General features: G+C 46.5%; 2 protein-coding genes across 6 annotated transcripts in view; both read right to left on the bottom strand.

Moving 5' to 3' along the window:
- gtf2h5 (general transcription factor IIH, polypeptide 5) overlaps nucleotides 1-5,278 on the bottom strand; it is a 15,398-nt gene extending 10,120 nt beyond the window's left edge. Inside the window, exons 1-2 of one of the 3 annotated variants that reach the window (XM_070888837.1) lie at nucleotides 5,195-5,270; nucleotides 2,862-3,119 (exon numbers count right to left, since the gene is read on the bottom strand). In XM_070888837.1, coding sequence (XP_070744938.1) covers nucleotides 2,862-3,119; nucleotides 5,195-5,199 — 263 coding nt within the window. In that variant the 5' untranslated portion in view covers nucleotides 5,200-5,270. Of the gene's footprint in view, nucleotides 1-2,536; nucleotides 2,617-2,861; nucleotides 3,120-5,194 lie in introns of those variants that run through there. The other 2 variants (XM_070888838.1, XM_070888839.1) reach the window with 2 other exon arrangements.
- A 19,643-nt stretch (nucleotides 5,279-24,921) lies between these two features.
- Nucleotides 24,922-139,171, bottom strand: serac1 (serine active site containing 1). Of its 3 annotated transcripts, XM_070890011.1 has the most exons (16): nucleotides 139,060-139,171; nucleotides 136,637-136,673; nucleotides 133,502-133,638; nucleotides 131,531-131,620; nucleotides 128,056-128,187; nucleotides 122,172-122,290; nucleotides 115,708-115,836; nucleotides 111,375-111,488; nucleotides 86,073-86,235; nucleotides 85,654-85,804; nucleotides 69,952-70,078; nucleotides 58,953-59,053; nucleotides 44,081-44,178; nucleotides 29,900-30,082; nucleotides 28,414-28,557; nucleotides 24,922-25,804 (listed from the first exon to the last, which is right to left on the bottom strand). In XM_070890011.1, exons 1-16 carry the CDS (start codon nucleotides 139,145-139,147, stop codon nucleotides 25,668-25,670), a joined length of 1,950 nt encoding a protein of 649 aa, XP_070746112.1. In that variant the 5' UTR covers nucleotides 139,148-139,171; the 3' UTR covers nucleotides 24,922-25,667. The 3 variants fall into 3 exon arrangements, with proteins under 3 accessions (XP_070746112.1, XP_070746113.1, XP_070746114.1); XM_070890012.1 differs by lacking the exon at nucleotides 111,375-111,488; XM_070890013.1 differs by lacking the exons at nucleotides 58,953-59,053; nucleotides 69,952-70,078.
- Nucleotides 139,172-144,179: the final 5,008 nt, after the last annotated feature.

Genomic DNA, 144,179 nt, shown 5'->3' with positions numbered 1-144,179 from the left:
TTTCTTAATCATTTTTTTAGTTGTTCTTTGCTGGCTTTTAAAAGCTTTCCCAATCTTCTGTCCTCCCACTAGTTTTGGCCACTTTGTATGCCCTTGTTTTTAATTGGATTAGATAGCCACGGATGGCTATCTTTTCTCTTACACCCTTTCCTCCTCACTGGAGTATATTTTTCTTGAGAGTTGTGAAATATCTCCTTAAATGTACACCACTGTTCATCAACCATCCTACACTTTAATCTATTTTCCCAGTCCACTTTACCCAACTCTGCCTCATACCTTCATAGTCTCCTTTATTTAAGCTTAGTACGCTGGTTAGAGATCCAACTTTCTCACCCTCCATCTGAATTTGAAATTCAATCATACTATGATCACTCATTCTGAGGGGGATCCTTTACTAGGAGATTGTTTATTAATCCTGTCTCATTACACAGGACCAGATCTAAGATAGCCTGCCCCTGGTTGGTTCCGTTACATACTGCTCAAGGAACCCGTCCCTTACGCACTCTATGAACTCCTCCTCAAGGCTACCCTGACCAATTTGATTGGTCATCAATATGGAGGTTAAAACCACCCATGATTATTGCTGTTCCTTTTTTACAAGCCCCCACTATTTCCTGGTTTGTGCTCCAACCAACAGAGTTGCTACTGTTAGGGGGCCTATAGACTACCCCCACTAATGACTTTTTCCCTTTATTATTCCTTATCTCCACCCAAACTGTTTCAACATCCTGATCCTTTGAGCATATATCGTTTCTCACTATTGCAGCGATTCCATCCTTTATCAATAGTGCTACCCTACCTCCTTTTCCTTTCTGTCTGTCCTACCGGATTGTCCAGTACCGCTGAATATTTAATTCCCAGTCCTTGCAACCACGTCTCTGTAATGGCTATCAGATCATATCCATTTGTCTCAATTTGTGCCGTCAACTCATCTATTTTGTTATAAATGCTACTTGCATTTAGACAAAGTGCCTTTAAATTCGTTTTTTTGCCCTTTTTTCCTACTTGTTTCCTTTCTCCTTCAAACTCACTTCCTTTATTTTTGCTTTCTAATTCCAGCTTTACTCCCCTCCCTACTGAATCTATTTTCAAGTTCCCATCCCCCTGCCAAGCTAGTTTAAACCCTCCCCAACAGCACTCGCAACCCCCCCCCGCCCCCACGAGGATATTGGTCCCGGCTCTGTTGAGGTGCAACCTGTCCGGTTTGTACAGGTCCCACCTCCCCCAGAAGCGGTCCCAACGCCTCAGGAAACTAAAGCCCTCCCGCCTGCACCATCTCTCCAGCCACGTATTCATCTGTTCTATCCTCCTATTTCTGTACTCACTAGCTCGTGGCACTGGAATACAGACACAAATCGGAATGATTCTGGCTCCACTAAACACTAATATAGACGGCACAAAGGTCCCATAAAGATTTAGCATCAAACTCTGCAGCGGACACCATCTATAAAACAAACCTCGTATTTTCATAAAGGATATATAAATATAAGTTTACCTTCCTTTCCTGGTGAGCGGTATCAATTCAATTCTTCCCCTACTTCGGCACCCAAAACAAATACAGGTTGAACCTCCATTATCCGGAACCCTCAGGACCTGGCCTGTCCGGATAAGGGATTTTTTCGGACGAGGGGTGGTCACGTTAAATTGGATGGTACAGGTACTGAGCAAGGGGACATCGGGCCTGGCTGGCTGGCTTGGGGCTGGGAGTGCAGCAGAGAGATCATGGGGGCGGTGGATCGCAGGGTCAGGCCAGCGATTGCGGGAGTCGGCAGCGGGGAAGGTCTTCAATTTGTTCATGTCGGAGTTCTGCACATGTGCCACCCGGTGGCCGGGAATGGTTCCAGATATGGACTGGTTCCGGATAAGGGAGGTTCCAACCTGTATGGCCCAAAGGCTATTCTGATCCCAGCTCATTAAGAGCCCTTAATAAGCAGATTGAAGCAGTCAAGAGATTTCAGACTGCCACAACCCCTCCGCTATCCCTGTGTTATAACGTTGCTTGTCCAAGATCCAGTCCTGGACGAACAGAAACTTCCTCCAATTAAACATTGGGAAGTCTAAAGCCATTGTCTTCAGCCCCTGCCACAAACTCTGTTCTCAAGCCACTGATTCCATCCCCCATCCTGGCAACTGTCTCAGGCTGAACCAGGCTGTTTGCAACCTCGGGGTCATATTTAACCGAACTGAGCTTCCAACCACATATCCGCGCCATCACTAAAACCGCCTACTTCCACTTCTAATATCACCCATCTCTGCCACTACCTTAGCTGCTGCTGAAATCCCCAACCATGCTTACTTCCAGGCTCGACTAGTCCAATGCTCTCCTGGCCAGCAGCCTATAAACTTGAGCTCATCCAAATCTCTACTGCCCGTATCCCAACTCGCACCAAGTCCCATTCATCCATCACCCTTGTGCTCGTTGAACTACACTGGCTCCCAGTCCCCTAAAGCCTCGATTTTAAAATTCTCTTCCTAGTGTTGAAATCGTTTGATGGTCTCGCCCTTCCTATCACTGTACTTCCTCCAGCTCTACCACCTTGAGGACTCTGTGCTCCTCCAATTCTGGCCTCTTGTGCATTCCTGACTTCTTTCACCAGACCATTGGCGGCTGTGCCATCAGCTCTCTATAGAATCACAGAAACATAAAATGGTTACAGCACGGAAAAAGGCCATTCGGCCCGTGCCGACTCTCAGCTAGTCCCACTCCCCCGCCCCTTCCCGTAGCCCTGCAATTTTATTTTTCCTTCAGGTACTTATCCAACTCCCTTTTGAAAGATAAAATTGAGTCTGCCCCCACCACCCTTTCAGGCCATGCATTCCAGATCATAACCACTCGCTGTGTAAAAAAAGTTTTTTCTTACGTCATCTTTGGTTCTTTTATCAATCGCCTTAAATCTGTGTCCTCTGGTTCTCGACCCTTCTGCCAATGGGAACAGTTTCTCTCTCCTCTGTCCAGACCCCGCATGATTTTGAACACGATCAAATCTCCTCTCAATCTTCTCTGCCCCAAGGAGAACAAGCCCAGCTTCTCCAGTCTATCGACGTAACTGAAGTCCCTCATTCCTGGAATTATTCTCATAAATCTTTTCTGCACCTTCTCCAAGGCTTTCACATCCTTCCTAAAGTGTGGTTCCCAGAATTAGACACAATACTCCAGTTGGGGCCAAACCAGTGTTTTATACAGGTCCATCATCATTTCCATACTTGTTCTCGTAAGCCTTTTTAACTCCTTTCTCAACCTGCCCTGCCACCTTCAACGATTTATGCACACATACCCCCAGGTCTCTCTGTTCATACACACCCTTTTGGATTGTACCATTTAGTTTACATGTCCTCTCCTCATTTTTTCTACCAAATTGCATCACTTCACAATTTTATGCATTTAATTTCATCTGCCACATATCCGCCCATTTCACCAGCCTGTCTATGTCTTCCTGAAGTCTATCACTATCCTCCTCACTGTTCACGATACTTCCAAGTTTTGTGTCATCGCTAGGCCCCAAGCTCTGGAATTCCCTCCCTAAATCTCTCTACCGCTAATGCTTCTTAAAAGTCTAGCCCATTGTCTGATTGAACTCCTGTGAACCACCTTGGAACATTTTACAATGTATATGTCCTATATAAATGGAGGTTGCTGTAGTTCATTTTTGAATTCACCATTTTTTGTATCAGCACCTTTGCCAGTGGCCTGTTCTACAGGTTTAGCATCCTTTTACATAAAGGCTAAATTTATAATTGTCTTTAGTTAAATATGCCTGTATTTAGATTACTTATGTTTAAAAAATTCTTAGTACAGAGTTCATATGAACTAGTAATGTTCGGGATAGCATCAGCCAAGAGCCTTGCCTTCAGTCTGTCCACAGAATCAGACAACCAACGACAAAGTGGAATCTCAATTTAAACAATCTTGGCTGACAATCCAGTGCAGTACCAAAGGAGTGCTGCAATGCCAAAGGTGCCATCATTCAAACGAAACATTGAACTCTGTCTCCCTGTTCAAGTGGACATTTGCTGGATTTCCTCACCAACATTCCTCCCTCAACCAAGATCAGCAAAATAGGTTAACTGATCATTCATCCACCTGCTGTCTGTGGGAGCTTTCTGTGCACAAACTGGCTGCCACCTTTGCTCACAAAACAACAGTGACTGCACTTGAAAACAGGCATGTAGTGAAGCAGATCAGATTGCCCCAAGGATGAGAAGATGCTGCTCAGGCATCAGGTATATGGCAGGGGCTGCCCCACAGCGCCCCCGGGGTCAGACTGCACACAGCCCCCCCCCCCGGGGTCAGACTGTACACAGCTCCCTCCCCCCTCCCCTTCGTCAGACTGCACACAGCCCCCCCCCCCGGGGTCAGACTGCACACAGACCCCCTCCCCTCCCCTCCTCTCCGGGGTCAGACTGTACACAGCCTCCTCCCCCGACCCGGGGTCAGACTGTACACAGCCCCCTCCCTCCCCGGGGTCAGACTGTACACAGCCCCCGCCCCCTCCCCGGGGTCAGACTGTACACAGCCCCCGCCCCCTCCCCGGGGTCAGACTGTACACAGCCCCCGCCCACTCCCCGGGGTCAGACTGCACACAGCCCCCCCCCCCCGGGGTCAGACTGTACACAGCTCCCTCCCCCCTCCCCTTCGTCAGACTGCACACAGCCCCCCCCCGGGGTCAGACTGCACACAGACCCCCTCCTCTCCGGGGTCAGACTGTACATAGCCTCCTCCCCCGACCCGGGGTCAGACTGTACACAGCCCCCCCCCTCCCCGGGGTCAGACTGTACACAGCCCCCGCCCCCTCCCCGGGGTCAGACTGTACACAGCCCCCGCCCCCTCCCCGGGGTCAGACTGCACACAGCCCCCCCGGGGTCAGACTGTACACAGCTCCCTCCCCCCTCCCCTTCGTCAGACTGCACACAGCCCCCCCGGGGTCAGACTGCACACAGACCCCCTCCCCTCCTCTCCTCTCCTCTCCTCCCCGGGGTCAGACTGTACACAGCCCCCTCCCTCCCCGGGGTCAGACTGCACACAGCCCTCTCCTCTCCTCTCCTCTCCTCTCCTCTCTCCCCTCTCCCCTCTCCCCTCTCCCCGGGGTCAGACTGCCCACTGCCCACAGCCCTCTCCCCTCTCCCCTCTCCCCTCTCCCCTCTCCAGGCCGAGCCCCCCCACACACACACACACTCGGGGAGTTTCTGAACAAACCTCATCCAACGCAACCGCCATCACTCCATCCGGGCACTCGGCGGGACAACCAATCAGCATCAGCGACCGCCCAGTCCCATTGTTCGGCTGTCCCGAGCTCCCGGCACCAGCAGCCAATCAGCGTGAGGCGGGTTTCAGCGGGACACGCCCCCTGGTGTCCGGAACACGGACTGCAGCAAATCCGCCGTGTACCTCACTGGGTGTGTACACAAAATCCCCCCTCATTGCGTGTACGCAGAAAATCCCAACTCGCTGGGAGTGTACAGAAAATCCCCCTTCCCTGGCTGTGTACACAAAATCTCCCCTCACTGGGAGTGTACAGCAAATCCTTCCTCACTGGGAGTGTACACAAAATCCCCCCTCAATGGATGTGTACAGAAAATACCCTCTCACTGGGTGTACACAGTGTGTGAAATCCCCCCTCGCTGGGAATGTACAGAAAATCCACCCTCACTGGGTGTGTACAGAAAATCCCCCGCCCCCCCCACGGGATGTACACAGTGTGTGAAATCATAGAAACATAGAAAATAGGTGCAAGAGTAGGCCATTCAGCCCTTCTAGCCTGCACCGCCATTCAATGAGTTCGTGGCTGAACATGCAACTTCAGTACCCCCTTCCTGCTTTCTCGCCATACCCCTTGATCCCCCTAGTAGTAAGGACACCATCTAACTCCCTTTTGAATATATTTAGTGAATTGGCCTCAACTACCTTCTGTGGTGGAGAATTCCACAGGTTCACCACTCTCTGGGTGAAGAAGTTTCTCCTCATCTCGGTCCTAAATGGCTTACCCCTTATCCTTAGACTGTAACCCCTGGTTCTGGACTTCCCCAACATTGGGAACATTCTTCCTGCATCTAACCTGTCTAAACCCGTCAGAATTTTAAACGTTTCTATGAGGTCCCCTCTCATTCTTCTGAACTCCAGTGAATACAAGCCCAGCTGATCCAGCCTTTCTTGATAGGTCAATCCCACCATCCCGGGAATCAGTCTGGTGAATCTTCGCTGCACTCCCTCAATAGCAAGAATGCCCTTCCTCAAGTTAGGAGACCAAAACTGTACACAATACTCCAGGTGTGGCCTCACCAAGGCCCTGTACAACTATAGCAACACCTCCCTGCCCCTGTACTCAAATCCCCTCGCTATGAAGGCCAACATGCCATTTGCTTTCTTAACCGCCTGCTGTACCTGCATGCCAACCTTCAATGACTGATGTACCATGACACCCAGGTCTCGTTGCACCTCCCCTTTTCCTAATCTGTCACCATTCAGATAATAGTCTGTCTCTCTGTTTTTACCACCAAAGTGGATAACCTCACATTTATTCACATTATACTTCATCTACTATGCATTTGCCCACTCACCTAACCTATCCAAGTCACTCTGCAGCCTCATAGCATCCTCCTCGCAGCTCACGCTGCCACCCAACTTAGTGTCATCCGCAAATTTGGAGATACTATATTTAATCCCCTCGTCTAAATCATTAATGTACAATGTAAACAGCTGGGGCCCCAGCACAGAACCTTGCGGTACCCCACTAGTCACTGCCTGCCATTCTGAAAAGTACCCATTTACTCCTACTCTTTGCTTCCTGTCTGACAACCAGTTCTCAATCCACGTCAGCACACTACCCCCAATCCCATGTGCTTTAACTTTGCACATTAATCTCTTGTGTGGGACTTGTCGAAAGCCTTTTGAAAGTCCAAATATACCACATCAACTGGTTCTCCCTTGTCCACTTTACTGGAAACATCCTCAAAAAATTCCAGAAGATTTGTCAAGCATGATCTCCCTTTCACAAATCCATGCTAACTTGGACCTATCATGTCACCATTTTCCAAATGCACTGCTATGACATCCTTAATAATTGATTCCATCATTTTACCCACTACCGATGTCAGGCTGACCGGTCTATAATTCCCTGCTTTCTCTCTCCCTCCTTTTTTAAAAAGTGGGGTTACATTGGCTACCCTCCACTCGATAGGAACTGATCCAGAGTCAATGGAATGTTGGAAAATGACTGTCAATGCATCCGCTATTTCCAAGGCCACCTCCTTAAGTACTCTGGGATGCAGTCCATCGGGCCCTGGGGATTTATCGGCCTTCAATCCCATCAATTTCCCCAACACAATTTCCCGACTAATAAAGATTTCCCTCAGTTTCTCCTCCTTACTAGACCCTCTGACCCCTTTTATATCCGGAAGGTTGTTGGTGTCCTCCTTAGTGAATACCGAACCAAAGTACTTGTTCAATTGGTCTGCCATTTCTTTGTTCCCCGTTATGACTTCCCCTGATTCTGACTGCAGGGGACCTACATTTGTCTTTACTAACCTTTTTCTCTTTACATACCTATAGAAACTTTTGCAATCCGCCTTAATGTTCCCTGCAAGCTTCTTCTCGTACTCTATTTTCCCTGCCCTAATCAAACCTTTTGTCCTCCTCTGCTGAGTTCTAAATTTCTCCCAGTCCCCGGGTTCACTGCTATTTCTGGCCAATTTGTATGCCACTTCCTTGGCTTTAATACTATCCCTGATTTCCCTTGATAGCCACGGTTGAGCCCCCTTCTCTTTTTTATTTTTACGCCAGACAGGAATGTACAATTGTTGTAGTTCATCCATGCGGTCTCTAAATGTCTGCCATTGCCCATCCACAGTCAACCCCTTCAGTATCATTCGGCAATCTATCCTAGCCAATTCACGCCTCATACCTTCAAAGTTACCCTTCTTTAGGTTCTGGACCATGGTCTCTGAATTAACTGTTTCATTCTCCATCCTAATGCAGAATTCCACCATATTATGGTCACTCTTCCCCAAGGGGCCTCGCACAATGAGATTGCTAATTAATCCTCTCTCATTACACAACACCAAGTCTAAGATGGCCTCCCCTCTAGTTGGTTCCTCGACATATTGGTCTAGAAAACCATATCTTATGCACTCCAGGAAATCCTCCTCCACCATATTGCTTCCAGTTTGGCTCGCCCAATCTATGTGCATATTAAAGTCACCCATTATAACTGCTGCACCTTTATTGCATGCACCCCTAATTTCCTGTTTGATACCCTCCCCAACATCACTACTACTGTTTGGAGATCTGTACACAACTCCCACTAACGTTTTTTGCCCTTTGGTGTTCTGCAGCTCTACCCATATAGATTCCACATCATCCAAGCTAATGTCTTTCCTAACTATTGCATTAATCTCCTCTTTAACCAGCAATGCTACCCCACCTCCTTTTCCTTTTATTCTATCCTTCCTGAATGTTGAATACCCCTGGATGTTGAGTTCCCAGCCCTGATCATCCTGGAGCCACGTCTCCGTAATCCCAATCACATCATATTTGTTAACATCTATTTGCACCTCACTGGCCTCACTGGGAGTGTACAGAAAATCCCCCTCACTGTGAGTGTACAGAAAATCCCCTCTCACCGGGTGTACACAGAAAATCCCGCCTCACTGGGAGTGTACACAAAATCCCCCCTCACTGAGAGTGTACAGAAAATCCCCCGCTCACTGGGAGTGTACAGAAAATTGCCCCTCACTGGTAGTGTACAGAAAATCGCCCCTCACTGGGAGTGTACACAAAATCCCCCCTCACTGGGAGTGTACAGAAAATCGCCCCTCACTGGGAGTGTACACAAAATCCCCCCTCACTGGGAGTGTACACAAATCGCCCCTCACTGGGAGTGTACAGAAAATCGCCGCTCACTGGGAGTGTACAGAAAATCGCCCCTCACTGGGAGTGTACAGAAAATCGCCCCTCACTGGGTGTACACAGTGTGTGAAATCCCAGCCTCACTGGGTGTACACCGTGTGTGAAATCCCTGCCTCACTGGCTGTGTACAGAAAATCCCCCCTCACTGGGTGTACACACTGGGTGTACACAGTGTGTGAAATCCCCCCTTCACTGGGTGTACACAGTGTGTTAATTCCCCCCCTCACTGGGTGTACACAGTGTGTGAAATCCTCCCCTCACTGGGTGCACACAGTGTTGATGTCCCCCTCCTCACTGGGTGTACACAGTGTGTAAAATCCCCCCCTCACTGGGTGTGTACAGAGAATCACCCCTCACTGGGTGTACACAGTGTGTGAAATCCACCCTCACTGGGAGTGTACAGAAAATCACCCCTCATTGGGTGTACATCGTGTGTGAAATCCTGGCCTCACTGGGAGTGTACAGAAAATCCCACACTCACTGTGAGTGTACAAAAAAAATCACACCTCACTGGGAGTGTACAGAAAATTGCCCCTCACTGGGTGTACACAGAAAATCCCCCTCACTGGGAGTGTACAGAAAATCCCCCCTCACTGGGTGTGTACACAAAATCCCCCCTCACTGGGTGTGTACAGAAAATTCCCCCTCATTGGGAGTGTACAGAAAATACCCCCTGACTGGGTGTACACAGTGTGTAAAATCCCCCCCTCACTGGGTGTGTACAGAGAATCCCCCCTCACTGGGTGAGTACAGAGTGTCTGAAATCCCTGCCTCACTGGGTGTGTACACAGTGTGTGAAATCCTGGCCTCACTGGGTGTGTACAGTGTGTGAAATCCTGGCCTCACTGGGTGTGTACACAGTGTGTGAAATCCTGGCCTCACTGGGTGTGCATACAATGTGTGAAATCCAGGCCTCAGTGAACAACTGCAGGACAGATTGCTGGGCTGCTGCAACACCGTGGGATCTCCGGTCGACTGTGGTGGACGCAACGACGATGGCATCAGTCAGAGCTTGTGTGGCATGCAGCTAAGACTGCATGAGAGCAGTTTGAGCTTCAATGCGAGCAACCATTGACACTATTACAGCACTAAGGCATTGTTTCCGCCTGTGCTGCAATGGGAGCTGCCACATCACCCATGACATGCGTAATGAGGTCAGGATCCACACGGTCTCTCTGGGAGTCCACCACCCACTGCACACTGGCAATGATAGCCTCCATGGTGTGCGCAGAGCTGTGTACAATGTGGGAGGCGGACTCCCCCACGCTCCTTACCACTTCCGACAGACTCTCGGGCACACTTGGCATTCAACATATCATATCGGAGTGCATGGCCATCTCCCTTTGTGTAAACGCCTCCCCATCGAGGCCCTCGTCTGAGTCCTGTGCAGCAGAACTTGAGTGCAAACTCGCCTTCCGGGGAGCTGGCTCCCGAGGTTCACTTCCCCCTTGACCGTGCTGCAGCCCGCTAGGCCCCAGTGCATCACCCAGTGCAGACCCCTGTGCTAACCTAACCTCTAAGGACCGCGTAGTGCCGGTCTCTGAGCTGGTGCCTGCGGGTGAGAGAAGCAGTGACACAGTGATTGGCTCCTCCTCCTCATCCCCCTCTTCTCCCCCGTGTCCCGGGGGGGAGGGGGGAGGGGGCTCAGGCACAGGCTGCTCATCTGCTGCATGGTTATCTGAAAGCATAAATGGCACAAGAGTCGTGTTAAGGTGAGGGCAGAGGGGCAGGTATGGAGCAAGGAAGGCAGACAGTATAAGGAGCTGGAAAGTGCTAAGACCTTCTGGTTTAATGGGGAAATGGGATGAGAAGAGGGGATAAAGATATCATTGGTGCCCCCAGCGGTCTCGACATCTCCGATGACCATGAGCCGCAGCACTCGCTCCCCCAGGTCAGAAAGCTGGCACAGTACAGCTTCCCCCCCCCTCCAGTCCACTGCTGCAGCTCCATCCTGTTGTGTGCCATCTTGGCCTGCAAAAGAGAGGAACCTGTGTGAGTAAGAGTCCAGTTATGGAAGTGGAAGATATGCCTGCCGTGGTTAAATAGCTGTGAATGTAGGCAAGGTGTGAAATGAGAATGTGACTGTGAGTAGGTACAGATGGTTGGTGGTTGCCTGCTGGGTTAAGTGCTGGTTTTCAGAGTGTGCACAGACTCAGAGGCTGGTATGTAAGAGTTGTGCAAACATGAACTCACCTTGACCACCCGACTGAGGTCATTGAATTACTTCTGGCACTGTGCGGGGCTTCTGTCGACCACAGTGCTGGCCGACATCTCCATGGCCACCTCTGCCCACATGGTCCTAAAAACCTGTGGAGTTGACCTTCTCCCAGATCGAGGGATCAGTGCCTCCCTCCTTCTCTCCACTGCCCCCACCAATGTCTCCAATGCCAGGTCATTGAACCAAGTGGCCCTTCTATGATGTATTGGAGCAGCCATCTCAGACCTTCCTGCCAGCTCTCAGTGAAATCCAGCAATGATGAAAATGACCAGGGGCTGCCTGAAATATATCCCCTTTAAGAACTGGAATGAGCAGCAGGCTGATTATTGCTGAATGTGTTATGTCTGTAATGCACTTATGAATGACTCCACGAGGCAATGTACTCAAATTTGTCATGTATCCTACATGGTTACTGCTTGTACTATTACAAGGTGTGCCACCAGAGGGCACTGCAGTGGGAGACTTGTAGGTTACCTGTACAGGTGTGCCAGGCCTAGTATAAAAGCAGACCACCAGGTGTAATCCTCACTCTGGAGTTACAAATAAAGGACTAAGGTCACTACAGTTCAAGTACAACACATTGCCTCGTGGAGTCATTATCAGAGCATCCAAAGACATAACAATTGGCGACGAGATTACGGACTTTCACTCGAAAATGGCTAACTTTGGTACGTTGCAGCAGTTTGCCGATGGTGATGATTGGGACACCTTTGTGGAGCGGCTTGACCATTTCTTCACAGCAAACGACCTGGCAAGCGACAATTCGGCCACACTGGCTGATAAGCGCAAAGCTATTCTGCTAACCAGTTGTGGGCCCACCGTCTATGGCCTTGTCAGGGACTTGCTAGCACCAGCGAAGACAATGACCAAGACGTACGAGGAGCTCGTAACACTGATCCAAGAACAACTCAAGCCCAAAGAGAGCATCCTCACAGCCAGACACCGGTTTTACACCCACTGACGGCCCGAAGGCCATGAAATCGCGAAATATGCTGCAGACCTCAGGAGGCTGGTGGCACCGTGTGATTTCGGCGACCACCTCACCGAAGCGCTGCAGGATATCTTTGTCATCGGAATCGGCCACGAGGGCCTTCTTCATAAGCGACTATCTGCGGATACCTCGGTCACACTGCAGAAGGCCATCTCCGTGAGCCAGGCATTCATGACCTCAACCTGCGGCTCTAGGCGGATGACTCATCCTCAAGGCTCAAACCCAGCAAGTACTGCACTCAGAATGGTGCCTTTTAGAGGCAGGACTGTAGAACGTGAATCTTCTCAGGGAAGAGAGAACAGGCCCCTGAGTCCCTTAACTCAGAGTCTGCCGAGGGGGGCTAGTCGAGTAGCACCATGCTGGCGTTGCGGAGGGAATCACAGTGCTCACCAGTGCCGCTTTAAAGACTATATGTGTAAAGGCTGCAGCACAAAGGGCCACCTCCAGCAAATGTGTATAAAAAATATGACTCACTGTGTTGATGAAGAGTCTGCAGATGGCCATGAATCCAGCGTGGATTATGAAGCGATAGTCAGAGAGGCAGCTCAGCCCCACGATGAGCTATATAGCATGTTTACCTGCATCACAGAATGTTCCCCGTTGAGAATGGAAGTCGAAATAAACGGCGTTCCAGTCTTCATGGAAGTGGACATGGGGGTGAGCCAGTCAGTAATGAATCAAGAAGCCTTTGAGAGGCTATGGGACAATCAGGCTGAATGACCTAAGTTGGTCCCGGTGCAGGCAAAGCTGCTCACCTACACCGATGAACTTATCCCAGTCGTTGGTAATACGGATGAAAAGGTACTCCATGATGGTGTGGTGCACAGGTTACCCCTGTGGATTGTTGCAGGTGATGGACCAACGCTACTCGGAAGAAGGTGGATGGAGAAGATCCATTGGAGTTGGGAAGATTTCACCCCTCCAGCGAACGACGTCCCCCGCGCTCAGAGGCAAAGCAAGCCCCCACCTGAGGGTGGATCCGGCACCAGAGAGGCCAGTACAGCACCCGAGGCACAGACCACTCAGCACGACTGCGTGGAGATGATCCAGCCGAGATGACCCGAATGCACCTTCCAGGCTCCAGTGGCAGGACTCCGGAGGAAGAAAATCAGATTCAAAGGCCACTTCCCAACCTCGGTGGCAGAACCCGGGGAGAAGAGGATCACAGCAGTCGACATCGTGGATGAAAGAAAGATGGCGCCCAAACCACGAGGTGATGCGCTGAAGAAAAAGATGGCGGCGGCCAGACCACGAGGTTGGAGCAACATGGGGTACCAAACGAAGAAGAGGATTGGGGTAAAGATTGCAAGGCTCTCTTAAAGGAGGCCTTCAACCCACCACACTTAAAGGGACAGTTCCACACTCTCAATCAATGTAAGAGCAACTGTGAGTTAGATGTAAAATGTGTAATTGATGATCAGAGCTGTGTACATGTAATAATCAAAAAAGTCACACGATTGCGATTGGAGCTACAGGTTATTTACTATGAGTAATGAAACGTTGTGCGATGTAGGATTTCAACTGCATACACTCAATGCAGCGGGCAGACACCCATCGGGAGCACACAGGTCCAGCGAGCTACCCAATGCTGTAGCCTGCGTCCCTGGGACCAGAGTGATGCAACAAGCAACTAATATATACAAGCGATCTCAGGAGGGCAACGGCACCGGTATCGATACCCTGCCCCCGATCAGCTCTACCTCTCAGGCACCCGATGGTACCAACCACCACGAGCCTGAAAGAGCAAACTGCGCTAAGGCGCAGCCCCCAGACCCTATCGCCACCAAAGCCATACCGGGAACGAAGGGTCACCCGCAACGGTTCTCCCAAAGGGGACCGGGACCAGCCAGGATCCCAAATCAAATAATGCCCAGGCAAACGAGTCAGCAGTTCCCTGTGCACTGCCAGACAACTGCTCCTCATGGATCAGCAGTGACCCGGGGCACAAGGCAAGGAAAGGACAGGGAGGTCACAGGCATCTGTGAACCTGCCCGATGCTAGGAGCAATGGCAAAGGCTCCGAGAGCAGGCAACTTGAGCCAACCGGGTTCCCACTGCCAGCACTGGGCACCGCACTGCCACCAGACTACCTGGGCACCATCCAGCAGCTCTGGCACTAGTTTGTCCTCACACACTGGTGCTGACCCCAGCACTGACTCCAAGCATATTCCAAGTATGTACCTCACCATTCTAATATACGTGCCTCACAATGGTACCACGAATGTAATACTGTAAATGCAATTTTTTTTTGGACTTGAATGTATATGAATGTAATGAGCCACCGGAACAATCTGAATGTGGGGGGGGGGGGGGGTGCGGAGAGAATGGAGTGGTCATGGACGCACAAACAGAAACCACCAGCACCTCCACTGCCAACGAAACACCACCTACTCACCCAAGATGGAAACAACCCTCCAAGGGTCAACCAGATAGAGCTAAGCCCAGAGCACAGTCAATGCAAAGGCGATTTGCACTAAGAACTTGGGGGCGAGTGATGTCATATATCCTACATGGTCACTGCTTGTACTATTACAAGGTGTGCCACCAGAGGGCACTGCAGTTGGAGACTTGTAGGTTACCTGTACAGGTGTGTCAGGTCTAGTATAAAAGGCAGGCCAACATGTGTGATCCTCACTCTGGAGTTACAAATAAAGGACTAAGGTCACTACAATTCAAGTACAACACATTGCCTCGTGGAGTCATTATCAGAGCATCCAAAGACATAACAAAACTGTAGTGACCTTGATCCTTTATTCGTAACGCCAGAGTGAGGCACAAGCATGGTGAGCAGCCTTTTATACTGGGCCCTGTGCACCTATGCAGGTGACCCTCAGGTCTCCCACCGCAGTGCTCTCTGGTGGACAGCCTCTGCCACGGGGCAGGAAACCCCGGTCTCCACCAGTTGCACCCTCTAGTGGTGCCAGCATAGTATATACACAGTGTAAACCTTATTGATAGTACATCAGGTAACAAGTCTCCATCTTATGCAACTATACAGTGACTACACAGAGAGTAAGTATATCTATAGTCTGCATATATAACAGAATGAAAGTCACCTCAAATTGGGTGCAGCTCTTGTAATACAAGGCAAGGCAATACACATTAAATGGTACGACACTGAAAAGTATAGAGGAGCAAAGGGACCTTGGAGCAGGTCCACAGATCCTTGAAGGTAGCAGGCCAGGTAGACAAGGTGGTTAAGAAGGCATATGGAACACTTGCCTTTATTCGTCAAGGCATGAACTACAAGAGCAAGGAGGTTATGCTTGAACTGTATAAAACACAGGTTAGGCCATAGCTGGAGTACTGTGTACAGTTCTGGTCACCACATTACAGGAAAGATGTGATTGCACTGGAAAGGGTGCAGAGGAGATTTACAAGAATGTTGCCTGGACTGGAGAATTTTGGCTATGAGGAAAGATTGAAGATGCTGGGTCTGTTTTCTTTGGAACAGAGGAGGCTGAGGGGAGACATGATTGAGGTGTATAACATTATGAGGGGCCTGGATAGAGTGGATAGGAAGGACCAGTTTTTCTTGGCAGAGGGGGCATAGATTTAAAGTAATGGGGGGGGTGGTTTAGAGGGGATTTGAGTGGAAATGTCTTCACCCAGAGGGTGGTGGGGGTCTGGAACTCACTGCCTGAAAGGGTGTTTTTTTTTCAGCCCATAAAATTTATTGAATTATTACTCTCTGAAAGAGTTGAGTATCCGAAAGAGCTGAGTGAGTTAATCAGATTGCTGTGGAATAACAGTGCCCTTTTCACCACATAGATGCCATCCAGGAATTTACAAATATCCTTCTTCTTCACTGTTGTTGCTTGCTGAATGAGAGCAGTTCAATGTAATTTCCCTCAAGAACAAGCTCGTCCTTCTGGGCCTGGGAAACTATATATGAAACACCTGACTTCATATGGACTCTACGAATATACTTTTCTCCAAAGAAGTTACAGATTTCTACCAGAGATCCAGCCTCCTGAACAGCCACATTGATTGGGAAATGAACAGGCAAGACCCTGCACCAGATTGAAAAGATACCTGATGTGCACTTAAAGTGCTTTCCACCAGCCTCCCACTGGGGGAGCACTGGGACAGGCAAAGGCACACTAAGAGAATGCCACAAGTGATCTGTGTACATTGTATTACGTTATAAACTGGGTTTGGAATGTTTATTTTGTGTTGGCTTTTATTTTTGCATTGTGGCCAAGCAGACGCTGTGATGGTCAGTGAAAGAGGGAAGGTAAGGTGTGGGACAGTTGGTGAACGGGGAATTGGGATTGTGTTTACTGGTATCGCAGTTGGTTTGAGTTGTTCGTGCACAGACTGGCCAGAAAGGGGCTATTAGGTTGCCTTCTCCCTTCCTGCTCCTGAGCTGCTCGCCCTCTATCTGGTGGCAAGGGCTGGGCCCTCACAATGGCGAGGTTGTACAGCATACAGCAGTCCATGACGAATCTCCACACCCACTCTGGTGAGTACTGCAGGGCTCCTCCAGCGTGGCCCAGGCAGCAGAAGCGTTGTTTCAGTCCGCCAATGGTCGCCTCTTTCACATCTCATGTGGCAGCATGGCTTTGTGGGTTGTGCACCGGAGTCGTCAGCCACGTTGTCAGTGGACAGCCCTGGTGGCCCAGTGGCCACCCTTTGGCTTGCCGTGGTGGCCAATATGCTGCTGGCACAGCAGACGGCGAACGAAGGCATCGTGACTCTGCCAGGATTCCAGGCACCAAGCTGCATGATTCGCTGCCTGTGGTCACACAGCAGCCGGACGTTGAGGGAGCGGAATCCCTTTTGGTTCCGGTATAGGGAAGAGTTGACACGTGGCGCCCGCAAAGCGATGTGAGCAGTCAATGGCACCCTGCACCATGGGGAGTCCTGGGATCCCAGAAAATCTGCATGCTCACCCTGCCTGCCGGTTTCTGGAAAGAGAGAATGAAATGTAATAAGATCTCAGAATACAGAACCTCAGTGACCTCCCTTATGCAACAGTGGACGGCAAACTGGGAATATTACAAATATCTTCAGCCTGGAAGCAGCCCAACGCATAAAAGTTCATGACCACCATGACCTTCACAGCCACTGGCAATGCTGTGTTCACCATGGAAGATTGAGAAGAGGGTTGGGGCGATGACGCAGCCCTGTTTGATCCCGGTCCAGTCGTGGATTGGATCTGTGGTGGATCCATTGGTAAGGATCACGGCCTGCATGATGTCACGGAGCAGGTGGAGGATGGTGACAAACTTTTGGGAGCATCCGAAACGGAGGAGGACACTCCATAGACCCTCGCGGTTGACAGTGTCAAAGGCCTTTGTAAGGTCGAAGAAGGCCATGTGTAAGGGCTGGTGCTGTTCTCTGCATTTTTCCTGTACAGTAGACACCTCAAGTTGCTGGAAAAATACCACCAAATATGCCTCTGCAAGATCCCTCAAATCCCCTGGGAGGACAGACACACCAACATTAGCATCCTCAACCAGGCCAACATCCCCAGCATCGAAGCACTGACCACACTTGATCAGCTCCGCTGGGCGGGTGACATTGTTCGAATGCCAGACACGAGACTCCCAAAGCAAGCGCTCTACTCGGAACTCCTTCACGGCAAACGAGCCAACGGTGGGCAGCGGAAATGTTACAAGGATACCCTCAAAGCCTCCCTGATAAAGTGCAACATCCCCACCGACACCTGGGAGTCCCTGGTCAAAAACTGCCCTAAGTGGAGGAAGTGCATCTGGGAGGGTGCTGAGCACCTCGAGTCTCATCACCGAGAGCATGCAGAAATCAAGCGCAGGCAGCGGAAGGAACCAGTCCCACCTACCCTTTCCCGCAACGACTGTCTGTCCCAACTGTGACAGAGACTGTAATTTCCATATTGGACTGTACAGCTACCTAAGGACTCATTTTAAGAGTGGAAGCAAGTCTTCCTCGATTCCGAGGGACTGCCTATGATGATGATGATGCCTCACCATGCTCCAAGGTTGCAGTTGTGGCTGCAGCAGGTGGTGGATTTCAGTGAGGCTGTCCTTGGCGAAGTGCAGATATTTCACACATTGTTGCTCGCTGAGGTTCAGGTAGGAGTATTGCTCCCTGAGCACCATGGATGGATATGGATGTGTTATGCTCCTCCTGTAATATGTGGGAAGTCAGGGATGCTGCCAGTGTCCCTGATGACTACATGTGCGGGAAGTGCAATCGCCTGCAACACCTGACAGACCGCATTGCAGCACTAAGCTGCGGGTGGATTCACTCTGGAGCATGTGCGATGCTGAGAATGACGTGAATAGCACATTTAGTTGGTCTTACCGCAGGTAAAGGGTACACAGCCAGATAGGGAATGGGTGACCAACAGGAAGAGCAGTGCAAGGAAGGTAGTGCAGGGATCCCTTGTGGTCCGCCCCCTGCAAAACAGATACACCACTTTGGGTACTGTTGAGGGGGATGACTCATCAGGGGAGAGCATCAGCAGCCAAGTTCAAGGCACAGTGGGTGGCTCTGCTGTACAGGAGGGCAGGAAAAAGAGTGGGAGAGCTATAATGATAGGGGATTCGATTGTAAGGGGAATAGATAGGCGTTTCTGTGGCCGCAACTGAGACTCCAGGATGGTATGTTGCCTCCCTGGTGCAAGGGTCAAGGATGTCTCGGAGCGGGTGCAGGACATTCTGAAAAGGGAGGGTGAACAGCCAGTTGTCGTGGTGCATATAGATACCAACGATATAGATAAAAAACGGGATGAGGTCCTACAAGACGAATTTAAGGAGCTAGGAGCTAAATTAAAAAGTAGGTCCTCAAAAGTAGTAATCGCAGGATTGCTACCAATGCCACGTGCTAGTCAGAGTAGGAATCGCAGGATAGCTCAGATGAATACGTGGCTTGAGGAGTGGTGCAGAAGGGAGGGATTCAAATTCCTGGGGCATTGGAACCGGTTCAGGGGGAGGTGGGACCAGTACAAACTGGACGGTCTGCACCTGGGCAGGACTGGAACCAATGTCCTAGGGGGAGTGTTTGCTAGTGCTGTTGGGGAGGAGTTAAACTAATATGGCAGGGGGATGGGAATCTTTGCAGGGAGACAGAGGGAAATAAAATGGAGGCAGAAGCAAAAGATAGAAAGGAGATGAGGAAAAGTGGAGGGCAGAAAAACCCAAGACAAAAAATAAAAAAGGCCACATTACAGCAAAATTCTAAAGGGGGAAAGTGTGTTAAAAAGCCTGAAGGCTCTGTGCCTCAATGCGAGGAGTAGTCGCAATAAGGTGGACGAATTAACTGCGCAGATAGCAGTTAACGGATATGATGTAATTGGCATCACGGAGACATGGCTCCAGGGTGACCAAGGCTGGGAACTCAACATCCAGGGGTATTCAACATTTAGGAAGGATAGACAGAAAGGAAAAGGAGGCGGGGTGGTGTTGCTGGTTAAAGAGGAAATTAATGCAATAGTAAGGAAGGACATTGGCTTGGATGATGTGGAATCGGTATGGGTGGAGCTGCAGAATATCAAAGGGCAGAAAACGTTAGTGGGAGTTGTGTACAGACCACCAAACAGTAGCAGTGAGGTTGGGGACAGCATCAAACAAGAAATTAGGGATGCATGCAATAAAGGTACAGCAGTTATCATGGGCGACTTTAATCCACATATTGATTGGGCTAACCAAACTGGTAGCAATGCGGTGGAGGAGGATTTCCTGGAGTGTATTAGTGATGGTTTTCTAGACCAATATGTCGAGGAACCAACGAGAGAGTGAGCCATCCTAGACTGGGTGATGTGTAATGAGAAGGGGCTAATTAGCAATCTTGTTTTGCGAGGCCCCTTGGGGAAGAGTGACCATAATATGGTAGAATTCTTTATTAAGATGGAGAGTGACACAATTCAGAAACTAGGGTCCTGAACTTAAGGAAAGGTAACTTCGACGGTATGAGGCGTGAATTGGCTAGAAGACTGGCAAATGACACTTAAAGGGTTGACGGTGGATAGGCAATGGCAAACATTGGATGAACTTCAATAATTATACATCCCTGTCTGGAGTAAAAGTAAAACGGGGAAGGTGGCTCAACCGTGGCTAACAAGGTAAATTAAGGATAGTGTTAAATCCAAGGAAGAGGCATATAAATTGGCCAGAAAAAGCAACAAACCTGAGCACTGGGAGAAATTTAGAATTCAGCAGAGGAGGACTAAGGGTTTAATTAAGAGGGGGAAAATAGAGTACGAGAGGAAGCTTGCCGGAAACATAAAAACTGATTACAAAAGCTTCTGAAGAGAAAAAGATTAGTAAAGACAAACGTAGGTCCCTTACAGTCGGATTCAGGTGAATTTATTACGGGGAACAAAGAAATGGCAGAGCAATTGAATAAATACTTTGGTTCTGTCTTCACGAAGGAAGACACAAACAACCTTCCGGACATACTTGGGGACTGAGGGTCTAGTGACAAGGAGGAACTGAAGGATATCCTTATTAGGCGGGAAATTGTGTTAGGGAAATTGATGGGATTGATTGCCGATAAATCCCCGGGGCCTGATAGTCTGCATCCCAGAGTACTTAGGGAAGTGGCCCTAGAAATAGTGGATGCATTGGTGATCATTTTCCAACAGTCTATCGACTCTGGATCGATTCCTATGGACTGGAGGGTAGCTAATGTAACACCACTTTTTAAAAAAGGAGGGAGAGAGAAAATGGGTAATTATAGATCGGTTAGCCTGACATCAGTAGTGGGGAAAATGTTGGAATCAATCATGAAGGATGAAATAGCAGCACATTTGGAAAGCAGTCACAGGATCGGTCCACGTCAGCATGGATTTATGAAAGGGAAATCATGCTTGACAAATCTTCTGGAATTTTTTGAGGATGTAACGAGCAGAGTGGACAAGGGAGAACCAGTGGATGTGGTGTATTTGGACTTTCAAAAGGCTTTTGACAAGGTTCCACACAAGAGATTGGTGTGCAAAATCAAAGCACATAATATTGGGGGTAATGTACTGACGTGGATAGAGAACTGGTTGGCAGACAGGAAGCAGAGAGTCGGGATAAACGGGTCCTTTTCAGAATGGCAGGCAGTGACTAGTGGGGTGCTGCAGGGCTCAGTGCTGGGACCCCAGCTCTTTACAATATACATTAATGATTTAGATGAAGAAATTGAGTGTAATATCTCCAAGTTTGCAGATGACACTAAACTGGGTGGGGATGTGAGCTGTGAGGAGGACGTTAAGAGGCTGCAGGGTGATTTGGACAGGTTAGGTGAATGGGCAAATGCATGGCAGATGCAGTAAAATGTGGATAAATGTGAGGTTATCCACTTTGGTGGCAAATACATGAAGGCAGAATATTATCTGAATGGCGGCAGATTAGGAAAAGGGGAGGTGCAACGAGTCCTGGGTGTCATGGTTCATCAGTCATTGAAAGTTGGCATGCAGGTACAGCAGGCGGTGAAGAAGGCAAATGGTATGTTGGCCTTCATAGCTAGGGGATTTGAGTATAGGAGCAGGGAGGTCTTATTGCAGTTGTACAGGGCCTTGGTGAGACCTCACCTGGAATATTGTGTTCAGTTTTGGTCTCCTAATCTGAGGAAGGGCGTACTTGCTATTGAGGGAGTGCAGCGAAGGTTCACCAGACTGATTTCCGGGATGGCTGGACTAACATATAAGGAGAGACTGGATCAACTGGGCCTTTATACACTGGAGTTTAGAAGGATGAGAGGGGATCTCATAGAAATGTATAAGATTCTGACGGGACTGGACAGGTTAGATGCAGGAAGAATGTTCCCGATGTTGGGGAAGTCCAGAACCAGGGGACACAGTCTTAGGATAAGGGGCAGGCCATTTAGGACTGAGATGAGGAGAAACTTCTTCACTCAGAGAGTTGTTAACCTGTGGAATTCCCTGCCGCAGAGAGTTGTTGATGCCAGTTCATTGGATATATTCAAAAGGGAGTTAGGTATGGCCCTTATGGCTAAAGGGATCAAGGAGTATGGAGAGAAAGCAGGAAAGGGGTACTGAGGTGAATGATCAGCCATGATCATATTGAATGGTGGTGCAGGCTCGAAGGGCCGAATGGCCTACTCCTGCACCAATTTTCTATGTTTCTATGTCCTCCTGCTGAGAGCACCCCCTTCCCCTCTTCCAGCAACCTGTCCTGCTCTGCATCGCCTCTGTTCATTCTCCCAGTATTGCTCTATTCTAAGCGGAATGCCTACTACTGAACCCACATCTGGGAGCAAGTGATCTGTGCAGAATCCTTGAAGTCAGGACAAAGTCCGTCAGCACCTGAAACACCACTCCCTGTAGACTTTAGCAACTTGAAACAACTATAGAAAGCATCAAACGATTGTACAATCAAAGCAACAGCCAGTAGAAATAAATCAGCAACTAACCTGAAAGTAGTTGATGATCCCATTAAATATCGCTGGTGGGAGCTCCTTCCTGCTGCTGGGCATGTGCTCAATGGTGCGACGTTAAGAGTGGGCAGTAGCTGGCACGTTGAGTTCCAAAATGGCAGGGCTGGCACCAACCTGGACGTCATGATGGGCCTACTCTGAGGACGCTCTCGCCAACGTCCTTGACAATATGGTGTCCGGCGTGACCTGCACTAGAAGTGCACGTGCAGGCCACACGCACCACGTTGGAGCTCTCACGGTACTGTCACATCCACAGAACAGATCCTACGGTTTTGGACGCTGCAGATGTGAATCTTGCACCCACTATCTGTACTATTTACACACTCACCAAACTTCCATTGCCTGTCCGTTTACAACCTACTGTTCAGCAGATACGATGTCTGGTGATAGAGGTGATAGGGAGCAGCGTGCGGCAGCGTTACGGGGAGCGGGCGGGTAAGTGGAGCTGAGTCCACGGCCAGATCAGCCGTGATCTTGTTGAATGGCGGGGCAGGCTCGAGACGCTAGATGGCCTACTCCTGTTCCTAATTCTTATGTTATGTTCTTAGCCCAGTCTGGAAATTGGTGCGGTCCCGGCCTGAAAGACCATCAGCAGGCCGGGGCCATTAGAGGGAGCAGCGTACTGCGGTATACCACTGTAGGGAGAAGCACGTGCTGCTGCAGGAGGGTGATGGCTGATTAGTGTGGGCAGGTACAGCAGGAGCGGCGAGAGAATGTAGAGGGATATGATCGGGGCCCAGGAGTGGCGAGATTTCAGGGCCCAGAAGAGATGAGGGCCCAGGGGCAGCATGGGCCAGCCCACACTGCGATGTGCGCGCGCACTTGGTCCGTGTAGTAGAGCTGGTCTTCAGTCGTCTTGGTAAACCCTTGCTACTGGACCAAGGCCTAGCTCGGTCAAGCCCGTGTGGTGGCTGGTGTGCAACGGTCACCATACGTTAAAAAAATCCACCCACAGGCATCTTCCACCCTTCAGGATGTAGTTTGGGACATGGAATATCAGGTCCTTCATTGAAACACCTGTGAACTCATCCCTTTTCGTAGTGGAAGCAAGTTGTCCTCGCTTCGAGGGACTGCCTATGTTGCTGATGATAAAGGTTAAGATAGCTTTTAAGTCATAATCTTAAAGCCTCTAATTTCTTTGAGGTTACTTCTTGACAGAGTGAAAGCCAAGCAAATATGTCACACTATTCAATTTGCTAACTCCCATTTAGTAATGGGCACCTGGAGTCTTGGTTCCAAATATGATTCAGAGCAGAATTGTCTAAATCCAGACCTGGAGTTTTACTCTCCTCATTACCAATTCAGGACCCTAATGCCTTTGCTGCCTCCCTAACCCTGCTGATGTAATTTTTATATTATTTTTCATTAGCTACAGAGATCCGTCTTTCTGAAACATGCCTACCTCCTAGTTGCATCTCCTCCCTGTCTTCCACTCAGCAATGATTGTGATACCACTGTCAATATTTTCAAAGGTTGTATCTACTTCTTTTCCAAAAGCTTCTCTTGAATGCTACTTACATTAGTATAAACCATTGTGTTTCATCTTTCAGCACCTTTCATCCCATATTTTAATTTCCCTTTAGACCTTGAATCACACATGTTCTACCTCCTGATGACCTCATGCCCTCTGCTCTTTATATTCATCACAGCAGTAGTATCTCCCCAAAATCTAGGCTAAATGAATCCGTTAGTTTTAGTTTTTGCTTTTTCACCAACTAAACTCCCCAATTGATTATGTGCAGATTATCCTTCCTGTAGAAGTTCCCTGTCCCTCAATTGTTTTCCATTATCTACTAATTCCGTTTCCTTTGGCATGCACCACTTAACTCATTGAATCCAATTATTTGGTTTGTTCTTTCTTTGCCCCAGATAGCACTGCACGCAACCCAACTCCTTCTACCTTGCCCGTAAACTTGCCTACCATAATTCTCTCCATGATGTGATCTGTAGTTGTAGTTCCATAATTCAACTCCCTCATGTCACCTGTGGCTCAGTTGGTAGCACTCTTGCCTCCGAGTCAGAAGGTTGTGGGTTCAAGTCCCACTCCAAAGACTTGAGCACAAAATCCAGGCTGACACTCCAGTGCAGTGCTGAGGGAGCACTGCCATATTTATTCCTCAACCAACATCATTAAAATAGATTATCTAGTCATTGCTGTTTGTGGGACCTTGCTGTGTGCAACTTGGCTGCACAGTTTTGTACATTCCAACAGCGATTACACTTCAAAATTACTAATTGGTTGTAAAGCACTTTGGGCCACCCTGAGGTTGTGAAAGCTGTAAATTTGTTCACCTCATGAAGAGCCCACATAAATTACATTTTGTCCATTTCATCTCATTTTGTAGTTCAATTAAGAATTAGGAACAGGAGTAGGCCATCTAGCCCCTCGAGCCTGCTTAAAAAGGCACACTTTTAAAAGATCAGAAGCTTCAGAAACATGTCCGAGTTTTCAAATATCTTTAATATTTGTTTGAAGGTAAATGTTGTCAAGGCAGCATTCAGAGAACAAAAACATTTGCATCGCTTCTTGTGCTCAGAATGTTTGCTCAAGACAATCACAAAGTAGATCTTCTTTGTCTTTACTATTACTAAGCAGAGCAAAGGCATTCCAAACACAGGAAGATTGGTTTTACAACCCAATATACACACCCAGCAAAATATTTCCATAAAGTTCTTGGCATCTTCCACATTGTACCATGAGTCGAGTAATTGTGATTTACGTGGGCTGCAGTATGAGACACAAAGAGCATTAACAGTGGAAGTTATTGTGTACATTTGGCGAATGCACGTTTGACATGACTGAAAGACAGGAATTTTGCCTTTCTTGTAAAGTCAAAGGACAACGTTAAATGAATTGAAAGATTGCACATTGCGAGTAATAAATAATCAGTTTTGTTAAACATGTGGATTTTTAAATATTGTTTTTTGCAGTTATCTATCATTTCAAAAAAACTATTTTTGTAACAAAATAGATATGAGCACAAGCAGATTGTCTTTAGTGGAGCCACAGTAAGAATATTTTATAGACATTGTCTCATTTACTATATACAATTATTATTATTTGAAAATGTGTTGATCCATGGCATTTGCACAAGTTTGTGTACACGAGGAAAGCGTTGCGAGAGAGCGCTTACTAAAGTCTAAACTATGGCATCTGAAAGAGCACAGGCCAATTGGCGAGGCTGCGAATCATCTTTTGCATTCTTGTGCCAGAGCATCTTTGATAAATTTCAGACTCTGCTGGTAAAGGAAGGAGTCTCTGCTCTTCGGTTTACAAATGTTTAGATGATTGACGTCCAAGGGAATAAAATCTCCAATCCCCAAGTCTGAAAATAATTCAAAACAGAATGAATAGTGTGCAACACAAAGTTAAATCAACAGAGCTGTTGCAGGCGAGTCTGGTGACAAATAAATATGTTCAAAAAACACCTCATCAATGGCTTCAGTAGTTAAGTAAGCCACATACTGTGAGCCCGAGTCAATCAGACCACAAAGCTGCAAAGGTGATCTCCCTATGCTAACTTCAGGCTGGGTTATCGGAGATGATAGGATGGGGAAAGGAACATTCGAAATTATGAAAAAGCACTTCGGGTCAGTTTGACAGCTTCTCACAATGCCACAGCTCACGCTGAGAACCAAACTCACACCACAGCATTCTGCTGTTCCTACACACCAAGTTCTGACGTACAATCTAACTGAAAGTGGCTGAAAATAAAGCTTATAGTACAGGAACAGATGTTCCTTAATTTTCTCATTTGTACAATTTGTATTCCTTAGCGCACAATGAATGAAACTAATGAACAAAAACACCTTTCATAAATTATCCTTTGTGAAGAGTATCTACTTAACTTAGATTTATTGTACTTGATTTCAGTCACCACATTCTATTAATTGAGTTCCATCATTGATTTGAGGACATGACATGCCCAGGATTTTCCCTTACATTTAAACATCAGTCATTGTATTGTGCTTGGAGGAAAATAAATATTTAAAACGCAGACAGGCTTTAACAGATTTTATACCAATCATGTTTGAAGTGGAAGGGAATGGTTGTGTGGGAGGGGACGGTTTGAGTTTATATACATTTCCTACATTACATCACTGATGACACTTCGAAAGTATTTAGAAAGAAAGACTTGCATTTATATAGCGCCTTTCACAACCACCAGATGTCCCAAAGCGCTTTACAGCCAATGAAGTACCTTTGGAGTATAGTCACTGTTGTAATGTGGGAAATGCAGCAGCCAAACTGCGCACAGCAAGCTCCCACAAACAGCGATGTGATAATCTGTTTTAATGATGTTGATTGAGGGATAAATATTGGCTAGGATACCGGGGTGAACTCCCCTGCTCTTCTTCGAAATAGTGCCACGGGATCTTTTACTTCACCTGAGAGTGCAGACGGGGCCTCGGTTTAACGTCTCATCCGAAAGATAGTGCGACAGTCCCTCAGTTCTGGATTGGAGTGTCAGCCTAGATTTTTGTGCTTAAGTCTCTGATTGGCTATAAAATGATTTGGGACATCCTGAGATCATGAATGGCGTGATATAAATCCAAGTTTTTCTTTGATGTGATATACTGGCTGCTACCTCTCTGTGGATTGGTGATCCTCTGTTGCAGATTGAATTTTTCCACTAACTGACGACCATAAATTAGCAATTTTTTCTGTGATTTACCATCATTTCAATGTATAAATATTTCAGTTACTTCTTGTGTGTTACCCACTACCACCAGATTGATCATCCCCAAAAATGTTGAACTGCTCAGACTCCAGTTTTATATGTGAGGCTAGGACAAAATGACCAACATTTAACACTGACAAGGTCAGCTAATGTGAGAAATGTCAAAGTTGGTGTTAAGAAGCATTGTTAGGGCGGAGTAGAGCGCACCGTAATGCTCAAGGTTCATCACCTTGCTGGAAGAACAAAGTAGAACAGTAAAAACTGTTTGCTAAACCTATATAAAGCACTGGTTCGACCCCAGCTGGTGTCGTGTGTCCAATTCTGGGCACCGCACTGTAGGAAGGGCATGAAGGCTTTGGAGAGGGTACAGGAGAAATTTACTATAATGGTTCCAGGGATGAGGGCCTTCAGTTACGTGGATAGACTGGAGAAGCTGGACTTGTTCTCTTTGGAGTAGAGAAGGTTAAGGGGAGCTTTAATAGAGGTTCTCAAAATCATGAACGGTTTCGAAAATCATGAACGATTTAAATAGAGTAAATAACGAGAAACGGTTTCCAATGGCTGAAGAGTCGATAACGAGAGAGCACAGATTTAAGGTAATTGGTAAAAGAACTAGAGGCGACATGAAGGGAAAAAAATTTACGCCACAAGTGGTTAGGATTTGGGAGAAACACAGACACACCGACCGGGAGGGAGGGGGGGAAGAGAGAAGAGGGACACGGGGATGGGAAAAGTGACACTGGGGGAAGGGGAGAGACACACATGGCGGGGGGGGGGGGGGGGGTAGAGGGAGAGCGAGAGACACGGGGGGGGGAAGGGGGAGCGAGAGACACGGGGGGGGGGGGGGAAGAGAGAGCGAGAGACACGAGGGGAGGAGAGGGGAGAGCGAGAGACATGGGGGGAGGGGAGGGGAGAACGAGAGACACGGGGGGAGGGGGGAGCAAGAGACACGGGGGAGGGGGGGAGAAGAGAGAAAGATGGGCACTGATTTGGGAGATGTCAGCACGTTTAAGGACGTTGGAGAGGAGAGGGGGGTTGGAGATGGGGCGGTAGCTTGCCAGCACAGTGGGGCCAAGGGTTGTTTTTTTGAGGAGAGGGGTGATAACGGCAGATTTGAAGGAGAGGGGAACAGGACCTGAGGAGAAAGAACCGTCGGCTAACATTGCAGCCAAGAAAGAAAGTTGGGTGGACAGCAGTTTGGTGGGAATAAGGAGCAGTAGGTGGGTCTCATGCAGTGTCTCTCTCTACTACACCTGCTGAATTTGGAGGTACCACGTGCAGCTTGATCATACTGCCAATGTTTGTTGGTAACATTTCCCCAAAGCTCAGTATGTTGACTTCTTGCTCCCGGACCAGCTCGGTGAAATCATTGTTCAGTTCTCTCAAAGCAGGTGAATCTACAAGAGAATATTAATGAACAAAGGTAAATAAAAAGTTGATAATGAATCCTTCTGAAGACCTGGTGTCAAGGGACACGTCGAATTGGCTTGTTACCGTTCATCATCTGTGACAAAAGCAACATCTGGGCAGTGGGATTCCTGCCCATTGGGCACATCCGCTTTTGATTTTTTAGCTTATTCAAAATAAGTGACGATAAATAATCACTTAGGATTCCAGTAATAATGCAGGAAGGGTAGCTCTATTACTGTAATTGGAAGGGCAGCTCTATTACTGTAATATTCTACCAGTCATTAAATGTATCCATGTCTCTCAGTGCCTGTTTAATTTGTTTCCACTTTCCCTGCAAAGGTAGCAGAATTTCTCTCTTGTGTGTTCCTCATATTTCATCTGACAAGTTCCCTCAGGCCGCTGAATCCACACCTGCCTTTTTCCTTGTTAACAGCCTGCGTCTGTTACAGCTCATCGCAATTCGTTGTTACTGCCTTTTACAATATTCTGGCTAACAGTCTGTGTACATGAATTCTGAAAACTTACAAAGTAAGCACTAAACCTCTTCCCCGGGTCACTAATTTATCTAGCGGGAGTCAGAGTTGGATGTGGTTCCTCGAACTGAAGGATGGAGAGAGAGAACATTGCTCCATCTTGGAATTATTTCAGGGGGAGTATTTTCAAAGCAAAGTATGCCCCATATTGTATTTTCTTAGGTGTAGGGACAGAACACAAACATCAAATACTAGTTTCTGCTTCCTGCACCAGAGGTGATCCAAATGCGGTTGAGCATGTAACAGAGATAAGCTGCAGGCCCATCAGTCAATTCACAATCTATCCTAGTCCGGGATACTGATCCCAAAACAGTCAGTAACACAGAATTCAGTGCTCAGTCTGTGCTCTCACTCATCACCAATTGTATTCTGCTGGGGTTTATTCTTGTCTCATTTTCAATAAGTGCATTTGCTGTTGCTCTATTTATGGTAACTAAATATTATCTCCATTTCCCATTTGTGAATTCTAAAAGTTCTTCGACTCTCAACCCAGATATTTTAGAATGTGGAAGCAACTAATTGAGAATTTGTGACCCGAGATTAAGGAGGAAAACAAATAGCAACGTTCGAAAAAATGGGAGGGAGTTATCACAGATTCTGGATCTTCACTGAAAGTATTTTGGACACAGAACTAGGTGTGTCTTGACTGGCATTTTGTTGAAAGTATGTAGAGTTAAAGATAAGCAGTAATGTTGCATTTGCTATTAATCGGTTATGAAGTTCCATACAAAATTCAAATGTCAATGAATAAGAGAAACAATCAGAAGATTGAGTTGACCAGATAAGCCAATCTTACCTTTACTAAGCTCCTTGACTTCAACGGAAGGAAAGAGCAAGAAGCGGGCACTGATTGAGTACTCTGCTAAGCGAGATCCGTAATGAGGTACACTGTAAAATACAATCCCTTGGGTATTCTGAACCACCGACCTCATTTCAGGATCCTCGGAAGCATCTAAAAGCATCTTTTTGACTAACAAGCCTGTAATGGAAAGATCATACTAGTTAAACGCAGGGCCATCAGACTTCAGAGAGAGATTACTATCACAGCAATCGTAGTTAAACTCAAATGTACCCAGCCCAGACCACTGATACAAGCAAGTCCATCAGCTACACTAGTAAATGCACCAGCTATGCATCATTATGTAGCTGGGATTTAGCAATCACAAAGCCATTCAGCAAGGACCCAGTGTTTAAAAAGCAGATATAGATGGGTAAATTAGCAGAGACTTTATATGTAGTGTTACTCCGAGCAAACGAGACATCACGCCGGGTTTGGAGCCTCCAATTATTTATCCTGCTTGAGCAACAACTCAAAAGACGTTGTATTTTGGTCTGATTTTGGCATGCAAAATGTCAGCATTGGTTTAGTTTCTGTGCGAGTAAATCACCACTTGCTCAAAGGGCAGCAGGAACCACAGACTGGCGTGCGATGAGAATGGTACAAATGGGTGTTTGGGACAGGTGACTAGAGCAGATGTGGGGTCTGATAGTGACAGGTTGCAAGGTGAGACTAAGATGAGCGAGCAGACCACCAGTGGTGTATGGCCATTGATTCTTAACCTGGTTCTGCCCGATCTCAGAACCTAGTGCTGTCAGATCCCACCTCACAGTACGATCAAATCTTCAGCCACTCCTTCCTGGTTAATTCAGGCAGACCACCGGATCCTCCTCAGTGCTATCGCACTCGGGGGCATGTGGGAGTATTCCCAATTTCCAGGAATCCCCTCCCCAGTGCTTCCAGACTCCAGGGCCATAGCTTTGCTGCTGAAACCTAGTACCCTCAACAGTGCTCCAAACCCCAGGGACCCTAAAAAATTGCTACCAAACGTCCAGAGTTGCCCAACTCCAACGATGCATCTTATCGATTACGTTCCTGTACATTGTGTGCTTTGAGTAAGAAATAAAATTAAGTACATAGATAAAGGAACACAATGGATCCCCCAAAGCACCAAAAAGGAAAATAACTTTATTTGTCTTTTTCAGTCACCCTAAGTCAGTGGGCCTGATAATATTGTTGGTAACATCTTATTGTTGTAAACAATATTGCATCGTTCAGCTCAGCTTGAGCAACACCACAGGAGGTCCGTGGACATGTATTTAAAATGGTCCATAAGGATACCAACAACTTGTATTTAACATAGTAAACGTCCAAAGGTGCTTCACAAGACACATCAGATAAAATTTGACACCGAGCTAAAGAAGATGACATTAGCGTAGGTGACCAAGTGCTTGGTCAAAGAGGTATGTTTTAAGCAGTGTCTTAAAAGGAGAAGAGTGAGATAGAGAGACAGAGAGGTTTAGGGCAGGAGTTCCAGAGCTTAAGGTCTAGATGGCTAAAGGCAGGGCTGCCAATGGTGGGGTGAGGGAAGTGGGAATGCACAAGAGGCCAGAGTTAGAGCAGCAGAGAGATCTCAGAGCATTGTCGGGCAAGAGGAGGTTACTGAGATAAGGATGGAGAGATTTAAAAACCAGGATGAGAATTTTAAGATGGAAGCGTTGCCGGACCGGGAGACATGTAGGTCAGTGAGCACATGGGGGTTTGCTGCTGTGATTGGCGGGGGGACAATAGGTCAGTATATGAGGAATATGAGGTGCGACGAATGTTTGTGGCGGAGGGGCAGCAAGAGATCGTGGAGGAGGTGCGGCAAATGAGGCTATGGGGCCCAAAAGAGTCAAGGGCAGCACAGGCCAGCCCACACTGCAATATGTGTGCGCACTAGGTCCGTGCAGCAGAGCAGGTCTCCAGTCGTCCTGGTTAACCCTTGCTACTGGATAAAGACCTAGCTCTGTCAAGCCCGTGTGGTGGCTGGTGTGCAACGGTCACCACATGTTAAAAAATCCACGCACAGGCATCTTCCACCCTTTCAACTGGAGTTCAGGATTAGAATATCGGGTACGACATTGAAACACCTGTGAACCCATGTGCAATCAAGTCATCCTCGTTCGAGGGACCGCCTATGATGGGGTGATGGGTAAACGGGATGGTGCAAGTTAGGCCACTGGCAGCAGAGCTTTGGAGGGTGGGCGAGGGAACACGAGGCAGGAGAGTGTGGATATCACAGAAGCAGCAGAAAGACTGAGGCATGGCTGGAAGCGGAAATAGGTGGTCTTTGTGAGGGAGTGGATATGGGGGTAGACGTTCAGCTTCTGGACAAACTAGGTCTGTATTCACAAGAGGTCTGGCTCCGGCTGAGAGATTGGCCAAGGGGGCTCGAGAATTGATTGTGTGCCAAGGGTTGAAGACGATAGCTTCAGTCTTTCTGATATTTAATTGGAGAAAACTTCAGCTCACCCAAGACTGAACGTCGGACAAGCAATCTGACAACATAAGAGACAGTGAAGGGTGGTGATGAGGAAGAGCTGGGTATCATCAGCGTACATGTGGGGTGCCACAGGGATCATTGCTGGGGCCTCAACTATTTACAATTTATATTAATGACTTCGATGAAGGGACCGAGTAAAACGAGGCCAAATTTGCTGACGATACAAAGATAGGTGCGAAAGCAAGTTGTGAGGAGGACGCAAAGAATCTACAAAAGAATATAGATAGGCTCAGTAAGTGGGCAAAAATTTGGCAGATGGATAATAATATGGGAAAATGTGAGGTTATCCAGTACAGAGAGATCTGGGGGTTCTTGTACATGAAACACAAAAGGTTAGTATGCAGGTACAGCAAGTAATCAGGAAGGCCAATAGAATGCTGGCCTTTATTGCAAGGGGGATAGAGTATAAAAGTAGGGAAGTCCTGCTACAACTGTACAGGGCGTTGGTAAAACCACACCTGGAATACTGTGTACAGTTTTGGTCTCCTTGTTTAAGGAAGGATATACTTGCATTGGAGGCTGTTCAGAGAAGGTTCACGAGGTTGATGCCCGAGATGAAACATAGAAACATAGAAAACAGGAGCAGTAGTAGGTCATTCGGCCCTTCGAGTCTACACTGTCATTCAATATGATCATGGCTGATCCTCTATCTCAACACCATATTCCTGCTTTTTCCCCATACCCCTTGATGCTTTTTGTTTCTCGAAATCTATCTATCTCCCTCTTAAATATATTCAGTGACTTTGCCTCCACAGCCTTCTGTGGTAGAGAATTCCACAGGTTCACCACCCTCTGAGTGAAAACATTTCTCCTCATCTCGGTCCTAAATTTCCTACCCCGTATTGAGACTGTGACCCCTTATTCTAGACTTCCCAGCCAGGGGAAACATCCTACCCGCATCCAGTCTGTCCAACCCCGTCAGAATTTTATACATTTCAATGAGATCCCCTCTCATTCTTCTAAACTCTTGTGAATACAGACCTAGTCGATCCAATCTCTCCTCATACGACAGTCCTGCCATCCCAGGAATCAGTCTGGTGAACCTTCGCTGCACTCCCTCTATGGCAAGTATATCCTTTCTTAGGTAAGGAGACCAAAACTGCACACAATACTCCAGATGCGGTCTCACCAAGGACATCCTTGCTCCTGTACTCAAATCCTCTTGCAACATACCATGTGCCTTCCTAACTGCTTGCTGCACCTGCATGTTTGCTTTCAATGACTGGTGTACAAGGACACCCAGGTCCCTCTGTACATCGACACTTCCCAAGCCATCACCATTTAAATAATACTTTGTCCTTATGTTTTTCCTACCAAAGTGGATAACTTCACATGTATCCACATTATACTGCATCTGCCAGGTGTTTGCCCACTCACTCAACCTATCTAAATCGCCTTGCAGCATCTTTGCATCCTCCTCACAACCCCACCTAGTTTTGTGTCATCAGCAAACTTGAAAATATTACATTTGGTTCCCTCATCCAAATCATTTATATATATATTGTGACTAGCTGGGGCCCAAGCACTGATCTCTGTGGTACCCCACTAGTCACTGCCCGCCACCCTGAAAAAGACCCGTTTATTCCTACTGTTTCTTGTCAGTTAACCAATTTTCAATCCATGCCAATACATTACCCCCAATCCCATGTGCTTTAATTTTGCATACTAACCTTTTATGTGGGACTTTAACAAAGGCCTTCTGAAAATCCAAATACACTACATCCACTGGTTCTCCCTTATCTATTCTATCAGTTACATCCACAAAAAACTTCAGTAGTTTTCCTTTCATAAATCCATGTTGACTTGTTTAATCCCGCTGATATTATCCAAGTGTGCCGTTATCACATCCTTTATAATAGACTCCAACATTTTCCCTACTACTGTCAGGCTAACCGGTCTGTAGCTCTCCGTTTTCTCTCTCCCTCCTTTTTTAAATAGTGGAGTTGTCATATGAAGAAAAGTTCAGCCTATAATCATAGGAGTTTAGGAGGTGAACTTATTGAAATGTATAAGATTCTGAGGGTGCTTGACAGGGTAGATGCAGAGAGGATGTTTCCCCTCGTGGGGGAATCTAGAACTAGAAGGCATAGTTTCAGAATAAGGGGTTGCCCATTTAAAACAGAAATGAGGAGGAATTTCTTCTCTCAGAGGATCGTGAATCTTCGAAATTCTCTGCCCCTGGGAGCTGTGGAGGCTGGGTCTTTGAATATATTTAAGGTGGCGATAAGACAGATTTTTGAATGATAAGGGAGTCAAAGATTAGGGGGAATGGGCGTGGATGTTGTGTTAAGACCAGGATCAGATCAGCCATGATCTTATTGAATGGCAGAGCAGGCTCGAGGGGGCAAATGGCCGACTCCTGCTCCTATTTCTTGTGTTCTTATGTTAGTACTGTGTAGTTTTGGTCTCCTTATTTAAGGAAGAATATACTTGCATTGGAGGTAGTTCAGAGAAGGTTCACGAGGTTGATTCCGGAGATGAAGGGATTGTCTTATGAAGGAATGTTGAGCAGATTGGGCCTACACTCATTGGACTTTAGAAGAATGAGAGGTGATCTTATTGAAATGTTTAAGATTCTGAGGGTGCTTGAGAGTAGATGTAAAGAGGATATTTCCCCTTATGAGGGGATCTAGAACTAGAGGACATAGTTTCAGAATATGGGGTCACCCATTTAAAACGGAGACGTGGAAGAATTTCTTCTCTGAGGGTCATGAATCTTTGGAATTCTCTACTCCAGAGAGCTGTGGAGGCTGGGTCATTAAATATATTTCAGGTGGAGAGAGACAGATTTTTGAATGATAAGGGAATTAAGGGTTATGGGGAGCGGGCAGGGAAGTGGAGTTGAAGCCAAGGTCAGATCAGCCATGATCTTATTGAATAGCGGAACAGGCTCGAGGGGCCAAATGGCCTACTCCTGTTCTTATTTCTTATGATTTTGTTTATTATGTATTCCCTTTCCTTGTTAGCCCTCTCCAAATGAATTCTCTCACACTCCTCCGGATTGAATTCCATTTGACACTGTTCTGCCCACCTGACCAGTCCATTGATATCTTCCTGCAGTCTACAGCTTTCATCTTCATTATCAACCACACGGCCAACTTTTGTATCATCTGCAAACTTCTTAATCATGCCCCCTACATTCAAGTCTAAATCACTGATACATACCACAAAAAGCATAGGACCGAGTACTGAACCCTGTGGAACCCCACTGTCAACAGCCTTCCAGTCACAAAAACACCCATCAACCATTACCCTTTGCGTCCTGCATCAGCCAATTTTGGATCCAACTTGCCACTTTTCCCTGGATCCCATGGGCTTTTACTTTCGTGACCAGTCTGCCATGTGGGACCTTATCAAAAGCCTTGCTAAAATCCATATACACTACATCATACGCACTACCCTCATCGACCCTCCTGGTTACCTCCTCAAAAAATTCAATCAAGTTAGACACGACTTTCTCTTAATACATCCATGCTACTATCCTTGATTAATCAGTTTCTTTCTAAATGAGGATTTATCCTGTCCATCAGAATTTTTTCCAATAATTTTCCCACCACCTGCTAACTGGCCTGTAATTACTTGGTCGATCCCTTTCTCCTTTTTTAAACAAAGGTACAACATTAGCAGTCCTCCTACACCACACCTGTAGCCAGAGAGGACTGGAAAATGATGGTCAGAGCCTCTGCTATTTTCTCTTTTGCTTCTCTTAACAGCCTGGGATACATTTCATTCGGGCCTGGGGATTTATCCACTTTCAAAGCTGCTCCGCCCCTTAATACTTCCTCTCTCCCCATGTTTATTTCAGTGAATATTTCACACTCCTCCTCCCTGATTGCAATGTCTGCATCGCTCCTCTCTTTTGTGAAAGCAGACACAAAGTATTTATTAAGAACCATATCCATGTCTTCTGCTTCCACACACAGATTACCCTCATGGTCTCTAATAGGCCTTGCTCTTAGAAACATAGAAAATAGGTGCAAGAGTCGGCCATTCGGCCCTTCGAGCCTGCACCACCATTCAATAAGATCATGACTGATCATTCCTTCAGTACCCCTTTCCTGCTTTCTCTCCATACCCCTTGATCCCCTTAACCGTAAGGGCCATATCTAACTCCTTCTTGAATATATCCAATGAACTGGCATCAACAACTCTCTGCGGCAGGGAATTCCACAGGTCAACAACTCTGAGTGAAGAAGTTTCTCCTCATCTCAGTCCTAAATGGCCTACCCCTTATCCTAAGACTATGTCCCCTAGTTCTGGACTTCCCCAAAATCGAGAACATTCTTCCCGCATCTAACCTGTCCAGTCTCGTCAGAATCTTATATGTTTCCATGAGATCCCCTCTCATCCTTCTAAACGCCAGTGAATAAAGGCCCAGTTGATCCAGTCTCTCCTCATATGACAGCCCAGCCATCCCTGGAATCAGTCTGGTGAACCTTCGCTGCATTCCCTCAATAGCAAGAACGTCCTACCTCAGACTAGGAGACCAAAACTGAACACAATATTCCAGGTAAGGCCTCACTAAGGCCCTGTACAACTGCAGTAAGACCTCCCTGCTGCTATATTCAAATCCCCTAGATATGAAGGCCAACATACCATTTGCCTTCATTACCGCCTGCTGTACCTACATGCCCACTTTCAGTGACTGATGAACCATGACACCCAGGTCTCGTTGCACCTCCCCTTTTTCTAGTCTGCCGCCATTCAGATAATATTCTGCCTTCGTGTTTTTGCCCCCAAAATGGATAACCTCACATTTATCTACATTTGATTCTTACTCTTGATTTATCTTGATTTTGATTCATACTCTTGCTCATAATGTATTTATAAAACATATTTGGGTTTTCCCTGATTTTTTTCCCTCCTCTTTGCTTTCCTAATTTCCTTTTTAATTGCACTCCTGCATTTTCTATACTCCTCTAGGATTTCTGCAGCATTGAGCCCTCGGTATCTGGCATAAGCCTCCCCTTTTTTCCTTAATCCTACCCTGTATGCCCCTTAACATCCAGGGGGCTCTAGATTTGTTCGTCCCACCCTTTTTCTGTAAGGGAACATACTTGCTCTGAACCCTCACGATCTCCTCCTTGAATGCCTCCCACTGCTCTGACACTGATTTACCTTCAAGTAGCTGTTTCCAATCCACTGGCTAAATCTCATCTCAGCTCAGTAAAATTAGCTTTTCCCCAATTGAGAACTTTTACTCCTAGTGTATCCCTGTCAGCAGATCTGAAGAGAGGGAACCATTAACTTCCGTACCACCAGTGTTAGGCTGACTGGCCTGTAGTTACCTGGTTTATCCCTCTTCCCATGAATAGTGGTGTAACATTAACAACTCTCCAGTCCTCCCGGCACTATTCCTGTACCCAGTGAGGATTGAAAGATTGTGACCAATACCTCTGCTATTTCTACTTTTGCTACTTTCAGCAACCTAGGATATATTCCATCTGGACCAGGTGACTTACCAACTTTCAGTAATGCTAATCTTTTTAGTACATCTTCCCTATCTATTACTATTTTGTCCATAGCTTTCCTCTCCTCTTTCAGTGCAACCTTCACATCATCCGCTTCTTTGTGAAGACTGATGGAAAGTGCTCATTTAATACTTTAGTCCTCTGCGGCTACATGACATTTTCCCTTTCAGTCCTGAATAGGAAAAAGTTGGACCATATAACCTCATACTTCATGGGGGCTAAAGTGCCTCCGGGGAGCACTAACGGGGCACAATGGCATTTTTGCCTGGGGGAGGGGGGGGCGCTACCGCCACCCGGGAAATTGCCCCGGAGATTTGGGGGGCATTGGCCCGACAGTGCCCCATCCTGCGATTACTGCCCCGGGCTGGCACGCAACCAGCGATGAGGTCATTGCCGAGTGCGCAGACCCCTTACCGCGCCGTGGGGAAATTGACCCGTGAGCTGCGACGCCGACACACGCGGATGTCAATGCCAGCTTCATGACTGGCAGACATCCGTCGCCGGATAGGGGGAAGAAAGCTGTAAATAGCGGAAATTAATAAACCGGAAGTTGCTGGTACTACATGCAGGGCGGCTGTTATTTAGAATGAAACAAGATTGTCTAAAGTTTGGACTTGGATTTACGTATCGGGAATGTCCATTGTGGCTTGTGTGTTGCTTTCTTGCTGGCTCCCGACGTATAGTTCTCCTGCAGCTGGTTATCAGGTAGCCCCAAGCCCGGTTGCCGGGACCCCCGAGGCCAGCAACTGGGGAGAACCATTTTAATTTTTTTATATATATAAACGGTATCCCAGCTCCTGGCTGTGGCAGACCCAGTGGGTAAACCTTGCTGTTGCTACCAGCAGCTACTGAATTGGCAAGAAGCCAATAGAAAAGCAGCTTCTTGGGCTGAACCAAGAGCAGAGGAGAGGGGGAGTTCAACAGGTAAGAGCAAAAGAAATACACACAGATGGCGCGCGATATACACCGATCTCTCGTGAAAATAAAAAATCAGGTTATTGCCTCATTGTTGAAGCTTCATCTGAACTCAACGACGGACGGACCAGGTCATCGGACGAAAGACAAGCAAGTGGCAGGGAAGGCCCAGCAGGGCGGAGACAATCAGCCGGTCACAGAGGTCACCCACTGACCACAAAACCCTGGTTTGTTTGAATGAGGCAATAAAAAGGCAAAAGAACAGTAAGTTGTGAAAATGATACACACAAAATGGAGGTGAAGCCAACAGACTAGAAAATAGAGGCCATGGCCTCAGCTGGAAGCTTTATATTCGTGGCCAGGCGCTCTCTGACAGACAGATAGGCCGAGTCTGGGCGCTCGTGTCCTTTGAGATACCGCTGGCTACTTGTGAAAGAGTCGGGGAGGAGGAAAGGGTGGGCTGCCTTTCTCACTAAAGGATTTATGGCGATGAGGTCAGGTGGGTAAAGTCGCTCAGGGCCCTGCTTATTTCTCCATTTCTCTCATGTGTCATCCGCTGTTAATTCAAGTCACTGGCTTTCATCGCCCTGTTGGGGTTTTGTATCCAAATAATAGGGAAGTTCTGTTTGGGAAATGGAGGACATGACCTGGAAATTTAGTCCAGTCCGACCCGGTGGGCGCAGAACGAGGCTATCGTGAGCACAGGGCTTGTGGTTCCTGCTTTATCTCCTGTTCAGCAAAAAGTTGATCTTGGGCAGCACATGGGCATATCGTAAATTCAGGATAAAAACAAAATGTTGGAAATACTCAGCAGGTCAGGTAGCATCTACGGAGAGAGAAACAGTTAACGTTTCAGGTCAGTGACCCTTCATCAGACCTGAAACATTAATTCTGTTTCTCTCTCCACCAATGTTGCCTGACCTGCTGAGTATTTCCAGCATTTTCTGTTCTTATTTCCAATTCACAGCATCTGCACTATTTTTCTTGTATAAATTTAGGGCTCAATACATTCTTCTTTGTGCAAAGTATAACAGAGCTTTTCCTCCATTAAAGGCACTATATAAATACAAGTTGTTATTAATAACTCATTTTTATACAGAAAAAATACTTGTGTTGTGTTACAAGGGGCAGTGGAATTGTTAGAACATGGGAGGGTTGCCTTGGAGGTAAGTGTTGAGAATGCCTAAAGATAGATAATCTCCTACTGTAACACAGTCCACTTGGCCTACTTAATTTCCCACTGCTGGACCACAAAGCATATTCGGGTCCTGATCTCGTCTGCCAAAATTGTTCACTTTCTATTCTCCACTGCTAGCCGCCTTTTTAAACCCCTGTCCCCAGTCTCCATCCTCACCTCCGACAATAAGTGTGAGGAACTCATGGACTTCTTTGTCCCTAAGATTGAGACCGTCCGTTCGGCCATCTCTGCCCTCTTCCCTTCCTTCCTCGAGCCCACTGGGCCAAACTTCCTCTAAGGATCCCCCCTGCCCTAGCCCTGACCTCACATCTTTCTCCAGCTTCTCTCCGATCTCCCCTCATGACCTTTCCGAGCTCATCTTGTCCACGAAACCCACTTCCTGCTGTTGACCACCCAATTTCCATTTCGGGCTCCCATGTTCTTCTTAGGCAGTCCCTTGTATCGAGGATGACTTGCACACTTAAAGGGTTGACGGTGGATAGGCAATGGCAGACATTTGAAGATCACATGGATGAACTTCAATTGTACATCCCTGTCTGGAGTAAAAATAAAACGGAGAAGGTAGCTCAACCGTGGCTAACAAGGGAAATTAAGGATAGTGTTAAATCCAAGGAAGAGGCATATAAATTGGCCAGAAAAAGCAGCAAACCTGAGGACTGGGAGAAATTTAGAATTCAGCAGAGGAGGACAAAGGGTCTAATTAGGAGGGGGAAAATAGAGTATGAGAGGAAGCTTGCAGGGAACATAAAAACAGACTGCAAAAGCTTCTATAGATATGTGAAGAGAAAAAGATTAATGAAGACCAGCCTAGGTCCTTTGCAGTCAGAATCAAGTGAATTTATAATGGGGAACAAAGAAATGGCAGACCAATTGAACAAATACTTTGGTTCTGTCTTTACGAAGGAAGACCCAAATAACCTTCCGGAAATACTAGGGGTTCGAGGGTCTAGCGAAAAGGAGGAACTGAAGGAAATCCTTTTTAGTCAGGAAATTGTGTTAGGGAAATTGATGGGATTGAAGGCCGATAAATCCCCAGGGCCTGATAGGCTTCATCCCAGAGTACCTAAGGAAGTATAGCCCGAGAAATAGTGGATTGGTCATCATTTTCCAACATTCTATTGACTCTGGATCAGTTCCTATGGATTGGAGGGCAGCTAATGTAACACCACTTTTTAAAAAAGGAGGAAGAGAGAAAACAGGGAATTATAGACCGGTTAGCCTGACATCGGTGGTGGGGAAAATGTTGTAATCAATTATTAAAGATGAAATAGCAGCACATTTGGAAAGCAGTGACAGGATCGGTCCAAGTCAGCATGGATTTATGAAAGGGAAATCATGCTTGACAAATCTTCTAGAATTTTTTGAGGATGTAACTAGTAGAGTGGACAAGGGAGAACCAGTGGATGTGGTGTATTTGGACTTTCAAAAGGTTTTTGACAAGGTCCCACACAAGAGATTAGTGTGCAAAATTAAAGCACATGGTATTGGGGGTAATGTATTGACGTGGATAGAAAACTGTTGGCAGACAGGAAGAAGAGAGTCGGAATAAATGGGTCCTTTTCAGAATGGCCGGCAGTGACCAGTGGGGTGCTGCAGGGTTCAGTGCTGGGACCCCAGCTATTTACCAAATACATCAATGATTTAGATGAAGGAATTGAATGTAATATCTCCAAGTTTGCAGATGACACTAAGCTGGGTGGCGGTGTGAGCTGTGAGGAGGATGCTAAGAGGCTGCAGGGTGACTTGGACAGATTAGGTGAGTGGGCAAATGCATGATGATGTGATAAATGTGAGATTATCCACTTTGGTGGCAAAAACAGGAAGACAGATTATTATCTGAATGGTGACAGATTAGGAAAAGGGGAGGTGCAACGAGACCTGGGTGTCATGGTACATCAGTCATTGAAGGTTGACATGCAGGTACAGCAGGCGGTGAAGAAGGCAAATGGCTTGTTGGCCTTCATAGCTAGAGGATTTGAGTATAAGAGCAAGGAGGTCTTACTGCAGTTGTACAGGGCCTTGGTGAGGCCGTACCTAGAATATTGTGTTCAGTTTTGGTCTCCTAATCTGAGGAAGGACTTTCTTGCTATTGAGGGAGTACAGCGAAGGTTTACCAGACTGATTCCCGGGATGGCAGGACTGACATATGAGAAGAGACTGGATCAACTGGGCTTGTATCCACTGGAGTTTAGAAGAATGAGAGGGGATCTCATAGAAAGTATAAAATTCTGATGGGATTGGACAGTTTAGAGGCAGGAAGAATGTTCCCGTTGCTGGGGAGTTAAAGAACCAGGGGTCACAGTCTAAGAATAAAGGGTAAGCCATTTCGGATCGAGATGAGGAGAAACTTCTTCACTCAGAGAGTGGTTAACCTGTGGAATTCTCTACCGCAGAAAGTTGTTGAGGCCAGTTTGTTAAGATATGGTCCTTATGGCCAAAAGGATCAAGGGGTATGGAGAGAAAGCAGGAAAGGGGTGCTGAGGTTGAATGATCAGCCATGATCTTATTGAATGGCGGTGCAGGCTCGAAGGGCCGAATGGCCTGCTCCTGCACCTAATTTCTATGTTCTATGTTTCTCTGCTTCCACGCCAAAAAGGGATGAGTTCACAGGTGTTGACGTTATTTACGGTTCTCTCGCCTCAGGTACTGTCCCCCACTCCTTCAAATCTGCCTTCATAAGCCTCGATCCCTCCGTCCTTGCAAATTATCGTCCCATCTCCAACTTCCCTTCCCACGCCTTAGTCCTTGAACGTGTTGTCGCCTCCGAAATCCATGGCCACCTTTCCCACAACTCCATGTTTGAATCTCTCCAAATCCAGTTTCCAACCCTGCCACAGTACCGAAACAGCTCATCAAAGTCACAAATGACATCCTTTGTGACTGTGACAAAGGCAAATTATCCCTCCTCGTCCTTCTTGACCAGTCTACAGCCTTTGACACAGTTGACCACTCCATCCTTCTCCAATGCCTCTCCACTGTTGTCCAGCTGGGTGGAACTGCACCGCCTGGTTCCATTCTGATCTATCTAATCGTAGCCAGAGAATCACCTGCAACGGTTTCTCTTCCCACCCCCGCATCGTTACCTCTGGTGTCTCCCAAGGATCTGTCCTTGGCCTCCTCCTATTTCTCATCTACATGTTGCCCCTTAACGACATCATTCGGAAACACAGCCTCAGTTTCCACATGTACGCTGATGACACCCAGCTCTACCTCACTACAACTTCTCTCGACCCCTCCACGGTCTCTAAATTGTCAGACTGCTTGTCCGACCTCCGGTTCTGGATGAGCAGAAATTTTTTCCAATTAAATATTGGGAAGGCTGAAACCATTGTTTTCGGTCCCTGCCACAAACTCCATTCCCTAGCTACTGTTATTATTTATTTATTATTTAAATGGAGAAAAATTGCAAAGTGCTGCAGTACAGCGGGACTTGGTGCATGAAACACAAAAGGTTAGTATGCAGGTACAGCAAGTGATCAGGAAGGCCAATGGAATCTTGGCCTTTATTGCAAAGGGGAAGGAGTATAAAAGCAGGGAAATCTTGCTTCAATTGTACAGGGTATTGGTGAAGCCACACCCAGAATACTGCTAAATTTAAGACAGAGATAAGGGATTAAGGGGTTATGGGGAGTGGACAGGGAAGTGGAGCCGAGTCCATGATCGGATCAGCCATGATCTTATTGAATGGCGAAGCAGGCTCGAGGGGCCATATGGCCTACTCCTGTTCCTATTTCTCATGTTCTTATGTTTACGGAGCGAGCTGCTGTGATCTGGAATGCACTGCCTGTAAGGCTGGTGGAAGCAGATTCAATAGTAACTTTCAAAATGAAATTGGAGAAATACTTGGGATAGGAAAAAAAATTACAAGACTATGGGAAAAGAGGAATGGGATTAATTGGATAGCTCTACCAGGCATGATGGGCCGAATGGCCTCCTTCCGTGCTAAATCATTCTACGATTCTAGGATTAAAAGGGGTCTGATACAAGTCTGATACTGGAATATTTTTCATAAAGTGGCAAATGTAAAACAGCGACAGGAGGAAATCCGTTTGCTTTTGTAAAGTTCTTACCACCCATACTGTGTGCTACCCACACCACAGGCCTGTCTCCAACACCTGCAGCTTTCAGTTTGATCAGCAGCTCCCGACCCCGATAAGCCAAGGATTTCCTGGGTCAAAACAAAAAGTGACAAGTCCACTTTCATTACATGCTGGCTTCAAACTTGAGTGGCTTCTAAATTTAAAAAAAAAAGCACTACAATCTATGAAAATAAATAGTGCAAAAACGTCCACAGATCAACACACAAGTTTAAAACTTACTTTTGTTAACTTAAGTTACTATTCAAGCGGCAATTGGTTTGCAGCCTCTGTGCTGCCTGCTGATGAACACGATTGTGGCATTCAGCCCAGTGTTGAATGCGCCGCTGAGTGGCTGAACTCTCAGCAGGAGGCCCCAAGTTCGTGCCCGGCAAGCACCAATTAAAGCTGGCCTGCACCTCTTAAAGGGGAGGTGCATTCTGCCTGCAGCAGGTGTTTGAACTGGGTAAAGGAGAGTCAGAGCAGGTAAAAAGGACTACTGATGTCACAATAGGGGAGCGAGCGTGCTCCAAGGTTCTCCGATGCAGCACTGGTGGCCTTGTTGCAGGAAGTGAACATGCCCTCCAGGCAAATGCAGCAAAGGCATCAGGTGCCAATAGCCACTATGGTAAATGCCAGCAGTGTTATCCCGAGAACCTGGACTCAGTGCAGGAAGAAGTTTAATGACCTCACACGAATGGTCAAGGTCAGTGAATTCACTTTTAAATGCCGTATCACACCGCCTGCACCACTAGCCTGACACACAACTCAATTCCCCACACCCCCATCACTCACCTATCAATAATCTCTACCAACCTCACCCTCACACACTTGGCACCGCTGTAAGTCTCACACCCACATCTCACAGCTTGGACACTGTCAGCTCATCAACCATGACAGGCACATCACCCAAACACATTACACCACACTCACTGACTCACTTCCCTCTCTCTTGCAGGACAAGGTGGCTGACAACTGGAGACAGCAGGCGTAGGGACAGGTGTGCCTGCATAATCTGACACCAATGGAGAAGACAGTGCTGGCCATTATTGGGAGGGGCACTGCAGAGTCCGTGGCCAGCGGCAGGCCTGAAACAACACACGATGTCGGTATCCTCCTTCTCACATCCCACTTCTCCCCCTCATCCCACAACCGCTTCTGATTTACAAGCTGCACATGGTGTAAGCATGCTCCTCTTGCTTTCCTTCCCTCCCCTCCCCACAGCCCCACCCTTGAGCCTTTCTCCTTTCAGATAGCCAAGAAGTGCCACCTGGCCAAGCAGTGGTGGGGGGTGGAGCACGAAACAGCATCTATGATCAATACACAGCCCGGTCACTCGATCTGACACTCGCTGCCACCAGCTCAGATACCGACACTCCGCGCCCTGTAGAGGAAAGGTTGGACACGGGTTCTACACGTGGCGAGACACCGGGCACGAGTGGCCTGCAGCCACGGCGAGGGGGGGGGGAAAAAGAGTGTAGTGAAGGCGGCAGCTCCCCAGAGGGTGAGGTCGTACACGAGTTCTGCTCTGGGAGTACTGCAGGGCTCCTTCAGAGTGGTCCAGGCAACGGAAGCGTTGTTTAAGGATGGCAATGGTCTGCACTATCAGATTCCTTGTGGCAGCACGCCGTTCGCTACACACATGTTGCCCACGTGAGTGTGCGTTGTGAAGCGGAGCCATGAGCCAGGTGGTCAGCGGATAGTCCTTACTGCTCAGTAACCACTCTCTGGTTTGTCGTAGTGGCTCAAAGACAGAGAAGAGCAGACTGGAGCAGAATAAAAGCATCAGGCCTGCTGCCAGGATACTGGGCATTAACCGCCATGATGTGCTGAACATGGTTGCACACTAACGGCACATTCAGCCAGCGGTAACCTTTGCGGTTTTGGTAGATCTCAGCATTTAGAGGCGGCGCCCGCAAAGCCACAGCATCTAGTCGCTGGCGCCCTGCACCATGGGGAAGGTCGCTATCTTGGCAAAGCCACATGCACGATCTCTGGTCAGAGAGAAGACAATGAAGTCCCCTCTCCTGTCACCTCCCTTACCCAGCAGTGGACGGTAAACTGGGAGATGTTACAGATGTAGCCTGCTCCAGCCGGGAAAGATCCCGACGCTAGGAAATTCAGGACCGTCACGGTCAACAGTCACAGGCAGCGGTGTCCTTGCCCCGGAGTGAGGCTGCAGGTCTGGGTGCAAGAGGTGGCAGAGTTCTGTGAGCACCTCCTTCATAAAGCGCAGACACCTCACACTCTGCTCCTGGCTCAGGCTGAGGGAAGGGAAGTGCTCTCGGAAGACCCTGGGTGGGTAAGGCCTCCTGCTGAGAGCCTTCCTCCTCCTGCCTCTGTTCCATCTCCCTGTCATGCTGCAGGCCAAGGGAGATGATAACTAGAGCCCCCATGACTGGGAGCAAGTGGCCTGACCAGAAGTCAGAATGAAGGCCTTCTCAACTTGCAGCACCACTCCCAGTCACCTCACCAACTTTACACAACTCGAGAAATAAGATCTGAAGACATCTCCTGATATTCGAGGAGACGTGAATTCAGGCATACAAGAGCCACTAGGATTCTGCATGACCAATAGGCACGATGATCCTACTGTCGAGGTTGATTTTCCTAGAGCCCGGGTGTCTCCAGCACTTGCGGAGGGCTTCCCAAATAAAATTCGTGATGCATCACCAAGATGTCGGAGAGGGAATGCTGGAAGGTTGGTGGATTCAGAGTGTGACTGTAGACGGCATATTGAGCCAGACCTCACGATAGGGATCAATCCATAGACACACCTGAAATGGATCCTACCCGAGTCCTGAACACAGCAAAATCAAAAGGAAAATGCTGCGGTTGCTGGAATCCGAAATAAAAACAGAAAATGCTGAAATTACTCAGCAGGTCAGGCAGCATCTGTGGAGAGAGAAACAGAGCTAATGTAAGAGGTCGATGACCCTTCGCCAGAACTGGGTTATAGAAGTGCCGAGTGGATGATCCATATCAGCCTCCACCTGAGGTCCCAACCATCACAGAAGCCAGTCTTCAGCCAATTCGATTCACCCCACGTGATATCAAGAAACGGCTGAGCGCACTGGATACAGGAAAGCTATAGGCCCTGACAACATCCCGGCTGTCGTGCTGAAGACTTGTGCTCCAGAACTAGCCGCGCCTCTTGAGCACAAGGGGAGGTGCAATGAGACCTGGGTGTCATGGTACATCAGTCATTGAAAGTAGGCAAGCAGATACAGCAGGCAGTAAAGAAAGCAAATGGCATGTTGGCCTTCACAGTGGGAGCATTTGAGTATAGGAGCAGGGAGGTCTTGCTGCAGTTGTACAGGGCCTTGGTGAGACCACACCTCGAGTATAGTGTGCAGTTTTGCTCTCCTAATCTGAGGAAGGACGTTCTTGCTTTTGAGGGAGTGTATCAAAGGTTCACCAGACTGATTCCCGGGATGGCAGGACTGACATATGAGGAGAGACTAGATCGACTGGGCCTGTATTCACTGGAGTTTAGAAAAATGAGAGGGGATCTCATAGAAACATATAAAATTCTGATGGGATTGTACAGGTTAGATGCAGGAAGAATGTTCCCGATGTTGGGGAAGTCCAGAACCAGGGAACACAGTCTAAGGATAAGGGGGTAAGCCAGAGAACCGAGATGAGGAGAAACTTTTTCACCCAGAGAATTGTGAACCTGTGGAATTCTCTACCACAGAAAGTTGTTGAGTCCAGTTCGTTGGATATATTGAAGAAGGAGTTAGATGTGGCCCTTACAGCTAAAGGGATCAGGGGATATGGAGAGAAAGCAGGAAAGCAGGAAACGGAAGAGAGTGACTAAAGTAAATGTTGGTCCCTTCGAAGATGAGAAGGGGGATTTAATAATGGGAAATGTGGAAATGGCTGAGACCTTAAACAATTATTTTGCTTCGGTCTTCACAGTGGAAGACACAAAAACCATGCCAAAAATTGCTGGTCACGGGAATGTGGGAAGGGAGGACCTTGAGACAATCACTATCACTCGGGAGGTAGTGCTGGACAGGCTAATGGGACTCAAGGTAGACAAGTCCCCTGATCCTGATGAAATGCATCCCAGGGTATTAAAAGAGATGGCGGAAGTTATAGCAGATGCATTCGTTATAATCTACCAAAATTCTCTGAACTCTGGGGAGGTACCATCGGAATGGAAAGCAGCTAATGTAACGCCTCTGTTTAAAAAAGGGGGCAGACAAAAGGCAGGTAACTATAGGCCGGTTAGTTTAACATCTGTAGTGGGGAAAATGCTTGAAGCTATCATTAAGGAAGAAATAGCAGGACATCTAGATAGGAATAGTGCAATCAAGCAGACGCAACATGGATTCATGAAGGGGAAATCATGTTTAACTAATTTACTGAAATTCTTTGAGGATATAACGAGCATGGTGGATAGAGGTGTACCGATGGTTGTGGTATATTTAGATTTCCAAAAGGCATTCGATAAGGTGCCACACAAAAGGTTACTGCAGAAGATAAAGGTACGCGGAGTCAGAGGAAATGTATTAGCATGGATAGAGAATTGGCTGGTTAACAGAAAGCAGAGAGTCGGGATAAATGGGTCCTTTTTGGGTTGGAAATCGGTGGTTAGTGGTGTGCCACAGGGATTGGTGCTGGGACCACAACCGTTTACAATATACATAGATGACCTGGAAGAGGGGACAGAGTGTAGTGTAACAAAATTTGCAGATGACACAAAGATTAGTGGAAAAGCGGGTTGTGTAGAGGACACAGAGAGGCTGCAAAGAGATTTAGATAGGTTAAGCGAATGGGCTAAGGTTTGGCAGATGGAATACAATGTCGGAAAATGTGAGGTCATCCACCTTGGAAAAAAAAACAGTAAAAGGGAATATTATTTGAATGGGGAGAAATTACAACATGCTGCGGTGCAGAGGGACCTGGGGGTCCTTGTGCATGAATCCCAAAAAGTTAGTTTGCAGGTGCAGCAGGTAATCAGGAAGGCGAATGGAATGTTGGCCTTCATTGCGAGAGGGATGGAGTACAAAAGCAGGGAGGTCCTGCTGCAACTGTACAGGGTATTGGTGAGGCCGCACCTGGAGTACTGCGTGCAATTTTGGTCACCTTACTTAAGGAAGGATATAGTAGCTTTGGAGGGGGTAGAGAGACAATTCACTCGGCTGATTCCGGAGATGAGGGGGTTACCTTATGATGATAGATTGAGTAAACTGGGTCTTTACTCGTTGGAGTTCAGAAGGATGAGGGGTGATCTTATAGAAACATTTAAAATAATGAAAGGGATAGACAAGATAGAGGCAGAGAGGTTGTTCCCACTGGTCTTGGAGACTCGAACTAGGGGGCTCAGCCTCAAAATACGGGGGAGCCAATTTAAAACCGAGTTGAGAAGGAATTTCTTCTCCCAGAGGGTTGTGAATCTGTGGAATTCACTGCCCAAGGAAGCAGTTGAGGCTAGCTCATTGAATGTATTCAAATCACAGATAGATAGATTTTTAACCAATAAGGGAATTAAGGGTTTTGGGGAGCGGGCGGGTAAGTGGAGCTGAGTCCACGGCCAGATCAGCCATGATCTTTTTGAATGGCGGAGCAGGCTCGAGGGGCTAGATGGCCTACTCCTGTTCCTAATTCTTATGTTCTTATGTTCTATGAGGTGAATGATCAGCCATGATCTTATTGAATGGTGGTGCAGGCTCGAGGGGCCGAATGGCCTACTCCTGCACCTATTTTCTATGTTTCTATGTAGCCAAGCTGTTCCAGTACAGCTACAACACTGGCATCTACCCAACAATGTGGAAAACTGCCCAGGTATGTCCTGTCCACAAAAAACAGGACAAATCCAATCCGGCCAATTACCGCCCCATCAGTCAACTCTCAATCATCAGCAGAGTGATGGAAGGTGTCGTCGACAGTGCTAGCAATCGCCACTTACTCACAATAACCTGCTCATCGATGCTCAGTTTGGGTTCCGCCAGGACCACTCGGCTCCAGATCTCATTACAGCCTTGGTCCAAACATGGACAAAAGAGCTTAATTCCACAGGTGAGGTGAGAGTGACTGCCCTTGACATCAAGGCAGCATTTGACCGAGTGTGGCCATAACAACATAAGAATTAGGAGCAGTAGTCGTCCCATTTGGCCCTTCAAGCCTGCTCCGCCGTTCAACAAGATCATGGCTGATCTTCTATCTCAACTCTACTTTCCTGCACTATCCCCATATCCCTTGATTCCCTTAATATCCAAAAATCTAGCGATGTGTCTTGAATATACTCAATGACTGAGCTTCCACAGCCCTCTGGGTTAGAGAATTCCAAAGATTTACCACCCTCTCAGTGGAGAAATTGATCATCTCAGTCCTAAATGTCCGACCCCTTATTCTGAGACTGTGACCCCTGGTTCTAGACTCCCCAGCCAGAGGAACACCCCCCTGCATCTATCCTGTCAAGCAACATAAGAATTTTGTATGTTTCAATGAGATCACCTTACATTCTTCTAAACTCTAGAGAATATAGGCCTAGTCTACTCAATCTCTCCTCATAGGACAATTCCCCCCCCACCCCAGGAATCAGTCTGGTGAACCTTCGTTGCACTTCCTCTATGGCAAGTATATCCTTCCTTAGGTAAGACAACCAAAACTGTACACAATACTCCAGGTGTGGTCTCACCAGGGCCCTATATAATTGCAGTAAGATGTATTTATTCTTATACACTAATTCTCTTGTCGTAAAGGCCAACATACCATTTGCTTTCTTAATTGCTTGCTGTACCTGCACGATAACTTTCAGTGACTCGCGTATAAGGACATCCAGGTCCCTCTGAACACCAATATCTCCAAATCTTTCACCGTTTAAAAAATACTCTGCTTTTCTATTTTTCCTACCAAACTTCACATTATATTCCATTTGCCATGTTCTTGCCCACTCACTTTAGCCTGTCTATATTTCCTTGACGTCTCTTTGCATCCTCCTCACAACTTACATTCCCACCTAGCTTTGGATCATCAGCGAACTTGGAGATATTACATTGGTGCCCTCATCCAAATCATTGATTATAGATTGTGAATAGCTGAGGCCATGCACAGATCCTTGCGATACCCCACTAGTTACAGTCTGCCAACCCAAAAATGACCTGTTTATTCCTACTCACTATTTTCTGTCCGTTAACCAATCCTCAATCCATGCTAGTATATTACCCACAATCCAATGAGCCCCAATTTTGTGTAATAACCTCGCGTGGCACATTATCGCCTTCTGAAAATTAAAACACACCACATCCACTGGTTCCCCCTTATCTATTCTGCTAGTTACAACCTCAAAAAACTCAGATTTGTCAAACATAATTTCCCTTTCATAAATCCATGTTGACTCTGCCCAATCCTGTTATTATTTTCTAAGTGCCCTGCTACATGCCCTTAATAATAGATTCTAGCATTTTCCCTACTACTGATGTCAGGCTAACTGGTCTGTAGTTCCCCATTTTCTCGCTCTCTCTCCCCTTCCTTTCTTCAATAGCAAGGTTACTTTGCTACCTTCCAATCTGCAGGAACCTTTCGAGAATCTATGGAATTTTGGAAGATAACAACCAATGCATCCACTATCTCTATAGCCACCTCTTTCAAAACCCGACAATATAGGCAATCAGGTCCAAAGAATTTATTGGCTTCCAGTCCCATTAATTCCTCCAGTAATATTATTTTACTAATACTAATTTCTTTCATTTCCTCATTCCCTTGGTTCTCTACTATTTCCGGGAGGTCTTTTGCATCTTCTTCACATGAAGACAGACACAAAATATTTGTTTCATTTCTCTGCCATTTCTTTATTCCCCATTAAAATGTCTCTGGTCTCAGCCTGTAAGGGACCGTTTACCATCGGTTTTGTGTCTCTCGCTAGTTTGCTCTCATATTCTATTTTCCCTTTCTTTATCAATTTCTTGGTCCTCATTTGCTGAATTCTAAAATCCTTCCAATCCTCAGGCTCTTTTTGGCAACATTATAAGCCTCTTCCTTTGATCTAATCTCATCTTTAACTTCTCTTGTTGGCCACAGTTGGACCACTTTTCCTGTGGCGTTTTTGTGCCGTAAAAGGAATGTAGGTTTGTTGTAAATTATGTGTTAATTGTTTGAATGCTAGCCATTGCTCGTCTACTATCATACCTTTTACATAGAAACATAGAAAATAGGTGCAGGAATTGGCCATTCGGCCCTTCGAGCCTGCACCACCATTCAATATGATCATGGCTGATCATGCAACTTCAGTACCCCACTCTTGCCTTTTCTCCATACCCCCTGATCCCTTTAGCCATAAGGGCCACATCTAACTCCCTTTTGAATATATCCAAACAACTGGACTCAACTACTTTCTGTGGTAGAGAATTCCACAGGTTCACAATTCTCTGGGTGAAGAAGTTTCTCCTCATCTCGGTCCTATATGGATTACCCCTTATCCTTAGACTGTGATCCCTGGTTCTGGACTTCTCCAACATCGGGAACATTCTTCCTGCATCTAACCTGTCCGATCCCGTCAGAATTTTATATGCTTCTTTGAGATCCCCTTTCATTCTTCTAAATTCCAGTGAATATAAGCCTAGTTGATCCAGTCTTTATGTCCCTGCCATCCCGGGAATCAGTCTGGTGAACCTTCACTGCACTCCCTCAATAGCAAGAATGTCCTTCCTCAGATTAGGAGACCAAAACTGTACACAATACTCAAGGTGTGGTCTCATCAAGGCCCTGTACAACTGCAGCAAGACTTCCCTGCTCCTATACTCAAATCCTCTCTCTATGAAAGCGAACATGCCATTTGCTTTCTTTACTGCCTGCTGTACCTGCATGCCTACTTTCAATGACTGATGTACCATGACTCCCAGGTCTCGTTGCACCTCTCCTTTTACTAATCTGTCACCATTCAGATAATAATCTGCCTTCCTGTTTTTGCCACCAAAGTGGATAACTTCACATTTATCCACATTATACTGCATCTGCCATGCATTTGCCTACTCGCCTAACCTGTCCAAGTCACCCTGCAACCTCCTAGCATCCTCCTCACAGCTCACACTGCTACCCAGCTTAGTGTCATCTGGAAACTCGGGAGATATTACATTCAATTCCTTCGTCTAAATCATTAATATATATTGTAAATAGCTGGGGTCCCAGTACTGAACCTTGGCGGTACCCCACTAGTCAGTGCCTGCCATTCTGAAAAGGACACGTTTATTCCCACTCTTTGCTTCCTGTCTGCCAACCAGTTCTCTATCCACGTCAATACATTACCCCCAAGACCATATGCCTTAATTTTGCACACTAATCTCTTGTGTGGGACCTTATCAAAAAGCCTTTTGAAAGTCCAAATACACCACATCTACTGGTTCTCCCTTATCCACTCTACTAGTTACATCCTCAAAACATTCTCGAAGATTTGTCGAGCATGATTTCTCTTTCATAAATCCATGCTGATTTGGACTGATCCTGTCACTGCTTTCCAAATGCGCTGTTATTACATCTTTAATAATTGATTCCAGCATTTTCCCCACTACCGATGTCAGGCTAACCAGTCTCTAGTTCCATTTTCTCTCTCCCTCCTTTTTTAAAAAGTGGGGTTATATTAGCTACCCTCCAATCCATAGGAACTGATCCAGAGTCCATGGAATGTTGGAAAATGACCACCAATGCATCTATTATTTCTAGGGCCACTTCCTTAAGTAATCTGGGATGCAGACTATCAGGCCCTGGGGATTTATCGGCCTTCAATCCCATCAATTTCCCCAACACAATTTCCTGACCAATAAGGATTTCCCTCAGTTCCTTCTCCTCGCTAGACCCTCGGTCTCCTAGTATTTAAGAGGTTATTCGTGGCTTCCTTAGTGAAGATACAACCAAAGTATTTGTTCAATTGGTCTGCCATTTCCTTGTTCCCCATTATGAATTCACCTGATTTTGACTGCAAGGGACCTACATTAGTTTTCACTAATCTTTTTCTCTTCACATATCTATAGAAGCTTTTGCAGTCAGTTTTTATGTTCCCTGCAAGCTTCCTCTCATACTCTATTTTCCCCCTCCTAATTAAACCCTTAGTCCTCCTCTGCTGAATTCTAAATTTCTCCCAGTCCTCAGGTTTGCTGCTTTTTCTGACCAATTTATATACCTCTTCCTTGGATTTAACACCATCCCTAATTTCCCTTGTTAGCCACGGTTGAGCCACCTTCCCCATTTTATTTTTAATGTAATTTCCCAATTTACCTTAGCCAACTCGCCTTTCATACCTACATAGTTTGCTTTGTTTAGATTTAAGACCCTAGTTTCTGATTTAACTGAATCACTTTCAAACTTAATATACAATTCTATTATATTATGGTCACTCTTCCCTAAGGGCCACTTTACTACAAGGTTATTAATTAACCCTTTCTTATTGCACAATACTAGATCTAAAATAGCCTGCTCCCGAGTTGGTTCTTCAACATACTGATCCAGAAAACTATCTTGTATACATTCCCTGAATTTGTCCTCCACATTATTATTGCAAATTTGGTTTGCCCAGTCCATATGTAGATTAAAGTCCCCCATGATTACCGTATCACCCTTGTTCTTGCATCTTCATCCGTGAAGACAGACACAAACTATGTGTTTAATTTCTCTGTTTGGGGGTCTATAAACAAATCCCACCAATGTTTTCTGCCCCTTGCAATTTCTTAGCTCCACCCAAACAGATTCTACTACTTGATTTTCGGAGGTAAGATCCTTTCTCTCTACTGTCTTTATCCCATCCTTTATTATTAGGGCTACCCCTCTTCCTTTTCCAGTTTGTCTATCTTTTCTAAAAGTTAAGTATCCTGGAATATTTAGTTCCCAACCTTGGTCACTTTGAAACCACGTCTCCGTAATCATAGAATCATAGAAATTTACAGCACATAAGGAGACCATTTCGGCCCATTGTGTCCGCGCCAGCCGACAAAGAGCTACCCAGCCTAATCCCACTTTCCAGCTCTTGGTCCGTAGCTTTGTAGGTTACGGCACTTCAAGTGCCCATCCAAGTACTTTTTAAATGTGGTGAGGGTTTCTGCCTCTACCACCCTTTCAGGCAGTGAGTTCCAGACCCCCACCACCCTCTGGGTGAAGAAATTTCCCTCAAATCCCCTCTCAGCCGTCTACCAATTACTTTAAATCTATGCCCCCTGGTTATTGACCCCTCTGCTAAGGGAAATAGGTCCGTCCTATCCACTCTATCCGGGCCCCTCATCATTTTATACACCTCAATAAGGTCTCCCCTCATTCGCCTCTGTTCCAATGAAAACAAACCCAGCCTATCCAATCTTTCCTCATAGCCAAAATTCTCCAGTCCAGGCAACATCCTCGTAAATCTCCTCTGTACCCTCTCTAGTGCAATCACATCTTTCCTGTAATATGGTGACCAGAACTGCACACAATACTCCAGCTGTGACTTAACTAGTGTTTTGTACAGTTCAAGCTGGCTGTTAGATCAAACCTATTAATTTTTATCCGCGCTATTAATTCACCTATTTTGTTGCAAATGCTTCGTGCATTCAGATATAGTGCCTTTGGCGTTGACTTTTTATTTTTCCCTGATGTCAGCTTAGTCACTGATGCCCTGTTACCTTTGTTACTCTCTGTCCCTTCCTGATCCCCTGTTTATTTTTACCCAAAACTCTGCTTTGCGCTAGAGTCTTGACATTTCTCTTGCTGCTTTCAGATTTACTCTTTCCTGAATCCTCCCACCCCCCCATCATTAGCTTATAGTCCTGTCTACTGCCCTAGTTATTTGATTTGCCAGGACACTGGTTCAAGCACGGTTCAACGGAACAGCTCCCAGTTTCCCCAGTACTGGTGCCAGTCCCCCATGAAGCAAAGTCCCCGCCACCCACACCACTCTTTGAGCCATGCATTAACCTTCTAATCTGCTTATCCCCATGCCATTTGGCGCGAGGCTCAGGTAACAATCCAGAGATTATTACCTCTGAGGTTCTGCTTTTTAATTTTTATTTGGACCCCAACTCCTCAAACTCTTTATCAGAACCTCATACTTAGTTCTACCAATGTCGTTGGTTCCTACGTAGACCACGACAGCGGGATCCTCCCCCTCCCACTCCAGGTTCTTCTCCAGCCGTGAGGAGATATCTTTAACCCTGGCACCGGGCAGGCAACACAACCTTCGGATCTCCCGGTCACAGCTGCAAAGAATAGTATCTATCCCTCTGACTATACTGTCCCTACCACAACTACATTCCCTTTCACTCTCCCCACTTGAATGGCCTCCTACACTATGGTGAGAGGAGGAGGTGGTGAGAGAGTGGAGAACACCAGTTCCAACTGTCACAGGACAGAGAGTGGAGAGCACCACTCAGGCACTAGGTATTCTGTGGCGAGTGTCTCACCTCCTGACTCCCCAAAGCCTTTCCACCATCTACAACGCACAAGTCAGGAGTGCGATGGAATACTCTCCACTTGCCTGGATGAGAGCAGCTCCAACAACACTCAAAAAGCTCGACACTTTCTAGGACAAAGCAGTCTTCTTGATCGGTACCCCACTCACTACCTTAAACATACACTCCCTCCACCACCGGCGCACCGTGGCTGCAGTGTGTACCATCTATAAGATGCACTGCAGCAACTCGCCCCGGCTTCTTTGGCAGCACTTCCCAAACCCGCGATCTCTACCACCTAGAAGGATAAGGGCAGCAGGCGCATGGGACACCATCACCTGCAAGTTCCCCTCCAAGTCACACACCATCCTGACGTGGAAATATATTGCCGTTCCTTCATCGTCGCTGGGTCAAAATCCTGGAACTCCCTCCCTAACAGCACTGTGGGAGCACCTTCACCACACGGACTGCAGCGGTTCAAGAAGGTGGCTCACCACCACCTTCTCAAGGGACGATTAGGGATGGGCAATAAATGCTGGCCTTGCCAGCGACGCCCACATCCCGTGAACGAATTAAAAATGGAGCCTCAGTGACCTCCTTTACGCAACAGTGGGCGGCAAACTGTGACATTTTGCGAATATCTCCAGCTCCAGACTGGAAGGAGCCAGTCGCATAGATGTTCATCACCATAGTCACCTTCACAGCCATTGGTGATATGCTCCTTGCCCTTCTCTGAGGTTGGAGCAAGTCGCAGGATGTCCTTACTGAAGCGTGGCTATTTTACACAGTGTTTCTCACTGATTTCAAGGTAGGAGGATTGCTCCCTGAACATTACGGGCTCCCATGTTTGGCAGCAAGTGGTCTGTGCAGAATTCTTGAAGTCAGGACAAAGTCCTTGAGCACCTGCCACACCATTCCCTGCAGACTTTACCAACTTTAAATAACTCTAGACAGCACCAAACACTTGCAGAATCGTAGCAACGGCCAGAATAAATCAATCAGCAACTTACCTGTAAGTAGTTGATGATCCCTTTAAATAGTGCAGCTGAGGGGTCCTTCCTGCGGTGCGAGATTAAGGGCTCAATTTTCCCCAAAGCTTTTTTTTTGACGCCTGATTTTTTGGGGCCCAAGAACACCAAAAAAAAACATTCTAAGTTTCCCGTTGGATTTCTTCATTTTGGTGCAGCCTAACCTGTCCTTTAGTTTTGGGGGTGGAGCCTTGATCAGCGCTAAAAAGATCGGGCTGCCATGGTAACCAGGGTCACAATGCGAACCGAGGCTGCAAAGTGAAGCATACAACCAGCTCCCAACACATTAAAAGAATTTGAAAAACACATAACAGCTCGCTTGCTCTCTGTGTGAACCGGGGACCTAGAATGGGACCGGACCGGGAGAATGGGGACCTATAATGGGACCGGACAGCCTTTGGGCAGGGTTGGAGATAAGTTGCTGCTATGTGTTTTTCAATTCTTTTAGTGTGTGTCCGGGCACCTGCTGCGCCGATTTCCTTATTTGCGCCAATTCATTTAACTCTCCACAAGGGTTTTCTGGAGAGGCCACATACACTGGCCTAAGCAGAACTGGAGTAACTCTCAGCTGGACAAACTTCCATGAATGACCAGAATTGGCGCGGGTGACTGGTTATGCCCCCTTTGGCTGAAAAAAAACCGAACCTAAAAAAATCGTGACTAACTGAGTTACGCTGGTGATTGGGGAAACTCTGGTTTTTCAACTTTGGCCAAAAAGAGCAGCCTGCTCCAAAAAAACAGTGCAAATCACTGGGGAAAATTGAGCCCTAAGAAAGAACTTTAGCTGGAGTGTTGAGCCCCAAATAGGCACTGCTAGTATGTCAGCATTGCATGCTGATTGACATCACGATCTGCCTGCTCTGCATACTTGTGGTTGATAGCACGCGTGCAGTGAACAACACCCTCACCAATGTGGCATCTGGTGCCATTCGCCCCGCACACTATTTTGGAGCTCTTTGGGCATTTTTAGCGCCAAAAAATCTGCCACTTATGTTCCCAATTTTGTACCCTACAAATTTGGAGGCACCAACTTGGCTCAGTTGGTAGCACTGTCGCCTCGAGGTCTGAAGGTTGTGGACTTGAGCACGCAATCTAGCTAACACTTTAGTGCAGTACTAAAGGCCTGCTGCACTGTCAGAGCTTGTCTTTTCGATTAAACGCTAAACCAAAGCCATATACCCGTTCAGGTAAATGATCCTATGGCACTATGCAAAGAAGAGCAGAGAGCTCTCCTGGTTTCCTTCCTGAACCAATACCACCAAAAACAGATTATTCATTCAGCTGCTATTTGTGGGATATTAGGATGTGCAAAGTGACTGCCACAGTTAGCTTCACGGTAACCACTGATGTAAAGTGCTTGGAGCTGTCCTCAGAACATGATATGGCTCTATATAAATGCCAATTCTTATTGTAGAATTCTTGTTTATACTGTAGGTAAATATAATAAAAGATGTACTTGGACAAGGGCCAAGTGTGTACCTCTCATTCTCCACAGGGCACTTGGATCTCCAGTCGCTGAGGTGAGTGTCATACTCCACTGATAAAATCCTGAGACTGGGACAATCTGCAGCCAACCATGTCTGAATGCAAATCAACAAAACATTCAATTATCGAGTAAAACCACAACACCCACCAAGAATAAACTTACAATTTTGCCTTCGGTTACAGTCGTGTAAGACATACATTATATTTTCCTATTCTATAAAAGAGAACTTTGGTTACGCTGAAAAAAACAAAAGAATTGATTTGCTTTAAGCTAGCTAAACGACCTCTATTCTACTGTGGAAACCGATCAGGCAGTGTAGCTGGGATCAGGGAAATGCTCATTTGTGCCAATGTACACACTGTCAGTGCAAGTGGGGGACTACATTGGGATGCAGCTATGGTGCTGGGTTTATTCATCTTTAAGCCAACAATGCAAAGTAATAAACATTCCACAATGAAAGGACTCCTAATTTTAAAGAATAAGCATTGTCCAGAGGCCCCTCTGGGAAGCCCAGCAGGTCTGCTCTGCTAGTATCCGCTACCAGAATTCATTACGGGGCACGAGTCAGCTAAACAACCAGGGTTGCATTTTGCAGAGTGACCAAAGGCCACTTTATGCTGAAAATTGGCGGGAGGGGGAACATTGGCAAACTCAGCAGGGTCTTCTTCAGAAAGAAAAAGGACTGTAAGCAGGCAGACTACAAGGCACCTAGGAGGCACACTCTGCCTCAATCACCCTATTGAACAACCGCTAACCACATGCACCTCAGTCAACTCTTACCAACAAGTCTCTCAAATAACAATTGAAGAAGTCAAGAGTTTGTTCAAAGCACAGTGAGCAAGTACATTATGTGGCTCTGTACCCCCTACAGTAACATTCCTCTTTAAGAACAGTTTGTCTAAATTGCTGTGCAAAATGTTAAGTCTGAGCACAGATTTTGCAAGTGCGCTCAGCAGAGTTATTGCAAAAATGATACGTTGAAATCAGTGGCCTTGACAGCTTTGTACATCATTATTGTCGTGGAGCGAGGGCCCAGAGGCAACCCACACTGCGATATGTGTGCGCACTAGGTCCGTGCAGCAGAGCTGGTCTCCAGTAGTCTTGGTTAACCCTTGCCACTGGACCGAGGCCTAGCTCTGACAAGCCCGTGTGGTGGCTGATGTGCAACGGCCACCACATGTTAAAAAAATCCACGCACAGGCATCTTCCACCCTTCAGGATGTAGTTCAGGACCTGAAATATTAGGTCCTTCATTGAAATACCTGTGAACTCACCCCTTTTTGCCGTGGAAGCAAGTCATCCTCGATACGAGGGACTGCCGATGATGATGATGAATCAGACCCATACACAGCACACTGTTGATAACAGAGTTGTACTGAGTTACGCAGTCAGCAGTGCCCATTGGTTATCAATAGCCATTATTGAGAGCTCTTGAATCTAGAGCAGTGCTGCACTGAGCCTTCAGGGTTTGTACAACAACAATACATTAGCGACCAAACAAGACACCACTGGAAATTGTTTCCAGCCCTACCACTGTATCTGGCATCAGTGGGCTCAATTTTCCCCAAAGCTTTATTTTGGCGTACTTGGAAGAGTTACGCCCGATTTTTTGGGGCCCCAAGAACACCAAAAAAAAAAATGTTCTAAGTTTCCCCGTTGGATTTCTTCATTTTGGCGCAGCCTAACCTTTCCTTTAGTATTGGGGGTGGAGCCTTGATCTGCGTCAAAAAGATCAGGCTGCCATGGTAACCAGCATCACAATGCGAACCGAGTCTCTCTCTCTCGCTCTTCTTGAGCCAATTTATTTAACTAGCTGCAAGATTTTTCAGAAGAGGCCACATACGCTGGCCTAAGCAGAACTGGAGTAACACTCAGCTGGCCAAACTTCCCTAAATGACCAGAATTGGCATGGGTGGCTGGTTACGCCCCCTTTGGCTGATAAAAAAAAACTGACCTAAAAAAATCGTAACTGAGGCACACTGGTGCAAATTGACTGGGGAAACTCTGGTTTAAACTTAGGCCAAAAAAAAGCAGCCTGCTCCAAAAAACGGTGCAAATTACTGGGAAAACTGAGCCCAGTGAGGTTATAGTAATTCTGATAAATGAATGTATTTGGTAAGAAATGTTACGCTCAACAGTGATCATCAACTGTGGATACATTTTGGCAGATTCAATGCACTGCTTTTATCTCACCCCCGCGAGTGACTTCAGCAAGCGTATAGCCCTCACATGCAATTCATTAAGAAACCCTTACAGCCAGTGCTGCAGCTAAATTTAAAAGAATTTATATAAAAATCTAAATATTTAGGATTGTTACTCAAAAACTATGGAAAAACAATGGAAATTACGAGCAGATTCAGGGGCTGATTAGGGGGAGTATAGCAAACTGGATTAAAACCTGGTTCCAAGGGAGAAAACAAAGTGAGATTAAGGGCAGTTTTCCCAGGGTGGTTGGAAGTTGGAAGTGGTGGGTCTGAGGGGGGTGAGTTCTGGGGCCACTGCTGTTCACTGTGTACATCAATGGTTTGGATATAGAGGGAGAGCACTGAGCACCTCGAGTCTCATCGCCGAGAGCATGCAGAAATCAAATGCAGGCAGCAGAAGGAGCGTGCGGCAAACCAGTCTCACCCTCCCTTATCCTCAACGACTGTCTCTGTCCCACCTGTGGCAGGGACTGTGGCTCTCATATTGGACCTAAGGACTCATTTTAAAAATGGAAGCAAGTCTTCCTCGATTCTGAGGGACTGCCTATGATGGATATAGAGGGAGTGGTGCTGACATGTTCCGATGTTACAATAGCAGGTGTACAGTTAATTCTTTAGAATACCAAAAGACACTGCAAAGGGACATTGACAAATTGGCGGAATGGGCTATAGAGTGGCAGATGGAACTCAATGTCCGCAAGTGTGAGGTGAAGTATTGCGGTAAAATAAATAACAGCAGTAATTATACTCTGAAACGCAATAGGTTCGGTGCTGGGGAGGAACAGAGCGACTTGAAGGCACAGGTTCAGAGAATATTAAAGGCAGCACCTCAGGTTGAAAAGGTATGAGAAAAGTTAATAGAATTCTAGGTTTTATGTCAAGAGCTATAGAATATAAAAGATTATAAAAGTCAAGAGCGATTACATAGAATTGACAGCACAGAAACAAGCCAGTCACCTCAACTGGTGTTTCTCTCCCTACGAGCTTCCTCTCACCCTGCTCCATCTAACTCCATCAACATATCCTTCGATTCTTTTCTCCCTCGTGTTTATCTAGCTTGCCTTTAAATGCAGCTATGCTCATCATACCAACTACTCCCTGTGGTAGCAAGTTCCACATTCTCACCACTCTCTGGGTAAAGAAGGTTCTCCTGAATTTCCTACTGGATTTATTAGTGACTTTTAGTATTTATGGCCCCTAGCTTTGGACCCCGCACAAGTTGAACCACCCTCTCTACTTCTTTCCAATCAAACCTCTACATAATTTTACTCGATTAGGTTAACCCTCAGCCTTCCCTTTTCTAGAGGAAAGAGCACCAGCCTGTTCAATCTTGCCTGATAGTTAGAACCCCTCAGTTCTGGTATCATCCATTTAAATCTTTTTTGCACTCTCTCTCAAGCCTCTATTATTTTTATAATATGGAGACCAGAACTGTTCACAGTACGCCAAGTGTGGTCTGACCAAGGTTAGATGGAAGTTGAACATAACTTCTCTGCTTTTCAATTCTATTCTTTTAGAAATGAACCTCTATTTTATTTGCAGTTTTTATGGCCTTCTTAGCCACAAGATCCTGCAAATCCCCTGGGAGGAGAGACGCACCAACATTAGCGTCCTCGACCAGGCCAACATCCCCAGCATCGAAGCACTGACCACACTCGACCAGCTCTGCTAGGCGGGCCACATTATTCGCATGCCTGACACGAGACTCCCAAAGCAAGCGCTCTACTCGGAACTCCTACACGGCAAGCGAGCCCAAGGTGGGCAGAGGAAACGTTTCAAGGACACCCTCAAAACCTCCTTGATAAAATGCAACATCCCCACCGACACCTGGGAGTCCCTGGCCAAAGACCGCCCTAAGTGGAGGAAGAGCATCTGGGAGGGCGCTGAGCACCTCGCGTCTCATTGTCGAGGGCATGCAGAAATCAAGCGCAGGCAGCGGAAGGAGCATGCGGCATACCTGTCCCACCCACCCTTTCCTTCAACCACTATCTCTCCCACCTGTGACAGAGACTGTGATTCTCGTATTCAGCCACCTAAGAACTCAGTTTTAGAATGGAAGCAAGTCTTCCTCGATTTCGAGGGACTGCCTATGATGATGATAGACTATAAAAGCCAAGGGGTAATGATCAGCCTATAAAAAAATCTTACTAAGATATCAGGTAAGAGTACTGTCTGCAGTATTGGGCTCCACACTATAGGAAAGATATTCAGGCTTTAGCAAGGTTACGACATAGATTCATTGGGATGCTGCCTGGTATGATGAATTATCAATTCGATGACTTGAAAAATTATGGCTTTTTCATATAGAATAGAAGTGTTTAAAATGATGAAAGGATGGGGCAGGATAGATAGAAGCAGATTGTTTCCAGAGTTCAGGGGTCAAGGCAAGGGGCCATAGATACAAGATTAATTGTCAGAGATTTAAAACAGAGAGCAGGAGAAACCTCTTCAGAGAGTGGTGAGGCGCTTGATCCACTTCCAGGATTGGTGCTTGAGGCAGAAATGATGTCAACATTCAAGATCAGACTGGTTGGTGGATGAAGGAAGAGAGGTTGAAGGGATACGGGAACAGGGTGGGTAAATGTGATTAGAACCATTGGTGGAGGGCAAATGCTGACAGACTGAGTGGGCCAAAGACCTGTTTACACGTTGTAACTTCTATGTATTTCTCTGAATATTTAAAAGCTCTCAGAAGCAACTGCACAGGGTGAATTTGGGAAGCAGCAATGCCCATTACGGCAGCTAACTGAAAATTTCACACAACTAAACTCCCCTGTTGTCGCCACTGACATGACATGCAACACTCTACCATACTCCAAGTGAATAGCCAATTTTGCAGAATTTCCCATATCCAAGGTATGCACTGAAAGGAAGCATATTTGATGTTGTAGAAAAATGTGTTTTCTACATTAACTCTAGAACAGTTTGGACAGCAAAATCAGTTCAGACATTTATGCTGGACAGTCACAGAATAAAAGAAGTGGCTGCAGAGATAGTGGATGCATTGGTTGTAATCTACCCAAATTCCCTGGATTCTGGGGCGGTCCCAGCGGATTGGAAAACCACAAATGTAATGCCCCTATTTAAAAAAGGAGACAGACAGAAAGCAGGAAACTATAGACCAGTTAGCCTAACATTGGCCGTTGGGAAAATGCTGGAGTCCATTATTAAGGAAGCAGTAGCAGGACATTTGGAAAAGCATGATTCAATCAAGCAGAGTCAGCATGGTTTTATGAAAGGGAAATCATGTTTGACAAATGTGCTGGAGTTGTTCGAGGATGTAACGAGCAGGGTGGATAAGGGGGAACCAGTGGATGGGGGTATTTGGATTTCCATTAGGCATTCGATAAGGTGCCACATAAGATAACTGCACAAGATAAAAGCTCACGGGGTTGGGAGTAATATATCAGCATGGATAGAGGATTGGTTAACGAACAGAAAACAGAGAGTCGGGATAAATGGGTCATTTTCCGGTTGGCAAACAGTGACTAGTGGGGTGCTGAAGGGATTGGTGCTGGGTCCTCAACTATTTACAATATATATTAATGACTTGAATGAAGGGACCGCGGGTAATGTTGCCAAGTTTGCTGATGATACAAAGATGGGTGGGAAAGCAAATTGTGAGGAGGACACAAATAATCTGCAAAGGGATATAGACAGGCTGAGTGAGTGGGCAAAAATGTGGCAGATGGCGTATAATGTGAAAAATGTGAGGTTATCCACTTTGGCAGAAATAAAAAAGCAAATTATAATTTAAATGGAAAAAATTGCAAAGTGCTGTAGTACAGAGGGACCTGGGGGTACTTGTGCATGAAACACAAAACGTTAGTATGCAGGTACAGCAAGTAATCAGGAAGGCAAATGGAATATTGGCCTTTATTGCAAGGGGGATAGAGTATAAAAGCAGAGAAGTCTTGCTACAACTGTACAGGGTATTGGTAAGGCCACACCTGGAGTACTGCGTATAGTTTTGGTCTTCGTATTTAAAGAAGGATATACTTGCATTGGAGGCTATTCAGAGAAGGTTCACTTGCTTGATTCCAGAGATGAGGGGTTGACTTATGAAGATAGGTTGAATAGGTTGAGCCTATACACATTGGAGTTCAGAAGAATGAGAGGTGATCTTATTGAAATATAAAAGATAATGAGGGGGCTCATTATCAGAGAGGATATTTCCACTCATAGGGGAATCTAAAACTAAGGGAGATAGTCTCAGAATAAGGGGCTGCCCATTTAAAACTGTGATGAGGAGAAATTTCTTCTCTCGGGGTTGTAAATCTATGGAATTCTCTGTCCCAGCGAGCTGTGGAGGCTGGGACATTGAATATATTCAAAGGCGGAGATAGACAGATTTTTGAACGATAAGGGAGTAAAGGGTTATGGGGAGCGGGCAGGGAAGTGGAGCTGAGTCCATGATCAGGTCAGCCATGATCTTATTAAATGGCAGAGCAGGCTCAAGGGATCAAATGGCCTACTCCTGCTCCTATTTCTTATGTTCTTAATAATGAGGTGTTATTATTGACCTATTTCAGATCTATAACGTGGTCTGATATAATCTGCTGCCAATTGTTTAGCAGTGTTTCTTGCTCCGTTTTGGAGTAATTTCTGCTTACACTGGTAATTTTGTACCAGAACTTTGTGCTCAAAGTCATAAATTACAACAGTCGCCTCACAGGACAGCAAAATTTGACACCGAGCCATATATAGAGATATTATGACAGATGCTCCAAAGCTTGGTCAAAGAGGTAGGTTTTAAGGAGAGTCTTAAAGAAGGAGAGAGGTACAAGATGGAGAGGTTTAGGGAGGGAATTCCAGAGCTTTAAGGCCTAGGTAGCTGAAGGCACAGTCGCCAATAGTAGAACAAAGAAAATCAGGGAGGTGAAAGAGGCCAGAATTGGGCCAGTGCAGAGATCTCAGTGGATCGTGGGGCTGGAGGAGATTACAGTGATATGGAGGGGCGAGGCCATGGAGGGATTTGAAAACAAGGATGACAATTTTAAAATCGAGGAATTGCCAGACCAGGAGCCAGTGTAGGTCACCGAGCACAGTGGTGATGCGTCAACTGGACTTGGTGTGAGTTAGGACATGAGCAACAGAGTTTTGAGCTGAAGTTTGTGGAGGGTGGAAGGTGGGACTAGCCAGGAGTGTGTTGGAATAGTCAAACTGAGGTGTAACAAAGGCATGGATGAGGGGTTCAGCAAAAAATAATCTGAGGCAGGGGTGCAGAGGGGCGATATTATGGAGGTGGAAGTAGGTCGTCTTCATGATAAAGCCGATATGGAGTCGGAAACTCAGCTCATAGGATTACACAGGATAAACGGCACAGAAACATTCGGCCTAACCAGTCCTGGTTCGCATTTATGCTGGTGTTTATGCTCCACTGCGCCTCCTCCAATCTTTCCTCATCTAATTATTAGCAAAATCCTCTATTCCCTTTTCCCTCATATGTTTATTGAGCTCCCCGTTAAACGAAACTATACTCGAGGCCAAGATTGCAAGGAATAGAGTCAGTGACTAGTTAACAGAGTTTGCGGTGGGGATCGAAGACAATGGCTTCAGTCTTCCTAACAATGAGTAGGGCGATAGTTCTGCTCATCCAACACTGGATAAGCACTGTGACAAATCAGAGGCAGTGGAGGGGTCAAGAGAGGTGGTGCTGAGGTAGAGCTCACTCAGTACACAAGAAGTCCAACAAGGGAGGACTCATTTCTAAATCTAGTAATGGGAAATAAACCCAGAGCAAAGAAGAGAAGTGTTGGGGAACATCTAGGCAATAGCAATCATAACATAATAAGGTTTAAAATAATGATTGAGAAAGACATGAGTAAGACAAAGACCAAAATAATAGACTGGAAAAATGTTAATTTTGAGAGGATAAGAATGGAACTAGGAAACATAAACTGGAAAAAAAATTAACAGATCGCACAGCAGTAGGAAGTATTTAAAATAGTGATCAAGAGAGTTCAGGAGAAATACATTCCTCCAAAAAAAACAAGAACAAACTAGCCAACAATGAACACCATGGATGAATAAAGAGATAAGGGTAAAATTAAAACGGAAGAAATAGGCATACAATGAGTGCATAGACTCAGTACGACCTGCGGAGCTGTTCTCTCGCAGGTCGGGGAGTCAAGATGTTCCAGGCCCGTCGCTCCAGCTCTTTTATAGCCCGACCTGCGGAGCTGTTCTCTCGAATAGGGAAGAGAACAAATAGCGAGAACACAAAGAGAGATGTATTCTGTGACTCATTGCCATAAATCCAAAGTAAAGCTATTTTCACCCAGATAATAGTACAGTTTGGTTTGTATAAGAGAAACATAGACATTTACAGCGCAGGAGGCCGCCATTTCGGCCCATTGTGTCCACGCCGGCCGACACAGAGCCGCACAGCCCTTGGTCAGCAGCCCTGAAGGTTACATATAAACCTATGAACAATGACGGAAAGGCAAAGAGCACCTAGCCCAACCAGTCCGCCTCACACAACTGCGACATCCCTTGCACCGAAACATTCTACATTCCACCCCAACCGGAGCCAGGTGAGAGGCAAAAACGCAGGCCAATTTTGGGAGAAAAAATCTGGAAAAATTCCTCTCCAACCCATCCAGGTGATCAAAACTACTCCAGGAGATCGCCCTGGCCGTATTCTATTCCCTGCAGTACTTACCATTATATCTGCTCCGTCCAACAAAAGGTCATCCAGTCTAATCCCAATTACAAGCTCCAGGTCCGTAACCCTGCAGGTTGCTGCACTTTAAGTGCCCATCCAACCATCTCTTAAAAATGGTGAGGGTTTCTGCAACCACCACTCTTCCAGGCAGCGAGTTCCAGATCCCCACAACCCTCTGCATAAGGAAAACCCCCTCAAATCCTTCCACCAACCACCTTAAAACTATGCCCCCTCGTAATAGATCCTTCAACCAATGGAAATACGCCCTTACTATCCACTATGTCCAGGCCCCTCAATATTTTGTACACCTCAATGAGGTCTCCTCTCAACCTCCTCTGTTCCAATGAGAACAAACCCAGCCTATCCAATCTGTCCTATTAACTAAGATTCTCTATTCCAGGCAGCATCCTAGTAAATCTCCTCTGCACCCTCTCTAGTGCAATCACATCCTTCCTATAATACGGCGACCAGAACTGCACGCAGTACTCCAGCTGTGGCCTAACCAAAATATTATACAATTTAAGCATAACCTCCTTGCTCTTATATTCTATGCCTCCGCCAGGGGTCACAGTCTAAGGATAAGGGGTAAGCCATTTAGGACCGAGATGAGGAGAAACTTCTTCATTCAGAGAATTGTGAACATGTGGAATTCTCTGCCACAGAAAGTTATTGAGGCCAGTTCGTTAGATATAGTCAAAAGAGAGTTAGATGTGGCCCTTACAGCTAAAAGGGAGTTAGATATGGCCCTTACAGCTAAAGGGATCAAGGGGTAGGGAGAGAAAGCAGGAATGGGGTACTAAAGTTGCATGATCAGCCATGATCATATTGAATGGTGGTGCAGGCTCGAAAGGCCGAATGGCCTACTCCTGCACCTATTTTCTATGTTTCTATAAAGGCAAGCATTCCGTATGCCTTCTTAACCACCTTATCCACCTGACCTGCTACTTTCAGGGATCTGTGGACAAGCACTCCAAGGTCCCTTTGTTCATCTACACTATTAAGTGGCCTACTGCTTAATGTGTATACCCTTTCCTTATTTAGCCCTCCCAAAGTGCAACACCTCACACTTCTCTGAATTAAATTCCATTTGCCACTGCTCTGCCCACCTGACCAGTAGATTGATATTCTCCTGCAGCTGATCACTTTCTTCTTCATTATCAACCACACAGCCAATTTTAGTGTCATCTGCAAACTTCTTAATCATACTCCCTATATTCAAATCTAAATCATTGATATATATCACAAAAAGCAAGGAACCCAGTACTGAGCACTGCAGAACCCCACTGTAAACATCCTTTATGTCACAAAAACATCCATCAACCATTACCCTTTGCTTCCTACCTCCAAGCCAATTTTGGATCTAACTTGCCACTTTGCCCTGTATCCCATGGGCTTTAACCTTCATGACCACTCTACCATGTGAGACCTTATCAAAAGCCTTGTTAAAGTCCATTTATATTACATTGTATGCAACTACCCTCATCGATCCTCTTGGTTACCTCTTCAAAAAATTCAATCAGGTTAGTCAAACACGACCTTCCCTTAACAAATCTGTGCTGACTGTCCCTAATTAATCGTGAATAAAATGAATATAAGGCTGCCGAACACTGTTCTTTCTATGAGTGAACGAATTATATTTCGGCAGTGAAATAAATGCTTTCAACAACCTTTATGTTTGCTTGAGTTGCTCTTACAAAAGGAACTTTTCACTTGTTTTTATTCTACGTCTGTGGGGGGTGCCATGGTTTTGCTGTGGGTCAGCTGCACAGTGCCAGCTCCTTCTGGTACTGTTAGGCCCCAGAATGCTCAGTGGTTAATCAATAATAAATAAATAGTAATGATATTGAACTACCTGAAAGCTTGGTGGAAGCAGATTCAATGGTAACTTTCAAAGGGAACTGAATAAATCACTGAAGGGGATGCAGGATGATGAGGAAAGAGCGGGGGAGTGGGACTAATTGGATCGCTAATTCAAAGAGCTGACACAGGCATGATGGGTCGAATGGCTTCCTTCTGTGCTGTCTGACTATGATACTACACTTACAGCTGGGTTGCGTACAGAATGAAACAGATCGCAAACAAATAGGCATCCCAAAGAGTTGAGAGATATTTTACTGATACCTTTGGCCAACATTCTGTGTAATTGGCATCCTTCTCTTCCACATCATTGCGGTCCTTCTGCCGCCATGTTTTAAAAGCTGCTCCCAGCAGGCCATGCACAAAAAGAACATCCGCTTTGATTGGCTGACTGAAGGCAAAAGAGATCAGTGTCTGTACTGCTCAGTAATGTGCAGAAAAGCTGCAGAACATTTGGCGGTTCAACAGTTACTGGAGTCTGAGACTGACTGAAGGAAATACTCCCAAATACTTACTGTGAGGCTCTTTGATTATTTAACTAAAAACATTGTATTCATCAGCATTAGACGAGCTATTAGAAACCATTCAACACAGCAGATGCTGCCTGGCCACTCCATACATCTGGAGCTCGGGGACAGAAGTGAGTTGGGGAGGAATCACATCAAAATTTGAAGCAGAGAAATAGAGCGAAATCAAATTTTTATTGTATATACATTTCAAGATGCAGCTACAAAAGCAGGTTTTATAGAATGTCTTCAAAAAAAAAGAAAGCCTTGGATTTATGTAGCGCCTTTCACGCCAGCCCAACGTCCCAGTGCTGCTCGCTGGTCAGGGTCTTAGGAAATTTTGCAAGCTCCAATGCCAAGCCAACCTACAGGTAGATTGACGGAGGGGGGGAAGCAATGGGAGGGGGTGTGGGGGCGAGCCCAGGTCTGCAGCAGCTAACAGTATTTTTCATAGAATCACAGAATCAGAAAAATTTACAGCACGGAAGGAGGCCATTTGGGTCCATTGTCGGCCGGCACGGAAACAGAGCTATCTACCCTAATCCCACTTTCCAGCTCTTGGTCCGTAGCCCTGTGGGTTATGGCACATCCAGCACACATCCAAGTACTTTTTAAATGTGGTGAGGGTTTCTACCTCTACCACCCTTTCAGGCAGTGAGTTCCAGACCCCCACCACCCTCTGGGTGAAGAAATTTCCCTCAAATCCCCTCGACATCTACCAATTACTTTAAATCTATGCCCCCTGATTGTTGACCCCTCTGCTAAGGGAAATAGGTCTTTCCTATCTACTCTATCTGGGCCCCGCGTAATTGTATACACCTCAATCAGGTCTCCCCTCAGCCTCCTCTGTTCCAAAGAAAACAAACCCAGCTTATCCAATCTTTCCTCATAGCTAAAATTCTCCAGTCCAGGCAACATCCTCGTAAATCTCCTCTGCACCCTCTCCAGTGCAATCACATCTTTCCTGTAATGTGGTGACTAGAACTGCACGCAGTACTCTAGCTGTGGCCCAACTAGTGTTTTATACAGTTCAGGCATAACCTCCCTGCTCTTGTATTCTATGCCTCAGCTAATAAAGGCTAATAAAGAAAGTTGTTGGGGCCAGTTCTATAGATATATTCGAAAGGGAGTTAGATGTGACCCTCACGGCTAAAGGGATCAAGGAGTACGGAGAGAAAGCAGGAATGGGGTACCGAAATGCATGATCAGCCATGATCATATTGAATGGTGGTGCAGGCTCGAAGGGCCAAATGGCCTACTCCTGCACCTATTTTCTATGTTTCTATGTAATTATTCTGTAACCCTTCTTAACCACCTCATCTGCCTGGCCTGCTACCTTCAGGGATCTGTGGACCTGCACTCCAAGGCCCCTTTGTTCCTCTACATTTCTCAGTGTCCTACCATTTAATGTGTATTCTCTTGCCTTGTTAGCCCTCCCCAAGTGCATTACCTCACACTTCTCTGGATTGAATTCCATTTGCCACTGTTCTGCCCACATGACCAGTTCATTGATATCTTCCTGCAGTCCACAGCTTTCTTCTTCATAATCTTCTTAATCATACCCCCTGCATTCAAGTCTAAATCATTGATATATGCCACAAAAAGCAAGGGATCTCGTACTGAGCCCTGGCCTTCCCTTAACAAATCCATGCTGACCGTCCTTGATTAATCAGTGTCTTTCTTAATGAAGATTTATCCTATCCATCAGAATTTTTTCCAATAATTTTCCCACCACCGAGGTTAGGCTGACTGACTTGTAATTACCCGGTCTATCCCTTTCTCCCTTTTTAAACAAAGGTACATCATTAGCAGTCCTCGAGTCCTCTGGCACCACACCTGTAGCCATAGAGGATTGCAAAATGATGGTCAGAGCCTCTGCTATTTCCTCTTTTGCTTCTCTTAACAGCCTGAGATACATTTCATCCAGATCTGGGGATTAATCCACTTTCAAAGCTGCTAAACTCATTAATACTTCCTCCCTCACTATGTTTATTTCATCTAGTATTTCACATTCCTCCTCCCTGATTGCAATGTTTGCATCGCCCCCTCGCTTTTGTGAAAACAGATTCTTGTGGAACCAGACGGAGCATTCCTGCTGCTCCTGCTTTCAGAGAAATGAAACTTTGAAAATGTTACGGATCTTTTTATCAGTCGCCTCCAGTGGTCCCTTTCAGGCCAGTGAAGATCCAGTTGCTGCAGTGATTCTGCTCTGGGTGCTAAACCCCGTTGCCCGTTTCAGGTGGGTGCCCTCGACACTTGGCAGTAACCTACTTAAGAACATAAGAAATAGGAGCAGGAGTAGGCCATATGGCCCCTCGAGCCTGCTCCGCCATTTAATATGATCATGGCTGATCTGATCATGGACTCAGCTCCACTTCCCTGCCTGCTCCCCGTAACCCCTTATCCGTTAAGAAACTGTTTATCTCTGTCTTAAATTTATTCAATGTCCCAGCTTCCACAGCTCTCTGAGGCAGCGAATTCCACAGATTTACAACCCTCTGAGAAGATATTCCTCCTCATCTCAGTTTTAAATAGACGGCCCCTTATTCTAAGATTATGCCCTCCGGTTCTCGTCTCCCCTATCAGTGGAAACATCCTCTCTACATCCACCTTGTCAAGCCCCCTCATAATCTTATCTGTTTCGATAAGATCACCTCTCAATCTTCTGAATTCCAATGAGTAGAAGCCCAACCTACTCAACCTTTCCTCATAAGTCAACCCTCTCATCTCCAGAATCAACCCAGTGAACCTTCTCTGAACTGCCTCCAAAGCAAGAATATCCTTTTGTAAATATGGAAACCAAAACTGTACGCAGTATTCCAGGTGTGGCCTCACCAATATCCTGTATAACTGTAGCAAGACTGCCCTGCTTTTATACTCCATCCCCTTTGCAATAAAGGCCAAGATTCTATTGGCCTTCCTGATCACTTGCTGTACCTGTCTCATGCACAAGTACCTCCAGGTCCCGCTATACTGCAGCACTTTGCAATCTTTCTCCATTTAAATAATAACTTGCTCTTTGATTTTTTCTGCCAAAGTGCATCACCTCACATTTTCCAACATTATACTCCATCTGCCAAATTTTTGCCCAATCACTTAGCCTGTCTCGGTCCTTTTGCGAAACCTGCTTCCAATTTGGCAGCTGGTGCATTTCGGGTGAGACTGGGTCCAAGAGATCGCAACCTGAAATTCGTCTCTACCCACCACCGCCCCAATGCTCATTTTTCACCCAAAATTGGGCAGGGCAAGGTCCTATTCCTGTCCCAGTGTGTCTCACGGCTTCAGACTAAGCAAAGCCACATTCAAACTACCACATGATGTGATATACCTCTGCTTATTTCTAGTCCTGGCGCCAGAAATTTGCATTTAGAAAGTATCTTTAACATAAAAATGTGGCAAAGACACATCACAAATAGAGAAACAAAACATGCTAAGCCAGGAAGGGAAAGATAAGGAGGGGTGGCTGAAATCTTCATCAAAAGATGGTTTTGAGAAGATGTTTTAAAAGGAGAGAGAAATGGAGAAGTCAGGGAGAGAGTTCGAGAGAGCTGAAGACTGCCATTTATCTGGGCTAAGGCCAGAGTCAGTGGAACAGAGTATTTTGTGGGTTGGGAGCATTATAGACCTGGAGCAGGCTAAAGAGATGGGGACCAGGGAAGGAGCTTAAGATGAGGTGACAAATAGAGATGTGAGAACACGGGTGGTGTTTGAACAGGTCGTAGTGCGGGAGACAACACGTGCGGGACAGGTGAAGGAAAGGACACTGGCAAGGAAAATATTGGAGTATTCTAGCCTGGAAGTGATTACGGCATGTTACGAGGATTTCGCCTTCAAAGGGCTGAGATGGGGCAGAGGTGGAATAAAGCAGCCTTTGTGATGGAATGGATATGAAATTCAACACTGGGTCAAATGGGACCCAATGATGTCAATGGTCAGATTTAGCATGAGACAGTGGCTTTGGAGGGGAACGGAATCAATCGCAAGGGAGCAGAGTTTATCATGGGAGCTAAAGATGATGGCTTCAGTCTTCCCAATGTTAAGTAGGAGGAAGTTCTGACATATCCAAGACCAAATGTTGGACAGCACAAAGGCAGTCGGTGAGTTAAGACAGTAGAGGGGTAGACTGGGAGCTGACTCCCTGCCTGTGGACATCACCACCCAGGGACAACATATAAATAAGGAAAGGGAGAGGGCCAAGGATAGATCTTTTGGGGACAGCATAAGAAATATAAGGAATAGGAGCAGGAGTAGGCCATTTGGACCCACGAGCCTGCTCCACTATTCAATAAGATCATGGCTGATCTGATCTTGGCCTCATTTCCACTTCCCGGCTCTCTCCCCATAACCTTTTACTCCTTTATCGTTCAAAAATCTGTCTATCTCCGCCTCAAATATATTCAATGACCCAGCCTCCTGGGGTAGAGAATTCCAAGAATTCACGACCCTCAGAGAAGAAATTCTTCCACATCTCCGTTTTAAATGGGTGACCCTTATTCTGAAACTATGCCCCCGAGTTCTACATTCCCCCACGAGAGGAAACATCCTCTCTGCATCTACCCTATCAAGCCCCCTCAGAACCTTACACATTTCAATGAGATCAGTAAGATCTTCTAAACTCCAATGTGTATAGGCCCAACCTTTCTTCATATGACAATCCCGTCATCTCAGGAATCAACTTTGTGAACCTTCTCTGAACTGCATCCAATGCAAGTATATCCCTCCTTAAATAAGGAGATCAATACTTTACGCAGTACTCCAGGTGTGAAACATAGAAAATAGGTGCAGGAGTAGGCCATTTGGCACTCGAAGCCTGCACCACCATTCAATATGATCATGGCTGATCATGCAACTTCAGTACCCCATTCCTGCTTTCTCTCCATACCCCTTGATCCCTTTAGCCGTAAGAGCCATATCTAACTCCCTTTTGAATATATCTAACGAACTGGCCTCAACAACTTTCTGTGGTAGAGAATTCCACAGGTTCACAATTCTCTGAATGAAGAAGTTTCTCCTCATCTCGGTCCTAAATGGCTTACCCCTTATCCTTAGACTGTGGCCCCTGGTTCTGGCCTTCCCCAACATCTGGAACATTCTTCCTGCATCTAACCTGCCCAATCAGGTCAGAATTTTATATGCTTCTACGAGATCCCCTCTCATTCTTCTAAATTCCAGTGAATATAAGCGTATTTGATGCGGTCTTTCTTCATATGTCAGTCTTGCCATCCCGGGAATCAGTCTGGTGAACCTTCCCTGCACTCCCTCAATAGCAAGAATGTCCTTCCTTAAATTAGGAGACCAAAACTGTACACAATATTCAAGGTGTGGCCTCACCAAGGCCCTGTACAACTGTAGTAAGATCTCCCTGCTCCTATACTCAATTCCTCTTGCTATGAAGGCCAACATGCCATTTGCCTTCTTCACCGCCTGCTGTACCTGCATGCCAACTTTCAATGACTGATATACCATGACACCCAGGTCTCAATGCACCTCCCCTTTTCCTAATCTGTCACCATTCAGATAATATTCTGCCTTCCAGTTTTTGCCACCAAAGTGGATAACCTCACATTTATCTACATTATACTGCATCTGCTATGCATTTGCCCACTCACCTAACCTGTCCAAGTCACCCTATAGCCTCTTAGCATCCTCCTCACTGCTCACACTGCCACCCAGCATGGTGTCAGCTGCAAACCTGGAGATATTAAATTCAATTCCTTCGTCTAAATCATTAATGTATATTGTAAATAGCTGGGGCCCCAGCACTGAACCTTGCGGTACCCCACTAGTCACTGCCTGCCATTCTGAAAAGGACCTGTTTATTCCTACTCCAGTTCTCTATCCACGTCAATACATTACCCCCAATACCATGTGCTTTAATTCTGCATACTAATCTCTTGTGTGGGACCTTGTCAAAAGCCTTCGGAAAGTCCAAATACACCACATCCACTGGTTCTCCCTTGTCCACTCTACTAGTTACATCCTCAAAAAATTCTAGAAGATCTGTCAAGCATGATTTCCCTTTCATAAATCCATGCTGACTTGGACCGATCCTGTCACTACTTTTCAAATGCGCTGCTATTTCATCTTTAATAATTGATTCCAACATTTTCCCCATTACCGATGTCAGGCTAACCGGTCTATAATTCCGTGTTTTCGCTCTCCCTCCTTTTTTAAAAAATGGGGTTACATTAGCTATCCTCCAATCCATAGGAACTGATCCAGAGTCCATAGAATGTTGAAAAATTACCACCAATGCATCCACTATTTCCAGGGCCACTTCCTTAAGTACTCTGGAATGCAGACCGTCGGGCCCTGGGGATTTATCAGCCTTCAATCCCATCAATTTCCCTAACACAATTTCCTGACTAATAAGGTTTTCCTTCAGTTCCTCCTCGCTAAACCTTTGGTCCCCTAGTATTTCCGGAAGGTTATTTGTGTCTTCCTTCGTGAAGACAGAACCAAAGTATTTGTTCAATTGGTCTGCAATTTCTTTGTTCCCCATTATAAATTCACCTGATTCTGACTGCAAGGGACCTACATTTGTCTTCACTAATCGTTTTCTCTTCACATATCTATAGAAGCTTTTGCAGTCAGTTTTTATGTTCCCCGCAAGCTTACTCTCATACTCTATTTTCCCCTCCTAATTAAACCCTTTGTCCTCCTGCTGAATTCTAAATTTCTCCCAGTCCTCCGGTTTGCTGCTTTTTCTGGCCAATTTATATGCCTCTTCCTTGGATTTAACACAATTCCTAATTTCCCTTGTTAGCCATGGTTGAGCCACCTTCCCCGTTTTATTTTTACGCCAAACAGGGATGTACAATTGTTGAAGTTCATCCATGTGATCGTAAAATGTTTGTCATTGCCTATCCACCGTCAACCCTTTAAGTATCATTCGCCAGTCTATCCTAGCCAATTCACATCTCATACCATCAAAGTTACCTTTCTTTAAGTTCAGGACCCTAGTCTTTGACTTAACTGTGTCACTCTCCATCTTAATAAAGAATTCTACCATATTATGGTCACTTTCCCCCAAGGGGCCTCGCACAACAAGATTGCTAATTAATCCTCTCTCATTACACAACACCCAGTCTAGGATGGCCAGCTGTCCAGTTGGTTCCTCGACATATTGGTCTAGAAAACCATCCCTTATACACTCCAGGAAATCCTCCTCCACCGTATTGCTACCAGTTTGGTTAGCCCAATCTATATGTAGATTAAAGTCACCCATGATAACTGCTGTACCTTTATTGCACGCATCCCTAATTTCCTGTTTGATGTCATCACCAACCTCACTACTACGGTTTGGTGGTCTGTACACAACTCCCACTTGCATTGTCTACCCTTTGGTGTTCCGCAGCTCTACCCATACAGATTCCACATTATCCAAGCTAATGTCCTTCTTTACTATTGCGTTAATCTCCTCTTTAACCAGCAACGCTACCTCACCTCCTTTTCCTTTCTGTCTATCCTTCCTGAATATTGAATATCCCTGGATGTTGCGTTCCCAGCCTTGGTCACCCTGGAGCCATGTCTCCATGATGCCAATTACATCATACCCGTTCACTGCTATCTGCGCAGTTAATTCAAAGGGCAGCAGGATACTGTGCACTTGCTCAAAGGGCAGCAGGAACCACAGACTGGCGTGCGATGAGAATGGTACAAATGGGTGTTTGGGACAGGAGACCACAGCAGATGTGGGGTCTGACAGTGACAGGTTGCAAGGTGAGACTAAGGTGAGCGAGCAGACCACCAGTGGTGTGTGGCCATCGATTCTTAACCTGGTTCAGCCCAATCTCAGAACCGAGTGCTGTCAGATCCCACCTCACAGTACGATCAAATCTTTAGCCGCTCCTTCCTGGTTAATTCAGATAGACCACCGGATCCTCTTCAGTGCTATCGCACTCGGGGGCATGTGGGAGTATTCCCAATTTCCAGGACCCCCTCCCCAGTGCTTCCAGACTCCAGGGCCATAGCCTTGCTGCTGAAACCCAGTACCCCTCCACAGTGCTCCAAACCCCAGGGACCCTAACAAATTGCTGCCAAATGTCAGGGCCACTCATCTCCAAGATTATTCCCAGCTATCTGCAGTGTTAATTCATCCACCTTATTCCAAATGCTCCTCGTATTGAGACACAAGCCTTCAGGCTTGTTTTTTTAACACTCTTTGTCCTTTTAGAATTATGTTTTCATGTGGACCTTTTTGACTTTTGCCTTTGATTTCTCTGCCCTCCACTTTTCCTTATCTCCTTTCTACCTTTTGCTTCTACCCCCATTTTACTTCCCTCTGTCTCTCTGCATAGATTCCCATCCCCCTGCCACATTAGTTTAAACCCTCCCCAACAGCACTAGTAAACACTCCCCCTAGGACATTAGTTCCAGTCCTGCCCAGGTGCAGACCGTCCGGTTTGTACTGGTCCCATCTCCCCCAGAACCGGTTCCAATGTCCCAGGAATTTGAATCCCTCCCTCTTGCACCATTCCTCAAGCCACGTATTCATCTCAACTATCCTGCTATTTCTACTCTGACTAGCACGTGGCACTGGTAGCATCCTGAGATTACTACCTTTGAGATGTTACTTTTTAATTTAACTCCTAGCTCCCTAAATTCAGCCTGTAGGACCTCATCCCATTTTTTTTAACTGTATCGTTGGTACCTATGTGCACCACCAATGCCCTGTATAGTTGTAGCAGGACTTCCTTACATTTATACTCCATCCCCCTTGCAATAAAGACACTAAAATAGGCTGTGCGGTTGATAATGCAGAAGAAAGCTGCGGACTGCAGGAAGATATCAATGTACTGGTTAGGTGGGCAGAACAGTGGCAAATGGAATTCAATCCGGAGAAGTGTGAGGTAATGCATTTCGGGAGGTCTAACAAGGCAAAGGAATACACATCAAATGGTAGGACACCGAGAAGTGTAGAGGAACAAAGGGACCTTGGAGTGCAGGTCCACAGATCACTGAAGGTAGCAGGGGCCAGGTAGATAAGAAGGCATATGTCATAATTGCCTTTATTAGCTGAGGTATGGAATACAAGAGCAAAGACGTCATGCTTGAACTGCATGAAACACTGGTTGGGTCACAGCTGGAGTACTGTGTGCAGTTCTGGTCACCACATTACAGGAAAGATGTGATTGCACTGGAAAGGGTGCAGAGTTTACAAGAATGTTGCCTGGACTGGAGAATTTTGGCTGTGAGGAAAGATTGGAGATGCTGGGTCTGTTTTCTTTGGAACAGAGGAGGCTGAGGGGAGACCTGATTGAGGTGTATAAAATTATGAGGGGCCTGGAAAGAGTGTATAGGAAGGATCTATTTCTCTTGGCAGAGGGGTCAACAACCAGGGGGCATAGCTTTAAAGTAATTGGGGGTGGAAATATAGAGGAGATATGAGGGGGAATTTCTTTACCCAGTGGGTAGTGGGGGTCTGGAACTCACTGAAAGGGTGGTAGAGGCAGAAACCCTCACCACATTTAAAAAATACTTCGATGTGAACCTGAAGTGCCGTAACCTACAGGGCTACGGACTAAGAGCTGGAAAGTGGGATTAGGCTGGATAGTTCTCATCGGCTGGCGCGGGCACGATAGGCCGAAATTGCCTCCTTCCGCGCTGCAAATTTCTATGATTCGATCAGCAAATTTGGCTACATTACACTCGGTCCCGTCATTCAAGTCATTAATATAGATTGTAAATAGTTGAGGCCCCACCACTGATCCCTGTGGCATGCCACAAGTTACAGTTTGCCAAACTGAGAATGCCCCATTCATCCCGACTCTCTGTTTTCTGTTAGTTAGCCAATCCTCTATCCATGCTAATATATTACCCCCAACCCTGTGAACTTTTATCTTGTGCAGCAGCCTTTTATGTGGAACTTTATCAAATGCCTTCTGGAAATCCAAAAAGGCTCCCCCTTATCCACCCCGCTCGTTACATACTCAAAGAGCTCTAGCAAATTTGTCAAACATGATTTCCCCTTCATAAATTCATGCTGACTCTGCTTGACTGCATTATGATTTTCTAAATGTCCTGCTACTATTTCCTTAATGATGGACTCCAGCATTTTCCCAATGATAGATGTTAGGCTAACTGGTCTATAGGTGACAGTGCAGGGGAAGGGGCCGAAAACCATTGCTGACTACACTGGCTATGTTCAGATAGGCAAGAGTGGAATCAAGCAAGGGCAGTCTCACGGAATGGAGGAGTGATGTTGGAGAGGATGGTGTGGCCATCCCTGTTGAATGCTGCAGAGAGGTCACAATCACAAAGGATACCATTTGATAACCTTGGATTAGATAAACCTCTTCCCTTTCTACCTACCATAATACACACATTCAGCACTCCAGTATTAAAAGAACTTGACAAGATTATCCAAAACAAAAATACCCAGGATGACAAAAATTGCACAAGGAAAGAATAAAACCACATCATATATCACGGCTGACAGAGATCTCAAACATATACACTCCTGGCCCTTGGAACCATGCCAACATTCATTTAGCTACTACTATTATTCTTCAGCTTGACATTATGAGCTTCGCCACCTAATTTACACCAGGAGAACATGAACTGGATATATTTCCCACTTCAGATGCACAGCCTCGCCGTTCCATTTGACCCCGAGCTGAAATTACAATCCTTTATCCACTTAATCACCAAGACCGTTTACTTCCACCTCTGTGAAATCGCGCGCCTCTGCCCATCTGCTGCTGACACCTTCATCCATGCCTTTGTTACCTCTAGACTTGACTGTTCCAACACACTCCTGACCAGCCTCCCATCTTCCAGCCTCCATAAACTTCAGCTCCTCCAAAACTCTGCTGCCCCCATCCCAACTCACATCGAGTTCCGTTCACCCATCACCTTTCATGGTCGCTGATTGACTTGGCTCCCGGTCCAGCAATGCCTCGAATTTAAAATTGAGTGTTCAAATCCCTCTATTGCCTTGCCCCTCCCTATCTCTGTAACCTCCTATAACCCTCCAGGATCTCTGCGTTCCTCCAATTCTGGCCTTTTATGCATCTCCAATTTTCATCAACCCCTCAACTGGCGGCTATACCTTGAGCTGCCTAGGCCCCAAGCTCTGGAACTCCCTCCCTAAACCTCTTTCACCTCTCTACTTCTCTCTCTACCTTTAAGGCGCTCCTGCGACAGTTGGAGCTGGTGCTCTCCACTCTCCCGCCCTGCGACAGTTGGAGCTGGTGCTCTCCACTCTCCCGTCCTGCGACAGTTGGAGCTGGTGCTCTCCACTCTCCCGACCTGCGACAGTTGGAGCTGGTGCTCTCCACTCTCCCGCCCTGCGACAGTTGGAGCTGGTGCTCTCCACTCTCCCGCCCTGCGACAGTTGGAGCTGGTGCTCTCCACTCTCCCGTCCTGCGACAGTTGGAGCTGGTGCTCTCCACTCTCCCGCCCTGCGACAGTTGGAGCTGGTGCTCTCCACTCTCCCGACCTGTGACAGTTGGAGCTGGTGCTCTCCACTCTCCCGTCCTGCGACAGTTGGAGCTGGTGCTCTCCACTCTCCCGCCCTGCGACAGTTGGAGCTGGTGCTCTCCACTCTCTCATTGGTGTAGGAGGGAGGGCTTTAGTTTCCTGAACAATTGGGACCGCTTCTGGGGTAAGTGGGACCTGTACAAGTCGGACAGGTTACACCTCAACAGAGACGGGACCAATTTTCTCGTGGGTGGTTTTGATAGTGAGGTTGGGAGGGCTTTAAACTAGCTTGGCAGGGGGATGGGAACCCAGGAGAGGGCTCTGAGCTAGTTAGAGTGGGTGAGAGCTCAGATGAACAGAACCTCAAGAAAGAATGCAAAAGGCAGGAGGCAACAGAGCAGAGTAGCACTGGGGTAAGTGTAAACCACAAGGTGATAGGAAGGGACAATATGTATGAATATAAAGGGGCTGCAGGAGGGGTCAAAACTAAAAATCGTTTAAAAACTAGTATTAAAACACTCTACCTAAACGCACGCAGCATTCGAAATAAAGTAAATGAGTTGACGGCACAAATCATTACAAATGGGTATGATTTGGTGGCCATTACAGAAACATGGTTGCAGTGTGGCCAAGACTGGGAATTAAACATACAGGGGTATCTGACAATTCGGAAAGATAGACAAGAAGGGAAAGGAGGTGGGGTAGCTCTGTTAATAAAGGATGATATCAGGGCAGTTGTGAGACACGATATTGGCTCTAATGAACAAAATGTTGAATCATTGTTGATGGAGATTAGAGATAGTAAGGGGAAAAAAGTCACTAGTGGGCGTAGTTTATAGGCCCTCAAATAATAACTTCACGGTGGGGCGGACAATAATCAAGGGAATAATGGAGGCATGTGAAAAAGGAACGGCAATAATCATGGGGGATTTTAACCTACATATCGATTGGTCAAATCAAATCGCACTGGGTAGCCTTGAGGAGAAATTCATAGAATGCATACGGGATTGTTTCTTAGAACAGTATGTCACAGAACCTACAAGGGAGCAAGCTATCTTAGATCTGGTCCTGTGTAATGAGACAGGAATAATAAACGATCTCCTCGTAAAAGATCCTCTCGGAATGAGTGATCACAGTATGGTTGAATTTGTAATACAGATTGAGGGTGAGGAAGTAGTGTCTCAAACGAGCGTACTGTGCTTAAACAAAGGGGACTACAGTGGGATGAGGGCAAAGTTAGCTAAAGTAGACTGGGAACACAGACTAAACGGTGGCACAATTGAGGAACAGTGGAGGACTTTTAAGGAGCTCTTTCATGGTGCTCAACAAAAATATATTCCAGTGAAAAAGAAGGGCGGTAAGAGAAGGGATAACCAGCTGTGGATAACCAAGGAAATAAAAGAGAGTACCAAATTAAAAAACAATGCGTATAAGGTGGCCAAGGTTAGTGGGAAACTAGAAGATTGGGAAAATTTTAAACGACAGCAAAGATTGACTAAGAAAGCAATAAAGAAGGGGAAGATAGATTACGAATGTAAACTTGCGCAAAACATAAAAGCAGATAGTAAAAGCTTTTACCGATATATAAAACGGAAAAGAGTGACTAAAGTAAATGTTGGTCCCTTAGAAGATGAGAAAGGGGATTTAATAATGGGAAACGTGGAAATGGCCGAGACCGTAAACAATTATTTTGCTTCGGTCTTCACAGTGGAAGACACAAAAAACCATGCCAAAAATTGCTGGTCACGGGAATGTGGGAAGGGAGGACCTTGAGACAATCACTATCACTAGGGGGGTAGTGCTGGACAGGCTAATGGGACTCAAGGTAGACAAGTCCCCTAGTCCTGATGAAATGCATCCCAGGGTATTAAAAGAGATGGCGGAAGTTATAGCAGATGCATTCGTTATAATCTACCAAAATTCTCTGGACTCTGGGGAGGTGCCATTGGATTGGAAAGCAGCTAATGTAACGCCTCTGTTTAAAAAAGGGGGCAGACAAAAGGCAAGTAACTATAGGCCGGTTAGTTTAACATCTGTAGTGGGGAAAATGCTTGAAGCTATCATTAAGGAAGAAATAGAGAGACATCTAGATAGGAATAGTGCAATCAAGCAGACGCAACATGGATTCATGAAGGGGAAATCATGTGTATTAATTTTCTGGAATTCTTTGAGGATATAACGAGCATGGTGGATAGAGGTGTACCGATGGATGTGGCGTATTTAGATTTCCAAAAGGCATTCGATAAGGTGCCACACAAAAGGTTACTGCAGAAGATAAAGATACGCAGAGTCAGAGGAAATGTATTAGCATGGATCGAGAATTGGCTGGCTAACAGAAAGCAGAGAGTCGGGATAAATGGGTCCTTTTCGGGTTGGAAATCGGTGATTAGTGGTGTGCCACAGGGATCGGTGCTGGGACCACAACTGTTTGCAATATACAGAGATGACCTGGAAGAGAGGACAGAGTGTAGTGTAACAAAATTTGCAGATGACACAAAGATTAGTGGAAAAGCAGGTTGTGTAGAGGACACAGAGAGGCTGCAAAGAGATTTAGATAGGTTAGGCGAATGGGCTAAGGTTTGGCAGATGGAATACAATGTCGGAAAATGTGAGGTCATCCACCTTGAGAAAAAACACAGTAAAAGGGAATATTATTTGAATGGGGAGAAATTACAATATGCTGCAGTGCAGAGGGACCTGGGGGTCCTTGTGCACGAATCCCAAAAAGTTAGTTTGCAGGTAATCAGGAAGGCAAATGGAATGTTGGCCTTCATTGCGAGAGGGATGGAGTACAAAAGCAGGGAGGTCCTGCTGCAACTGTACAGATTTTGGTGAGGCCACACCTGGAGTACTGCGTGCAGTTTTGGTCACCTTACTTAAGGAAGGATATACTAGCTTTGGAAGGGGTACAGGGACGATTCACTGGGCTGATTCCGGAGATGAGGGGGTTACCTTATGATGATAGATTGAGTAGACTGGGTCTTTACTCAATGGAGTTCAGAAGGATGAGGGGTGATCTTATAGAAACATTTAAAATAATGAAGGGGATAGACAGGATAGAGGCAGAGAGGTTGTTTCCACTGGTCGGAGAGAGAACTAGGGGGCACAGCCTCAAAATACGGGGGAGCCAATTTAAAACCGAGATGAGAAGGAATTTCTTCACCCAGAGGGTTGTGAATCTGTGTAATTCTCTGCCCAAGGAAGCAGTTGAGGCTATCTCATTGAATATATTCAAATCACAGATAGATAGATTTTTAACCAATAAGGCAATTAAGGGTTATGGGGAGCGGGCAGGTAAGTGGAGCTGAGTCCACGGCCAGATCAGCCACAGTCTTGTTGGGTGGTGGAGCAGGCTCGAGGGGCTAGATGTCCTACTCCTGTTCCTAATTCTTATGTTCTTATGAATGTGTGGGAAGTCCAGAACCAGGGGTCACAGTCTAAGGATAAGGGGTAAGCCATTTAGGACCGAGATGAGGAGAAACTTCTTCACCCAGAGAGTGATGAACCTGTGGAATTCTTTACCACAGAAAGTTGTTGAGGCCAATTCACTAAATATATTCAAAAAGGAGTTAGATGTAGTTCTTACTACTAGGGGGATCAAGGGGTATGGCGAGAAAGCAGGAATGGGGTACTGAAGTTGCATGTTCAGCCATGAGCTCATTGAATGGTGGTGCAGGCTCGAAGGGCCGAATGGCCTACTCCTTCCTGCACCTAGTTTTTATGTTTAAAACCTACCTCTTGGACCAAGCTTTTTGTCACCTGCCCTAATATTTCCATGTAGCTCATGTCACATTTTGTCTGTTAATGCTCCAGTGAAGCACCTTGGGACATTTTACTACCTTAAAGGCACTATATCAAGTTGTTGCTGCGCTTGCCTTATTATAATACAAAAAAGATAAGACTAATTCACTGCTCCTTTACACAGAGGTGGGCTGCACTCAGAGTGTGGGTCAGAGAACTGGAGTAAATGGTTTAAATTACAAAGCAATGAGCACGCTAAAGGTTAATTATTTACAAAGAACAAAGAGCATCTTACCTGGTTCTATACTGAGGATGAAGAATATATACTCCGTCCTCGTACTTCTGTTCCACGGTGTCCCTGTCGAGATTAGCCAAGGCTCTTGCTGCATGTGACGCCTGAATTACATGTGGTGATTTCATCGCTTCAGCTAGGAGACCAATCCATCCTAGAATTCAAAACTCCTGCACATTACATTACAGATTCCACAGCTAGTCATGTCTTCAGTAAGAAAAATATACTCAATAAGGATGCTTCACAATATTTTGAAGTCAATGGATGAAAAAAATAAAGGTAGAGAAAATTGAATAAAATCAGCTGCATCAAAAGAACGGATTCACCTTTCGCAGGAGTACATTAACTATAGTAAGTGTTACATTAATCTTCATTCCTTTCAGAATAACCAGGAGATCTGGCACATAATGATATCAGCGCACCTGACTGTGCTATGGCGGAGTGGAGACATTCATTTAAAGCCAAATTCCCAATTGTTCGAATGATATTTCTCTGAATTTTCTGAGAATCTTGCCGCAGCTGGTATATTTTCTGAAGCAACTGCAGGCCTCCATTCGTTACAATCTTGTCACAGTGGCTGGAAACCTGGTATCAGTACAAGTTACACAAAAGAGACAGTCATTTCAGCTTAAAGAAACTAGCATAAATACAGTATATCCCCTGGGAGAACAGACGCACCAACATTAGCGTCCTCGACCAGGTCAACATCCCCAGCATTGAAGCACTGACCACACTTGATCAGCTCCGCTGGGCAGGCCATATCGTCCGCATGCCAGACATGAGACTCCCAAAGCAAGCGCTCCTAAATGCCAAGCGAGCCAAAGGTGGGCAGAGGAAACGTTACAAGGGCACCCTGAAAGCCTCCCTGATAAAGTGCAACATCCCCACCGACACCTGGGAGTCCCTGGCCAAAGACCACCCTAAGTGGAGGAAGTGTATCCGGGAAGGCGCTGAGCACCTCGAGTCTCGTCGCCGAGAGCATGCAGAAATCAAGCGCAGCCAGCGGAAAGAGCGTGTGGCAAACCGGTCCCACCCTTCCTTACCCTCAACGACTATCTGTCCCACCTATGGCAGGGACTGTGGCTCTTGTATTGGACTCATTCTAAGAGTGGAAGCAAGTCTTCCTCGATTCCGAGGGACTGCCTATGATGATGATGAAATACAGTAGAGACAACATCACACAACAAAATGAAAACACCTTAGAGAAAAGGTCTCCCTTTTTGAAAATAACCTACTCATTACACTTGCATTTAAGAGTAAAAATATTAAAAAGAGTAAAAACCAGCAAAGGATGACTAAAAAAATAAGAGGGAAGATGGATTATGAAAGTAAATTAGCAAAAATATAAAAACAGATAGTAAGAGCTTCTACATATATATAAAAAGGAAGAGAGTAGCTAAAGTAAATGTTGGTCCCTTAGGGGATGAGACTGGGGAATTAATAATGGGGAACAGGAAAATGGCAGACTTTGAACAAATATTTTGCATCAGTCTTCAAGGTAGAATACATTAAAAACATCCCAATAATAGATAATCAAGGGGCTATGGGGAGGGGCGAACTTAAAACAATCACTATCACTAAAGAAAAAGTGCTCGGTAAAATAATGGGACTAAACGTGGACAAGTCCCCTGGACCCAATGGCCTGCATACTAGGGTCTGAAAAGAAGTGATTTCAGGAGGTGGTCGATACAAGGGGGATAGAGTATAAAAGCAGAGAAGTCCTGCTACAACTGTACAGGGTATTGGTGAGGCCACACCTGGAGTACAGCGTACAGTTTTGGTCTCCGTATTTAAGGAACGATATACTTGCATTGGAGGCTGTTCAGAGAAGGTTCACGAGGTTGATTCCTGAGATGAAGGGGTTGACTTATGAAGAAAGGTTCAGCATGTTGGGCCTATACTCACTGGAGTTTAGAAGAATGAGAGGTGATCTTATTGAAACATATATGATACTGAGGGGGCTTGACAAGGTGGATGCAGAGATGGTGTTTCCACTCGTGGGGGAATCTAGAAACCAGGGGCATAGTTTAAGAATAAGGGATCGCACATTTAGAACTGAGATGAGGAGAAATTTATTCTCTTAGAGGGTCGTAAATCTGTGGAATTCTCTGCCCCAGGGAGCTGTGCAGGCTGGGTCATTGACTATATTTAAGGCGGAGATAGACAGATTTTTGAATGATAAGGGAGTGAAGGGTTATGGGGAGCGGGCGGGGAAGTGGAGCGGAGTCCATGATCAGATCAGCCATGAACTTAGTGAATGGCGGAGCAGGCTCGAGGGGCCAAATGACCTAATTCTGCTTCTATTTCTTATATTATGTTCTTATGTATCTCCCCGTTTGGTGATGGAAATAATGGGGGTGGGGGGGGGGGGGGGGGGAGAAGGGATCCAACTACATTAGTGTCATATCTTGCCTCATGTTTCCCTCTTAGTGGAACAATTTTTCAAAAGAGAACAGACCCAGCAACAGCAGCTCATTGCCATCACCCGTTCGGATCCGCTCCTCCAGCACTGCAACATTGAAAATGGCAACAGCCCCTCAGGAAAACTGCCGATTTAAAATTGGTAACAGCCCACTAGCATAGGTATAGGCATGTATAGGAAGGTATAGTAAATAGAAACATAGAAAATAGGTGCAGGAGTAGGCCATTCGGCCCTTCGAGCCTGCACTGTATAGACAGGTACGGGAAGGTATATGTAGGTATGGGAAGGTTTAGGCAGGGGTAGGCTGGTGTGGGCAGGTACAGGAAGTTATAGGCAGGTACAGGAAGAGGTGATTTTAAAGCAGCAGCCAGACGGCAGAGATACCATTTAAATATCAGAGAGCTGGAGGAGTAGAGCAATGGCACTTGCTGTGCTGGTGAAATGAGAGAGAGCAGAGAGAAGATGATTTTGTGGACAGCTCTTAACAAAGGGCTGAACTTCAACGTTTTTGGGGGTGGAACTTTGGGGGCGCATTGTCTTCACCAAGGGTCACCTGATACTAGAGTATATAAAAGGTGATGTTTGATGGAGGGAAGCTTATGAAGTTGGGCTAAAAGCTGTTCAATCGATAAGATATTGAGATGACAAGAATGTCTATTCATAAAAAGACAGAATCGCACTCCCTGGGTTGAAATGAGCAGGCAAGCCAAGGAAAGAATGGAAAGATATGAATGTGAGCACACCAAAGTAAAAGTGATTTTTGATTCAAGGTTCTATTCTCACATTTACAACCTACTCCTTTAAACAGCCCACCTGTGACAGAGTGAATTGTTTTCATCCTTGACCGAAATGGTTAAAATTACATCAGCTGGGTTGTTGATTTAATTAGCAAATGGTCCCTTTCAGCAGCTGGCCGACAGCCATGATGTGCGAGGATTCTTCGCTGCAGTCAAGACCATCCACCGGCCAAACACCCAAGGCCCCACCCCACTGCTGGCCAAGAACGGAGAGGCACTCATTAAGGACACCGAGGCAGTCAGGGCCCGCTGGAAGGAGCACTTCGAAGATCTCCTTAACCGAGACTCTGCCTTCAATACAATTGCCCTCGACTCCATCCTGCAGCATGCTGCCCGCCCCCATCTCAGCAAAACCCCAGCCCTGCACGAGGTAGAAAAGGCCATCAATCAGCTCAAGAACAAGGCGGCTTCAGGAGGAGATGGAATCCTCGCCGAGGCACTTAAGTATGGCGGAGCAGCACTATTGGTACGAATGCATGACCTCATCTCTCTTATCTGGAAGAAGGAGAGCATGCCAGGAGATCTCAGAGATGCCGTAATCATGACCACCTTCAAAAATGGGGACAAGTCCGACTGCGGCAACTAGAGGAATTTCCCAGCACTGGGAAAGTCATTACAAGAATCCTCCTCAACTGTCTTCTCCCTGTGGCTGAAGAGCTCCTCCCAGAGTCACAATGTGGATTCCATTCACTAAGGTGTACAACGGACATGATCTTCACCGCGCAACAAGAAAAATGCAGGGAACACCACCAAACCTTGTACATGGCCTTCTTTGACCTCACAAAGGCCTTTGACACTGTCAACCGTGAAGGACTATGTAGCATGCTCCTCCATTTCGGCTGCCCCCAAAAGTTTGTCACCATCCTCCGCGTGCTCCACAACGACATGCAAGCTGTGATTCTGACCAACAGATTCACCACAGACCCAATCCACATCCGGACCGGGGTCAAGCAGGGCTGTGGAATCGCACCAATGCTCTTCCTCACTGCAATGCTTCATCTCACCCTCAGCAAGCTCCCCAGTGGAACTAAAGTACAGAACCAATGGGAACCTGGTCAACCTTCGCCGCCTCCAGGCTAGATCCAAGGTCGTCCCATCCTCTATCATCGAACTACAATACGCGGACAACGCTTGCATCTGCGCATATTCAGAGGCCGAACTCCAAGCCATCATCAACACCTTCACCGAGGTGTACGAAAGCATGGGCCTTACACTAAACATCCGTAAGACAAAGGTCCTCCACCAACCTGACCCCCCTACACAGCACTGCCCTCCGATCATCAAAATCCACGGCATGGCCTTGGACAACGTGGACCATTTTCCATACCTCAGGAGCCTACTATCAGCAAGGGCAGACATCGATGACGAGGTCCACACCGCCTCCAGTGTGCCAGAGCAGCCTTCTGTTGCCTGAGGAACAGAGTGTTTGAAGACCAGGACCTCAAATCTGGCACCAAGCTTATGGTCTACAGGGCAGCAGTGATATCCGCCCTCCTATATGCCTCAGAGACGTGGTCTATATACAGCAGATACCTCAAAGCGCTGGAGAAGTACCACCAGTGCTGTCTCCGCAAGATCCTGCAAATCCACTGGGAGGATAGACGCATCAACGTCAGTAATATCGTTCAGGCCAACATCCCCAGCATCGAAGCACTGACCACACTCGACCAATTCCGTTGGGTAGGACACATCATCCACATACATGACACGAGACTCCCTAAGCAAGCGCTCTACTCGGAATTCCTACACGGCAAGCGAGCCCCAGGTGGGCAGAGGAAATGTTTCAAGGACACCCTCAAAGCCTCCTTGATAAATTGCAACATCCCCACTGGTATCAGGGAATCCCTGGCCCAAGACTGCCCAAAGTGGAGGAAGAGCATCCGGGAGGGTGCTGAGCACCTTGAGTCTCGTCGCCCAGAGCATGCATAAAATAAGCGCAGACAGCGAAAGGAGCATGCGGCAAACCAGGCTCCCCACCCACCCTTTCATTCAACCACTGTCTGTCCCACCTGTGACAGAGACTGTAATTCCCGTTTTGGGCTGTTCAGTCACCTTAGAACTCACTTTTAGGGCCCAAGTTTCAAGTGGAGTTGCTCCCATTTTTTTGGAGCAACTAGTTTAGTTTGGAGTATCTTAGAAATCGCAATTCTCAGCATTTAGTTTGCTCCAGTTCTAGTGAGTTAGTTTAGTTTCGTTTTAGTTCAGTTTTTTTTTTCCCCAAAAGGGGGCGTTACCAGCCACTTACGCCTGGTTTGCAAGTTTAGGCACCGAAAAGTTACTCCAAATTAACTTAGAACGGAGACAGTGTCGACTTTTGTACGCGCAGACAAACCTTGCGTACACTTTAGAATTAGGCGCAGGTAGCCAGAGATTGGGCGGGGGTGGAAGTTAGGGGATTTTCCAAAGCATTAAACACTTCACTTTTAAAAATAAAGAACCATCATCAATAATAAATGATAAAATAAATCAATAAAAAAATGTAAAAAATAAAATAAATCATTCAATAAATCAAATAAAAAATAAAAAGTTCCTACCTCACCGACCCGTTTGGGAGCACTGACCAGGACTAGAGGCTGCGTGCTGCAGGCTGGAAATCGGCACTCTGCCTGCTCCAGGAGCCCATTCGGCCAGGGCTAGGGGCTGCGTGCTTCGGGCCCTCCCAGCAGCACACGCACACAGAATCTGGGGGCCAGGAGGTACTGCGCACGCGCGCAGCTGTCGGCACTCTTTTTTGCCCAGGGCTGTAGCTCCGCTGCTCCCCCCCACCCGTGCTGCGTCGTGCTGACTGCTGAACAGGCCCCCCACCGTGCTGCGTCGCGCTGACTGCTGAACAGGCCTGCTGCACTCGGATAATCGCGAGGTAAGTTTTTGCCGCGTTTTTCATTCCACAAAATAAGCGGGCCTCTCGGAGGTTCGCCGTTCTAGCTGATATCGGAAAATTGGGCCCTTAGAGTGGAAGCAAGGCTTCCTCGATTCCGAGGGACTGCCTATGATGATGATGGTTTCTTTATCAAAATAAATTGGTTTGTTCCATTATGACGACAAGTAGATTGCAGTGTTCATGGGGCCCCAAGTTTCCCCTCCGAGCTGGGCGCCCGTTTTTCGCGCCTAAAACGGCGCCTAAAAAAAAAATGCGCTATTCTCGAGCGCCTTGCAGCTCCATGTCTGCCTGGCGCGGCGTGCAGGGGGCGGAGCCTACCACTCGCACCGATTTTGTAAGTGGGAGGGGGCGGGTACCATTTAAATTCGTTTTTTTCCTGCCGGCAACCCTGCGCATGCGCGTTGGAGCGTTCGCGCACGCGCAGTGTGAAGGAAACATTGGCACTCGGCCATTTTTGTAGTTCTTTGTAGCTGTTTAATTTTTGAACATTTTTTAATAAAAGCACATTGCCATCGGCACATCAGCACAGAGGCTTCTTGCAGCAGTGAGAAGGCTGCAGGAAGCCTCAGAAGTTGAGGCAGCCGTTTCCCAACGGCCCCATGCCGTCTGGAACGGCTTCCTCCCCCCGCTGCGGTCGGTCAATCGGGCCCGCACTCCCCTCCCCCCCTGCCGTCGGGAACGAACAAACAAACTTGTGAGGCTGGCTGAAGCACTTTCACACAAGTAGGAAGATGGTTTATTTAATCTTTTCTTTGCTTATAAATGTTTATTCAGGTTGGATTTATTTGTATAATATTTGTAGAAGTATAAATAAGGATTTATTGTAGAATTTAATGAGTTCCCCTCCCCCCCCCTCCCCCCCCACCTCGTTCTGGACGCCTAATTTGTAACCTGCGCCTGATTTTTTAATGTGTAGAACAGGTTTTTTCAGTTCTACAAAAATCTTCACTTGCTCCATTCTAAGTTAGTTTGGAGTACGTTTTCACTGTGGAAACTTTGAAATCAGGCGTCAGTGGCCGGACACGCCCCCTTTTGAAGAAAAAAATTCTGTTCCAAAGTGGAACTGTTCTACCTGACTAGAACTGCAGAAAAAAAAAATGTGGAGAATTGCGATTTCTAAGATAGTCCGTTCTCCACCAGTTGCTCCTAAAAATCAGGCACAAATCATGTGGAAACTTGGGCCCCATATCTCTCAGCTGCTGTCCTATAAATTAGGTCATGTATTTTCTGAAGGTTCCACTGTACTTTTAATTGGACTCATGCATTTACTATGGTTTCATTCATTTAACATCGGTAGTGTTGTTTATTATACTTAAGAGGTTAAAATGCAGATGCTTTATGACAGCAAGGGGAACCTGTTAAATGCTGCTGATGGGGATAGAATCATGGAATGATTCAGCCATTCGGCCCATTGTGCCTTTGCCAGTTCTATGAGAGCTACCCCATTAGTCCCACCCCCCACTCTGTCCCCGTGGCCCTGTAAACGTATCCCCTTCAAGTAGTTGTCCAACTTGTCCCTTTTGAAAGTGACTATTGAATCTGCTTCCACCATTTGGCCAGGGAATGCTAGCGCAGTCGTAATGTTACTGGACTAGTAATCCTGAGGGCTGGACTGATAATCCAGAGACATAAGTTCAAACACCCCACAGCAGCTGGGGAATTTCAATTCTTTGAATTAAATTAATCCGGAATACAAAGCTGGGATCGGCAACGGTGAAGGAAATTTGCCATCTTTACCTGGTTTGGCCGATATGTGACTCCAGACTGTGGTTGACTTTTAACGGCCCTCTGAAATGGTCGAGCAGGTCACTCAGTTATACCAAACCTACAAAGTACAGCGGTTCAAGGCGGCGGCTCACCATCACCTTCTTGGGGGGCAATTAGGGATGGGCAATAAATGCTGGCCTTGGCAGCGACGCCCATATTCCAGGAACTAATACATTTTTTAAAAAGTCCTTTCAGGCAGTGCATTCCAGATCAACTCAGCGTAAAAAAAAAAGTTTCCTCAGATCATCTCTCAATAATCACCTTAAATCTGTATCCTCTGATCGCCAACCCTTCTACCACTGGAAACACTTTCTCCTTATTTACTCCATGAAAACCATTCATGATTTTGAACACCTCTTTCAAATTTCTTCTTAACCTTTTCTTCTCTAAAGAGAGAACACCCCCAGCTTCTCCAGTCTCACTCAGTAACCGGAGTCCTTCATCCCTGGTACCATTCTAGTAAATCCTTCCTAAAGTGTGGTGCCCAGAATTGGACACAGTACTCCAGCTGATGCCTAACCAGTGTTTTATAAAGGTTTAACATAACCTCCCTACTTTTGCACTCTTATGTCTCTACCGCTTTCAATACTTGTCCTTCTACCTTCAAAGATTTGTGTAAATACAGTACCCCCTTGAAAATTGTACCATTTAATTGATATTGCCTCTCCTCATTCTTCTATCAAACTGAATCACCTTGCACTTCTCTGTATTAAATTTAATCTGCCCTGTCTGCCGATTCCACCAGTTAGCTGATATCCTGAAGTCTGTTACTATCCTCATCACTGTTTACTACATTTCTGAGTTTTGTGTCATCTGCAAACTTTGAAATGATGCCCTATATACCAAAATCTAGGTCATTAATATATATTTATCAGTAGTGGGGAAGCTTTTAGAAATGCTAATCTTGGACAAAATTAACATTTACTTGGACAAGTGTGGAGCAATTAAGAAAAGCCAGCATGGATTCGTTAAAGGCAAATAGCGTTTAACTAACTTGATTGAGCGTTTTGATGAGGTAACAGAGAGGGTTGATGAGGGCAATGCGGTACATGGATTTCTAAAAGGCCTTTGATAAAGTGCCACACAATAGACTTGCCAGCAAAGTTGAAGCCCATGGAATAAAAGGGACAGTTGCAGCATGGATACAAAATGGGCTCAGTGAGAGGAAACAGAGAGTAGTGGTGAACGGTTGTTTTTCGGACTGGAGGAAGGTATACAGTGGTGTTCCCCAGTGGTCGGTACAAGGACCATTGCTTTTCTTGATAAATAATAATGACTTGTGCTTGGGTGTACAGGGCACAATTTCAAAATTTGCAGATCACACAAAACTTGGAAGTACAGTGAACAGTGAGGAGGAGAGTGATAGAAGTTAAGAGGACATAGACAGGCTGGTGGAATAGGTGGGCACGTGACAGATGAAATTTCAACACAGAAAAGTGTGGAGTGAAATATACATTTTGGTAAGAAGAATGAGGACAGGCAATATAAACGAAAGGGTATAATTCTAAAGGGGGTGCATGAACAGAGAGACCTGGGGCTATATGTGCACAAATCGTTGAAGGTGGCAGGGCATGTTGAGAAAGCAGTTAAAAAGAAGCATATGGGATCCTGGACTTTATAAATAGAGGCAGAGTCCAAAAGCAACAAAGTTATGATGAACCTGTATAAACCACTGATTCGGCCTCAACTGGAGTAAGTATTGCATATAATTCTGGGCACCACACTTTAGGAAGGATGCGAAGCCTTAGAGAGGATGCAGAAAAGATTTACAAGAATGGTTCCAGGGATGAGGGACTTCAGTTACGTGGATAGACTGGAGAAGCTGGGGTTGTTCTCCTTGGAGCAGAGAAGCGGGAGAGGAGATTTGATAGAGGTGTTCAAAATCAGGAGGGGTCTGGACAGAATAGGTAGAGAGAAACTGTTCCCATTGGCAGAAGGGGCGAGAACCAGAGGGCACAGATTTAAGGCGATTGACAGAAGAACCAAAGGCGACACAGTGAGTTATGATCTGCAACGCACTGCCTGATTCAATCGTGGCTTTCAAAAGGGAATTGGATAAGTAGCTGAAGCAAAAAGATTTGCAGGGCTGCGGAGAAAGGGCGGGGGAGTGGGACTATCTGAGGTGCTCCGGCAGAGGGCCAGCACGGGCTCAATGGGCCGAAAGGCCTCCTTCTGTGCTGTAACCATTCTATGATTCTATGAAAAAGAGCTGTGGTCCTAATATCTACCCCTGGGGAACACTTCTGTATACTTCCCTCCAGTTCAAAAAACTGTTCACCACTACTCTCTGCTTTCTGTCCCTCAGCCAATATTGTATCCATGCTATCACTGTCCCTTTAATCCCACAGGCTTTAATTTTGCTAACAAATCCATTATGCGGCATAAAAATAGAAAGTGCTGGAAATACTCAGCGGGTCTGGCAGCAATTGCCTGACCCGCTCAGTACTTCCAGCATTTTTTCTCTATTTGTTTTCCAGCATCGCAGTATTTTGTTTTTCTATTACGTGTTACTTGTCAAGCGTCTTTAGAAAGTCCATATACAGATGATCAATCGCACTACTGTCATCAACCCTCTCCGTTACTCCATCAAAGAACTCGATCCAGTTAGTCAAACACGATTTGTCTTTATCAAATCTGTGCTGACTTTCATTAATTAGCTGATACTTTTCCAAGAGCCAATTAATTTTGTCCCAGATTATTGTCTCTAAAACTTTCCCCACCACTGACGTTAAGCTGACTGGCCTGTAGTTGTCAGGTTTATCCCTCTCCACTTTTTTTAAACAGGGGTGTAACATTGTCAAACCTCCAGTCCTCTGACACCATCCCCATATCCAAGGAGGATTGGAAGATTGTGGCCAGAGCCTTGGCAATTCTATCCTTACTTCTCTCAGTAACCGAGGATGCCTCCCATCCGGACCGGGTGACTTTTCTACTTTGAGGACTCCCAACCTTTTAAGTACCTCCTCTTTATCTATTTTTATCCTATCCAATATCGCTACTGCCTCCTCGTCTACTGCTATATTGGCAGCATCCTCATCGCTAGTGAAGACAGATGCAAAGTACTCATTTAGTACCTCAGCCATGCCCTCTGCCTCCACAAGATCATCTTTTAAAATGTATTCATTCATGGGATGTGGGTGTCGTTGGCAAGGCAAACATTTATTGCCCATCCCTAACTGCCCTTAAGAAGGTGGTGGTGAGCCGCCTTCTTGAACTGCTGCAGTCCGTGTGGTGACGGTGCTCCCACAGTGTTGTTAGGGAGAGAGTTCCAGGATTTTGATCCAGCGACGATGAAGGAACAGCGATATATTTCCAAGTCAGGATGGTGTGTGACTTGGAGCGGAACGTGGAGGTGGTGGTGTTCCCATGCGCCTGCTGCCCTTGTCCTTCTAGGTGGTAGAGGTCACGGGTTTGGGAGGTGCTGTCAAAGAAGCCTTGCGAGTTGCTGCAGTGCATCTTGTAGATGGTACACACTGCAGCCACGGTGCATCAGTGATTGAGGGAGTGAATGTTTAAGGTGGTGGAATGGGGTGCCAATCAAGCGGGCTGCTTTGTCATGGATGGTATTGAGCTTCTCGAATCTTGTTGGAGCTGCTCTCATCCAGGCAAGTCTCCGTCACACTCCTGACTTGTGCCTTGTAGATGGTGGAAAGGCTTTGGGGAGTCAGGAGGTGAGACACTCACCACCTCTGACCTGCTTTTATAGCCGCAGTATTGAAGTGGCTGGTCCAATTAAGATTTTGGTCAATGATGACCCCCCAGGATGTTGATGGTGGGTGAATTCGGTGATGGTAAAGCCAGGATGTTCCAGCAACTCCTACCCCACCATCCCCACCCCAGGGGTCACCACCCGTCCCAGGGACATGGCTTTCCCAACCCCCTCTGCACCCCAATTCAGTCACCACCCATCTCAGGATCATCCCCACACCCCCGCAACCCACCACTGCACCCACAACCCACCTAATCAAGGCTCAGAGTTTGATTGAAATCACTTTTGAAATAAATGCGTGACGGTGGTTCAGTTGTGCGCAGTGTGGCTGCAGTTCCTTGGATCCCAGATCAGTGATCTTGCTGTTGTGATACTGCAGACTTGATTTACGGATAAAGTTTCAAGCTTAAAACAATAGTAGAGAACAGGTATCAGCACGGCACGGGCTGCCTGCTCAGAAATATGGCGCCGCGGCCTCTTAAATGTTTGAAATGATCATCAAATCGGAATGGTCGAGTCGGGTGCCGGGATTGTTCGATATTTCCATAATCCCCATATAAACCCAGCTGGCTGACGAATGCTCTTTAGGGAAGGAATTCTGCCATCCTCATCCGGTATGGCCTGTGTGTGACTGCAGGCCCACATCAGTGTGGCCAAACAAGTTACAGAGTTAAGGGTCACAAGAGATGGGCAATAAATCCTGGCCTCGACACTGAGGCCCACATCCCAAGAATGAATATATCTTTTTAAAAATCCTCTTTCCCCACATCCCACTGCTCATGAGTTAACTCAGGAACATAGAAACATAAAAACATAGAAAAAAGGTGCAGGAGCAGGCCATTCGGCCCTTCGAGCCTGCACCACCATTCAATATGATCATGGCTGATCATGCAACTTCAGTACCCCACTCCTGCCTTCTCTCTCCATATCCCCTGATCCCTTTAGCCGAAAGGGCCACATCTAACTCCCTTTTGAAAATATCCAACGAACTGGATTCAACAACTTTCTGTGGTAGAGAATTCCACAGGTTCACAATTCTCTGGGTGAAAATGTTTCTCCTCATCGCGGTCCTATATGGCTTACCCCTTATCCTTATATTGTGACTCCTGGTTCTGGACTTCCCCAACATCAGGAACATTCTTCCTGCATCTAACCTGTCCAGTCCTGTCAGAATTTGATATGCTTCTATGAGATTCCCTCTCATTCTTCTAAATTCCAGTGAATATAAGCCTAGTTGATCCAGTCTATCTTCATATGTCAGTTCTGCCATCCCGGGAATCAGTCTGGTGAACCTTTGCTGCACTCCCTCAATAACAAGAATGTCCTTCCTCAGATTAGGAGACCAAAACTGCACACAATACTCAAGGTGTGGTCTCACCAAGGCCCTATACAACTGCAGCAAGACCTCCCTGCTCCTATACTCAAATCCTCTCGCTATGAAGGCCAACGTACCATTTGCCTTATTCATCGCCTGCTGTACCTGCATGCCTACTTTCAATGACTGATGTACCATGACACCCAGGTCTCGTTGCACCTCCCCTTTTACTATTCTGTCACCATTCAGATAATAATCTGCCTTCCTGGTTTTTGCCACCAAAGTGGTTAACCTCACATTTATCCACATTATACTGCATCTGCCATGCATTTGCCCACTCACCTAACCTGTCCAAGTCACCCTGCAGCTTCATAGCATCCTCCTCACAGCTCACACTGCCATTCAGCTTAGTGTCATCTGCAAACTTGGGAGGTATTACATTCAATTTCTTTGTCTAAATCATTAATAATATATTGTAAGTAACTGGGGTCCCAGCACTGAACCTTGCAGTACCCCACTAGTCACTGCCTGCCATTCTGAAAAGGACCCGTTTATTCCCACTCTTTGCTTCCTGTCTGCCAACCAGTTCTCTATCCACGTCAATACATTACCCCCAATGCCATTTGACTTAACTTTGCACACCAATCTCTTGTGGGACCTTGTCAAAAGTCTTTTGAAAGTCCAAATACACCACATTTACTGGTTCTCCCTTATCCACTCTACTAGTTACATCCTCAAAAGATTCTAGAAGATTTGTCAAGCATGATTTCCCCTTCATAAATCCATGCTGGCTTGGACTGATCCTGTCACTGCTTTCCAAATGCGCTGCTATTACATCTTTAATAATTGATTCCAGCATTTTCCCCACTACCAATGTCAGGCTAACCGGTCTATAATTCCCTGTTTTCTCTCTCCCTCCTTTTTTTTTTAAAAAAGAGGGTTTATATTAGCTACCCTACAATCCATAGGAACTGATCCAGAGTCCACTGAATGTTGGAAAATGATCACCAATGCATCCACTATTTCTAGGGCCACTTCCTTAAGTACTCTGGGATGCAGACTATCAGGCCCTGGGGATTTATTGGCCTTCAATCCCATCAATTTCCCGAACACCATTTCCTGACTAATAAGGATTTCCCTCAGTTCCCCCTCCTCGCTAGACCCTCGGTCCCCTAGAACCTCTCCCCTTCCCCCAATCGACAGCTAGTCAGGTACAGCATCCCACAAATAAAAACCATATCTGAATGGACATGCCTAGCCCGAGCTTCAGATACATGATACAGGTGCAGCGCCTAAAATCTGGAACCCTCAGGACCAAGGCCGTTCCGGGTTTTTCCAGATTTTCGATTTGTTTTCTGACATCACAAATCTGAAACACCCGAGCCCAGGTTCGGGTATTTCTGGATTTCGGAACGTCAGAAAGCGCACAGGGGGATTCCCGCCGAAGAGCTGCTCGGACCATCCGGCCCCACCAAGGTGGTGTTCGGGCAGGGCCCCGCCGAGGAGATGTTTGCGCGGGCCGGCGAGGAGACCCCGAGGTAAGGGCGGCGAGGCCCAAGGTCGGGCAGCGGCGAGGCCCAAGGTCGGGCAGCGGCGAGGCCCCGAGGTCGGCAGGGTCGCCCGGTCCGGATTCCGGAACATTCCAGAACTCTTGATTTTGGACGCTGCACCTGTACATTCGCATTGGCCAATTCCATAACAGTTTATTTGAAAAGGACTAATGTGGTAATTGCACACGCACCACGGGACAGGAAGGACCACGGAGCAGGGAACAGCGGCACAACAATTGGATCAGATCTGTAGATCGGAACTGCTAACCTGAGCACACAATACTGCAGGTTCAATGTCAATGAATTCCTTGTTGATACTCAGTATGCTTGAACAAATGGGTGTGGCAAACAGACTTGGAAATTATTGATCCCCCCCACCAAGACCTACTCTAACAAGTATTAGAGGCAGCAGAGTTAATTTGTGTAAATGTAATGGAGTGCAATAGTTAGTGCAATATTTCTGTACTCTTCCAAACTTTGTACTCTTAAGCTAGACCCGAGAAAGTTTCACGCTACCTGGTCAAAGGTTTTTGCTGCATCCAAAGAAAACATCACAGATACAGCATTCTGAACATGATCTTTGTGAAAATTTAAGAAGCAACGGATGTTACGAAGAGGGCAAACCACAGATAAAACCCAATGGGATCTATTAAATTCAGTGGCGCTTATTCAACTTTAAGGCCACTATAAATCTTGGTCATAATTTAAAAGGAAGATTGCTCTGGACAAGAAATGGTTGGTTAGATATTCTTAGGACCAGAGGTTTACAGCACAGAGAGAGGCTCTTTGTTTGAGCAATCCAAACTAACCTCCCCATAGCCTTGTATCTTCCTCTGCTACAAATATTTATCCAATTTTCCCTTAAAAGATGCAATGATCTCTGCCTCAATCACTCCCTGTAGCAAATTATTCTCTATTCCAGCATCCATAAGAACATAAGAAAAGTAGGCCATATGACCCATCGAGACTGCTCGGCCATTCAATAAGATCAAGGCCCCACTTTCCATCCCTTGGATTCCCTTAATGCCCAAAAATCCACTGATTTTAGTCTTGAATATACTCATCGACTGAGCATCACAGCCCTCTGGGGCAGAGAATTCCAAAGATTCACCACTGAGTGAAGAAGTTTCTCCTCATCTCAGTCCTAAATGGCCGACCCCTTATCCTGAGACTATGATCCCTGGTTCTAGACTCCCCAACCAGGGGGAAACAGCCTCTCAGCCCTCCAAGAATCTTATATGTTTCAATGAATTCACCTCTCATTCTTCCAAAGTTCAGAGAATATAGGTCCCATTCTACTCAATCTTTCCTCAAGGACAGCCCTCTCATTCCAGGAATCAATCTAGTGAACCTTCATTGCACCGCCTCGAAGGCAAGTATATCCTTTCTTAGGTAAGACGACCAAAACTGTGCACAGTACTCCAGGTGTGGTCTCACCAGAGCCCGATATAATTGCAGCAAGACTTCTTTGCTCTGATACTCTAACTCTCTAGCAATAAAGGCCAACATACCATTTGCTTTCATAATTGGTATGGTAGAATTCTTTATTCAACATGGTAGAATTCTTTATTAAGATGGAGAGTGACACAGTTAATTCAGAAACTAGGGTCCTGAACTTAAGGAAAGGTAACGTCGATGGTTTGAGGCGCGAGTTGGCTAGAATAGACTGGTAAATGATACTTAAAGGGTTGACGGTGGATAGGCAATGGCAAACATTTAAAGATCACATGGATGAACTTCAACAATTATACATCCCTGTCTGGAGTAAAAATAAAAAGGGGAAGGTAGCTCAACCGTGGCTAACAAGAGAAATTAAGGATAGTGTTAAATCCAAGGACGAGGCTTATAAATTGGCCAGAAAAAGCAGCAAACCTGAGGACTGGGAGAAATTTAGAATTCAGCAGAGGAGGACAAAGGGTTTAATGAAGAGGGGGAAAATAGAGTACGAGAAGAAGCTTGCTGGGAACATAAAAATTGACTGCAAAAGCTTCTATAGATATGTGAAGAGAAAAAGATTAGTGAAGACAAACGTAGGTCCCTTGCAGTCAGATTCAGGTGAATTTATAATGGGGAACAAAGAAATGGCAGACCAATTGAACAAATACTTTGGTTCTGTCTTCACGAAAGAAGACACAAATAACCTTCCGGAAGTACTAGGGGACCAAGAATCTAGTGAGAAGGATGAACTGAAGGATATCCTTATTAGGCGGGAAATTGTGTTAGAGAAATTGATGGGATTGAAGGCCGATAAATCCCCAGGGCCTGGTAGTCTGCATCCCAGAGTACTTAAGGAAGTGGCCCTAGAAATAGTGGATGTATTGGTGATCATTTTCCAACAGTCTATCGACTCTGGATCAGTTCACATGGACTGGAGGGTAGCTAATGTAACACCACTTTTTAAAAAAGGGAGGGAGAGAGAAAGTGGGTAATTATAGACCAGTTAGCCTGACATCAGTAGTGGGGAAAATGTTGGAATCAATTATTAAGGATGAAACAGCAGCACATTTGGAAAGCAGTGACTGGATCGGTCCAAGTCAGCATGGATTTATGAAGAGCAAATTATGCTTGACAAATCTTTTGGAATTTTTTGAGGATGTAACTAGTAGACAAGGGAGAACCAGTGGATGTGGTGTGTTTGGATTTTCAAAAGGCTTTTGACAAGGTCCCACACAAGAGATTGGTGTGCAAAATTAAAGCACATGGTATTGGGGGTAATATACTGACGTGGATAGAGAACTGGTTGGCAGACAGGAAGCAGAGAGTCGGGATAAACAGGTCCTTTTCAGAATGGCAGGCAGTGACTAGTGGAGTGCCGCAGGGCTCAGTGCTGGGATCCCAGCTCTTCACAATATACATCAATGATTTGGATGAAGGAATTGAGTGTAATATCTCCAAGTTTGCAGATGACACTAAACTGGGTGGCGGTGAGAGCTGTGAGGGGGACGCTAGGAGGCTGCAGGGTGACTTGGACAGGTTAGGTGAGTGGGCAAATTCATGGCAGATGCAGCATAATGTGGATAAATGTGAGGGCAAAAACGCGAAGACAGAATATCTGAATGGCGGCAGATTAGGAAAAGAGGGGGTGCAATGAGACCTGGGTGTCATGGTACATCAGTCATTGAAAGTGGGCATGCAGGTACAGCAGGCGGTGAAAAAGGCAAATGGCATGTTGGCCTTCATAGCGAGGGGATTTGAGTATAGAAGCAGGGTGGTCTTACTGCACTTGTACAGGGCCTTGGTGAGGCCTCACCTGGAATATTGTGTTCAGTTTTGGTCTCCTAATCTGAGGAAGGACATTCTTGCTATTGAGGGAGTGCAGTGAAGGTTCACCAGACTGATTCCCGGGATGGCAGGATTGACATATGAGGAGAGACTGGATCAACTGGGCCTTTATACACTAGAGTTTATAGAAGGATGAGAGGGGATCTCATAGAAACATATAAGATTCTGACATGACGGGATAGCTTCGATGCGGGTAGAATGTTCCTGATGTTGGTGAAGTCCAGAACCAGGGGACACAGTCTTAGGATAAGGGGTAGGCCGTTTAGGACTGAGATGAGGAGAAACATCTTCACTCAGATGTTAACCTGTGGAATTCCCTGCCGCAGAGAGTTGTTGATGCCAGTTCATTGGATATATTCAAGAGTGAGTTAGATATGGCCCTTACGGCCAAGAGGATCAAGGGGTATGGAGAGAAAGCAGGAAAGGGGTACTGAGGGAATGATCAGCCATGATGTTATTGAATGGTGGTGCAGGCTCAAATGGCCGAATGGTCTACTCCTGCACCTATTTTCTACGTTTCTATGTAATTGCTTGCTGTACCTGCATGTTTACTTTGTGATTTGTGTCTAAGGTCCCCCAAATCCCTCTGCATACCAACATTTCCCAGTCTCTCACCTTTTAAAAAAATATTCTTCTTTTCCATTCTTCCGACCAAAGTGGACAATTTCACACTTCCTCACAAAATACTCCATCTGTCGCCTTCTTGCCCACTCACTTAGCCTGTCTATATCACTTTGCAGCCTCTTTGCATCCTTCCCACAACTGACTTTCCCACCCAGCTTTGTAGTGTCAGAAAATGGATACATTACACTCGGTTCACTCATCTGAGCCATTTAGATAAATTGTATAAAGCGGAGGGCCACACTGATCTTTGCAGCATCTCACTAGTTACACCCTGCCATCTCAAAAATTACCCGTTTATTCCTACTCTCTGTTTTCTGTCCGTTAATCAATCCTCAATCCATGCTAGTATATTATCCCCAATCTTGTGTAACAACCTCGTGTGGCACCTTGTCAAATGTCTTCTGAAAATCCAAATATACTACATCCACTGGTTTGCCCCTCATCTACCCTGCTGGTTACACCCTCAAAAAACTCGAAATGATTTGTTAAATACGATTTCCCTTTTAGATGTGGCCCTTACGGCTAAAGGGATCAAGGGGTATGGAGAGAAGACAGGAATGGTGTACTGAAGTGCATGATCATATTGAATGGTGGTGTAGGCTCGAATGGCCTATTGCTGCACCTATTTTCTCTGTTTCTATGGGGCCAAGTTTCGGCCTGAGTTGCTCCCGTTTTTTTGGAGCAACTGGTTTGGAATGGAGTATCTTAGAAATTGCAATTCTCGGCATTTAGTTTGCTCCAGTTCTAGTCAGCTAGAACAGTTTCAGTTTGGAACAGATTTTTTTTTTCGAAAAGGGGGCGTGTCCAGCCACTTACGCCCATTTTGAAAGTTTAGGCAGTGAAAACATACTCCAAATTAACTTAGAATGGAGTAAGTGTAGATTTTTGTATGCTCAGGAAAACCTTGTCTACACTTAGAAAATCAGGCGTAGGTTACAAATCAGGCGTAGGGAATGGGGGGGGGGGGGGGGGGGGGGAAGAGGGGTTTAAAGGGAAGTTTACAAACATTAAACACTTCAATTTTACAAATAAAGAGCAATCATCAATAATAAATGATAAATATATCAAAAAATCAATCAAAAAATAATAAAAAATAAAAAAAATAAAATCAACAAAACATAACATTTTCTACTTACCGACTGCAGCGCAGGGAGAGGGGCAGAAGGGAGAGAGGGCGGAGAGGGGCAGAAGGGAGAGAGGGGGGGAAAGAAAGAAGGGAGAGAGGGGGGGAGAGAGGGGCAGCGCAGGGAGGGAAGGGGGGCAGCGCAGGGAGGGAAGGGGGGCAGAGAAGGGAGGGAAGGGGGGCAGAGAAGGGAGGGAAGGGGGGCAGAGAAGGGAGGGAAGGGGGGCAGAGAAGGGAGGGAAGGGCGGCAGAGAAGGGAGGGAAGGGCGGCAGAGAAGGGAGGGAAGGGCGGCAGAGAAGGGAGGGAAGGGCGGCAGAGAAGGGAGGGAAGGGCGGCAGCGAAGGGAGGGAAGGGCGGCAGCGAAGGGAGGGAATGGGGGGCAGCGAAGGGAGGGAAGGGGGGCAGCGAAGGGAGGGAAGGGGGGCAGAGAAGGGAGGGAAGGGGGGCAGAGAAGGGAGGGAAGGGGGGCAGAGAAGGGAGGGAAGGGGGGCAGAGAAGGGAGGGAAGGGGGGCAGAGAAGGGAGGGAAGGGCGGCAGAGAAGGGAGGGAATGGGGGGAAAGGAGAAGGGAGGGAATGGGGGGAAAGGAGAAGGGAGGGAATGGGGGGAAAGGAGAAGGGAGGGAATGGGGGGGGAAAGGAGAAGGGAGGGAATGGGGGGGAAAGGAGAAGGGAGGGAATGGGGGGGAAAGGAGAAGGGAGGGAATGGGGGGGAAAGGAGAAGGGAGGGAATGGGGGGGAAAGGAGAAGGGAGGGAATGGGGGGGAAAGGAGAAGGGAGGGAATGGGGGGGAAAGGAGAAGGGAGGGAATGGGGGGGAAAGGAGAAGGGAGGGAATGGGGGGGAAAGGAGAAGGGAGGGAATGGGGGGGAAAGGAGAAGGGAGGGAATGGGGGGGAAAGGAGAAGGGAGGGAATGGGGGGAAAGGAGAAGGGAGGGAATGGGGGGGAAAGGAGAAGGGAGGGAATGGGGGGGAAAAGAGAAGGGAGGGAATGGGGGGGAAAGGAGAAGGGAGGGAATGGGGGGGAAAGGAGAAGGGAGGGAATGGGGGGGAAAGGAGAAGGGAGGGAATGGGGGGGAAAGGAGAAGGGAGGGAATGGGGGGGAAAGGAGAAGGGAGGGAATGGGGGGGAAAGGAGAAGGGAGGGAATGGGGGGGAAAGGAGAAGGGAGGGAATGGGGGGGAAAGGAGAAGGGAGGGAATGGGGGGGAAAGGAGAAGGGAGGGAATGGGGGGGAAAGGAGAAGGGAGGGAATGGGGGGGAAAGGAGAAGGGAGGGAATGGGGGGAGAAAGGAGAAGGGAGGGAATGGGGGGAAAGGAGAAGGGAGGGAATGGGGGGAAAGGAGAAGGGAGGGAATGGGGGGGAAAGGAGAAGGGAGGGAATGGGGGGGAAAGGAGAAGGGAGGGAATGGGGGGGAAAGGAGAAGGGAGGGAATGGGGGGGAAAGGAGAAGGGGGGGAATGGGGGGGAAAGGAGAAGGGAGGGAATGGGGGGGAAAGGAGAAGGGAGGGAATGGGGGGGAAAGGAGAAGGGAGGGAATGGGGGGGAAAGGAGAAGGGAGGGAATGGGGGGGAAAGGAGAAGGGAGGGAATGGGGGGGAAAGGAGAAGGGAGGGAATGGGGGGGAAAGGAGAAGGGAGGGAATGGGGGGGAAAGGAGAAGGGAGGGAATGGGGGGGAAAGGAGAAGGGAGGGAATGGGGGGGAAAGGAGAAGGGAGGGAATGGGGGGGAAAGGAGAAGGGAGGGAATGGGGGGGAAAGGAGAAGGGAGGGAATGGGGGGGAAAGGAGAAGGGAGGGATGGGGGAGAAAGGAGAAGGGAGGGAATGGGGGGGAAAGGAGAAGGGAGGGAATGGGGGGGAAAGGAGAAGGGAGGGAATGGGGGGGAAGGAGAAGGGAGGGAATGGGGGGGAAAGGAGAAGGGAGGGAATGGGGGGGAAAGGAGAAGGGAGGGAATGGGGGGGAAAGGAGAAGGGAGGGAATGGGGGGGAAGGAGAAGGGAGGGAATGGGGGGGAAGGAGAAGGGAGGGAATGGGGGGGAAAGGAGAAGGGAGGGAATGGGGGGGAAAGGAGAAGGGAGGGAATGGAGGGGAAAGGAGAAGGGAGGGAATGGGGGGGAAAGGAGAAGGGAGGGAATGGGGGGGAAAGGAGAAGGGAGGGAATGGGGGGGAAAGGAGAAGGGAGGGAATGGGGGGAAAGGAGAAGGGAGGGAATGGGGGGGAAAGGAGAAGGGAGGGAATGGGGGGGAAAGGAGAAGGGAGGGAATGGAGGGGAAAGGAGAAGGGAGGGAATGGGGGGGAAAGGAGAAGGGAGGGAATGGAGAGGGAAAGGAGAAGGGAGGGAATGGGGGGTGAAGGAGAAGGGAGGGAATGGGGGGGAAAAGGAGAAGGGAGAAGGGAGAAAGGAGAAGGGAGGGGGAGAAGGGAGGCCGAACGGACCCGGGAGACTTGATTTAAAGGTTGGTGGCCAGGCATCTGGTCGGGTCGGGTCCGGGGGTGGAGGGTCGGATCTAGGGTCCAGTCGGGGGAGGGGGGGGGGGGGGTGGTAGCGCGGGTCGGCTTCGAGGGTCGGGGTGAGGGGGGGATCTGTTCGGGTCCGGGGGAAGGGGAGCGGGGGTCCGGTCAAGGGGCAGGGGGTGTGGGGTGTGGGTGGGCTGTCGGGTCAGGGGGGGGGGGGGGGGGGAGAGCGGGAGTGGGAGTCGAGTCCGGGTTGGGGGTGCCAGTGAGGCCATTTGGCCAGGGCTAGGCCCACACAGTTTTGGGCGCCTGGAGGTACTGCACATGCGTGCCCACTGTAGCGCGCATGTGCAGAGGTCCCAGCACTGTTTTCAGCGCAGGGACCTGGCTCCGCCCCCCACCGCGCCACGCCCAGCTCCAGAGGACCTGCAGGGAGCCGGAGAATCCGTAAGTATTTTTTAGGCGCACTTTGTGGTGCGAAAAACGGGCGTCCAGGTCGGGGCTGCGCCGTTCTCGGCGCGGCCTGAAACTTGGGCTCATAAAAACCATGTTGACTCTACCTAATCATAGTAATTTTCCAAATGACGTTAACACTTCCTTAATAATGGATTCTAGCATTTTTCCGACTGACTATGTTCTCTCTCCCATCTTTCTTGAACTGCGGGGTTATATTTTCTACCTTGCGGGAACCATTCTAGAATCCATGTGTAAAGAAATTTCTCGCAATCTCTCTCCTGATTCTTGGTGATAATTTAAAATTGATGGCCTCTGGTCACTGACTCCCCAACCAGAGGATGTAGTCTTCCACTCGTCGCTCGATCAAAACCCTTCGCAATTTTAACAACTATTAAATCTCCTTTTACCCTTTTCTGCTTCATTGGAAATAGTCACTGTATCTGAAGACTTCTCATAACGATAGTGTCCCACCACTAGGGATCAGCCTTGGTTCGCTCTCCCTCGCACTCAGAAGCTTGAGAGTTTAAGCCCTACTTCAAAGATTGTGCGTTGAGGGAGTGCCTCACTGGGTTAGGAGATGTTATCTTTTGAAACGACATTAAACGGAAGCCCCTCTCCTGTCAGATGAGCGTAAAAGAGCTCTCAGCACAATTTGAAGAAGAACAGGTATTCTCCCATTGTCCTGGCCAATATTTATCCCTCAACCAAATAGATTTTGTGATCATTATATCAATGCTGTTTTAGGACCTTAATGTGCGCAACTTACATCGTAACAATGACTTATACTTCAAAAATATTTTATTGGCTATGAAACGCTTTGGAATGTCCCGAGGTGGTAAAATATGCTATATAAATGCAATTTCCTTTTAATCTTGGCAAATCTACAATATGCACTTGTTAAAGACTTTAATCTTCATATAATGGAAAACCCAAACACCATTCGCAATACTCCACGGTATAATCAATGTTTTGCATAAACTCAACAGTACTTCATTCTTCAATCTTGTACTATACGCTCTTATTTATAAAACCTAAGGTTTTTTAAGGCTTTATCTATCTGTACGAGCACTTTGAGATTATGCATTTGAACCTCAGATCTCTCTTTATGCATAGCCTTCAGTATCTTTAGTTTATATGTATACTCCCATTATATTTTCAAACCTTTCCACATTAAGTTGCAACTGCCATCGGTCTGCCCATTCCACCAACCTGTCTATAGCTTCCTGTCTTTTACACCCATCATTGTTTTACAAACTTCCTACTTGTGTGTCATCAGCAAATTTTGATATTGTGCTCCCCAAGTTCAAATCATCTATATCTACACACCCAAGGAAAAAAAACAGACCCAGCACTGACCCCTAGGGTACACAACTTCAATCCTTTTTCAATTGAAACAACATTTGTTTACCCCAACTCTTGGATTTCTCATCAGTCCACAAACCATCTAACCATGCTGCTACATTTCCTCATAGTATTCACCTGATCTTTTCCCCAACAAGCCTCTTGTGAGTGAGACCATCTGAAAATCTATATATACTACATCTACTGCATTCCCTTTATCTACCCAACTGGTCACTACTTGAAAATATTAAATTTGACAAACACAACTTGCCTTTTAACAAAGCTGTGCTGGCTGTCCTTGATTAACCCATGCATCCCTAAATGTTCACTCATTTGATCTTGAGGAGCAAGGATATTGTAGACTACTGCCACATATCTAGAGTGGACACTAGGTAGTCATTTAGTCAGCATCAAGAGGCAAAGGACTCAAGTTATTTTTCACACAACATGCAGACTACCCAAATTACCTTCAAGTATGGCCGCTGAATTAACTCTGTAACCACTGAAGACATCACTAGTCACCAGGCATATAACTTGCCTTTAATATGTGATTGTTCCTGTGGCAGGTCCAGGTCAGTGATTGGAGCATGGGCAGATAGAGCAGGAGCGGCGAGGTCGGGGCGAAGGAGCGGAATGTGATCAGGGCCCAGGAGAGACGTGAGTTCGGGGCCCAGGAGAGGCAAGGGCCCTGGGGCAGCACGGGCCAGCCCACACCGAGATATGTGTGCACACTAGATCTGTGCAGCAGAGCTGGTCTCCAGTCGTCTTGGGTAATCCTTGCCACTGGACCAAGACCTAGCTCTGTCAAGCCCGTGTGGTGGCTGGTGTGCAATGGCCACCACATGTTAAAAAAATCCACGCACAGGCATCTTCCACACTTCAGGAAGTAGTTCGGGATCCAGAATATTAGGTCCTTCATTGAAATACCTGTGAACTCATCCTCGTTTCGAGGAACTGCCTATGATGATGGAAGTTACTGTACATTTATGATTAAGGACAGATCAGATCTGAAGACTAAAGCTCTTTATATACAAAAATGCCTCTGGAATAAATGAATGCATCATAATGATGGTATGAGTAAGGCTTCTGGTTCACAATCTCTTGCATGTTTTGATTTAACTGGGAGATTTCCAAAAATGTTATACTATTACTCAGAGCTTAATGTAACAGAACAGGTGTATGCATTTCAATCAATAACCACAAGGAAGTGTGCCGAAGCAAACAGTTTAGAGCAGATAACAGACAGGAACGCAAGTGTGGATTATCCAAAACTATTTTCTATCAATCAAACAGAAAGACTGGCTCTCCTGATGGCTTGGTGAGTTGGTGCAGTGAGAACGTGAGCCGTACAGACCAGGGCGCCCCGGATACAATCGCCGGTCTTGGCTGCGTTAGCCAAGTGCAGCCAGGACCATGGTAGGGGTGCTACAATTACGCCGATACTGGCTTCACATGACTATCCAGCGGCATTTGCTGGAGGTGTGAACGTGTGAATGTCGGAGGACAGATGCAGGCTTGGCTGCGCTGATCTCGTGATTTAATCGCTTGCCGACACTCACAGGTCACTTTGGCCGAGTACTAGAGGGTAACGGCCATCTATGGGACCGTACCCTAGCCTTCAGGACAGGTGGAGAAACAGGGGAAACAGTAATAACTGCATTCTGTAAATGGCAATCAATTTGGTATCAACTTAGATGAAGCCCACTGTATTTTCAGAATACATCACCGTAAACCATTCAGCACAAGTACGAAATCGACACAGATTGGGCTCTCAAAGAGACCTGAATAACAGAACAAGCTGTGTGGCTAAAGAGTCCTTTCTTGTTCCTACATTCTTATTTACTAATCGTCTAAATATCGCTCGATAACGGATAATTTAGTCAGTGGGGTGTTCACTTGTATTTACCAAGGTCATAATAAAAAGGAACCAAAGTGCTTATTTTTACCTCTTTAACAGAAAACACAATCATTTGGTTCAGACCTTTCACTGCGTAAAATAAAGCTTTACCTTGGAATGTTTAGCTAGAGCTTGCAGACAAAATGATTCGACTTTCTCAGATGGAACGGAGCTCAGACTCTGTGCATAAGGAAGCCCATTCCCCCCAAAGCACCACAAACCTCCCTGAAACACAAAAGATTAAACTGCATTCAGATCCTTGATATATCCTATAATGCCATTGCACTCTAAGATAGAGTGGGGTTTTATTTTTTTTTTAAAACTCTATATCTTTATACATGTTTAGCATGAGTCAATTTGAAATAAGTAAATAACGATGGTGGTCTTCCTCGCGAGTTCCTGTTGTCAGCATCTAAAGCTGGGCTGCTGAGCTACTCATTAATGTCCTTCCCTCCTGCTCAGCATTACCCAGGGATAACAGACAGCTGAGATTAGAAACTCGCTCTGTGTGGACAATCACAGGTACAAACCTTGTCCAAACAAATCCATAAAAATGATCAAGAGCATTTTGATTTTATAAATAGGGGGAAGCTAGATAAGTAGGTGGGAGAAAGGCAAAGGAGGATATGCTGATGGGATGGGGGGGAACCTCGTGTGGAGCACAATCCCGTTCCTGTGCTGCGGACTCCACATGTCACACTACATGTCTGATGTTTGACACAGTAAATGAGATGGTAAATGCAGAGAACCAACTGAGGGAGTTCAAGGAAATAAATTTGCAGGGCCACGGGGCTGTGGGACTAGCTGAAGCGCTCTTGGAGAGAGCTGGCATGGGCTCGATGAGCCAAATGGCCTCCTTCCGTGCTATAACCATTCTATGAATATGATGGGATGTAGCACCTCAGAGGGGTCAAAGAGATTTTAGACAATGGGTGACACCAAAGGCGTTTGAGGAGAAGGGTGGAAGTGTTTGAGGAAGAACCAATGCAGGAGAGCTAGAAAGGGAGGATGCTGTATTGAGGGATAGTGCAGGTAATGGTTATACAAGGGTCAGTGGTTTGTGCACACCCTAGTTGTGCCATAAGAGCCAAACTAACAAGATAGACAGTTCGTGGAAGATACCGTGCTCATAGGCAGTTCAGAGAGTAGAAAACAGATTGACAGTACTTGCGCATGTTGAAATAAAGACAAGAGGCACAGTCCGAGATACTAAAGGGAAAGTTCAGTCGCCTGCCTGGAAACTGAAGAAAGGATAGCAAACTTGGGTTTTCTGAAATATTACACATCAACGTTAGAGATGACGAGTTCGTAAGGAGTAACTGGAGGTGAATAAGTAGCTGGACAGTTGGTGCCTGTCAAAAGGAGTCGGATTAGATAACTGGGATGGTTTCTGAGTAAACGCAAGATGGTCTAGGAGAGATGAAGGGTAGCTCAACCATCCAGAGCAGGCAGTCCAGCTGTTAATGTCAGGCTTTAATCCGCAATCCTATGTCCAGCCCGGAGTCTCGCTAGACAGGAGCACGAGTTGGATTCCATGATGAATATGAGGGCATGTGGCCGCAACGAGAGATAGTTTAAAGGAGCACTGTCGGCTCAATTCATACCCCTGACTAGCAAGACTCAGACTGTGAGCTCGCTTCTCTAAACCAGTGGGTAGAGAAGGGAGGGCTCAGAGAGAGAAAAGTTCAGGACTTCAAAGCTAATTTGTGGAACAATGGGAAGCAAATGTAAAATAAATAAAGAACTTGCATTTATATAATACCTCAACTTGTCTTTCAGAAACATTGCAAAGTGCTTCAAGTGCCAAGCATTACTCGGAGGTGCAGTAACTGCTGTTATGTAGGAAAACTGCGTGGATTTTGTGCACAGCAGAGTCCCAGGAACAGCAATGGCCACTTTTGCTGGTGTTGATTGAGGAATGAACAAGGGTCAGTAGACTGAGTGAATTCTGTGCTGTCATTGGACCTGTAATGTCTACTTGGCCCATTAAAAAAAAACACACTAAAGAGTATGGGTGAACATGGGTCCAAATACATAAATCCTGGAAAGTGCAAATGCATGTAGGCAAAGACATAAAAAAGGACCATGGCATTTTGATTTTATAAATATGGGGACAGAGTACAAGCGTGAAGAGATAATGATAGATTTGTACAAGGCAATTGGCTAGGTCACTGTTAGAGTACCGTTTGTAGTTTAGGGTATGCCATTACAGAAAGGACATTAAAGCCAGAGAGAAATAATGAGACTTTTTCCAATGAAAAAGGGGAGATTTAATAGGAGCTTTTAACTCTATCAAGGGTTTGATAGGGTAAATATGAAAAGGCTGTATCCTTGAATTGAGGAATGAGTGATGAATGGTACCATCAATTTACAACCATCACCGAGGAAAGGGGTTAGGAGAAATGTTTTTATACATGGAGTTGTTGAACTTTGGAATGCTTTGCTACAGGGAGTAGTTGAGGCGAGATCATTACATTTTTTATGGAAAAGTGGATAAATATTTGATGCAGAGGAAGACAGGGCTATGGGGAGAGAACAGGACAGTTGGATTTGTTTTTGATTGCTCTAGCAAAGATATGGGGAAAATGCTTGAAACTATCATTAAGGAAGAAATAGCGGACATCTAGATAGGAATAGTGCAATCAGGCAGACCCAGCATGGATTCATGAAGGGGAAATCATGTTTAACTAATTTACTAGAATTCTTTAAGGATATAACGAGCATGGTGGATAGAGGTGTACCGATGAATGTGGTATATTTAGATTTCCAAAAGGCATTCGATAAGGTGCCACACTAAAAGGTTACTGCAGAAGATAGAGGTACGCGGAGTCAGAGGAAATGTATTAGCATGGATAGAGAATTGGCTGGCGAACAGAAAGCAGAGAGTCGGGATAAATGGGTCCTTTTCGGGTTGGAAATCGGTGGTTAGTGGTGTGCCACAGGGATCGGTGCTGGGACCACAACTGTTTACAATATACATAGATGACCTGGAAGAGGAGACAGAGTGTAGTCTAACAAAATTTGCAGATGACACAAAGATTAGTGGGAAAGCGGGTTGTGTAGAGGACACAGAGAGGCTGCAAAGAGATTTGGATAGGTTAAGCGAATGGGCTAAGGTTTGGCAGATGGAATACAATGCCGGAAAGTGTGAGGTCATCCACCTTGGGAAAAAAAACAGCAAAAGGGAATATTATTTGAATGGGGAGAAATTACAACATGCTGAGGTGCAGAGGGACCTGGGGGTCCTTGTGCACGAATCCCAAAAAAAGTTAGTTTGCAGGTGCAGCAGGTAATCAGGAAGGCAAATGGAATGTTGGCCTTCATTGCGAGAGGGATGGAGTACAAAAGCAGGGAGGTCCTGCTGCAACTGTATAGGGTATTGATAAGGCCGCACCTGGAGTACTGCGTGCAGTTTTGGTCACCTTACTTAAGGAAGGATATACTAGCTTTGGAGGGGGTAGAGACGATTCACTAGGCTGATTCCGGAGATGAGGGAGTTACCTTATGATGATAGATTGAGTAGACTGGGTCTTTACTCGTTGGAGTTCAGAAGGATGAGGGGTGATCTTATAGGAACATTTAAAATCATGAAAGGGATAGACAAGATAGAGGCAGAGAGGTTGTTTCCACTGGTAGGGGAGACTAGAACTAGGGGGCACAGCCTCAAAATATGGGGGAGCCAATTTAAAACCGAGTTGAGAAGGAATTTCTTCTCCCAGAGGGTTGTGAATCTGTGGAATTCTCTGCCCAAGGAAGCAGTTGAGGCTAGCTCATTAAATGTATTCAAGTCATAGATAGATAGATTTTTAACCAATAAGGGAATTAAGGGTTACGGGGAGAGGGCGGGTAAGTGGAGCTGAGTCCACGGCCAGATCAGCCATGATCTTATTGAATGGCAGAGCAGGCTCGAGGGGCTAGATGGCCTACTCCTGTTCCTAATTCTTATGTTCTTATGGCACAGACACAGTAAATTAAATGATTTCCTGCTGTGCTCTAATACTCAAATGATTCTATGTGGGCCGATTCGAAGGATAGCACCTGTGACAATGCAGCACTTCCCCAGTACTGTCAGCTTAGTACGTGTGAAGTCCTGAGTGGGTTTTGAACCCATGAACTTCTGACTCAGAGGCAATACTACAAACTGAGCCAAATGGATACTAAAATCTTCTTTCGAGCTGCATGCCAAGATTTAAAACATTTAGCCCCCACCTGTCAGGGATTGCACAATCTCCGGTGTTATTTAATTGTACGGAAAGATTTAAAACAGGTCAGTATTTACTAAGTGATAGCATCATGGTGCAAGTGCTGGCCATTAGGGATGCTTCATTTGTAGTTCATTTAAAAACAGATATCATTCGGACTAGAAGCAGTAAATGCTGTTACAGTAATGTTACAAATGTCACAAAATAGAATGACAGCGTGGGATTGGATCATTAAAACTTACCCTTTGTGCTGACACAGACTGATTACTTTCTCGTAGAGCTAGAGAAGTAAAGTACTGCACACACTGATCCACTTCAGACTGCGGAAGGGAGGCCAGCAGATACCTCAGCTCATCTTCAATGCACGAGTCCTACACACAGGAGAACAGGGCAGGATTTTATGTAAACACAAGCGGCGGCATTACTCACAGAAAAACATCTTAGAAAATAATGCATCGCCCTCTAGTTGCAACCATCTGTTTTCCCCACACAGAGTCCATGTCTTCTTTCTGGTTATCTTCTTTTCTTTCAGTAGATACATGCTGTTATGTATTTAACCCTTGCAACCTGTATCACACCACCACCAGAGGGCCTACCTGTTGGGAGTCCCAAGGGATCCCAGCATCCCTTGGGAGCACGGTATATAAGCAGGCCACCCACGCGGTACCTGCACTCTGGAACCTTATTAAAAGGAGCTAAGGTCACACTTACTCATTGTTTATAGTCCTCAGTTTCATCCTTTATTATGAGCGTATCACATGCCTCACCCATATTCCCTCCTCACCATCTCTCTATTTCTCGGCTTTTGTGTTCTCCCTCGCTCTAAGTTTCACCTCCCCCATGTTTCCTTTCTATCCCAGGTGTCCCACTCTCTCTGCATGCCTCCCCATCTTTGTCTATAAGAACATAAGAAATAGGAGCAGGAGGCTATATGGTCCCTCGAGCCTGCTCCGCCATTTAATACGATCTTGGCTGATCCGATCATGGACTCAGGTCCACTTCCCTGCCCACTCTCGATAACCCCTTATTCCCTTATCATTTAACAAACTGTCTCAGCCTCGCTATGTTCTTGCCTCATTTTTTCCAGTCTCTGCTCTGGTGATCCATCTTTCGGATAGCGATGGAAATAGAATAGTAAAGAAACAGGAAACTATCAGTGGTGTCTGAAAAGAATATCTTCTGGTAAAATGATCATTTGGACCAATGTGGCCTGGTTCTGCAATGTCACTGGTTGAAGATAGAGTGAACGTTGTGATCTGATTGGTTGAAGCTCTGGGATGGGATTAGATGAAAGAGCAGTATTCTGTAGTTCTGGTACCTAATTGGGTGAAGGGACTACAATCTCTACAATCAAACAATCTTACATTCTTACAGGTGCAAAACAGATAGTATGCAAACAAAAGTGTGTAAGCATCATGAATATTCTAATACAACAATAACTTTATTTACATAGCGCATTTAATGTAATAAAACATTCCAAGGCGCTTCACAGGAGTGTTAGCAAATAAAATTTGACACCAAGCCACATAAGGACAAATTAGGACAGGTGACCAAACACTCGGTCAAAGAGGTATAGAACATAAGAACATAAGAAATAGGAGCAGGAGTAGGCCATAAGGCCCCTCGAGCCTGCTCCGCCATTTAATACAATCATGGACTCAGGTCCACTTCCCTGCCCGCTCCCCATAACCCCTTATTCCCTTATCAGTTAAGAAATTTATTCAATGACCCAGTTTCCACTGCTCTCTGAGGCAGTGAATTCCAGATTTACAATCCTCAGAGAAGAAATTTCTCCTCCTCTCAATTTTAAATGGGTGGCCCCTTATTCTAAGATTATGCCCTCTAGTTCTAGTCTCCCCTATCAGTGGAAACATCCTCTCTACGTCCACCTCGTCAAGCCCCCTCATAATCTTATATATTTCGATAAGATCACCTCTCATTCTTCTGCTGAGTAGAGGCCCAACCTACTCAACCTTTCCTCATAAGTCAATCCCCCTCATCTCCGGAATCAACCTAGTGAACCTTCTCTAAACTGCCTCCAAACCAAGTATATCCTTTCGTAAATATGGAAACCAAAACTGTATGCAGTATTCCAGGTGTGGCCTCACTAATACCCTGTATAACTGTAGCAAGATTTCCTTGCTTTTAGACCCCATCCCCTTTACAATAAAGGCCAAGATTCCATTGGCCTTCCTGATCACTTGCTGTACCTGCATACTATCCTTTTGTTTTTCTTGCACCAGGACCCCCAGGTCCTGCTGTACTTTGCAATTTTTCACCATTTAAATAATAACTTGGTCTTCGATTTTTTTCTGCCAAAGTGCATAACCTCACACTTTCCAACATTATATTCCATCTGCCAAATTTTTGCCCACTTGAGGTCATCCAAAACTCTGCTGCCTGTGTCCTAACTCGCACCAAGTACCCGCTCACCCATCATCCCTGTGCTCGCTGACCCACATTGGCCTTGTTTTCAATGTTTATATGTTTTAATGAGCAGCTTAAATGAGGAAAGAGAGGTAGAGAGGCAGAGAGGTTTAGGAAAGGAATTCCAGAGCTTAGGGCCTAGGCAACAGAAGGTAGATTGAGTGAATATAATCAGGGATGTTCAAGAAGCTAGAATTAAAGGACCGCAGATATCTCGGGTGGGTTGTGGGGCTGGAGGAGATTACAGCGATAGGGAGGGGCGAGGCCATTGAGGGATTTGAAAACAAGGATGAGAATTTTGAAATCGAGGCATTGCTTAACTGGGAGCCAATGTAGGTCAGCGAGTACAGGGATGATGGGTGTGCAGGACTTGGTGCGAGTTCGGACATGGGCAGCAGAGTTTTGGATGACCTCGAGTATATGGAGTGTAGAGCTATGTTACGGAGGTGGAAATAGGCGGTCTTAGTGATGGCACGGATATGTGGTCGGAAGCTCATCTCAGGGTTATTTGTATGATCTAGATATATAGCTAGTGCCGATGGATCACATTACTAACTAGCCGTGTGAAACAGTGATGGGAAAAATAACACGAATGTGGAAACACAGAATGCCTATCAGCATCTAAAAAGAACTAAGGACAGGATGGTGTGGTCAATGTAAATTCTTCGATGAGTGAACAAAACTTTAGTTGTGCTTTGCGGTAGGTGCGGAATCGAAGTAATGGGCCATGGAAGAGTAACTGCGATTATTCCTGAACTTCCAACAAGGTAAAGATGTTGCGGCACTGCTCAGTATCAGAAACGTCTCCAGAACGACAACAGACAACTTTCTTATGCATAAAAATCCCCCCCACCCCGCCCCGATATTTGTGTTCCTCTAATTCTGGCCTCTTGAGTATCCCCAATTTTCATCATTCCACCATTGGTATCCGTGCCTTCAGCTGACTAGGCTCCAAGTTCTGGAATTCCCTCCCTAAATCTCTCCGCCTCTCCTCCTTCAAGACGCTCTGTAAAACCCACCTCTTTGACCAAGCTTTTGGTCACCTGACCCAAGTTTCTCCTTACGTGGCTCGATGTGAAATTGTCTTGTAATGCTCCCGTGGGATGTTTTACTACGTTCAAGGTGCTAGATAAATATAAGTTGTTGTTGTACAGGCACCAGGTGGTGCTTGGATTTGAGCATCTTGGCGTGGTGTATGCTTTCCCCACAGAATGTCCTGAAACCTTCAGAGCCAGTTGATACGAGCTGAAAAACCAAGGCAGGTGTTATCAGTGGCCACATTGTGCTTCAATTCAAAACAGTGAAAACAACAGCTGATTAGTAGCCACGCTGAAAGCACAAGGGCTCTTCATATTCTGCTCGATATACACGTGTAGGGTAACTACACAGAGGGTGAAGGAAAAAATATTACTGAAGGCAAATATTTTCAAGAAATTAATAGTAAATTTATTATTTTGAGAATTATTATTCGGAAGATAAACTCAACTGAATAGTTGGGGCAATAGTACAACAGCCTTCAGATTTGGAAATCGGATAGAGTACTCGCGCCATAAATTTATCTTGCTCTGGGGATGAAACAAATTGATCCTCCAGGGCAGTGCTCACCCTTATGTACCGCACAGGGGCAGGGTGGACCACAGGAAGAAAGGCTCAAACGTTAAATGTCTTGACAGTAGTAGTGTTGGTGCAAAGCAGTCTTGCTTGCCCGGACACTAAACCTTGGTATTGCAAATCCAGATTTGGATTTGGATGACATTGGAGTCTCACTCCACACTTTGCTCTGGAATGCTGTTGGCCTTTTATTTCTGGATCGGCACACGAACTGCAGTGTTAGTGTAAATCTTGGCCTTTATTGCAAAGGAGATGGAGCATAAAAGCAGGGAAGTCTTGCTGCAACTGCACAGGGTATTGGTGAGGCCTCACCTGGAATACTGGTTTTGTTTTGGTTTCCATATTTACGAGAGAATATACTTGCTTTGGAGGCAGTTCAGAGAAGGTTCACTAGGTTGATTCCGGAGATGAGGGGGTTGACTTCTGAGGAAAGGTTGAGTAGGTTGGGCCTCTACTCATTGGAATTCAGAAGAATGAGAGCTGATCTTATAAGAATGGTCAGAGGGTCTAGTAAGGAGGAGGAACTGAGGGAAATCCTTATTAGTCGTGAAATTGTGTTGGGGAAATTGATGGGATTGAAGGCCGATAAATCTCCAGGGCCTGATGGACTGCATCCCAGAGTACTTAAGGAAGTGGCCTTGGAAATAGCGGACAGTCATTTTCCAACATTCCATTGACTCTGGATCAGTTCCTATCGAGTGGAGGGTAGCCAATGTAACCCCACTTTTTAAAAAAGGAGGGAGAGAAAACAGGGAATTATAGACCGCCTGACATCGGTAGTGGGTAAGATGATGGAATCAATTATTTAGGATGTCATAGCAGCGCATTTGGAAAGAGGTGACATGATAGGTCCAAGTCAGCATGGATTTGTGAAAGGGAAATCATTCTTGACAAATCTTCTGGAATTTTTTGAGGATGTTTCCAGTAGAGTGGACAAGGGAGAACCATTTGATGTGGTATATTTGGACTTTGAGAAGGCTTTCGACAAGGTTCCACACAAGAGATTAATGTGCAAAGTTAAAGCACATGGGATTGGGGGTAGTGTGCTGACATGGATTGAGAACTGGTTGTCAGACAGGAAGCAAAGAGTAGGAGTAAATGGGTACTTTTCAGAATGGCAGGCGGTAAGTAGTGGGGTACCGCAAGGTTCTGTGCTGGGGCCCCAGCTGTTTACATTGTACATTAATGATTTAGACGAGGGGATTAAATGTAGTATCTCCAAATTTGCGGATGACACTAAGTTAGGTGGCAGTGTGAGCTGCGAGGAGGATGCTATGAGGCTGCAGAGCGACTTGGATAGGTTAGGTGAGTGGGCAAATGCATGGCAGATGAAGTATAATGTGGATAAATGTGAGGTTGTCCACTTTGGTGGTAAAAACAGAGAGACAGACTATTATCTGAATGGTGACAGATTAGGAAAAGGGAAGGTGCAACGAGACCTGGGTGTCATGGTACATCAGTCATTGAAGGTTGGCATGCAGGTACAGCAGGCGGTTAAGAAAGCAAATGGCATGTTGGCCTTCATAGCGAGGGGATTTGAGTACAGGGGCAGGGAGGTGTTGCTACAGTTGTACAGGGCCTTGGTGAGGCCACACCTGGAGTATTGTGTACAGTTTTGGTCTCCTAACCTGAGGAAGGACATTCTTGTTATTGAGGGAGTGCAGCGAAGGTTCACCAGACTGATTCCCGGGATGGCAGGACTGACCTATCAAGAAAGACTAAATCAACTGGGCTTGTATTCACTGGAGTTCAGAAGAATGAGAGGGGACCTTATAAAACGTTTAAAATTCTGATGGGTTTAGACAGGTTAGATGCAGGAAGAATGTTCACAATGTTGGGGAAGTCCAGAACCAGGGGTCACAGTCTAAGGATAAGGGGTAAGCCATTTAGGACCGAGATGAGGAGAAACTTCTTCACCCAGAGAGTGGTGAACCTGTGGAATTCTCTACCACAGAAAGTTGTTGAGGCCAATTCACTAAATATATTCAAAAAGGAGTTAGATGTAGTCCTTACTACTAAGGGGATCAAGGGGTATGGCAAGAAAGCAGGAATGGGGTACTGAAGTTGCATGTTCAGCCATGAACTCATTGAATGACGGTGCAGGCTAGAAGGGCCGAATGGCCTACTCCTGCACGTATTTTCTATGTTTTTCTTCTATCGAAACGTATAAGATTATGAAGGAGCTTGACAAGGTGGATGCAGAGAGGACGTTTCCACTGATGGGGGAGACTATAACTTGGGGACATAATCTTAGAATAAGGGGCCGCCCAGTTAAAACTGAGATGAAGAGGAATTTCTTCTCTCAGAGGGTTGTAAATCTGTGGAATTCGCTGCCTCAGAGAGCTGTAGAATCCGGGACGTTGAATAAATTTAAGACAGAGAAAGACAGTTTCTTAACCGATAAGGGAATAAGGGGTTATGGGGAGCGGGCAGGGAAGTGGACCAGAGTCCATGATCGGATCAGCCATGATCGTATTAAATGGCGGAGCAGGCTCGAAGGGATGTATGGCCGACTCCTGCTCCTATTTCTTATGTTATGAAACTGCTTCACACCAACCCAACCGCAATCGTGTAAATGCATACTAAATCAATACCACTGCACACAAACACGATCACTGTACTGTAAATGCAAAACAAGACATCAAAGAAGATGAAAGGATATACTAACCTCAATTACTTTTGGTAAAGGAGGACTTAAAAAAAAGCGAGGGTCGACGTCTTTAGATCTGGCTAGCCCGATGCTAGTTTTCTGATCACATGCCTGGGCCACAATTCTATATTGATAATCTGCAAATAAAGAAAATTTACATTCTTACTAAATTTAATACCAATACTTGGATGAGAGCTAACATTTCCACTACCCACTGGACTAATCTTTTGCGCAAATGTGAAGTTAAAATGATGATCACTAAATCAAGTTGATAAGACACAATGTGTGCTTAATAAATCCATGTTGGCTGTCATTTATTAACCTTTGTTCTTCCAAGTGTCAACTGTCCGGAATTAAAGGCCCCGATATTTACTGGGTCAGCATTTCCAGGCCTGGTTGGGGGGGGGGGGGGGTGAGAAATGGAAGAGGAGTTCTGGTCAAGGCAGGCTTGGCTTCCTGTCGGGCAGGGAACGAGCCAGAGGAGGTCACGGCCCAGAAGCAGGTAGGTTTCCTGCTCCTTCGGAGAGAAATCGCGGGGGAGTTGGATACAGCATGATTTGGAGGTATGGCGGAAGGGGTGGGGGGTGATCGCATGGGGTTGCAGAGAGATCAGGGGCAGATATGGGGGTTCGAGGGGGCGTGGGTTGGCAATCGCGGCGCGGGGCGAACGAGCGGATAGGAAATGGGCCCAAGGGGAGAATGATTGGGTACAGATTTGATATATTTTTTTTAATTTTAGCATCCCACCCAACCCAAACCGACCTGTTTTTGGGGGGGTTAAAATTCCCCCTGTGCTCTCTAGTACCAATGTGAGGCTGACTGGCCTAGTTTATCTCTCTTTTTTGAACAAGGGTTTAACATTAACAAGCCTCCAGTTTTCTGGCACCATTCCCATATTCAAGGAGGATTGAAAGATTGTGGCCAAAGCCTCTGCTATTTCCACCTTTATTTCCCTCAGCCAGTTAGCATTGATCTGGGCCGGGTGACACTTCTCCTTTGAGTGCTGCTAGCTGTTTAAGTACCTCCTCTTTATTTTTACCCTAACCGATTTCTCTACCCCCTCTACCTTTACTGTGATATTGGCAACATTCCTTCTTCAGTGAAGACAGATGCAAAGTACTCATTTAGTACCTCAAGCTAACACAAGAAGATTTCAAATTTTGACCCTAATTAGCCCCACCTTTCCTCTATCCTTTTAATCTAAATCTAGTTCATCCTCCAATTCATACTTCTTCTGAGGCAGTCCCTCGGAGTCTAGGATGACTTGCTTCCACACTAATACGAGTTCTCAGGTGACTGATGTGTCCAATGCGGGACCTACAGACTCTGTCACAGGTAGGGCAGACGGTGGTTGAAGGGACGGGCAGTTGGGGTTGCTTGGGTTGCTGTGCGCTCCTTCCGCTGTTTGCGCTTGGCTTCCGTGTGCTCCCGGTGAAGAGCCTCAAGGTTTTCGGTGCCTTCCTGGATGCTTTTCCTCCACTTTGAGCAGTCTTGGGCCAGGGATTCCCAGGTGCCTGTGGGGATGTTGCACTTTTTCAGGGAGACTTTGAGGGTGACTTTGAGGGTGTCCTTGAAGCGTTCCTCTGCCCACCTGGGGCTCGTTTGCCGTGCAGGCGCTCTGAGTCGAGCGCTTGCTTTGGGAGTCTAGTATCGGATATGCGGACGATGTGGCCTGTCCATTGGAGCTAGTCGAGCATGGTCAATGCTTCAATGCTGGGGATGTTGGTGCGCCTCTCCTGCCAGTGAATTTGCAAGATCTTGTGGAGGCATTGTTGGTGGTACTTCTCCAGTGCTTTGTGGTGCCTGCTATACATGGTCCATGTCTCTGAGCCATATAGGAGGGCAGGTATCACACACAAAAGGAGCTACTAGGAGTTATAAGGCAGTTAAATGAAGACACAAATTCATAGAATAGAAGCTTACAGCACGGAAGGAGGCCATTCTGGCCCATCGTGTCCGTGCCTGCCAACAAAAGGTTATCTAGCCTAATCCCACTTTCCAGCTCTTGGTCCATAGCCCTTAGGTTACGGCACTTCAAGTGCACATCCACGTACTTTTTACATCTGGTGAGGGTTTCTGCCTCTACCACCCTTTCAGGCAGTGAGTTCCAGACCCCCACCACCTTCTGGGTGAAGAAATTTCCCCACAAATCCCCTCAACCTTCTACCAATTACAGTAAATTTATGTCTCCTGCTTGTTGACCCCTCTGATAAGGGAAATAGGTCCTTTCCATCCACTATATCTAGGCTCCTCATAATTTTATATACCTCAATAAGGTCTCCCCTCAGCCTCCTCTGTTCCAAGGGAAACAAACCCAGCCTATCCAATCTGTTCTCATAGCCAAGATTCTCCAGTCCCAGCAACATCCCCGTAAAGCTCCTCTGTACCCTCTCCAGTGCAATCACATTCATCCTGTAATGCGGTGACCAGAACTGAATGCAGTACTCCAGCTGTGGCCTAACCAGTATTTTATACAGTTCAAGCATAACCATCCCCCGCCGCTCTTATATTCTATGCCTCAGCTAATAAAGGCAAGCATTCCGTATGACTTTTTAACCACCTTATCTACCTGGCCTGCTATCTTCAGGGATCTGTGGAAATGCACTCCAAGGTCCCTTTGTTCCTCTACACTTCTCAGTGTCCTACCATTTAATGTGTATTCCCTTTCCTGGTTAGCCCTCCCCAAATGCATTACCTCACACTTCTCCGGATGTAATTCCATTTGCCTCTATTCTGCCAACCTGACCAATTGATAGATATCTTCCTGCAGTTCACAGCTTTCTTATCCATTATCAGCCACACAGCCGATTTTAGTATCATCTGCAAACTTCTTAGTCATTACCCCATATTCAAGTCTAGATCATTGATGTATACCACAAAAAGCAAGGGACCCAGTACTAAGCCCTGCAGAACCCCACTGGAAACATCCTTCCAGTCACAAAAACACCCATCAACCATTACCCTTTGCTTCCTGCCTTTGAGCCAATTTTGGATCCAATTTGCCACTTTGCCCTGGATCTTTCGTGACCAGTCTGCCATGTGGGACCTTATCAAAATCTCTGCCAAAATCCATATACACTACATCATACGCACTGCCCTCATCGACCCTCCTGGTTACCTCCTCGAAAAATTCAATCAAGTTAGTCAGACACGACCTTCCCTTAACAAATCCATGCTGACTGTCCTTGATTGATCCGTGTCTTTCTAAATGAAGATTTATCCTGTCCCTCAGGATTTTAACCAATAATTTTCCCACCACTGAGGTTAGGCTGACTGGCCTGTAATTACTCGGTCTATCCCTTGGCAGCCCCAAGGTGGTTTATCATGTTATTTGAATCACTGAATTTGTAAAGCTATCTTGTAATCACTTGCCTCTATTTTAGATGAATATATGCACAGATTCCTTAAAATACTTCAAAAATAAAATCTCTGCTCTCTCGAAAAGCATTCCATAGATTTCAAGGATCTCATAGTATGAGCAGAGAGAGATTAGTGACATACTTTAAAAAAGACAAATAAATTGCAACATGCAAATGAACATGAACATTGCAGCACAGAAAGAGGCCCCTCGGTCCACCAGGCCTTTGCTTGCGCTCTCACTGGAGCCATCTGCTCTAATCTTATTTCCCCGCTCGTATCCATATCCTTTCTTTGTTCTGCCTTTCCCAATACTTATGCATTTCCCTTTTAAATGACGTTATAGTCTCTGCCTGAATAGCCACTTATGGTACAACATTCTGGGGTCGGATTTCCAGGTGGAATTGACCAAACCAGCGGCAAATATCGGGGGACTTTAAACGCAAGTGGGTTGCGCAATGACATGCTATTGCCCGATTGTGCTGGCGCATGGGAGATTTTACATTTTTGATAATGCAGATCAATTTTAGCGGAAACTTGAAGCCTAACCTAACCAGCGGATTGAGTGCAATCACCTGATTGAACCCAAAACAGAGCCTCTACCCCTCAGTGTTTTAATAATGCTTGGTGTGAAAAATGTTCTTCGAGTTTCCCCCTTCATACTGCTAGTAACAATCCCCAAAACATGCATCCTTATTACAGAACGTGTTAAAGAGGCTATGCTAATGTTATCGATGTCCATAAGCACTTATTTAAACAGGGGAATTCAGAACTGGGTATAAATTTGACCATTTGCTACACCAGTTCTTCTCAAGGCTTCAGTAATATTACCAATCTGTAGGCAGTTTTGTACCTACTAGGAATTAGGTTCAGTTCCCAAACTCGCTTCATGTCCGGCTCGTAAAACTGGCAGAAAGAGCAGTCTTTCATTCTGTCAGATCAGTTGGAATCAAACATAGCTCCCAAAACTAAGAGGCAGTGAGTTAACCCAATGCACCACACACTTTGATTACCAGTTTTCATACATTCTATTCTACTCTCTATCTGCTTCTCCCCCTCCAATTTCACTTTAAGAATTGTTTACATAGAAACTACATGCAGGAGTAGGCCATTCGGCCCTTCGAGCCTGCACCACCATTCAATAAGATCATGGCTGATCATTCACCTCAGTACCCCTTTCCTGCTTTCTCTCCATACCCCTTGATCCCTTTAGCTATAAGGGCCACATCCAACTCCCTCTTGAATATACCTAACAACTGGCATCAACAACTCTCTGCGGAACAGAATTCCACAGGTTAACAACTCTGAGTGAAGAAGTTTCTCCTCATCTCAGTCCTAAATGGCTTACCCCTTATCCTTAGACTGTGACCCCTGGTTCTGGACTTCCCCAACATCGGGAACATTCTTCCTGCATCTAACCTGTCCAGTCCCGTCAGAATTTTATATGTTTCTATAAGGTTCCCTCTCATTTTTCTAAACTTCAGTGAATACAGACCCAGTCGATCCAGTCTCTCCTCATATGTCAGTCCTGCCATCCCGGGAATCAGTCTGGTGAACCTTCGCTGCACTCCCTCAAAAGCAAGAACGTCCTTCCTCAGATTAGGAGAGCAAAACTGAACACAATATTCCAGATGAGGCCTCACCAAGGCTCTGTACAACTGCAATAAGACCTCCCTGCTCCTATACACAAATCCTCTAGCTATGAAGGCCAACATGCCATTTGCCTTCTTCACCACCTACTGTACTGCATGCCAACTTTCAATGACTGATGTTCCATGACACCCAGGTCTTGTTGCATCTCCCCTTTTCCTAATCTGTCGCCATTCAGATAATATTCTGCCTTCCTGTTTTGCCACCAAAGTGAATAACCTCACATTTATCCACATTATACTGCACCTAACCTACAGCCTCTTAGCATCCTCCTCACAGCTCACACCGCCACCCAGCTTAGTGTCATCTGCAAACTTGGAGATATTACACTCAATTCCTTCATCTAAATCATTGATATATATTGTAAATAGATGGGGTCCCAGCACTGAGCCCTGCGGCACCCCACTAGTCACTGCCTGCCATTCTGAAAAGGACCCATTTATCCCGACTCTCTGCTTCCTGTCTGCCAACCAGTTCTCTATTCACGTTAATACATTACCCCCAATACCGTATGCTTTAATTTTGCACAGCAATCTCTTGTGTGGGACCTTGTCAAAAGCCTTTTAACCAATACATTGTACATTTCAAGAGAAAACTAGATAAACATCAAGATGCTGGGTGGATATTGGGAGGGCTGTGGAAATTGTTTCGGAAGAGCTGGCAGACATTCTGTTACAGGAACTATATAAATGCAAGTTGTTGTTGAATTGCCTCCTCCTGTGCTGTAAACTTGCATTGTTCTTCAAACTTCACCATGTGTAATTTCTTTACTGAAGTTCAAACATCAACTCCGGAAGTGTAGGAAATGGGGTGCTAAATAGCAAAGTGACGATGGTAAAATCTGTTTTTTTTTAATCTACAGGTTAAATATGGACATCTAGTCCCATTTTTGTACCGTGCCAGAGATGCTTCTTTGCCAGTTCCTGAACAGCATGCACTCGGACTGCTTTCGTTGTCGACTGCGCCCGTTTCAGAAGACGCCACAAACCAGACTCATGGTCTTCCACATCTAGTTTCATGTAATACTCTGTAAAGCACAAAGAACTAGGCCAATTTCAGAATCTGCACAAGTCACTTACATATTTAAAAACAGCATTGGGAACTGGCTGTAACTTTTGTTTTTAGGAAAAATAATTATTTAAGCAAAGCAACCGGTAAAATAAAGCAACAGTGAGTCTACTCGCCCTACAGCAGCGACAGAGTGGCGCTCAACTCAAAGACATCAACCCAAGTATTCATTTCAGAATTCTACATTACAAACAAGGAAACAGCACACAATGTGCGCACTGTATCCAAGAACACCTACAATGCCAGGAACTAAACACTGCACTCAGCTCATCTAAATTAAAATACATTTGTAAAAAAGAAATCAAACAAATTCCACATACAGAAGAATTTTCACCACCATAACAAACATTTACAGCACGGAAGGATGCCATTTCAGCCCATCGTGTCCGTGCCGGAATCTGCATGTTTTTCCAAAACAACATTTTAGAATACAGTGTATGAATAATATGAGACGCGATGTGTGGTGAGTGTAGCATACTGGGGAGGAAAGCTGAGTTTGGACCTCTGGTTCGCAAAGCTCCACCGCTGGGGGCTTTCGTCACCTCATGCGTGGCTTAGTTATTGGCTAATTGATAGAAATTGATAGTCATGCCTAATCAATAACTCCATCATTGTATCATGCCATCATCATCCATCAGAGGCGGTCCCTCGAACGAGGATGACTTGCTTCCTCATGAGTTCACAGATGTTTCAATGAAGGACCCGATGTTCCAGTCCTGAACTCCAACTGAGGGAGTAGAAGATGCCTGTGCGTGGATTTTTTTTTAACGTGTGGTGACCGTTGCACACCAGCCACCACACGGGTTTGACAGAACTCAGCCTTTATCCAGTGGCGAGGGATTAACCAGGATGACTGGAGACCTGCTCTGCTGCACGGACCTAATGCGCACACATATCGCAGTATGGGCCGGCCCATGCTGCCCCTGGGCCCTCGCCTCTTCTAGGTCCCGTACCCTCATCCACTGCACCTCCGCCACGATCTCTTGCTGCTCCTCCGCCACAAACATTTGCTGCACTTCTGCCACGATCCCTCACCGCTCCTCCACCACAAAAACACTCGTCGCACCTCCGCTACGATCTCCCGCTGCACCTCCGCACCAAACATTCGCCGAACCTGCGTCACGATCACCCATCGCTCCTTTGCCCCGATCACTCATCTCATGCACGCTACGACCTCCCATGCTCCTCTGCTGTACCAAGGCCCGCCGATGATTCTGCCCACGTGCCAAACGGCGACCTGGGTCCTGATGACGTTACCCAGTCGCCCACCTCGAAGCCGTTGCACATTTGTGTCGGCTCACGCTGAAGCTGCAATGGCTCACTCCAGCTCTTTTTATAGCCCCGATCTGCGGAGATGTTCTCTCGCAGGTCGGGGTGGCCCATGAGGTCCCAGGGCCCGGCGCTCATGCGGTACCAAGATGGTAGAAGGAGAATTAGATGGACACTGGTCTCTTTTCATCTAGCAATTCCCATGTTCCAGATTTACATCAAATGTTCGAGACGATCTAAAGTCATTTAAAACAAAACCAACAACTCCTGAGAATGCTGGAGTTTACTGTGTGGTAGTACATTAAAAGTGCAGGTTGTGTAACCTTCTCCTCTGCCCCAAATACGCGCCAACCTCCACAATAAAGAATGATTCATCTCCAGGGATGAGTCCATGCTGTACCTGGGGAAACAAGGGGGGTGCACCTGCCTAATGTGGGAAAACATACTCACTTCTTCCCCCTTATCTGAGGCAGCCCAGCCAGCTGCCTTTTGCAAAAATGACTCCCTGACTAAAGCCCAATAATGTAATGTGAGGGAAAGCTACGATTTGAACGTAATTCACTGTCCAAATACGAATGACATTGGCCCTGATCTTACATGGATGCCAATATTTCTTTAGAGGAGCAGAACATCTGAAATCCAACAGGAACTGAGTTCAGCGAGTGTGGACTACTATTTGACAGTGATTGGCATCAACGTTCACAACAAAATAGTTCTAAATTTGACGATTCAAGATAATCCCAAAACATGACATGCTTTGGCTTTTTTCACGCGCAGGAAGGGAAAAGTGGAAAGTTAATGAAGTAAGCAACTCAAATTGGCAATCTTTCACCAGAACTTCTGAGGCGCTATGAGGAACTCACCAAGTCAAACACATTCGGTGGGATAAACAAGTTGGGTACAGCCTTGTCTTAGTGGTAACACTCTCGTCTCAGAGTTAAAAAGTTTTGGGTTCAAGCCCCATTCCAGAGATCAGGTACAAAATCTAGACTGACACTCAGTTCAGTCCTGAGGGAGCGCTGTGCTGTCGGAAGGACGTCTTTTGGGTGAGACATCAAACCAAATTCCCGTCTGTTCTCTCAGGTGGACATAAACGATCGCATGGCACTATTCGTAAAAGAGCAGCGGAGTTCTCACGAGTATCCTGGCCAACAGTTATTCCTCGAACAACAACACAAACAGTTGAATGACATTTATTCACTGCTGTATGTGGGAGCTTGTTGTGCTCAAATTAGCTGCTGCATTTCCTAACATCATCATCATCATAGGCGGTCCCTCCAACGAGGGTGACTTGCTTCCACGAGTTCATAGGTGTTTCAATGAACTCGTGGAAGCAATATTCCAGGTCCTGAACTACATGTTAAAGGTTGGAAGATGCCTTTGCGTGGATTTTTTTCAACTTGTGGTGGCCGTTGCACACCAGCCACCATACGGGGTTTGACAGAGCTAGGTCTTGTTCCAGTGGCAAAGATTAACCAGGACGACTGGAGACCAGCTCTACTGCACGGACCTATTGTGCACACATATCGCAGTGTGGGCTGGCCCTTGCTGCCCCTAGGCCCTCGCCTCTCCTGGGCCCCGATCACGTCGCTCTACAATCCCTCACCGCTCCTTCGCCCCGACCTCGCGGCTACTGCTGCTTGCCGCCTCTCCTGCTGTACCTGCCCAATCAGCGACCTGGATTTTGATGACATCCAATCCAGTCGCCCTTCTCCAAGTCGTCGCCCTCCTGCACCAGCTTGCGTTGCTCCCTGAAATGGCCACCACGCTGCTCCCGGGCCACCGCACCTCCACTCCTTTATGGCCCCGAGCGGAGGTACCAACATAATCACAACTCCAATGTGCAACATTGCACATCGCTACCCCAACATGCGGCTCCCACACGTCAATGTGTTGCTTCACATAAGGCGATCCCAAAGTGCTACACCATTGCATCAATGTAACCTCTTGTATTCATAATTTAATGGTTAAACATTTGTCTAGTGCTATGACTCCATCCTGCAGTAACAATGGAAATATTGAGACATACTGACCAGCCAGTGGCCATGAAAAGATCTCGGCTGCGGCTTGCACCAGTCTTTTAACTGCCCTGTGCAGTTGCTTCTTGGCCTTGCTTGTAATTCCTGAAATACAGCAAAGCCAACAATGAACACAGAATGAACAAAACATGGGCTTCGTGAATGGGATGATTATGGAAAAAAAAGATACAAACTTTCTGGTTGGAGCAGATCACCATCCAATATAAAACCATATAATCATCGCCTCCAAATCTCCCTCCAAGTCCAAGACTTGGACTTGCATTACTGTTCCTGCATTGTTGCTGGGTCGAAGTCTTGGAATTCCTTACTGAACATCATCGCGGGATTACCATCACCACAATAATAAATCCAAGTCTTGCAAGTGACGCACACATTTCAAGAACAATTTTTAATAAAAATTAAATTCGCACTCCACTTTGAGGGTGGGAGTAGAAGGGAGAATTTTTGTTTTATCAAGCTAAAAATATTGAACAGGAAATGTATGCTTATTCCATAAATCCAGTAAGTTTTACACTACATACACCTGGGATAAACCGTGATAAAGCTGCCGTTACACTGCTCCAAACTTCAATGACTCCTCTGAATGGCAACAAATTGATGATCCCAAAGTGTTGAACTGCAGGAGCTCCCATCAAGTGGGAACTGAGTTCAGGTTTTTAAAGCTCATTTCACTTGAGATCCAGCTCTCGCCCAGGGAAATGAATTCAACACATCAGTCTGAGCCAGATACAAGCTGAAGTAACAGTGTGCTAATCCACTTAGTCACTTTTAACAAATGGCCCTTTTAAGTGGCACTCGCTATTGCTCAAGCATTGCAAGAAATGGAAAATCTGCCCTCAGGAGCCCACACAGAAATCTATTGGTGCCAACAATGTGTGAAATCCATGATCCGCACTAATTCTAAATCTGCCACGATGACAAATTACAAGAAATGAAGTCAACCTTGGTAGAAGTGTCCTTATAAAGTTGGACTAGCAGGACAATTACACTCATTTAATTAGATTAGAGTTTGAACGGCCCATCTCTTTCAATGCATATATCGAGCTTGTCTCTTTCTGTTTGGCTTCAGCTATTGGCAAACTGTAAGAGCAGGGATAACGTTATCAGGGTGATGCAGTACATTAAAATATTATCTCATTAAAGAAATACAAATGGAGTATTTACTCCACCATATGTTCCTTTGTTCTCGGATCGCTGGATGAGCTTCATTCATTCATCGCACATCCGGAAAGACCATTTCTACAACTTTAATGTTACATTTTCAGGCTTAACCAACCAAAACATCAAAGCAAGATAGTTCTAACAACATCCACAACAGCTTTCGAATAAGTAACCTCAAGAAGACTGACTTTCCATTTGTGTAATCCAAATGTCGTGATTACACACAGACGACTCAGAGTTCTCTATAGGAGTTGCAGAACATAATCCAGGCTGCCCAGGACTTTGGATGCTTAAGGGGAATCATAGGGTCCTTGATGTCATCAGATTTCCGCATTTGTTGACTGCCTAGCATGTTATTTCTGTTGCTGTAATAAATAATGCTTTCTACAATGACAGCACTATATTCCTTTAGATAGGTGACAAGGTCATTCAGAGGTTTGGGTGCCCCTGGAAATGTAGGGGTATTTGCAGGGGTCGCCCATACACAAATGTTGAGGGCCCTAGAAGGACAAGGGCAGCAGGTGCAGGGGAACACCATCACCTCCAAGTCACACAGTATCCTGGCGTGGAAATGTATCGGCCGTTCCTTCATCGTCGCTGGGTCAAAGTCCTGGAACTCCCTCCCCAACAGTACTGTGGGAGCACCTTCACCACACGGACTGCAGCGGTTCAAGAAAGCGGCTCACCATCACCTTCTCAGGGGCAATTGGGGATGGGCAATAAATGCAACATCCACATCTCAGGAATGAAAAAATAAACCTAACTTAAAAAAAAAGAGTGAATTTAATGCACGGCGGGACTCACCCTGCAAACCTTGCTGTTCCAGGGGAATGGTGTGCACATAGATATATGATTTCAGCTTCTCTTGTTCTACAGCCTGTGTGTCGAGAGTCACGTTTTTTCCCAGTGCCAGGATTTCATAGGTGATAAATATGCAGCCGCTAAAGTAGGCAAGAAAGGACAAGATTAACTTGCTTCAACAAACCGCTGAAACATTTAGGGTCAAGTAAGCTGACTCTTTTTCTAAACACGTTTCCATTGAATACACATGTTTAGGGTAATGGAAAAACATGAAGCTGGAAATCGGAACGAAAAATGGAAAATGTTGGAAATACATTGAGAGCACTTAGAGGAGAATCTCGGTGATATATACGAACAATGACGGACAGGTAAAGACCATCTGGTCCATCGAGCCTGTCCCACACAATTGCGATACCTTGTGAATCACAACATATACACTCCACCCCACGCCAAACCATGGGATCTCCTGAGAGAGGAAAAAAAAACAGATCAAAAAGCCTCCAAGGTCAATTTGGGGGGGGGGGGGGGGGGGGGAACTCTGGGAAATTCCATCCCACCCATCTAGGCGATGTTTCGACTAAACCCTGATGAAGGGTCACATGCAATTCATGAGCCTAGCTTTCTCTCTCAGCTGCTGGCAGTTGAAGTAAAAGGTAGCAAATTTAACCAAATGGTCCTGGTGACATGACAGACCAAGAAGGAAGCAGGAAGTCTATCTAACAATGCAGAAGCTCGAGACTCAATGACTTCCTTATACTGACCAGTCAACTTTTCATGCTTTTACACTGTACAATATCATCCGAAAATTCCAGCTGCTTAAAGATGCTTTTAGTTCAAGTTATTTGGCATTGTGTTGAGTTGACGTTCATCATAGGCAGTCCCTTGGAATCGAGGAAGACTTACTTCAACTCTAAAAATGAGTTCTTGGGTGATTGAACAGTCCAATACGAGAACCACAGTCCCTGTCACAGGTGGGACAGTCGTTGAGGGAAAGGGTGGGTGGGACAGGTTTGCCGCACACTCTTTCCGCTGCCTGCGTTTGTTTTCTGCATGCCCTCGGCGATGAGACTCGAGGTGCTCAGCACCCTCCCGGATGCTCTTCCTCCACTTAGGGTGGTCGGCTGGGATGTTGCATTTTTATCAAGGAGACTTTGAGGATGTCCTTGCTAGGGGAATGACAATGCATTTGAATGAGTGGTGCCAACCCAAAAGGGCAGCAGCTTTGTGTGGCTGCACAATGGTCATTAGGAGTATAAAATCTGAACAAAAGTGGCTAAGCTGGCTCCAATCAGCCTTGACAAGATGAGCAAAGATTCTCCGAATGCTGTGGAGCAGGCGTGCGAAGGGAATCATTCTGCCGCACTGTGACTGTTGCACAGCAGCTTCCTGAAATACATTGTTACAGGGCTCCACTGGCGGCATAAATACATAACATTTATTTATATAGCGCCTTTAACGTAGTAAAACATCCCAAGGCGCTTCATTCACCACAGTGTTACAAGACAAAACAGATTAAGTTGACACCAAGCCACAAAAGAAGAAATTAAGGCAGATGACCAAAAGCTTTTTAAAAAAGTAGGTTTTAAGGAGTGTCTTAAAGGAGGAAAGAAAGGTAGAGAGACGGAGAGGTTTAGGGAGGGAGTTGCAGAACTTAGGGCCCAAACAGCTGAAGGCACGGCCACCGATGGTTGAGCAGTTATAATGATGAGGGATGTTCAAGAGGGCAAAATTTGAGGAGCGCAGACATCTTGTGGGGTAGTGAGTCTGAAAAAGATTACAGAGATAGGGAGGGGCAAGGCCATGGAGTGATTTGTAAACAAGGTGTTGTTTAAATGGGAGCTAATGTAGGTCAGAAAGCACAGGGATGATGGGAAATTGTGACTTGGTGCAAGTCAGGACACAGGATGCTGAGTTTCGGATGACCTCAGGTTTACATAGAATGCGGGAGGCCGGCCAGGAGTGAGTTGGAGTAGTCAAGTCTAGAGGTAACAAAGGCATGGATGAGGGCTTCAGCAGCAGAAGAGCTGAGGCGGGGCGGAGGTGGAGGCGGGCGATGTTACAGAGTTGCAAAAAAGGCGGTTTTAGTTATACTGCAGATATGTGGCTGGAAACTAATTTCAGGGTCAAATATGACACCTAGGTTGTGAACAGTCTTGTTCACCCTCAGATTGATGCTAAGGAGAGGGATGGAGTCAGTGATTAGGGGACGCAGTATGTGGCGGGGACCAAAGATAATGGCTTCGGTCTTCCCAATATTTAATTGGAGAAAATTTCTGCTCATCCAGAACTGGATGTCAGACAAGCAATCTGACAATTTAGATATCAAGCAGGGGGTCGAGAGAAGTGGTGGAGAGGTAGAGCTGGATATCGTCAGCGTACATGTGGAAATTGACTCCGTATTTTCATAAGATATCGCCAAGGGGCAGCATATAGATGAGAAATAAGAGGGGTCCAAGGACAGATCCTTGGGGGACATCAGAGGTAACAATGCCGGAGTGGAAAGAGAAGCCATTGCAGGAGATTTTCTGGCTACGATTAGATAGATAAGAATGGAACCAGGCGAGTGCAGTCCCACCCAGCTGGACATTGGTGGAGAGGCATTGGAGGAGGATGGAGTGGTCAACCGTGCCAAAGGTTGCAGACAGGTCGAGAAGGACGAGGAGGGATAGTTTGCCTTTGTCACAGTCACAAAGTTACAGAGTTATTGAAATTTTGCAGAACTGTTTAAACATGACAGTAATACATGGACGCTTTCGGGGTCATCTATATAGTTGCGTGAAAATGTGGAGAATACATCACGCTTTCATTCAAGATGGCTTAAGAACAGTAGAAAGAACATTTGCTAGTGAAGGGAGCAACTGCAGCGACACTGCAAGGGATACACAGGCTTTTATATTATTGAGCAGTTCATTTATGTTCTTGAAAATGCAGACATCTTGTGGGGTTGTGAGGCTGAAAAAGATGAGAGATAGGGAGGGGCGAGGCCATGGAGTGAACTAAAGGTTCCTTCAGTGTTTCATGGGCCAGGCCCCAATCAATCACTGCAGGCTTGAGCTGTATATATTTCAGATATGATCCAACATGTAGTACAATAACTTCAAACATGGCTAAATGTCCATTCTAAAACATGCCACTTACCCCACAATAACAGGCCCAGCATATTTTCCAACTTTTTCTGCAAAAATAGTTAAAAAGATAAACTAATTTCGCAAGTTAAATTCAGGAGAGGAGCACTGTTGCCAAGTCATAAATGAAGCAGATAAACACTGTCTGTGCTGTTAAAGTGGACAGTTTGCTCAGACAGATTGCTTTATCTGCTCTTATCTTATCTTTTCCTTAGCAGAGAACCAACAAAGCCTTTATTATTAATTCAAGTCATCCAAACAGACTTGATGAGTGAGTGATGGCGTGACTGCATCATACAGCGGTCATCTTTGAGATGTTATGCAACAGGGCAGCAGCTTACATAGCCATGCCGACAAATGAAAAGTCAGTCCCACGAGAAAATAAATAGGGAATTAGATTAAAGTTAGTCAATTAACATGTTAGAATTCTTTACACTTTAAAGGCACAGCAATAATTCATGGCCCAGAAATCCCGGTTTATCCTTCCCGTGGGCGTTCGCTGGATTCTGGAAAAAAGATGCGCACCTACTTGAAGCTGCTGTGCCCAAGCAAGTTCCTGGTCCTGAGGCCTCCACTGACTGCGCGTCGCAGCGCATGCACGTTGGGACGTGCGCAGGGCTGGCGCTGCAGTCACATGGCTCTGGGCAGCCAATCAGGTAAAGTATGTTCTCATTCATAATAATGGTAACTCCGTAAGTTGGAGTTCCCATTATTATGAAAGAGAACCCCCCCAAACACACAAAACAATAAAAAAATACACTACATATTTAACATTAATTTAAATAAAAGTTATTTATGTATTATTAAAAATATATATCTTTCTAATGTTTTTTAAAGTTTTTTAAATTATGCTTTAAAATAAATTTAATGTAGTGGGCAGGGTTTTAAAAATAAAATGTGTTTTTTAAATTTTATTTTTTATGTTTTAAATGTGTTTTAAAACTCTTACGCTTATAAAAGTAGGCTATGCGTCTGCTTTTATCAGGCGCAAGAGTTTTGAGGACATTTGTCGGGCAAGATATGAGTAAATCCCGCAATCTTGCTCAAGCAAATGTCCTCGCTCCCAGATGCGGAGGGTCTGCTTGACAGATCGGAAAAGCCAGTTTTCAGCGCATGCGAATTGTGCTCTGAAAATCAGCTTTTGCGATGCCTTCCCAGGTCCATAGAAACTTTGTACGGACCCGGGAGGCCAGAATTTCTGCGCCAATATGGATTATGCACATTTTAAATGGGAAAATAACACTATGGGGAAGGATGAAGTCAATAGCACGTGCCCAGATATATTGAGGGCAGAAAGGGAATCAGAGGGAATACCTTTTCCCTAAAGTGAGACCTGTCCTATTGGTCCTTGCATCTGCTACATCCCCCACCCTATTTGATTGGGCCAGATTTTCAGTCCCTTCAACACGAATGGACATTTATTTAGATTCAAGGCTGACGTCTCTGTTGGCAGGTATTTAACAGGTCACCATGAGATGGCATTTTTTTGCCTCTACAAGTCAAAATAGAAACCTTGAGATAAAACACAGCATTTCTGGTTACAGTGCTCGAGATTTTAAAAAGTACTCTTCCATCTCTCCGCACTCAAAGAAAACAATTCCCCTTCAAATGTACAGCGTTCCATTCCACTGTGCAATTGTTAAAGTACTCCAAAACAAATACGAATGAGGCTATTTCAGCATACTTCAGTTGAGCTACAGCATTCACAGCGCAGTGATATTTTTAAGTGCCCGAGACCCTGGGCCAGCAGTGCACTCTGACACTGGGCAAGCAGCGCAAAGATGCCCGAGACACACTGGCAGTGCACGGGGTGCCTGGACTATGCTCTGACCCCCAGGACCACGCCCTAACATCCGTCCGTTCCCTGACCCTGCCTCCCCAGAACCGCACCCTGACCCCCCAGGACTACACTCTGACCCCTGACACCCAGGACCACGCCTTGATCCAAGGACCACTCCCTGACCCAAGGACCACTCCCTGACCCCCCAGGACCGCACCCTGACCCCTGACCCTCAGGACCGCACCCTGACCCCCAGGACTACAGTCTGACCCCTGACACCCAGGACCACTCCCTGACCCCCGACCCTCAGAACCACGCCCTGACCCCCAGGACCGCTCCCTGACCCCCGACCCTCAGAACCACGCCCTGACCCCCAGGACCGCTCCCTGACCCTGCCTCCCGAGGACCGCACCCTGACCCCCAGGACTACGCTCTGACCCCTGACCCACACCCTGACCCCAAGTCTATGCTCTGACCCCTGACCCACACCCTGACCCCAAGTCTATGCTCTGACCCCTGACCCCCAGAACTATGCTCTGACCTCTGACCCTGGGACAACGTCTGATTTTTCTATGTAAAACAGTCCCTGTGGTCACTAATCACAACAACATCCGGCACGGCACAGCACAGCATGCAGCGAGGAGAGCGGGCCTTACTGACGCGTGTCCAGCGGCCCCAGCTTGTTGCGGCGGTGGGCCGAAGCCGAAGCCGGGCCCGGAGCAGCCAGCGCGCCGCCAGCGCCATTCAGCCCAGCCCGGCCCAGCCGCCGGTCCGCGCAGGCGCCGCCTCACGTGCAGCGTCACACACGTTGCGCCAGCACGTGGCTGACGTCACGCCCAGCCGCAGTGCGCAGGCGCCGCCCTTAAAGCCCGGGCGGGAAAGGCAGGCGGACAGCTGCCGCGCCTGGAGTGGGCCGCAGCCCTTGGAGCGGGCTGACTGCGAGCCGCAGCTCCCGTGCGGGCAGACAAACACTGGCACTTATTTAGCGCCTGGCACATCCCGCAGCGCTTCACAGACACTGAAGTGCAGCCCATCCGGGGAAGGCCAGCTCAAAGATTCTGACTGGGTTGGACAGACTGTATGTGGGGAGGATGTTTCCCCTGGCTGGGAAGCCTAGAACAAGGGATCACAGTCTCCGGATACGGAGTAGGAAATTTAGGGCCGATATGAGAAGTATTTTCACTCAGAGGGTGGTGAACCTGTGGAATTCTCTACCACAGAAGGCTGCGGAGGCCAAGTCACGGAATATATTTAAGAGGGAGATAGATTTCTAGATACAAAAGGCATCAAAGTCTACGGGGAAAAAGTGGGAATATGTAGTTGAGATAGAGGATCAGCCATGATCATATTGAATGGTGGTGCAGACTCAAAGGGCCGAATGGCCTGCCACTGCTCCTATTTTCTATGTTTCTATGTGGTGGTTACACCTTCTGGAAGGAGAAACCAAAGGAAGAACACCACCTCCATGGAGTTGGCTTCGCCATCAAGAATGAGCTGGTGGACCGCCTCAGGGACTCCCCCTGCGGGATAAGTGAACGCCTCATGACTCTCCAGCTCACCCTATCCCGTAACCAATGCCCCACAGTCATAAGTGCGTACGCCCCCAACACTGGACGCAACAGATGAGGCCAAAGAGGAATTCTACTCCAGCCTCGAACAATCCCTATATCGAGTCCCTATCGACGAAAAGCTGATCCTGCTCGGCGACTTCAACACCAGAATTAGAAAGGACACAGACCTCTGGGGAGGCGTGATTGACAGAGAGGGGGAAGGGAAAGCCAACTTCAGCGCTACCCTGCTCCTGACAAAATGTCTCGAACGTGAACTTGTCATCATCAACACCTTCTTCCGTCAGAGGGACAAGTACAAGGCCTCATTGCAACACCCTCACTCCAAGCACTGGCATCTGCTCGACTATGTCATCGTCTGAGCCAGGGATCGCAAGGATGAGCGCATCACCCACACTATGAGAGGAACTGACGACTGTTGGATGGACCACCACCTAATCCGATCCATCATTGATATCAACATAGCCCCAAAGCAGCGACGGCAACAGAAGCAGTGCCGCAAAAAAAATCAATGCTGGGGCACTCAAAGACCTAGCTAAGAGAGCCCTATACAGTCAGCGCCTCATTGCTAACCTGTCGATCCTCAATGACCGCAAGACGCAGAGTGCCCACAGCGCTTTGTCTGCCCTCCAGGCCACCATAACCAGTGCCTGCGAAGAGACGCTCGGCCACTTAACCAGGAAACTCCAGGACTGGTTTAACAAGAATGACCAGGAGATCCAGGAGCTAATAAGCCGCAAGCGTAGGGCATTTCTGAACTTAAAGCAGCAACCCAATTCAGGAGCAGTAAAGCAGCTCTACAGGCAGCTGAAGGCCAAGGTCCAACAAAAAATACACGACCTAAAGAATAGATGGTGGGTGAAGAAAGCACAGGAGATTCAGCAGCTGGCTGACAGCCATGATGTGCGAGGATTCGTCACCGCAGTCGAGTCCACCTACAGCCCAAACATCCAAGGCCCCACCCCACTGCTGGCCAAGAACAGGGAGACACTCATCAAGGACACCGGGGCAGTCAGGCCCCGCTGGAAGATCTCCTTAACCAAAACTCTGCCTTTGGACACAAGTGTCCTCGACTCCATCCCGCAGCATGCTACCTGCCACCATCTCAGCAAAACCCCAGCCCTGCACAAGGTAGAAAAGGCCATCCATCAGCTCAAGAACAAGGCATCAGGAGCAGATGGAATCCCCACTGAGGCACTAAAGTATGATGGAGAAGCACTATTGGCACGAATGCATGACCTCATCTCTCTTATCTGGAAGGAGGCGAGCATGCCAGGAGATCTGAGAGATGCCGTAATCGTGACCATCTTCAAAAAAGGGGACAAGTCTGACTGCAGCAACTACAGAGGAATCTCCCTGCTGTCAGCCACGAGGAAAGTCATTGCAAGAATCCTCCTCAATCGTCTTCTCCCTGTGGCTGAAGAGCTTCTCCCAGAGTCACAATGTAGATTCCGTTCACTAAGGGGTACAATTGACATGATTTTCACGGCACGACAATTATAAGAGAAATGCAGGGAATAGCACCAACCCTTGTACATGGCCTCCTTTGACCTCACAAAGGCCTTTGACACTCAACCATGAGGGACTATGGAGCGTCCTACTCCGTTTCGGCTTCCCCCAAAAGTTTGTCGCCATCCTCCGCCTGCTTCACAACGACATGCAAGCCATGATCCTGACCAATGGATCCACTACACACCCAAAACACCTCCAGACCGGGGTCAAGCAGGGCTGTGTCATCGCACCAATGCTCCTCTCGATCTTCCTTGCTGCAATGCTCCATCTCACACTCAACAAGCTCCACGCTGGAGTGGAACTAAACTATAGAATCAATGGGAACCTGTTCAAACTTCGTCGCCTCCAGGCTAGATCCAAGGTCGTCCCATGCTCTGTCGTCGAACTACAGTACACGGACGATGCTTGCATCTGCGCACGTTCAGAGGCTGAACACCAAGCCATTGGAAACACCTTCACCGAGGCGTACAAAAGATTGGGCCTTACACTAAACATCCGTGAGACAAAAGTCCTCCACCAACCTGATCCCACCACACATCATTGCCCCTCCCCCCAACCCCCGGTCATCAAAATTCACGGCACGGCCTGTAGACCATAAGCTTGGTGCCAGATTTGAGGTTCTGTTCTTCGAACACTCTGTTCCTCAGGCGACCGAAGGCTGCGCTGGCACACTGGAGGCGATGTTGGACCTCGTCATCGATGTCTGCCCTTGCTGATAGCAGGCTCCCGAGGTATGGAAAATGGTCCACGTTGTCCAAGGCCAGTAGTGATACCCGCCCTCCTATATGGCTCAGAGAAGTGGACCATATACAGCAGACATCTCAAACCGCTGGAGAAATACCACCAGCGCAGCCTCCGCAAGATCCTGCAAATCCATTGGGAGGATATACGCATCACCGTCGGTGTTCTCGATCAGGCCAGCATCAAAGCACTGACCATACTCGACCAGCTCTGTTGGACGGGCCACATCGTCCGCATGCCCGACACGAGACTACCGAAGCAAGCGCTCTACTCCGAACTCCTACATGGCAAGCGAGCCCCAGGTGTGCAGAGGAAACGTTTCAAGGACACCCTCAAAGCCTCCTTGATAAAGTGCAACATCCCCACCGGCACCTGGGAATCCCTGGCCAAAGACCGCCCAAAGTGGAGGAAGAGCATCCGGGAGGGCGCTGAACACCTCCAGTCTCGTCGCGGAGAGCATGCAGAAATCAAACGCAGACAGCCGAAGGAGCGTGCGGCAAACCAGGCTCCCCACCCCTTCAACGACTGTCTGCCCCACCTGTGACAGAGACTGATTCCCGTATTCGACTGTTCAGTCACCTGCGATCTCACTTTTAAAGAGGCAGCAAGTCTTCCTCGATTTCGAGGAACTGCCTATGATAATGATAATGCCCTTGAGAAGATGGTGGTGAGCCGCCGCCTTAAACTGCTGTAGTCCGTGTAGTGAAGGTGCTCCCACAGGAAGGGAGTACCTTCACTAGGGAGGGAGTTCCAGGATTTCGACACAGTGACAATAAAGGAACGGCTGATATATTTCCAAGTCAGGATGGTGTGTAACTTGGAGGGGAACTTGCAGGTGATGGTGTTCCCATGCGAATGCTGCCCTCGTCCTTCTAGTTGGTAGAGGTTGTGGGTTTGTGAGGTGCTGCCAAAGAAACCTTAGCAAGTTGCTGCAGTGCATCTTGTAGATGGTGCACACTGCAGCCACGGTGCGCCGGTGGTAGAGGGAGTGAATGTTTAAGGTGGTGGATGGGGTGCCAATCAAGCGGGCTGCTTTGTCCTGGATGGTGCCGAGCTTCTCGAGTGTTGTTGGAGCTGCACTGACCTGCGAGCTGCAGATCAGGGATATGAGGAGGAGCATGCCACTACAAGATGCAGCCCAAGCCGTTCCAGAAGGTGACGGCTTCAAGGAGGGCGACTGGGTGACGACACCATAACCCAGGTCGCCGATTGGAGCGTGGGCAGCAACTTCGCCAGGGCCCTCGTATAGCAGAGGTGTGGTGAATGATCGGGGCGAGCAGCAGCGAGAGATCAGGGCCCAGGAGCAACCTGATCGGAGACCAGGTGGCAGACAAAAAGCAGGAAACTATAGACCAGTTAGCCTAACATCTGTCGTTGGGAAAATGCTGGAGACCATTATTAAGGAAGCACGAGCAGGACATTTGAATTATGCTTTTCCATCAAGCAGAGTCAGCATGGTTTTATGAAAGGGAAATCATGTTTGACAAATTTGCTGGAGTTCTTTGAGGATGTAACGAGCAGGGTGGATAAGGGGGAACAAGTGGATGTGGTGTATTTGGATTTCCAGAAGGCATTTGTTAAGGTGCTACATAAAAGGTTACTGCACAAGATAAATGTTTGGGGGTAATATATTAGCATGGATAGAGGATTGACTAACTAACAGAAAACAGAGCATCGGGATAAATGGGTAATATTCCAATTGACAAATAGTAACTAGTGGGGTGCCACAGGGATCGGTGCTGGGGCCTCAACTATTTACAATCTATATTAATGACTTGGATGAAGGGACTGAGTGTAATGTTGCCAAGTTTGCTGATGATACGAAGATGGGTGGGAAAGCAAATTGTGAGGAGGACACAGAAAATCTGCAAAGGGATATAGACAGGCTAAGTGAGTGGGCAAAAATTTGGCAGATGGAGTATAATGTGGGAAAATATGAGGTTATCCACTTTGGC

The sequence above is a fragment of the Pristiophorus japonicus genome, chromosome 9 (genome assembly GCF_044704955.1).
Source record: "Pristiophorus japonicus isolate sPriJap1 chromosome 9, sPriJap1.hap1, whole genome shotgun sequence".
Taxonomy (NCBI): domain Eukaryota; kingdom Metazoa; phylum Chordata; class Chondrichthyes; family Pristiophoridae; genus Pristiophorus; species Pristiophorus japonicus.
This window is presented reverse-complemented; position numbering and strand designations above follow the sequence as displayed.

Coding starts and splice junctions, on each gene's coding strand:
- serac1 (XM_070890011.1), bottom strand. CDS start 139,147: ATGGCGCTGGCGGCGCGCTGGCTGCTCCGGGCCCGGCTTCGGCTTCGG. Junction 128,188..131,530: donor CTTTTCATGGCCACTGGCTG/GTCAGTATGTCT, acceptor TGTGCTTTACAG/AGTATTACATGAAACTAGAT. Junction 70,079..85,653: donor CATCCTCAGTATAGAACCAG/GTAAGATGCTCT, acceptor TTTTGCCTTCAG/TCAGCCAATCAAAGCGGATG.